Source organism: Hemitrygon akajei, chromosome 7 (genome assembly GCF_048418815.1).
Source record: "Hemitrygon akajei chromosome 7, sHemAka1.3, whole genome shotgun sequence".
Classification (NCBI taxonomy): Eukaryota; Metazoa; Chordata; class Chondrichthyes; order Myliobatiformes; family Dasyatidae; genus Hemitrygon; species Hemitrygon akajei.
This window is the reverse complement of record NC_133130.1, coordinates 67,438,693-67,560,588: the sequence shown is the minus strand read 5'-3', so window position 1 is coordinate 67,560,588 and position 121,896 is coordinate 67,438,693. Positions and strand designations below refer to the sequence as shown.

The window sequence follows — 121,896 nt, the reverse complement described above, 5'->3', positions numbered from 1 at the left end:
AGGTTTTTTCCATTGAGAGTAGGGGAGATTCAAATAAGAGGACACGAGTTGAGAGATAGGGGGCAAAAGTTTAGGGGCAACAAGAGGGGGAACTTTTTTACTCAGAGTAGTAGCTGTGTGGAATGAGCTTCCAGTAGAAGTAGTAAAGGCAGGTTCGATATTGTCATTTGAAGTAAAATTGGATAGGTATATGGACAGGAAAAGAATGGAGGGTTATGGGCTGAGTGCAGGTCGGTGGGACTAGGTGAGGGTAAGCATTCGGCACGGACTAGAAGGGCCAAGATGGCCTGTTTCCGTGCTGTAATTGTTATATGGTTATATAATTTTATTTAAAATTTTTGGAAGAATTATTACATCAAATATAGTTACAAACTATAAGTCTCTAAACTTATCAATTATATCTATGAAACGTAACAATACTATAAGTATTTATTACAACAATTTAGCGTACCCATGAGCATTTTGTAATAAAGAACAGTAACGCACTAGTTTCATACTAATTATTTTTACGCTTCTGCAACATGTTAAATTCCAACACTGGGAACTCTGCACTAGTTGGATGTTACAGTGTTATAGCTTTGCTTACAGTCAACTGCAGAATGAATTCTTAAGGACTGGAGAGCTTAACCAGAGCTTACATTTAAATGGTTAACATAGTCAAATAAATCAAAGTGCACCATCACAAAGACTTATGTACTGAGGCAGAAAAGAGATAGGCTAAAGGACCTGGACTGGATTAAGTTGGACTGGACTACATTGGTGGAGAGTGAATTGATGCATTCTAGAGGTAACTGCAACATTCTTCAATGAAGGAAATATTCTAAGATGCTTCAGAAAACAATAAACCCAAAAAGAGAAAAAGTTGTTTCTGTAGCATTCTTTAGCAATGTTGTTATTGTGATTTAGAAAGGTATTAAAGGAGGAGAGAGGTGAGGGAATTCTAAACTTTGGAGTCCTAACAAAGATTGAAACAGTCAATACCGGTGGAGGTTGCACAAGAGGCCAAGGTTTTCAAAGAAAATCTAGTCAGAGAGAAATGAAGGCCATGTTACTTCAATGGAAAGAAAATGGACTTAAGTGGAAAAGAATGTCAAGCAGTATTGTCAGTCTTGTAAACATTTATGTAAGCCTCCCAGTACCCTCCTTCCCCTTCCTCCAAACACAGCTGGAAATGGCAAAAAGTTGTTAGATAAAAGTGGTGGCAAATTTAGATCTTGTATAATAATAATGAAAGTCTTGAATAGTTAGCTGGTTTGATCTTGTTGCTCAGTTTTTTACATTGTTTGGAAAGACATACAGTATCTGCTTAATGAATTTTCTCAATCATCCATCTGGCACAAGTGGGAATATACACTATGGAATCTCCTTATTGCAACAGTTCATGAATACATTTCCTAAATTAAACAAGTTGAAAAATCCTTTATTTCTTCTAATCAGCAAGGTGCTCACTTTGAACTGTTACTACGATGCTTAATAGAAAACAGAAAGAAACAGGAAATAAATTAACTACTTGTAATGAACCTGCTCTTTGACTTGACAGTTCATTTTTTAAAAATCAGTAACAGAACCAGTGTCAATGTTTCTCAGAACCACAAGAAGCTCTTCCTTGCTTCTGTTATTGACAGACTTCCTGAGCTGTACCCGGCACTGATACAACTAAGGCAAACAGTGTAGTGAATCTGTCCACTATAAGAGGAATGCACTATTAATGAAGCTTCCATTTATGAGTCAGTAATTATCAAAGTTGTTTTTCATTATTGACTTGGGTACTCTGCCATGTTCAGTGCTTAATTTTAGTTGTGTTTTCATTATTTGCATGGATCTGCTTTATAGCAATGCTTCTCTGGATTGGTGCTTTGATTGGTCTTCCAGATGATACCAAATGTTGACCTAAATTGATCTGATCAGAAGTGTAAACAGTTTCCTAAAAGTGTTCTTGTTTGGGTTCAGTAGCATTCTTTTGGTTGTTGTTTCTTCACTGTGGAGAAAATATTTTAAACAATTTTTAGATTGTGCTTGCGATGTTTGTTTCAAAGACACATGTGAAACAGCCCAATCTCTAAAATGTGTCTACCAACTACTACCCTGAAATATATTTAGTCTTTTTTTGAACAATTGTAAAGAGGATTATGAATCACAGTAAATGTGTAAATGCCTTACCGTCTTCCATAGCTTTAGTCAGAATCTCTTTGTTGTGTGATTGAGATGCATTTGTTGAACTGTGTGATAGCCAATGGATGAAGGTATAGACTCTGGAATTAAATGGAAATTATTGTAATAATGGGTACAATTTTAGATTTTTAGATAGCATTGTGTGCAGCATTTCAGAATCAGCATCAGGTTTATTATCACTTGTATGTGTCATGAAATTTGTTAACTTAGTAGCAGCAGTTCAATGCAATACATAATATAGAAAGAAAAATAAATAAATAAATAAACAAGTACACCAGTTACAGTAAGTATATATATGCATATTGAATAGATTAAAGTAGTGCAAAAACAGAAATAATATATATTTTTAAAAAGTGAGGTCGTGTTTCATGGGTTCAATGGCTATTTAGGAATCGGATGGCAGAGGGGAAGAAGCTGTTCCTGAATGGCTGAGTGTGTGCCTTCAGGCTTCTCTACCTCCTACCTGATGGTAACAGTGAGAAAAGGTCACGCCCTGGGTGCTGGAGGTCCTTAATAATGGATGCTGCCTTTCTGAGACACCGCTCCCTAAAGATGTCTTGGGTACTTTGTAGGTCCCCACCACCCATCAGCAAATGTGAAACCCAGAAAGCTAGACTGGAAGTTAGTCACTCTCATCCCAAGGGAAAACCTAAGAACGGGAAGAAGTATTAACACTCTTATGTAAACAAATTATTTTAATTAGTTGAAGAGGTGATTACGAATTTGAACACTGGCCAGGCATTTCCCTCACAACTGCAGCTCTTCATCTGTTGTCCTGGCTGAGATCAGTTCTCAGAGTCAGCAGCAGGAAGCTAGTCATTAGACCACTGGATTTGATATGTAACAATCCACATGAGCGTCCTTCCAATCAGCTTTTCCCTTTTTCCTTCATGTATTTATTTAGCTTCTCCTTAAAATATCTGCACAATGTGATACTGAGTCCCACCGTGTCACCACTCTGGGAGATGCAGTTTCCTCAGGATTATCTACCAGAATTGTTGGAGACTTGCCTTCATAACGTCTATAATTCTAGAATGGGTGGAAGGATCTTGATGTAATTCATTAAACTCTTTCATATATTAGAGTCTATACTAGCTAACAACCCTCCAATTGTGCCAAAGTGAGCTAAAATCCAGTTCAGATCATTTACAGAAATTAGATACTGTGCTCTCCTCTCAGTAGGATCTGCCTATGGAAAGGGAGCATTTGGTTTGAAGAATTTTCTTGAATATCCCAAAGACAAAGACAGGACTGAGCAGAGGTAAGGAATCAGAACAGCACTAAGTGTTGTGAGGCAGATGGAGGAGTGGGTATAGCAAAACCCTCTCCCTTGCAGGCACAGCACTCTCACTCCGCAAGGTCACTGAGCGATAACACAGAGTCTGGCCGAGTCCTCCACGCCTTCAATGGAAGTAGATGTGCAGAGCCCAGACAAGTTGTGACATCAGTATTACCTATGATCAGTGTACTCCTGTCTAATATTTTTGTAATTAGCTTTTTCCCAATTTACTACTTTGAGCCAGGTTTCAATTTCATTTTTATCCATTTCCCACTACAAGGTCTAATGTGGCTCCTTCCATGGCTGGATTATCTGTGCACTATGTCAAGAAATGCTGTTGGAAGCACTTAACTTGTTCTGCCCCACGTTAGTTTCTGGCACTAGTGGAGTCTCAATCAAATTTGGGGAAATTGATGTCAACAATTACAAATACATGTTTGTATTACATCTTTCCATAATCTACCTGCATAACTGTTCCTCCATCTCCCACTGGCTGGTGTGAGGTTGCAGTAGTTTACAGTTTATAATCTCACCATAATGAATGCACCTTTCCTATTCCATAATAAGATGAGCGCTAGCCAAGTTATCTCAGAGGAAGGGCCCTACAAGGAATGCTCGTTCAGTGCTTCTGTGACTGTTGTGTCTGTGCACAATGACGTATCAATTAAGTAAAAGCATAGCTGTGGGAGATGGCTTTAACTGGTGTACACACACACACGCACACACACATGCACACACACACATGCAGACAACAGATCAGTACATAATGCTATATGGGGGAGGGGTGGTCATTGCTCTAAAATAAATAGATCCGTACATTACAGTGACATTCTCCTTGATCAATAACGAAGTCCCTCACCTCTTTTACATCCCTCTCTGTTGCACCGGAAACATCTGAATCCTAGGACTTGAGCTGCTAGAACTACCTTTCTCTCAACCAACTCTCTGTAGTGGTTAAAATATGATATTGCCATGTATTAATCCAGACTCGTTTGTAAGCTCATTTTCTTTATCCAAAAGCTCCTTGCATTGAAATAAATAAACTTTGACCCATTAGCCCACCACATTTGTTAATTTGATTCTGTCTATCCTTCCATTTAACCTTGACCTAATCTGTGTCTTCCCTTCAATCACTTGTTGGCCTACTGTCCAGCCTTCTGCTACTAGTTTAAAAGCTCCTTAAAAAAACAAGATCTACGTGTGGTAATTTGAAGATAGGGCTATTGTAACCACTTCCCCCCCCCCCCCCCCCGGGACTCATTGGGTTTATTCTTTAAGAGCGCTCAGTACCTCTTTTCTGTGAATAAATGAAAGGTGAAAAAGACCTACATTCTGCTGGTTACTGCGTTACCTACCTGTGGTACAGCATCGCCAAAAACTGTATAAAGATTACAAATGCAAAGATGGCGAGAAAGACGAACGTCAGTGGTTGTATTTTGAGATATTCGTTCTTCACAACAGTTCCATTGTGTGCGAGTTTTGGGCTGATGATTCCATCAGTAACTAATTGTAGGAGAAATGATCCTACTAACCATAACAAATTAATCATCAAATACAGGAAGAGAGCCTGGTGAAAATGGAATGGAAAAAATAACATTAACAGAATAAATCCAAGCAACAAAGGAAATGGAATCAGGCAATCTAGTATTTTAGGGCATTTGTATATTTTTGTTATCCAAAGTTGTTATGCAATTTTTGGACCAAGGTGGATATCTGAGAAAGTTTAACTGGAAGACATAAGACTAAGCTCCTCTGTGTAGAGCAAGGTGTTTACTTGCTGCTGTTTCCTAATCTTTCAGACATTTAATGTAAGCTCAAGGCTCTATGAAATACAGGACCCTCTGAATGTAATTGCTTCGACAGTTGCCACTTGATGAATAGACACAGATACAAAATGCATGAATATCCACAAATATCAGACCTTAAGAACAACAAAAAATTATGGAAACAATTGATTTCATTCAAATTATTATTTTTAAATAGCCAGTTTAAGTCAATTTGGTTGCTTTAACAAAATAAGATGTGCATGTTTAGAAAGCATATTCCCCAAAATAACATTTCTTAAACAGCAGGAAAATCGCACAGTTGTTTGGTGGACGTTTTAGGGTCGATGTACATCACTCAGAAACTTTATATACTGTATGATAATGTGCCTTCACGAGAAAATTATTCCTTATCACCACAGTAGGTTCAAGAGGTTGCTAAATATAAAAAAAGTATAACTTCCACCAACACCTTCCTGCACCTCTCTGAGTAGCAAAGAGAAAAGACTGTTTAACCAACCTTATTCCTGAGAGTCAGAAGTTCCCTCTTGATTGTTTTCAAATAATATTTATCTTCAGAGAGGGGCTTCAGATACACCTGTATCAGTTTACTCCAAAATAAGGATTCATCCTAAAATAAGAAGAAAATGTATTAAAATAACCTCCCTTGGTACTGAGTCACAGAACATATTTGACATCAACGAGTAACTGATTCACTAAAGTGTTTGTATAAGAACACCATTTATGTTTTCCAGATTGACTCCAGTTGTGAAGATTTTCAAGTGTTTTAGAAATACACATTGGTATCTGAAATCAGTCGAAAATTGGATTACAAATAAAAGAGTAAGATTTTGAGTTAATTAGTGTCAACTTAAATCCATTCCTCTGCTCACAGCAACTCATTCAGCACCATTTGCAGTCCAAGTACTATAATCACAGCTCAGTCCATTTCACCTTCTGGCCATTTGGTGCAATGGGCCTAGGCTGAATCAAATTCCTCCTTCCTTTCCCTTCTAAGCTGAGCACATTTCCCACAAACATCAGTTGTGAATCCAATTGTCTGGATCCTTTAGTATAATTACAATTTAGAACCCATCTCTTGTGTATGAGTATGAGATTTAATTACAGTAATTTTGATCAGTCTAATGTTTGTATCCATTTCTTATTAACTAGTTAATTTCCATTTTCTTGTATGTTTGCTGTTGTCCCTTGTTTTGTTACCAAGTGTAATTTTCACCCTGCACCAAATATTCTTCATGTTCCACCCATCACCAGCCTGTGCACATTCATTGCTGGATTCATGCCATGTTTCTGGAATGGTAGAAATGCATCTTTCTATAAATAACAATATAATAACTTCAGATTCCATGAGCACACTCATTTTTGGCAACGCATCCTGGGTGCTAAGCCAGATACCTCTGTACGGACTGCAGAACATTGCAAAGTAATACCCATGATAATATCGAGCTGGTGTCCTACAAAAATCAGTTGAAATAAGATCACAGTAAATCTGAAATAAGACATGACTGCCTAGATGTTGTTCCCATTAAGCAGAATTGTCTTCATCAGATCAGGAGTGTGGAGCTACATTTGATGATGTCACAGTACCACAAACAGCAGATAAAATACCAGCCAAAACAAGGGAATTACATGAAAGATTGTTCTTCCGATTTCCTGACCTGCCCTGGAGATCTTTCAACCTTTCAATCAGGCAAGCTGACAACCACCATGGCATTCCTAAAGGAGCTTCCTTTGATCAGGAAAATGTAGCACCATTTCTATGATACTGTCAGTTTGGTAACTTGGTTCTAGCCAAATGGTGCGTTGAGCATAAACCATTCCTTGCATGTGGCATGAAGAGGAACACCAGGCTATCAGGATGACACAGCAATAATGAAGTCCACCAAGTGCTTCATCCTTTAGTGAAATGTAAGTAAAATCAGGGGCTGTTCTGACACAGATATGTGCGTCCTGCCTGTCAGGTTTCCTCTGTGCACTGATCCCAGCAGTATTTTGTGCCCAAGTGTGAAAGGAAATTCTAGTTCAGGCTAGAGTACAATTCACTGCTTAATAATTAATGACAGCTTAGAGTTACACATATGTAATCTTACTTCTTCCAGGGAATCTTCAGTAAAGAGTGTTGTCTTTTTCAACTCAGAGAGCCAACCTAGAAAATACAAACACATTATACAATGTGTAAAGTGTAAAAGATGATGAGAGGCATTGATTGTGTGGATAGTCAGAGGCTTTTTCCCAGGGCTGAAATGGCTAACATGAGAGGGCACAGTTTTAAGGTGCTTGGAAATAGGTACAGAGGAGATGTCAGGGTTAAGTTTTTTTACGCAGAGAGTGGTGAGTGCGTGGAATGGGCTGCCAGTGTCGGTGGTAAAGGCGGATACGATAGGGTCTTTTAAGAGACTCCTGGACAGGTACATGGAGCTCAGAAAAATAGAGGGCTGTGGGTAACCCTAGCTAATGTCTAAAGTAAGGAATGTTCAGCACAGCTTTGTGGGCCGAAGAACCTGTATTGTGCTGTAGGTTTTCTATGTTTCTAATAGTTCAGATAGTACCTATACTCCACAGCTTCTAAACTGATGAAGTCCTTTGCAGTCAATTCTCTCTGCTGTCAGTACAGTTCAGAATTACACCAACAGTTATACTCACACCCCACCGAAAATACAGTCAGAACATAAGAAAGAAGAATAGGAGTCATCACTCAATCCCTCTGCATTTGCTCTGACATTCCATAAGATGACAACTCACCATTTACTTTAGTACCATTTTTCTGACAGACCCCAATTCCCTGCAATTCCTTAATGTATAAACATTTGCTGCTGGATTAATGATATATTTATTGTGGACATTATTATTGATATGTAAATCATGGAGTAACTTTTGATAGGAAATAACTCCTTAGGGATTAGGAATCACTTTTTTGTGAAATTTGTAGTCTGCTTGTACCTTTATAAAAAGGCAACTTACCATTACTCAGGAGTTTCATGATATTACATTTGCATTAAATTGCTGATTACTTTATCCACAGGAAGTTAGGGATTTTATATGACACTTTATTTCTCCAATGTTGCCCAATTTCCTTAAAACATAGAGCCATGGCATCATAGAGTTACACTGTACGGAAATGGGCTGTTCAGCACCCTACCTCCTTCCAATCTTTTTGCTTATCAACACTAATCCCATTCATCTGTATCCTATATCCTTCTACACACAGTGCCTCTCTAAATATATTTTAAATGACTCAGACAAAGTAGAGATTGGAAATTTCCTCCTTTAAACATATCCTCTCTGAACTTCTTGGGATTTTACAAGGATCCAAATACTTCATGGTCCATTTCCCCCAATGTCCTTTAAATTAGTCTAAAATGTTCCACGTGCCTATTTTCTGACCACTAAAGATGTTTCAGTGTAAACGCAGTTGTATTGGGTGTGAGGTTTAGACAGATAAAACACTTCAAATCTCAAAGTCCTGCATACTCACAGTTTTCTACTGGTGATTCCAGCTTCTCTGTGACTTCATCTGTTTCATTTATCCTTGGGAAATAATAGAACAAGTTACTTAATCAGAGACCATGTCTAGTCTGGAAAATAGAAAACCTACACTCCCATTTTTAAGGACTGGAATATTATTTTAATTATTAGAACATCCTTGTCCTTACATTTTGAAAGAGCTGTTATTTTATTCAAATCAATATGCTTTTGAAATAGAAGAGAGATGGTTGAGGTTAATGCCATATCTGTTCAAGTGATGCTAGAATAATTTCAAATACTAGCAGAATATTAAGCTTTTTATCAAAGGGAATGCATTAAAGTTGTGCAGTTTTATAAAGATTTAATTATAATATGTATGGAATACTTCTATCAATTCTGGGTGCCGTATTAAGGGAAGGATATATTGGCCTTAGAGTGTGTTTCCTTATATTGGCCTTAGAGTGTGTTTCCTACAGAATCGAGGCTGGGGATAGAGATATATTGCATTAACTAGAATTGATTTATTTTAACAAATTAAAAATTAAAGTGTGGTCCAATTAAGGTGATAAAAGGATTTACAGGCTCAAGGGAAAGGGTATATTTCTTCTGGTGAGGCTGTCACCTTAGCCTTAGATGATGTCAGAAAGGATAGGCAGTGGGACCCCTGAAAAATCTGAGATAATAATGAGGATTTCAGAACAACTAGTGACAGATTTTCAAAGTAAAAGAGAACTAAATAATATTGAAGCACGGCAGATATGTGAAGATATGCTGGAAAGTATATAGACTGCCATGTATTTGGGTTTGCCACCTAGAACTTAATAAGAGCACTAAGACAATGGATGCAAAACACCTCACTACTCCTACATTGTCTCCAAACAGTCTTGTCTCATTTTTGATACAGAAGTCAATTTGCACACCATGATAATTACTTTTCAAATGTTCCTTTGGTGGGATGCTGAGCTTTTTGACAACGGATTGTACATTCAAAGTGCCAGCGACCTCTTTGGTATCTCAGGTGCTGATCATTCTGTGAACTTCCATTTTGCTGCTTTGGTTTCTTCTCTCTGGTTCCCCAAGATGTGACGTGCAAGTTTGCCAATGAATAAATTGGTTGCAGCATTGACGCCGCAGGAATGCAAAGGAGATAGAGGAAGCCATATATAACGAGGGATGTTTCAGTTGGGTGCAACAGTGCACTGACGAAATAAAGCAGTACAAGAGAAGTAATGAAAATACCAATTGGTGACACGAATGTTCCGTCACTGATTATCATGCCTACAAAAAAACGAAACAGATAATTTTATCACTAATTATATCTACAACGTCAAACACTCTGTAATTAGGGGCCAGCCCTTCATAATCTGAATGGACTTTACTCTTGCTTCAACACTGCACACATTTACAGTATTTTGCTTCCTTGATTTCTACAATTCAAGTAAAATTACTGCCCACAAAAATTAGTAGATTTATTGCATGGCTAAGTGCTTGTAAAAATAATGTACCACAGAGGGATCATTCAATCCTTTCTGTAGATCAGGGTTGCCAAACTGGCATCCTTGGCTAATGGTAGGGGTCCATGACATAAAAAAGCTTAGGAACGTCTGCTACAGATTTATATTGACTCTTCCAGTTGTTTCACCTTGGAGAGGGAAATACCGATAAAGCAGCCAATTTGATGCTACAATACTGGTCTTGCTACTTTCTCTCTCCTTTTCCTGAGGCAATATTCCATTGTCAAACTTCATAACTCAAATTGCACTAGCGATCTTTTCTGATTACCTTCAACTTCACAAATGCAAATTGTGTTTAAATATGTAGTCAATTGACTATGCCATCATCAAAAAAGTATTCGCTGACTCATCCTAATAAAGCAAACAGCATCTTGGAATTGAACTGAAGCTACTGACAAAAGATGAATGCTGTATAAAATTCTGCTGTTAACAAGTTTTCCCTCTCTTTTCACTTCTGCCTTCCCTGTTAAGTGTTGAGATCCTTATCCTGCTATCTGAAGAAACATAACACTCTCATGAAAATGAAAGTAATACATAGACATAAAGTTCAGAAGCAATACTTACCAAATGCAGCAAGAACTCCACCAATCATGGCAAGGGTATAAACAGCGGTAAAGAATGCAGCCACTCTGATCTGAGTATTGGGAGTTGTCGTGTAGCAGACAATTAGGTAAATTATTGGAGGGATGACTGAAATGATCAAGCACCTGTTATAATCCCAGCCGCTGAAGAAGGACAGAGCAGCTGCAAATTTAAAAAAGAATTATTGCCAAAGAGCTGGGAGAAAATTCCTCTGCAGCATTTTCATAGAATGCCAATGACCTCAACAGATCTGTGATGTGTGCACAAGTGTGATTTAAAGTGGAAATCTTTGAAGATGCCCTCAGTGATTCCTGTTCCTACACATCATGTATACTTTGCAGAGTATTCTTCAGAGGTTAATGGCCTGACAAAGACTTCAGGTGCTTGCAAACCATTAACGTTGCAAAGAAAACCTGAAAAAGTTATACTTTGCTGTTTGAGATTTTGATGAGTTTTAATTGTCTTTGAAAACCAGAATCACTATCTACCAATCTCCCTGATCCTAAATAGTTGATTGAATACATCTTGAATTTTCTTTCCGTAAATCAAAATAATTTTATATCTTGTTTATAAAGCTTGCTGGCAATTTAGTCTATATGTTAATCCATTAAGTATTCTCCAATCTTTATTTTGCTCTCAGTAAAATATTCAATTATGAATTAAAGTTGATGCATTTAATTAACCCTAGTGCACTGTCAACAAGGATTATTCCCACTGATTGGTGACTTGGCCTGCTCATTTCTAGCATTGTTTTTGAGCGCTCAATATCCATAGGACCCATGGCCAACACCAGTGAGCACCGAAAGAGCACTAGGGGCAGCTTTATTCTAGGTTAATGTTGAAGTGTTGTATACCACTGGCTACAGAAACTAAGCTGTTTTGTCAGCTTTTCAAAACATCACACTCCCATTCCAACTGTATGGTTTCTTCCTTCACCTCCCAGGCATATTAGTGCAATTTATTGCTGCTTTGTTAAATAAAATCATCTACCATTAAATTTTATCACTGACTGTCGGTATGTTTTGACACACCTGAGTTTTCATATCACATTTGATCCAAAACTCAGAAACTGGAATTTCACACTCGGAGAAATGTGCAGTCAGAGAGCCTGTAGATAATATGCACAAAGCATTAAAAAGAAACTTAATCCAGGCACCCAACTCACCTTGCAATATGATATATTCATCTGGGGACTTGAGCAGGTTTTGTATGGTTTATTCTCATGTTAAATATCATTGAGCACAAAGTGGTTCATCGGATATAAGGTTGTATCACCTCCTATTGTAGGGCAAATGTTATATGTAAAAAGATACCATGTGATCTATTGGGCCACCTTTGTATTTCTATATTTGTAAAGGAACTGACTGTTTCTAATTTTAAGGATGAGTGGGATTCAGTAGGAACTTGGATACTGTTCCAAATGAGGATACTGGCTGAAATCTTCTGAGTTATTCCCACATCTGCTTCTGCCATTCTAATGGGGTTCTTGAGAAAAATTGCACCTCTATTAATTAGACCATAATAAACTCAAACTAGAGATGTGGTGCAGATTTCTGGGGAAGATGGAGCAAATTGTGTCTGCAGTTGTTAGTGCAGAAAGACAGAGTGCGAAAGAAGTTATACTCAACTCCAGCCCACAGAATCCACAGGAGCCATTTAACACCATTAACCAAAAATAAATTTAAACTCTGGATCACGTGTCATTGATGAAACACTTAGGCACTGTTTCATTCCAAAGTTAAAGGTTCTGTGTTTTACCCAGCTGCCCTGGCAATCCAGTGAGCTCCCACAGCACGGATCAAGACTGAGACCCAGGGCTTCCTAAACTGATGTGCTTGTTCCTTCAGAGGCCTAGTGAAGCATGTGTTATTGGAGTGGTGTAACAGAGCAAAACAAACTGCAATCGTTTATTTCATTTTACCTGCAATAAGGAAACAGACGGTGGATGGCCCCACTAGAGTTGCCATCAAGTACAGGATCTGGTAGAGAAGAAATGGTCTTGAAACAGATGGGTTTTTCCTTGAAGTTTCAAATCCATTACCCAGCAGCTCAATGATATTTGCGATTTTTGACGGGTCCCAGCGTCGCCGTTGGTTGAAGAACTCCTTGAATTCTTGAGGGGCGTTGGTGTATGAGTCGGAAGCTCCGCAGTACTCGATTCGCCAGCCCTGCTGCAGTAACAGGAGGCAAAGCCACCGGTCTTCACCTGCAGAGCACATTTCGACATCACTTTATAATGATACGGAACAAGGAAAGAACTGGAGAGCAGTTTTGGAGGAACTGTAAACACTTGATACTTCGGGACCTGTACTCACTGGAGTTTAGAAGAAAGAGGGGGGATCTCATTGAAATCTCCCAAATATTGAAAGCCGGGATATAGCGAACAGGGAGAGCATGTTTTCTATAGTGGGGGAGTCAAGCACCAAAGGCCACAGTCTCAGAATAGAAGGACATCCCTTTAGAAGAGAGATGAGGAAGAATTTCTTTAGCCAGAGGATGGTGAGTCATTACTACAAAAGCCAAGTCTTTGGGTATACTTAAAGTAGAGTTTATTAGCTTCTTGATTAGTAAGGGAATCAAAGATTACAGGAAGAAGGAATGAGAATGGGGTTGAGAGGGATAAAATTCAGCCATGATGGAAAGGTGGAGCAGACTTGATGGGCTGAATGGCCATATCTGCCCATATCTCTTAGGGTCTTATGGTCTAAACAGCAAAAAGTAGAACCAATGGCAACAGCTGCTCTTGAAAACTGTGTGAAATGGTCAGCTGGGCTTCTGTTGTTTAATCCAGCTGGGAGGCCGAGGTCAGAATGAGGAGAGATAGAGAATTGCTCCTGCGGGTGTTCTTTATGTGAAGTTGCAGAGGAACTTTATAACCATCACAAACAGGTGGTTAACAAAGTTAACTGGTAGCTAATCATTGACAGGTTTGGAAATTGACAGACAGACACAAGGCAGATGGATAATAATTGTCATAAAGTCATAGAAAGATACAGAACAGAAGGAGGACCTTTGATCCATCGAGTCCGTGCTGACCATCACACAGCCACTGACTCTAATCCTACACTGATCCCATGTTTTATTCTCCACACATTCTCATCACCTTTCTCTGGAATCTAATACTCACCTGAACACAAGTGAACTACATGTCTGTGTGTTTTTGGGATGTGTGAGGATTCTAGAGCAGTTGGGGTAACCCCATGTGGTCAAAGGAGAATGTGCAAACTCCACATAGACAGCACTGAACCTGGGTCTCTGGCACTGTGCGGCAATGGCTCAACAAGCTGTGCCATCCTAAATCTGAAGGGATATTCAAATGTGAGAATATTTTGAATAACTTGTGTGATGAGATAAAATGTCACATTTTCAAGCTTAGCAAAATCACATTGTGGCTGAATAAACAGTAGAAGGAAGCATTAAGTTACAAAGAGATATCAATTGATAAAGGAACTGTAATAAACAAAGTCAAATGCAGACAGAATGAGGTCAGATCTTTTGTCCCAGTAAAGAATCCAAATATTTGAGGTAAATCTAGAGAATATATCTAAAGGGGTGATATGCAAGCCAATTGAAGGCATGCTATAATTATTCTGTACTTTGCTCTACTTAAACCCCACTAGGACAACTGGGAGCAGTTTTGAGCACCTCACTAAGGAAGGTGTGTGCTTGGAACACAGGAGGTATTTACCACAAAAGTACCTTCACAACAGAGGCAATGTTTAGAACCAACTGGCCCAAGTGCACTGTGAAGGAAAGGCAGGAGCCGTTGCTAAGGCCGCTCTGGGAGAAAATGTCCACTTCAGAGTGGAGCTGACCATTGATGTATCCCATCTTTAGAAAAATTTTGCCAGAGTTTTGGATCAATGTTTATAGTTATTCTTTGTGTCCCCCAGCTGTGCACCTCCAAGTCTTTGAAAGCACTCAACAGAAGACTTGCCTGCTCTGCTGAGTATTTCTGACTTCTCTCCTGCACTCTCTGCACTCACAGCGTACACATTTACCTTGGTCATACTGGAGGTGCTCCACTGCAGTCATGGGCTTCATTGCATATTTTTTCAGTACGTTGTCATCCATTAGAGCAGCTGCCCTGAACAAGCTGAAGCAGCCTGGACTGCACAGCACGCAGCCCAACACGTGTTCGGATGTCTTCTGGAGCCAGTGACTAACAGCGTATTCAAACTTCTGGTACCACACCATAGGACCTAGGATATATCAAAATAATTTTGTAAAAGCAGTAATTATACAGATTCTGTGTGAATTTTATTAATTTATTGCACAAGAGTTGTTCACTGTGAATACTGGATTTCACATTTATGTGCCCTTATAATTTCTAGTGACAGTTTTGACATCAGCACTGTAACTGTAACAGGGATTTCCTGTTTCCTTTATTCAAAGAACTTACTGCCACTTTGTTTTTTTAATAGTTTTCTCACATTGATAACACAGTCCTAGAATATTCAATGGTGAAGATGAAATTTGCTAAACCTGTCAGCAGTAATATAAGTGTAAAATCCCACAGGTAATTAACTCTGAAGTGAAAACAGAAAAAACTGGAAATGTTCAGGAGTTCTGTGATTGCAGACCCAGTTTCAGTGGCTGAACAGGTGATACACTGATAAGCTCAGCTCCTTTCCTGGTTCCTCCGCCTTTTCTACGACTGGCCTGAATTTTAACCCTCCTGGGTAGGCGATTGGTGTGTGGCAGCTTAAATCCTACCCTTGGATGTGGACCTGAGGGTTTCCTCTTCTACCAGCTGACTTATCCCTTCAGGCATGCAGGAACTGAAAATCCATAAGATCATTAAAAGGATACTTTTATGTGTAGTTTATCTACTCGGAATGTACAGTTACATTGAGAGCAAGCAAAATGGAGACAAGAAGCAGGCTATTCACCACTCAAGGCTTTTCCAACATTCATTTTGATAATAGCTGATCTGTATCTTAAACAATATAACTTTCCAATGGTCTGTAAACATGAAAGCATCTGCCCTCTTTGCCTCAGTAGGAGTGTTTGGATTGTGAGACTGTGCGAGGCTTAAAAAGAGATCAGGGCCTTTTGGAAATTTTCGGCAGGCTGCAATAGTCACAAGAGGTCATCATTTGGCAAGGCTGCGTGAGGTTTAAAAAGAAAGGGGCCTTTCAGAACTTCTCAGCACACTGCAAATATAGTGATTTTTGGTGCTTGGCAGGGGCCAATAAGATTTAGTGAGGTACAAGGAGAGCAGCCATTGTGGGAGTGGCCATTGTGGGAGTGGACCAGTGTAAGAATGGTCATGCTTAGGCAAGAACAGGTGAGATTTGATCTTAAGCCTGGGAGGTTAGGGGTATAACAGGCAGGATGCTAGTTCAGATAGTGGAATGGTTCCCCGATGAGTTGTGGGATTTCAGGGTATCAAACAGTCTCCTGGATGACTGCATCTGCAGGAAGTGCACACAACTTTAGCTCCTCACTGACAAGGTCAAAGATCCGGAGCTAGAGCTAGATATACTCAGGACCACCCGGGAGGCTGAAAACCTCATAGATGAGACTTTTCACAAACAAGGGAAAATCTGCAGATTCTGGAAATCTGAGCAACACACACAAAATGCTGGAGGAACTCAGCAGGCCGGGCAGCATCTATGGAAAAGAGTACAGTCGACATTTCAGGCTGAAACCCTTCAGCAGGACTGTGACTTTTATTAAGGTGGTCACGCCCAGAGTGCAGGCACCAGATAGAAGATGGGTGAGTACCAGCAGAAGAAAGGGGAATAAGCAGTCAGTGCTGGGTCCCCTGTGGCCATTCCCCTCAGTAACAAGTGTACCATTCTGGATACTGCTGTGGCGGGCTTGGGGAATGATCTATCAGGACAAAACAGCAGCAGCCAGGCCAGGGGCACAGTGTCCGCTCAGCAGGGAAGGGTAAAGACAGGCTGAGCGATAGTGATAGGAGATAATTAGGGGTCAGAGAGCAGATTCTGTGAATGCAAATTTGAAACCAGGATGGTGTGCTAGGGTCCAGGATGTCAGAGAGTGCCAGCAGAAAATTGTCAAGGGAGGGTGAAAAGCCTGAGTTTGTGGTGCACATTGACACCTATGACACAGGTAGAAAGGGGGAAGAGGTCCTGCACAGAGAGTATCAGGAATATGGTAGATGATCTTGTTATACAGTTAAGAGACTGGCAGGTATGACATTGTGGGCATCACTGAGTCGTGGGTGAACAAAAATTGCAGTTGGGAACTTAACATTCAAGGATGCTCCTGGTATCAAAAGATCAGGCAGGAAGGCAGAGAGGGTAGGATAGCTCAGAGAGGTGACATAGGAACAGAAGAGTTAAGAAACTCTTAAGAAACTGAAAGGGTAAAAAGACCCTGACGGAAGTTATCTACTGGCTCCTGAACAGTAGCCAAAATGTGAGATATCAATTTCAATGGGAAATAGAAAAAACATGTATTGAGGGCACTGTTATGATAGTCATGGGGGATTTTACTCTGCAGGTATATTAGGAAAATCAAGTTGGTTCTGAATCCCAAGAGAGGAGATCTGTAAAATGCCTACAATATGGTTTCTTAGAGTAGCTTGTGGCCGAACCCACTAGGGGAAAGTCAATTCTACACTGGGTTATCTGTAATGAACTAGATTTGATTGGGGAGATTAAGTTAAAAGAATCGTTAGGAGACAGTGATCTTAATATGAAAAAATTCACACTGCAATTTGAGAGGGAGAAGATGAAGTCAAATGTATCAGTATTACAGTGGAGTAGAGGGAACTACAGAGGCAGGAGAGAGGACCTGGCCAGAGTTGATTGGAAAGGAACACTAGCAGAGATAATGGCAGAACAGCAATAGCTGGAGTTTCTAGGTGCAACTCTGGAGACACAGTAAATACATCCCAAAGATGAAGAAGTATTCTAAGGGGAGGATGAGGAAACCATGGCTAACAAGAGAAGTGAAAGCCAACATAAAAGCAAAGAAATTAGTGGGAAGTTAGAGGATTGGGGAGCTTTTTAAAACTGACAGAAGTCAACTAAAAAAAACCGTAAGGAGAGAAAAGATGAAATATGAATGTAGCTAGCCAATAATGTTAAGGAGGATATAAAGGTTTTTTTTTCAAATATATAAAGAGTAAAAGAGAGGCAGGAGTGGAAATTGGATCACTAGAAAATGATACTGGAGAGTTAGTAATAGGGGACAAACTTATCAAGTATTTTGCATCGGTCTTCACTGTGCAAGATACTAGCAGTATGCCAGAAATTCGACAGTGTCAGAGGAAGAAGTGAGTGGAGTTGCTATTACAAGAGAGAAGGTTCTTGGCAAACAGAAAAGTCTGAAGTTAGATAAGTCACCTGAACCAGATGGATTGCACCGTAGGGTTCTGAAAGGGGCACCTGAGGAGATTGTGAAGTTATTATAAGTGATTTTTCAATAATCACTGGACTCTGGAATGGTTCTAGAGGACTGGAAAATTGCAAATGTCGCTCCATTCTTTAAGAAGGGAAGGAGGCAGATGGAAGGAAATTACAGGCCATTTAGCCTGACTTCAGTGGTTTGGAAGATGTGGGAGCCCATGTTTAAGAATGAGGTTTCAGGGTACTTGGAGGGAAATGAGAAAGTAGGCCAAAGTCAGTATGGTTTCCTTAAGAGGAAATTTTACCTGACAAATCTGTTGGAAATTCTTTGAGAAAGTAACAGGCAGGATAGACAAAGGAGAGTTCGTCGATGTTGTGTTCTAGGATTTTCAGAGGCCTTTGACAAGGTGTCGCACATTTTGCTGCTTAACAAGACAAGAGCCCATGGTATTACAGGAAAAATTCCAGCATGGATAGAAGATTGGCTGTCTGACAGGAGGCAAAGAGTGGGAATAAAGGGGGCCTATTCTAATAGTAGTGTTCTGCAGGATTCAGTATTGTGACCACTTCTTTTTTTGTTTCTTGTAAATGATTTGGATGACGGAATTGATGGCTTTGAGACCAAGTTTGCAGACGATACAAAGATAGCTGGAAGGGAAGTCAGTGTTGAGGAAGCAGGGAGCCTGCAGAATGACTTGGACTTATTGGGAGAATGGGCAAATAAGTGACAAATGAAATTCAGTATAGGAAACTGTATGGTCAAGCATGTTGGTAGAAGGATTAAAGCTGCATACTATTTGCTAAGTTGCAAGCAAATTAAAAAATCAGAGGTGCAAAGCGACTTGGGCTTCCTTGTGCAGGATTCGCTAAAGGTTAAATTGCAAGCAAAGTCAATGATAATGAAAGCAAATGTAATGTTAGCATTCATTTTGAGAATACTATAATATAAGAGCATAGAATACTTATATATACTCTTATATATAGAATACTAAAATATAAGAGCTTTATAAGGTGCACTTGGAGTATTGTGAACAGTTTTGGGCCCATTTTCTATGAAAAGTTGTGGTGGCATTGAAGAAGGGGCCAAAGGAGATTTTCATGAATGATTCTGGGAATGAAAGGATTAATGTATGAGGAGCATTTGATGGTTCTGGGTCTGTACCCGCTGGAGTTTAGAAGAATGAGAGGGAATCTCATTAAAATCTGTTGAATATTGAAAGGCCTAGATAGAGTGGATGTGAAGAAGATGTTTCTTACAATGGGTGAATCTAGGACCAGAGTGTAGAGTCTCATAATAGAGGGAAGTCCATTGAGAACAGAGATGAGGAGGAATTTCTTTAGCCTGAGGGCGATGAATCTAGGAATTCATTGCCACGGACAATTGTGGGATGCCAAGTCATTGAGTATATATAAAGCAGAGGTTGATAGGATCTTGGTTAGTCAGGGTGAAGGCAGGAGAGTGGGGTTGAGAGGGATAGTAAATCAGACATGATCGAATGGCAGAGCAATCTTGGTGAGCCTAGTGTCCTAATTCTGTTCTTATGTTTTATGGTCTTATGGTCAGAGACACATGGTGTCCCCTTTTCAATAATTTATATTTTCAGAGATTGTCTGGGACATTTCAAGTTATAGTTAGTCTTAAAGTTTCAACATAAAAATAATTTGTTAGCTACCTCAAAAGAGAATCCCAATACCCATTTTTGAATATTTTTAAATAATTTCCCATTTGGGTCAATAAAGTACACTATTATAATTATTATTAATTTTCTGTATACCAATGCATTCAAGGAGAAGTTACAAAAATTCACCTTCCAGAGTGAGAGCCTAATTGCCAAGGAAACTCATAAACTTCTTGACAATGATTTGGGGAAACTCTGAACAACATGCCATTTGCAAACGTTGACTGTTTTAGAGATTTTCTTTGACGTTAATTAGTCAGACTGCTGCTCACAATGTAAAAAATGTTTGCTTTTCTTTAATTTTGCTTCTGAGACTCTGGCCATGTCAGGCCAGCTCCCATTAACTCCTCCCAGCCTGCACATGCAGGCACCTCCCTGTCTCCATGCAGACAATAGCATTTACCTGCCACTCATTACCTGAGCCTATTTAGCCAGAGTTCTCATCCTCACACCTTGTGCACTCATTGAACCAGCTGACCTCAAACAATTGCTCCCAGCTTTCACTCTTCCTGCCTCAAGTTTACCTTGCTGTGTTTAATTTCTGTTTTGTGGACCCTTGAGACTTGCTGTTTAGTTGTCCATTATTGAAGTTATTGTTCACTGCTGAATCATCTCTGCAGCTCTCCTTCTGGGTTTGTCCTTCTCTACAGTTCATGACAGGATGAGTGATTAACCCAGCAGAGCATGGAAGTTGCCGCTGATATGAACACATGATCCGGAAACAGTGGGAACCATTGCCCACCTGCCTGCCTCTTTCATCCGGCTCTCTGCCTCGGTGCAGCAACTCCATGCCAGTGAGCCTCCTCCCTCCAAGTCCCAAGTCGCCATGCTTGAACACTTTGATGGATCTCCAACCCAATGCTACAACTTCCTGTCCCAGTGTGCTTTACTCTTCGAATTTCAACTGTCTCTGTACCCTACAGGCCTGGCCAAGATCACCTTCCTCATCTCTCTCTTGACTGGCCGAGCTCTGACCTGGGACATAAAACCAATACCTGCAACAAATAGGAAGATTTTGCCACTGAGGTGCTCCAGGTTTTCGACCATCCGGGAAGCGGAAGGGAGGCAGTAGATTTGATACATAATCCTATGCTGAGGCTCATACTCTATGCCGGAATACACTGTGAAAATCCCTTGAGGTGGCGTACACCTGGAATGGGGAAGTGCTGCTGACCCATTACCATCACAACCTCTTAGAGTACTTGGAAGATGAGCTGTCTACCCAGGAGATGCTCACCAACCTCAAATGGCCTCTGGCTCTCCATTTTGACAATTGTCCTATGGAATGAATTTCCTGACCATCATCAATGTCGCCAGAACCCAGGCCGTTAAGGAGAGCATCCTTCATTCCCCACACGAGCATCAGTGGAGAAACAACTTGTGCACCTACAGCGGACCAGACCACAACCAACGCATCACATGGCCACTGTATAACCCATCTCACCCTCTCTGTCCTCCTCCACACTTCGCCGGCCCTACTTGCACAGGAAGTTCTGGTGCACAGAAAGGTTTCTGGATTGGACTGTGTGTACAGCTTGGACTCCCTACTGAACCTATCTCTCACCTCTTCAACATCACAGCCATTGACGGATGACCCTTGTTGTGTGGGACACAGCCTTTGTACATAAACACCATGAGTCCATCTAATTCTTCCTGAGCAATTCACCCAACACTCTTCTCAGCCTGAGTTACTCATGCCTCTCCATCCATGACCCCCAATTTGCCTGGTCATCTAGTGCCCTGCTGAGTTCGGGACTCATCTGCCTGCAACCTCAGTTGACTTCACCCATAAGTCTATGAAAACAGGAAATCGTCAACCTCACCAAATTCCCATAGGAATATCAAGACTTAGCCATAGCCTTCAGTGAAATGGAAGCCAGCATCCTACTGCTTCACAGACCACAGGAAGGCACGATCAACCTCCTCCCAGGCACCACACATTCCCAAAGCCATCTTTGCTCCCTCTTTCCTCCAGAGTGAGCCATGAATGACTTATCGCCCATCCTAGTCATCGGCCAGGGCAGGATTCTTCTTTGCCAAAAAGAAAGATGGGGATCTTCAATCCTGCATTGACTACTGTGGAAATGAGTGGAAGCCAGTTTTCAGAACACCCACCCACAAATGCTTGGTGATGCCATTTCAACTTTTCAAAAATCCAGCTGTTTTCCAAGCCTCCACTAACAAGTTCCTCTGAGGCATGCTACACAGGTATCCTCAACATTCTCATCTTCTCCAAGAAGCCTCAAGACCACATCTGTCATGTCCATTCAGTCCTTCAGCATCTCCTCAAAAAAACTAACTGTACTGCAAGTTAGAAAAATGCCACTTCCAACCTCAGTCCTCTATTCCCTGGCTCGCGTCCTTTCACTCCAGGCATAATCATGGACTAGAGAAAGCATAGACTGTCATTGAATGGCCCTGACAGTACTCCTTCAAGCTGCTACAGCACTTTTTGGGGTTCTCCAACTTCTACCGTTATTTCATCAGAAATTACAGCCAAATCACTCTTCCTCTTGACTCTCTCACCAAGCCACCTAGCTCACCTAACTCACTGCCTACAGAATGTGCAATGGGATCAAATAACACTTGAGCAATAGCATGGAAGACCTATGATGCAGGAACTATGCCTCTAGCCAAGCTTTTCCAAAACAACTACAATACTGGCATCTTGTGACAATGTGAACAATTGTCCAGATAAATCCTGTTCACAGAAAACAGAAAAACCGAATGGAGTCAGTTACCACTCTGACAGTCCATTCTCGTTCATCAGCAAAGTGAAAGGTGCCAGTTTTGGTTCAAATTCACTCCAAAGAGCTGAATTCTGTAGCAGACCATCTTTGACATCAAAGCAGCATTTGATTGAGAGCATCTTCAATGGGTATTGGGAAGCAAACACTCCAGTTTACACAAAGAAAGATGGACAAGGTTGTTGTATGTCAATCACCCGGTCAGAGGGCATAACTGCTGAAGTTCCTCAGGGTAATGCCCTAAGGCAGAGATGATGATGATTGCTGGTGACTGCAAAATGTTCAATTCTGTTTGCAACAAAACTTGGACAACACTCAGGCATGGGCTGATAATTGTAACATCTATATTGCAAAGGTGCCAAGAAATGGCCATTTCCAGCAAAAGGGACACCAGGTATTCTGTAGATGTTGAGAATCTTGAACAGCGCACACAAAATGCAGAAGGAACTCGGCAGCTCAGGCAGCATTGATGGAGGGAACTAAACACTTGATGTTTCAGGCCGAGATCCTTCATTCAGTCCTGATGAGTTCCTGCAACATTCTGTCCTCACATGAAATATTTCACAGTTCTTTCTTCCTTGCTAAGTCTAAATAATGGAAGCATCTACAAGCTCCCTGTGGGAGTACCTTTACCAACAGGAATGTCTAAGGTTCAAGAAGGTGGCTCACAAAGGACAGTGCCCTTCACAAGGGTAGTTAGGAATGGAAACAAATTCTGGCTTTGGCAGTGAAGCCCAAAGCCCGAAAAATAATAAAAGTAATCATTTTGGGTCCCGGGCAGCTTGTAGTAACATTAATGATTCTCCTACCTATTCCGACTGGGTGTACTCGCCCACAGGCAGCTCCGACTTTAGGGTACCTTCTGAGTCTGTCAATCAGCAGAGTTACAGCAGATGGCTGGAATTCAATGTCCCCATCCAGAGTTAAAATATACGTGTTCTTTTTCTCAGTCTGTAAAGTAGACAGTTTAGTTAAATCAGGAATTTAAACTCCAGTCTGCTCAACAGGTCTACCAGTCATTCACTTCCTACTCACCTCCAACCTTCCAAGAATTATAGTTCCATCCTCTGGATGTAGATGTTGGCATATAAAGTGCTTCCTGTACAGTCTCCAGCCCAGCACGTAGTACATACACATCACCTGGACAGAAAATACTGGTTAAAGATTTGGGAAAAGACAGATTGGAACAGGAAAATGAATCATCTGCCACTCTGGCTATCATTAAATGAAAGGCTCATGAAGAATGCAATTGGCATGAACACAGAGATAGAGCCCTTCCTCAGCAGAGGGAAACTCTGTTTTGTAATATCATCTTGTCTTCAGCTAGTGCAGAGACTGCTGCCAAGCCTGATAACAGTGCCTGGTAACTCAAAGCTGTTCGCTTCAGGGTAAAGCTTTTGAAAATGCATTTACCATGGAAGAAAATGCAATAATCACCATTTCCAGGTTATTTCACAACCCCAAAAATTCAAGTGACCATATCCTGATATATTGGGATGAGACTTCCACTTCAGACACCCATCCCATTCACTTCCTGGCACACACAGTTCTGAACATCACACGGAAAATCAGGGCACTTGAGTGACTACCATCAGGATAAGTCATTCTCAAGCAAATTGTTCCACACAGTGCAGTGTCAGAATGGAACCTCATTAAAATAATCCCCATACAATTCTTCGATCGTATGGCTATATCACTGCTTTCCCTTCACAATACTAAAGCACTCCTTCTCCCTGACTTTCACCCACCCATCCTCCCATTCCCAAACCCTTGACCAGCATGGATACCAACCACCACAACCACTGGTCTCCCTCATCTCCCCTCAAACCTTCACTCATCCAAGCAGATTCCTTGTCTCAAACTCCCAGTTACCTCCCACTCCCATGAGAACTGAAATGAAGGCCCCAGCAGACCCACACCATGATCAAGCCTATAACCTTTAATCCTCTCCTTCCAAGACCTAGCCTCAAGCCCATGCCCCCAAAAGTGCAAAGTCTTTCGCACATAAGATCTATGTAGCACTAACAGGCCTTCATCCATGTTTACTTTCAACCAAACCATAGATTTACGAGAGCCTTTGTGCATGCAGTTTGTAAGTTAAGGTATGATTTTTTAGAGATGGGTGCCAATGAACAATTGTCTCTTTAGATGGAATTGGAATATGAGGCCTGAAGAACCTTCTCCACTGTTCCGCTCTAATGGATGGATTGAGACATTACTGAGTATAACTAGTGAAAACATGGATTGAAAACACTCTGCAGAAGATTTTCTGGTGATAACTGTGGCTTGTCTTGAGTAAATCAGCAATATCAGCAATTACTTAGGGCAAAGTTTGCATGAAAAAATGAATAGAACTGCTAGAGAATAAATATCTGCAGGACAAAGACCATTGAATCCAACCATCACCTTAAAAATTCTCTGCTGTCAGGCATTGTTGTTTTTCAAATCAATATCAGTTTGCACTACGATTAGCTAATACAGAGTTAAACCTTGGAATAACTTGAGGAGCTCCTAGGACATAGCTAGATGACATGAATGGTTTTCTGAATCAGCACTAATCTGGAATACCTCAGAAAAACAATGGTATCAGGTTGCAAATTTGAAAGTTATCATATACCAAAACCAGTTGGTAATTTTTGATGAAATGTACCATAGTTGATATTTTTGATAGAATATATCTCAGGGAATTAGTGAACAGTTGATTATCAGTTATTCTGTCCTAGATTTCCAATACTGATGCTGAAATATTAACTTCCCAGCTTAAACGCTAATACTTAATATGGTAGTCAACTGCATTTTTCATTGAATTTCACTAGAGCAAGCATGAGAAAAAAAACATTTAGGCATGTGCCTCTCTGCCAGACCCTCGGAATAATATTCATATGGGTACTCTCAAAGTTTCTCCCAGCAAACCCCTCAATTCAATCAGGTGATGGACACTCTGCCAGACCCCAGCTTTGGAAGCCAGGTGGAAGCTCTGCAGCAGGTATCTCCACAAACTTGCTCCTCAGTGAAATTTAGTAGGGTTGGAGTCGACAGCTTGGCTGATATACTGCTGGTTACAGAGCCCATCCATTGCACAACTGAGTCTAAGGCCCAGTCCTTAAATAGGAAGTTAGAACATTTCAAAACTTAAATTCCAGCTTTGCTCTTTGCAAGAGAAGTGACTAAAAGGGCAATACAAAAGTTTTGCAAAGTCAATGCTGAGGTCACTGGCCACTGAGTTAAATGCCTAATTGTTCCATCACAGCAAACCAAAGTTTTACATCGAACCTGTGACCATCTTTTACGGTTCTGAACAAACTCCATGTCTTTCAGATGGACGTGTAGACCATTTCCACAAGGTAAGGTGTACGAGAGTCGTCCTCCATAGGGAGTGGAGATGACTTTTGTTCCTGAAGCACCATTTTCATCTTTATCTGAAGAGCTTCTGGAGGTGGTTGTTTGGAATATTCTAAAACAACAGAGATCTTATTAATCACAAGGAAATAGTGACCACGTCCTTTATTATTTATGGAGTGACGTATCTGGGAACAAAAACCTGCAGAGGTTGTCTCAGTTTAAACAGAGCATTTCTCACTATTTTGGGAAATCTCCAGCTTCAGTTAAAGCACAAAATGTCTGTCTAATCTACAGTGAAAGACCAATCTGACAGTAGAGCCATGCTGTGATAAGACTTTATTCACTGAACTGCATGTCTCACTTACTTGGGCAGGTATTTATGCTCCCAGTGCAAGCCTACTCAATTACATATATTTACTGAAAGATAGATATCCAGATGTACTTTGGCAGATGTTTTAATTAATGTTGAAAGCATTGTGAATGCTTTTCCCACTGGAAGCATGTGCCGACCAACCAGCTGGAGTGTTCAAAGATATCTTCAATCTCAAACTGCTGTGGTCTGAGGTTCTCACCTGCTATAAAAAGGCAGCAAGTATACCAATACCCAAGAAGAGTATCATAGGTTATGTCTAAAATTAATTCCTGCCTGAAGAAGGACCATGACTCCTGCAATTTGCTTACTGCTGGAACAGTTCTATGGTGGGCAAAATCTTACTGATTCTCCACTCAGCTTTGGAGCATCTAAATAACAGCCAGAATTATATTAGGATACTGGTTATCAATTATAGGACAGCATTTAATACCATTATCCCCTCAGTATTAAGGACCAAATTTTTAAACTTGAGCCTTTATATTTTCCTCTGCAACTGAATCCTTGACTTTCTCATTGGGAGATCACAGTCAGTGAATATTAGTAATGATATCTCCTCACTGTCAATCAACACAAGCGCGCCACAACGATGTGTGCTTAGTCTAATCTAAGCCTGCTCTACTCTCTCTACACTAATGACTGTGTGGCAATGCATAGCTCAAATACCATCTATAAATTTGCCCATGACACCACTGTTGTTGGCAGAATTTCAGGTGTCGACAAGGAGGAGATAGATTGACTGGTTGAGTGGTATTGCAACAACAGCAACCTTGCACCAAACTTGAGCAAGACCAAAGGATTAATTGTGGATAAGGAAGAAGAAGTTGGGAGAACACACACAAGTCCTCATTGAGGGGTCAATGGTGGGAAGGGTGAGCAGATTCAAGTTGCTCCTTAATGGGAGAGGGGCAGGTAGTTACTTATGAAAGCTAAGGGGCTTTTGAAAGGATGTCATGGGCTGTCATGGCATTTTAGAGAGCAGGAAGGATTTCTGTAAATGAGTACTGTCACTGACCCTGGACCAATGAATTAGCAGCCATTAGGTTGGCACTGAAGTTCTTCTGTCATTATGCTATGACTTAGCCTAGTCATTGAAATTCCATCATTTGGAACGGAAGAAGTTCCAGCTACCCACATCTGAGCCAAATGAAAACAGGAACTTGGGGACCAAGTCAAGTCAACTTTTATTGTCATTTTGACCATAGCTGCTGGTACAGTGCATATTAAAAATGAGACAATGTTTTTCAGGACCATGGTTTACATGACACAGTACAAAAACTAGACTGAACTACGTAATAAAAAAAAACACAGAGAACGCTACACTAGACTACAGACCTACACTGGACTGCATAAAGTGCACAAAAACAGTGCAGGCATTACAATAAATAATAAACAGGACAGTAGGGCAAGGTGTCAGTCCAGGCTTCGGGTATTGAGGAGTCTGATAGCTTGGGGGAAGAAACTGTTACATAGTCTGGTCGAGAGAGCCCGAATGCTTCGGAGCCTTTTCCCATACGGCAGGAGGGAGAAGAAATTGTATGAGGGGTGCATGGGGTCCTTCATAACACTGTTTCCTTTGCCGATGCAGCATGTAGTGTAAATGTCTGTGATGGCAGGAAGAGCGACCCCAATGATCTTCTCAGCTGACCTCACTATCCGCTGCAGGGTCTTGCGATCCGAGATGATGCAATTTCCGAACCAGGCATTGATGCAGCTGCTCAGGATGCTCTCAATACAACCCCTGTAGAATGTGATGAGGATGGGGGGTGGGAGATGGACTTCCCTCAGCCTTCGCAAAAAGTAGAGACACTGCTGGGCTTTCTTTGCTATGAAGCTGGTGTTGAGATGTAAGTCAATATATTATTCTCCATGTTTTTTTTCTCTCCACTCACCCCGTTTTCTGAGCACAAGCAAGGTGTTAGTGAGATGAATAATGCTCCATGTTGTTGCTTCCAATGAACAAAGTAACACTGGAAGAAACCATTTTGGCTCTATGTTTCACGGTGGTAAATGGGATCTCACAATAGCAATGTCCAGACCCCAGAAATGAACAAACTAACTAAAATGAAATTTAAGCATTTTCTAAAGGTAAGTTTCCTGCAAGTTCTTGATTACTAGAAGCCAAACTCAGGAGAGAAGAATCACTTCCATACCTGTAGTTTTCATCTACTGCTTTGATGAGCGACTCCACATATTCATTGATAACTCTCTTTTTGGTGCCCACCTCTTTATCTGTAACATTCCTGAAAGCATCATCGAACATAATGTGGACTTCAAAGTCAAAGATGTCGTCACTTTTATCCAAAGCCTTCCATCGCTTTTCACTGAATCTGTCCAACCTGTTGGCGATATATAAATGGATTCACAAGATGTTACCAACATCAGAGCCGCTGAGAGGGGTAATGACAGTTCAATGTGGAAAGAGCATGCATCCAAAGCCTGATAATTGAAGATGTTGTATTTACTTAATCTATAGCATTTAAATGCAGTGCACTGTGTTCTACCCAGGAAAACACGTGAAATTCACTCTTTAGTTCATTTGGGAATTATAATACTCACAATAAGTGTCTGCAGGAGCTAACATCTAACTAGAGCTTATCTCCTACAAACCACAACACGTGAACTGAAATAACATTAAACAACAGTGTGGCTCACAGCCAGACTGAGAGGAACTGAGACATCGTTAGTAGAGAGAATGGTGACACCCAGTTATACAACAACCTCCAAACTGGATGAGGAACTGGCAAATGAAATATGGGTAGTGATTAAAAACTTTATCTTTCAAAATACAATGCTCCTTTAGAGACTGATCAATACACATTTAATTACCCTTTATATATTGGAGAATTAGATAAGTAGTTAGCTCATCCCAAGTACCTGAACAGTGAAGATATTAAGTGTAACATTTCTTCTGTTGATTCATGCCACAAGGTAACACACACATAAATCATCAGATTTTCTCTTCTACTTTTCCTGCTAAATAGAAAAAAAATCAATGAAACAGTCCGTTGGAATTTTGGGTTTTATGCATTATGGTTTACTTGTGAAGATTGGTTATACTGTAGCATTTTGCCTCAAAGGTTCAAACCCCACTCGAGGCTGATACACCTCTACCATACACATTTCTGAAGGCAAGAGGGGCCCTACAGGTGATGTTATCCTAGGAAGACCTGCTGACTTCTCTCTTGACAAATGTCAAAAACACTGACTAAGAAATCATCGTAGCAATGTTGAAAAGTAATTAATTTGTGGAGGAGGTGTTTTAATGATGTGATAGAATCCCATAAATTCAGTTATGTCGAACATAACAACTATTATGACTGCGTGAATATTCAACAAGACTGCCATTCTATCAGCACCTGTCACTTTGACAGATGGCTCACTTTCTTAGGGGAAAACGGAGATGGCAGATGCTCAAACACAGAAAAAGCAGGAGGAGAGCTGATTAAAGTGCTAGTCAAAAATGAAAGGTTCTCTGTTTTAAGGAGGAGTGAGAAAGGGGGCCCAGAGGAACTTCCAGGTTTGGAATGTAGGTATTCTAGACTTGACCTCCAGTGATAAGAAGATGCAGTGAGGGATGCACAGGATGCTGGCGATAGGGTCATGGAAAGTCTAGCTGCCTGAGGTTGAGAGACTTGATGTAGTTGCAGGGATGGAGATATTTACCACACAACTCTGTGGCGACAAGAATAAATATCATAAGTTTGAGATGTTGTCAAAACCGCATCTATTGTAAGCCAACAAAGCAAGTCATGGCATGACGCAGGACTCTGAGCTGTGTAGGAGCATGTGGGGGATGGTGTTCCGAAACGAATAAGAGAGACTTGACAAAGACGTGACTAAGGGTGCCATGTAAGACTGGAGCAGTGGCTGCCAACATTATCCAAGTGAATTTAGAACTGGTCAATTTATTCTTCAAGAGGGATTGGTGTCAGTAGTAAAGTTGGGTTTACCAAGACACTATCTGTTTAATTCAAAGTTGATCTGGTAAAAACACTAAACCGGAGTCAGGGATAATGGCAGCAGTAGAGTGTTTAGGTGAGAGTCTTCTGTTGTTGGGAAAATGGGAAGAGTGAAACATGCTCCAGTGATGAGATGGATTGGCAATGTTCTGCCAAGGCAAGATTGGGGGAAAGGTGAGCGGGTGGGGGAGAAAATAATGGAATAGTGTGTGCCAGAACCAGCACCATTACCATTGTGCAGCAATCTTCCTGCAGCAAGATGTGAGAATAAGAATGACCTCTGTCAATTCCTCCACTTTGGGAATTCCGACAATGCAGCCAAGTGCCAGCTCTAAAAATTAATTTCACATTAAGAAAAATATCAAAGTTTCCCCACCGGGATAGTTAAACATTCCACAGCTTCTCACACAGAACAATATCAGCAGGGTGTTGTCTCTACAGTATATTGAAGTGGAGGAAAGCATCATGAAGAAGTTCAAAGTAAATTTATTTTCAAAGTCCATATATAAGTCACTGTATACAAGCCTGAGATTCATGTTCTTGTGGGCATACTCAATAAATCCATAATATAATTATAGCCATAACAGAATCAATGAAAGACTGCACCAACTGGATGTTCAGCCAGAGTACAGAGACCTTGAACGTGAGTCCATAAGTTGTGGGAACATTTCAGTGATGGGGCAAGTGAAGTTGGTTCAAGAATCTGATGGTTGAGGGGTAATAACTGTTCCTGAACAGGGCGGTGTGAGTCCTGAGGCTCCTGTACCTGTTTGACCAGACTTTCCTTTTCCTGTTCCGTGCCTGAGTAACATCGAACCATATCTGTATCTGCAAGATTTCTTTCTGGCCACTTAATTTTGAGGAGGCACATCTGCGTGGTGACTGGGATCTCTGTTTGTATTTATCTACTTAGGACTTGTACCACAGAAAGTAGTGCTGCAAAACTGCTAATGGCTGCAAGAAAAGTGTACCTAGCCCTTTAAATAATGCAGCTTTGGAACTCTGCATGAATATTTTTTGCCTGTGAGCATTATTAAGACGAACTTAGTCAAAATCTAGCTGGAAGCAACATTTTATCATGTGAAGAGACAAAATCAAGGAACAAATCAATCTCAAAAAGACCTCACAGTATGAATGACTGTATTGACATATTCAGATAGACTGACATACTTTATTGATCCCGAGGGAAATTGGGTTTTGTTACAGCCGCACCAACCAAGAATAGCGAAGAAATATAGCAATATAAACCATAAATAATTAAATAATAATAAGTTAATCATGCCAAGTGGAAATAAGTCCAGGACCAGCCTATTGGCTCAGGGTGTCTGACACTCCCAGAGAGGTGTTGTAAAGTTTGATGGCCACAGGTAGGAATGACCTCCTATGACGCTCAGTGTTACATCTCAATGGAAGGACCAAGGATCATCATTACAAAAAACATGCATTTAATTTTACTTCAATCAGACATTCGTCTGGGCAACAATGATTTTCTGACATTGTGTAGACTAATTGCTCATCTGTGGCCTGTATACCTGCAGGGTATAAAATCCATAGTCTCCTGAGATTTATCCTTTGCTTTTAAAGAGAAGAAAACACATAAAATCATACTACAATACTTAAATAAGACCAATTATTAACCCTATTCTCAGCAGGTGGAATAGAATCAGAGATTTAGAATCAATTCATCCTTTCATTTGCATTTAGGATTAGAACCCACAATTTTCTCTGAAGCAATCTACCAATGTTTTGCAAATTTTGTACAATTATTTTGTTGTTTTGCTTGCAAAAACAAAATTTATGTAAAATGCTTAAACTAATCCTGAGGTTAAATTATTTACAGCCAAGACAGTTTAATTTATTCCCTACTTTTGTTAAAGTTTCAAAGAAAAAAATATATAGAAAGAAAGATTTATGGCAATTTAGTGTCTCCTGCTATCTAAAACACACCATGATATCTGTACCTTGGGTTGCTTTCCTCTGTGTTCTGTGGACTGATGTGAAATCTTTTGTTCAGAAGCATGGATTGTTCTAGAAAGGCAGCTCCGTAGATTCTCCGAACAAAGGTCTCTGATGTCCGTTGTATTCTGTTGACATTCTGGGTCCACACGTAAATTGTTGTGAAAATGAGTCCAACCCACCAGAGTGCCCCAGCAGCTCCCACTAACCCAACACTGACCATGTTTACTAAATCTCCCTGCTCGCAGATACTGCGAATGATTTCTGAAAAGAGGATATCTACACTAACTGTTTCATTTACCGCAGTTCTGGAATTGGCACAGAAATCTGAGATATTAAAATTGTTGTTTGTCTGCAGGAACTCATTGTGATGAATTCTGAAAACTACCAAGAGAAAGGTGAGCATGACAGGAGTATTTAGGATCAAAGGAAGACCAAAACTTCGCTTCACAGCGTGGACCTTACACGCAACACCCCCAAACCAGGAACAAAGCATTGATGCCACAGCCTGCACTCCAAAAAGGCCCAGGATTATTCTGATTTCATGAGACGCAACATCACTGATAGTTGCCCACTCCAACTCTCGAATGGGTATCAAAGCTCCTACAACACAAGCAGTGACAACAATTCTCACTACACTGATACACAGGCTCAACACATTCCTGGATTTATTCAAGTCATATCTCAGATGTCTAAACATTGGATGCTTCCAATTTGAGATAAAGTTCTCCCACCAGGTTAAGGAAGTTATAACTGAGAATAATACAATCAAACCCAAGTACACCACATCATGTTTCTTCAGATAAAACATCTGGACAAATAGGAAGAGACCATAGGCACACAAGAGAATGAGCAGCCCAGCCAGAGGAGCTGTGACTTTGAACCGATGGCTGATGTTCAAAGAGATCACTTGTAGGACTGATGGGATCAGATAAACACTATTGGAAATGAACACGTTGGTCAGGATGTCAAATTGAGGAAGGCAGACAACAACCAGCATTGTTGTACCAAAGGATGCAACTGCTTCCAGGAGGCACACCTGAAAGGAAAGCAAGAGGCATTAGACTTCAGGTGAAAAGAAACTTAACAATCAATCTCACTTGATTTTTCCAGTCAAATACCCCATGTGCAACCTGAAATTATCCTTGGTTTGGGTGTAGCTCATGTGCTGATGCAGAAGACCTTAGTTTCAAGTCCCACTCTAGAGATTTCTGGTGTGTTACTCAATTTACACATCAGGATGATGCTGGCAAACTGACCCATGTCCTCTCAGGTGGCACTGTTTGATGAAGGTCAGGAAAATCCTCCCTTGTGTTTTGAGAAAACTAATGTCACTAAAACTTACCACATTACAACTCTATGCTTATATTTCAATATTTGGAATAAAATCTTCTTTTCTGCTTTTAGGTTGCTGAGGTAACAACTTTTGGACAGCAACAACCCTCCTTTATATTTTCCTTTGGCTCTAAGCTACCCTGCCAACATTACACTTCGCTGTTATTTTACCATTTTCTCTAGCCCCCCCCCCCCCCCACTCCTTTTCCAACTTTCCACAGCTCTCTCAATAAATGCAGAAGCTCTGCATTCACTTACAGTTATCAGGCTGCGTGCAGGTAGCATTGATTCAGGAAGGAATGAGAATTTCCACAGACACTTTGCAATCGTCAGTATGCTGGGAACTATCAGTACGCAGCCAAGAATCAGGTGACTGAAGGGCTTGTTGGTAAAATAGACAGAAACATCACCTGTGGCTGAGATTATCAGAAGAAGAGAAACCTGGAGAGAACATGATAGTGAATTTGTTTGTGGGAATGCATTAAAGGGGACAATATAACAACATTTATTACTCAAACTTCCGAGGTAATATTCTTACTAAGAGCATATATAAATTATTCTTCATTGCAGGAGTTCCTCCGCGTGGTGTCCTGGGCCCAGACATCTTAAGCTGTCTCATAAAGAGCAATTGAGTATGGTCAGGACAAATGGAAAAGGGATGGTTGCTGGAATGGAAAGCTAGCTGACTGCATGTGAAAATCAGTCAACACCGTAGAGTGACAGAAGGGAGAAAATGCTTTTCCACAAGGATAAACACACTGACAACTGAATTTTATAATTTCTGTAAAATGTTTTAGACTTTTTTAATAATAGTACAATTTGCAAAGTTAAGGATGCCCAAACAGGAAGGTTAGGCAATCACAAGGACACATGAATGAACTTGAAAAATGAGTGTGTAAATGGCAAATGAGTTTCCTGATCAGCAAGTCAAGGAATTGTGCTTTGATCACCACCAGTCCTAGAGGCAGCTGTTGAGTTCACTATCGCTGTACCCATGATCCTTGACAATGGAGAGGAAGCTCACATCTTCACTTATGAGCAATTCAAGAGAAGGGGCATGAAACTGTCTAAAGGAGTGGTGTCCTTTGAACAAGAGGGTTAGGATAACTGATACTAGGATCATCAATGTTGTATATCAAAGATAAGGGACTGTTCGCAATACCTTGCAATTCTCCATCTTCACATACATGTGTGAAGGAATCATTGAGAATGTTGCCTCAGTGCAAGGCCGACAATGTTTCACTGATGAACCAGAAGGGACTATTGGCTCCCCTGACTCCAGGGCTACAGCCAAGTGCTGATGGCAGGAAGTTGCCAAGCATGAGTACAGCTTGTGAATGCTGCATTTTGGGGAAGCCTATGATGCAGGTCTATGTGCAGTAACCTACTCCACAGCTTCCATAGGCTGGTGGAGAAGTAGATTAACTCAAGCCTTCTGTGGTAGAAAGCATAAAATAGCAGAGGTGGGCTGGAATGACTCTAAGGGGTGCAAGTAGTGTCTCTTACAGCCATCTCTGAAGCAATGTGAATGAGGTAAACCTTGTCTAGCCTCACAGAGCAATGCAACATAGAACTCTTTTAAAAGTTTATTAAAACTGACCAAAGTTCAAAATTCAAAGTAAATTTATTATCAAAGTACAAATATGTTACCAGATAATATATAGAGCTTAATTTTGTTACAGGTATTTATAGGAAAGAAGAAATACAATAAAATTTATGAAAAAACTATACATAAAGAATGACAACTAACCTATATGTAAAAGAAGATAAGTTGTGCAAATAAAAAAATATATGTAATACTGAGCAAGATAATAGAAACATATATATAGCAAACAACTTGACATTAACACGTACAACAAGCTGGATGAACTCAGCAGGTTGGGCAGCATCCGTTGAAATGAGCAGTCAACGGATGCTCTCGACCTGCTGAGTTCACCCAGCTTGTTGTACATGTTGATTTGACCACAGCATCCGCAGTGTACTTTGTGTTAACATGACATTAAATGATTATATTGTGCAAAAATACAAAGTGTTAGACAATAATATGAGCTTGGTCTTCCATACCTTACACAGCTTTAACCGTTAACCTTAAACCGTAAGGTGTGATCTCTATTGGTATGTGCTTCTCTCTGATTGTGTATGAGAGATCAACCTTGTCCACAGTTTCCCTGGACAGTGTCTGTCCTGAGCCTTCCTTCCTTTATAACCTAATAGCCAGTACTTCCCGTCTGCTCTTTCAGTCCAGAAGAAGTGTCTCAACCCAAAACGTCAGGCCCTCCATTTTCCTCCATATACGCTACACGGCCTGCTGAATTCCTCCAGCAGTTTGACTTTTGCTCTATATGTAAGTGAGGCAATTTTGTGCACACCCTCACAAACGAATGCTTTTAAACTCAACTAAAATAGCTGGACAACAGCAGGGTTACTTATGTTGATCTTCTCCAAATGAGGAAAGACAAAGCCTCTGGAATACTTGTGGATCAAATAGATTCAATTTAAATATAGTAAGCTTCATTAGAACAATACAACAGTAATTTATCTTTTCTAGATAGAGAGTAGAAATTGTTTGAAAAACATTACGAAAGGAATATTTCAGGCAGCACCAACTCACCTTGCTAAGGAAGGCAAGACTCAGCACAAACAGTCCAAGGCCCACACAGCAAAGGAATCTCACTAATCCCATAAATTTTGTTTGACTTTCTTCTTCATCACGGACTTTATGGATATAAAAAGTATCCCAGGCATTCCTGTTTAAAATAAATTTCTTCTTTTAATGAGTGTATCTCAATGATTCTTCTACAAGTAGCATTAATGAGGAGTTGTGGGTTGGAGGACATGGAGTTGTGAGGCTAAGACCTGAAGTACAAAGTCTAATTGGGTCATATTCTCTGGTGACAAAGGAAGCTGGGACACATTGACACATTGTCAATCCCAGAGATACCACGGTTTATGCAAAAGTTTAATCTTAGAGTATTACAAATCAAATATAAGTTACTACATTGCAAGACCCAGATATGAGGTTGTGGCTTGGAAGGTTTAGGATTTTATTTTGGTGGACTTCTTGGATTTGCAGAGATGAAGTCTTGATCAATACAATGAATCATGTGTATACATCCCATGAAAACATATTATTGAAAGGAGAATCCCAGACTTTGTATCTATCCAAGTCACTTATAATCCATTGAACAGGCTTTGAATTTTTTATAAAGTCACGCTAAGTTTTTTTGGGCAATGTAGCTTTGTGACTGCCCTGGGATTATTTTTCACATCAGTGACTTCTTCAGGTTATTTGGAAGTTGACTCCAGAACACCACAGACTGGCTGCTTAGTTCAGCTCAGTCTGACCTGAGCTTTCACTGGAGCCCTATCCTGACATGGTTGGCCCAAGGCTGAGCCTGGTTCGGACATGAAACCAGTCTCTGAATTTCATTTCCTTCAATTACAATGTATCATCAGATACTATTCTGATCAACTGACTACTCTCCTATCCAATTGGATATTTTGAATTATAAAAGGGACAGAATTTCTGGCATTTGTTGCAGTAGATGATTGCAACTCACATGCCAACATGTAAGTGTTATTACAAACAAGGCATGGCAGCGCCTCAACTTTCTTAGATGTTTGCACAGATTTGGCATGTGATCTAAAACTTAAGATAAATTTCTACAAATGTACGGCGGGGAATACCCTGACGGGTTGTGTCATTGCCTGGTACGGAAACATTAGTGCCCAAGAATGGAAAAGCCTACAAAAAAGTAATGGATACAGCCCAGTTCATCACAGGAAAATCCCTCCCCACCATTGAACACATTTTCCAGGAGCACTATCACAGAAAGCAGCATCCATCATCATGGACCCTCACCATCTAGGATACGCTCTCTTCCCACTACTACCAATGGAAAGGAGGTTCAGAAGCCTCAAGTCACACGCCATCAAGTTGAGGAACAGTTCTTAACCTTCACTAATCAGGCAGCTGAACCATCATGGTTAACTTCACTGACCTCAACTCTGAACTGATTCCACAACTTTTGGACTCAATTTCAAGGCCTCTACAACTCATGTTCTTAGCATTATGTATTTATTTATTTATTTGTCTGTTTGTTTTTTTTGTATTTGTGCAGTTTGTCTTCTTTATGCATCGATTATTTGTCTCCCTTTGTGTGTAGTTTTTCATTGATTCTGTTGTAGTTTTCCTTTGTTTCACTATAAACTCCAGAGGATTGAAGGGCTGCAGATGTTCCCTTATTCAAGAAAGGGAGTAGGGATAGCCCAGGAAATTATAGACCAGTGAGTCTTAATTCAGTGGTTGGTAAGCTGATGGAGAAGATCCTGAGAGGCAGGATTTATGAACATTTGGAGAGGTGTAATATGATTAGGAATAGTCAGCATGGCTTTGTCAAGGGTAGGTCGTGCCTTATGAGCCTGATTGAAATTTTTGAGGATGTGACTAAACACATTGATGAAGGTAGAGCAGTAGATGTAGTGTATATGGATTTCAGCAAGGCATTTGATAAGGTACCCCATGCAAGGCTTATTGAGAAAGTAAGGAGGCATGGGATCCAAGGGGTCATTACTTTATGGATCCAGAACTGGCTTGCCCACAGAAGGCAAAGAGTGGTTGTAAATGGGTCATATTCTGCATGGAGGTTGGTAACCAGTGGTGTGACTCAGGGATCTGTTCTGGGACTCCTTCTCTTCATGATGTTTATAAATGACCTGGATGAGGATGTGGAGGGATGAGGAAGTGGAGGGATGGATTAGTAAATTTGCTGATGACATAAAGGTTGGGGGTGTTGTGGATAGTGTGGAGGGCTCTCAGAGGTAACAGCGGGACATTGATAGGATGCAAAACTGGGCTGAGAAGAGGCAGATAGAGTTCAAACCAGATAAGTGTGAGGTGGTTCATTTTGGTAGGTCAAATATGATGGCAGAATATAGCATTAATGGTAACAGACAGGCAGACAAGCATATTTTATTGATCCCGAGGGAAATTGGGTAAGACTCTTGGCAGTGTGGAGGATCAGAGGGATCTTGGGGTCCAAGTCTATAGGACACTCAAAGCTGCTACGCAGGTTAACTCTGTGGTTAAGAAGGCATATGATGTACTGGCCTCCATCAGACGTGGAATTGAGTTTGAGCCGAGAGGTAATGTTGCAGCTATATAGGACCCTGGTCAGATCCCACTTGGAGTACTGTGTTCCTTTCTGGTGGCCTCAGTTCAGGAAGGATGTGGAAGCCATAGAAAGGGGTGCAGAGGAGATTTACAAGGATGTTACCTGGACTGGGGAGCATGACTTTAGAAAATAGGTTGAGTGAACTCGGCCTTTTCTCCTTGGAGCGACGGAGAATGAGAGGTGACCTGATAGAGGTGTATAAGATGATGAGAGGCATTGATAGTGTGGATAGTCAGAGGCTTTTTCCCAGGGCTGAAATGGGTAGCATGAGAGGGCACAGTTTTGAGGTGCTTGGAAGTAGGTACATAGGAGATGTCAGGGGTGAGTTTTTTATGCAGAGAGTGGTGAGTGTGTGTAACGGGCTGCCGGCGGCAGTGGTGGAGGTGGAAATGATAGGGTCTTTCAAGAGATTCCTGGACGGCTACATGGAGCTTAGAAAAGTAGAGGGCTATGAGTAAAGCCGAGGTAGTTCTAAGGTAGGGATATGTTCGGCACAGCTTTGTGGGCCGAAGTGCCTGTATTGTGCTGTAGGTTTTCTATTTCTATGTTTCTATGTCTGCAGGAAAATGAATCTCAGGGTAGTATATACTTTGATAATAAATTTACTTTGAACTTTGCACTTTAGATGCCATCAAAAGTGGCATTTACAATATTTTTCCATTGGGTCCTGGTAAGTGCCTGACAAAGGTGCTTGGAATCCTGACTGAGCACTTGAATGCACAGAATGTAATCCGTCAAGCACGCTATTAGCAATCACTTACACACTTCTCTGAACAAAGTGAGTGATGAATTGAGGCTTTGGTAATTGAGCAATCAGTTTATGCTTCTCCTTCCATTTGTCCATTTGTGTTAGCTTCCACACATGCCATTCTGATTGTCAGCTAAACATCACCTGATGCTGGATTTGAAGTCAATGCTCATTCAAGCTGGTCACAGGAACGAGGTTTGTTCACGTCAGTGAGTGGAGGGTAAATATTATATTATAGAAATATTCAATGGCTTGTATCATTTTTTTCTTTGCTTAATCAAAATGATAGCTTGTTAAAGGTCTTGGTGCTAATAGACTAATGACTCTTTTCCACAGATGATGCCTGACCTGCTGAGTTCCTCCAGCATTTTGTGTGTGTTGCTTTGGATTTCCAGCATCTGCAGATTTTCTAGTGCCTGTTTAAAAAGGTTAATTTTTTTTTTGCTAAAGAAAGGGAGAAAGGTACTTGATATAAACCAGTCAGCCCAGCCCCAGGACATGAGTGTAGGAGATCCTGGGGACAGACACTCAGCTCCAGCAATTACATTCTCTTCTGACTTTCACAATTCCTCAGCTCATTTCACATCCACTCCTTCATCCCTGCTGTGAGACCTGGCTAAAGTTATGGGTGTAAAACATCCTGGAAGTTACAGCACAATAGGAGGCTATTCTACTGAATGATGATCAGACTGACCTGTTTAAACTGCGCCATTTCTGAGTCATTAGTCTTGTATCCTGCTCCTTTCTATGTGCAGCGAGGTTTTCAGACCTTCCCCCACCCTTTCCAGGCCAAATTCCAAACTCCAGTTCTCCATGGGCAGAGAAGTTTAATTCTTACACCAACTGATTTACCTCCATTTTGATTTTTTATCCAGTAAGTGAAATGTGAACCTCCCTCATGCCCTGTTGGGTAATTCTATACATCTGAGTTAGATCGTCCATCAGTGTCCTTTGTTCAAAAGAACCCAATCTGTCCTTGTCTGTCTCTCCTCATAACAATTAAAAGCTGTCAGTCGTCTTTTTTTCCTTTTCTACAGTTTTAATTTCCTCATGTCTTGAAACCCATTGCTCTGCTGCCCAGAATGAATTATCTGAAAATTGGCAAAAAAGCATCCGTGTCACATGTGATTGCGTCTGACCACTTCCCCTTGGAATTTAGTGATGATACCACTGACAGGTAACTCTCCATCAAGGGTGCAGCATTTCACCAATGATCATTCACTCAGCTGGAGTATGTATATCAACCCTGTCACTTACACTAGAATCCTCTTCCCAAACATTTTCTCAATTTATCAAGCCGTTAGTATTTCTTCATAATTTGATATTTCCTTCCACACTGATTACAACGTCACTTGTCTTTGTATCACTAGAAAGCTAGGATGTGTCATTATTTTATCCCATCAAAGTCATCTGTAAAATTGGGAATAATTGTGCATCTCTTTCAGTTCTTGTGGGAAAGCACAGGGAGCATCTGTCCACAGTCTGAGGAAATGTCCATTATCCCGTTTCTCTGCTGCAGTCACTTGCTAATTTTCTAACTAAATCAATATTTTGCCTTCATATTACACTGAATTTGACAAACAACAGCATTCTTTCAGATGTCTGAACGGTCCATAAACCCATGAACACTACCTCACTATCTCTCAATTTGTACTAAATTATTTTTTCATTTTTTCTTATTGTAGTTTATAGTATTTTTTTTATGGATTGTACTGTACTGCTCCGCAAAACAACAGATTTCATTACATATGTATGTCAATGGTAATCAACCTGATTATGATTCTAATTCAAAATCCTTTAACTCCCTCCCCTAAAGCTTTCCAACAGTAAATTCATCAGTTTCTACAGCAGTGGTTCCTTAAAGCTGTCATAGCCAAGAGGGGGTGCGTAGGTAGTGGAGATAAACTCCTGCTAACTATTAAAATTTCCAATTGTGAGCACTACAAATAGCTTCTGACAACCAAGTCCAGCTCCTGGCCTTCACATGTGGCTTAGCTACTAAGCCCAACAAAACCATTTCTACTGACAGGAGAATGGGCAAAGACGGGTTACTGGCAACTTAAAACCAGTCACTTCAGGCAGATGGGGCTCGCCAGATGTGGTTGGCAGCCTATCCAGGCAAAGGAAAGCTCTGACCTCAAACATCCACTGCCTTGTGGCTATACCCACTTATTGGGAAGGCTTCGGGAGTAAACACTGAGGAAAAATCTGTAGCTGGGGTCCCTAAGGCAGTCCTACACTGAGTTCAATGCTGACTGGCAACTCCTGCGATGCCGCTGGTGCCAAACTGTATCGCTCTCTGTCCTTTCATTTGTATTCGCCTGCTGCACGGAGAGGGTACTGCCCTGGCTTGTGTGTTGACTGAACAGACAGCTAGGATGCAACGTCCATGGCTGACACTAATCAACGGAAAGCCAGTACTACAGCAGTGCAAGAAGGCAGCTTGCCACCACCACTTGAAAGCAATTAGGAGGGACTATGAATACGAGCCTTAGCAGCACCACACATATCCCACAAACATACTCCTAGAGAAATTTTCGTTTGTTTTGATCTAACCTTTCAAATTAACATGTCTTCACTGCTGCTATAGAGAAGATATTAAATGGGCTAAGCATAATTGTGCTACATTAATTTACTTAATATGTGCATTAAAATTATATAATAATACCACTGACAGTCTCATTCTATTTAACACTATACAATGATGACAGATAGAGGACAATAATTAGATCATTAGTACCATAAATATATTTAGAATTATTTCCTCTCTTAGTTACTTCTAGTTGAAATACTCTATTACCCCAGGAAAAAAATCCTCACAAATTCATTCATAATTCAAAGTAGCCAGTGGTCATAGATAATCTTATGCCGGATGAATAATAAAGCAAGGTGAGAAAAGCACATTCAATACTATAAAATTCCACTTTTTACCCATTCTAATTTATACTTTCAGTACTCACTTAACTTCTTGTTTGCTTTGAGTGGAGTTCTCCATTTTGACTTTGCAGACCTTTCAACTATCGATTGTATTCCGATCAGATGTAAGTGAGAATTTTTGGAAGGAACAGTTATGGAATTGAATGAGTTCCTGCTATGATGCAGATATTATGTATATGCCACACCCAGTCTCATACTTTTACCAGGCAGTGACCTGCTTTAAACTACTTTTGTCCAATCAGAGAACTCTGAGTTTATAGCAATTGTTATAAATGAGATATGAAGTGCCCGCCAAAAACATAACAATATTTAACCGATTTCGATGAGAAAAAAATTCACGCTATGCCTTTTGAAATCTGCATATTTCACTGCAAATAAACATTTTACTAAACTGTTATTGATAAAGGGCTGTTCAGAACTTTCATAGTTCGGTGAAATAAAGTTGATCTCTGTTCTGAAAGAGCAAGGTGCTGGTGGCTTCAACAGGCACTCTAAACGCCTACAATGTGTTCTTGGTGAGCCACTTCTGTAAATTCAGAAAGCACTGGGAAACCCTGCATTGGCATTGCTGCGAGATATTCAAACTAAAAAAAATGCTGTGAGGAACTTAAAACAGCCCAGCATGGGCAGAGTTGCCAAATTTTAAAAAAAAAGACCATAAACAGAAAAGTTCAGTTTTCATAAAAAAGAGAGTACCAATTGATAATAATCATTTAAAAAAAACAAAAATGCCTGGCTACATCGGAAAGATTGAAGAGTTTGATTACATAACAAGTAATTGAATAATTGAAGTAAATGAAATAGCCAATGAGAAGCAAGTGCAAATTTTGCTGAGTGCACTGGTTTTAAGGACATACAGTTTGCTTCGAGCTTTGACTGCTCCAATCAAACCATCAGAAATGAGCCTTGCTGCTATTGTAAAAGTGATACAAGAACACTTAGAACCAGTTATTGTTGATTAAGGATCATAAGTGCAATCAAAAGAAGGGAAGTCCATTTCAGCCTATGTGGCTGAATTGTTATCCGAGCATTGTAGGTTTAGTAATGATACACTGAGAGATGGCTTAGTCTGTAGAATCTTAAAAGAAGACATTCAAAAATGACTCCTAACTACAACACAGCCTATATTCAGAAGAGCAATTGAAATTGCTGTTCAAATAGAAACCGCTGACAGAGATGCAATTGAGTTGCAGTCAAGAAAGAAAGTGAGCATGAATAAAATTGCAGTGTCTAAAAAGAAACCAGCCAGGCCAAACAAATTGTGCTACTTTTGTGGCAGGGTTTCACATACACCAGACAAGTGCAGATTTAAAGGCAAAACTTGTAGAAAATGCAACAAAGTAGAATGCATACACAGAGCACGTCAGACCGACAAAAATAAATCGACTGCTCAGGGAAGAGGAAAAACTAAAAATTCAAATTGCAGTTTCAAAAAGAGCACTAATCTGCATGGTGTTGATGAAAAAATTCTGTTAATGATGAGAGTGACACAGGACTATGTAGCCTTTAGATTTACAGCATGAAAACTAATAGACAAGCAATATGGCTTACACCAGAAGTAAACAGCAAATTAATTAAAATGGAATTGGACGCTGGTTCAGCTATCTCAGTCCTTCCACAAGAGGAGTTTGAACAGCATTTCAAAAATACTGAACTGAAGCCTGCAGATATCCAACTATGAACTTATAATGGAGAAAAGATAACTCCTGTGGGAATGATATTTGTAACAGTGAACTACAATAACCAAAAAGCTACATTGAACTTGTATGTGATAAAATTAGGAAAACCAGCATTGTGGGGGCATGATTGGCTGTGATAACTAAAACTTGATTGGAGATCCATCAATAATTTGCATGCCACACCCCCTGCAATGAAGCCACATGAAAGTGAATTAAGAAAAGTACCGGATGATACCATGCTGCACAGTCTCCACGTGAACTGTTGCCCATCAGAGGGCAAACAGATGTTGGTACCAATCTGTTGTCTCTGGTTGGAAAGCATATTGAAGCAATGCTGCTCAGAGGAATCATGGTAGTGCCAAAAGTAGTCGTCCAACTATAAACAACTTTTGTAGGTAACATATCTGAGAAAGTTACCAATATGTTAATAAGTTGGTTACTTGTGAAATGTGGCTTGGCTTGGATTTAAGCTGGGAGGAAGTTCAAAGAGCTTCAGGAAAATTGCAAAAAGTGTGCTTTTGTGAATAGAAAGATGCAGTATCTACTCTGTGTGTGTTAAAGTTATTACATCAACTTCAAATGGGAGATAGAATGCTTCTTGCAAAAGTAGATGCAAAGACCAAAGCTGGATGAATGGAAAACCAAACAGAAAGGAGTCAACGGAGATATGAAAACAGAGGATTTGTCAGATGATGTGGATGCAGAAACTAAGAGAAGAGATCAGATCATAAAGGGAGCAATAGAATAATTAATTAGAGAATAAGCCAGTGAACTAAATGCACCTTTGCAAGACCAAAATGCACAAATTAGAAAAAGAAAGAGAGAAGAGACAGAGAGAAAGAATGTGAACAAGAAACAGAAAGATATGAAAGAGAGGAGAAATGTGAGAAGTAAAAGAAAGGGATGGAAGTAGATCCAGAGAGTCAAAAGGAGAAGAAAGGTGTCCAGAGCTGTCAGAGCCACTTCCTGCAGTCTCAGGGTTGACTCCTACATCCACCACGGAGGAGATCGCAGACCTGAGAATGTCTTCACAGCCACAAATTTCACCTGCCAAGCAGAGTGATCCCCCTTGTTGGGAATGTCATTATCCCACAAGAGTGGGAAAGCCTCCACAACAATTAAATCTTCAAGCCTGACTGGGACACTTTAAAACTTACAATGCTGTGAATGTCTGTGGATAACAGTTGTATTATATAATATACTGTGTATATAATTGAGATGCATTCTCCACAGAGTTGAAGTTAATAGCTAAGCAGGTAGGAATATTGTGTATTTCATATTTAAGTAATGTTTGAGTAATCTTGTAATTTATATATATATATATAAAAATTATATATAACATTATATATATAGGTTGATTAAGCATTATTACTTGTTTAAATAACTATAGATTATATGTAAAGATACTGTACATTATTTGCATCATAATCACGCTACCACACTACTCCAGAGAGAACAACCCAAGTTTGTTGAACCTCTCGTTATAACACATGCCATCTAATCTAGGCATCATCCTGGTAAACAGCTTCTGCACCCTCTCCAAAGATTAATGTAAAGACAAAGTTACACCTATATTCCTGAACCCCCATTCTCTGCTCCACACTCAAAGACAAGCAACATCGATGTTGGCCATCCGTGGTCAGATATCAGATGTCGATGTCAGACTGGCAGACAGTGGGTGTGCCCCCCCACACCACCCCCAAGTCAGCAAGGTGCCGGTGAGTTCCAGAGCTGGAGTTCTGTGTGTGCAGGAGCTGTGTGGTCGAGTTCCAATGACACCCCGCCCCCCCCCCCCCCCCCCCCGTTCGCCAATCAGTAAGACTGGAGTTTGAGGTCAAGTGTTTGGGATCCTATCATCGGCGCATCTGGAGTATGAGGCCTGGTATTTGGTGATCGGTGTGTCCTGGAAGTGATGCTGAGGATCAAGACCCAAGGGTTGAATCAGAAGCCCACATGTGAAGTTTATTGGCCAGAGTCGAGTCTGCGAATTTCTGACAGTCTTTTGGGGAGGTCAGAGCCTGGTGTCAGCAGGACAAAGTCCGTGTCACTGGAGGATAGATGCTAGAGGCCTGTCCTCAGGTTAAAGGCTTGCATACAGGTATGTGTGTGGGAGGCGGAGGGGGGAGGAATGGGGCTTGTTTCTGCTGTTGTTGCTTGTTGCTTGCTGTGTTCTGCTGAGCATCATGGGCATGCTATGTTAGTGCCAGAAGGTGAGATGACACTTGGGTCTGTCCCTAGCACAACCTCAGGTGTGTTGGTTGTTAACTCAAACAACACATTTCACTGTAGGTTTTGATGTACATGTGACAAATAACCTTCAATTTTGAATCCAGAGTATTGAACTTTGATTGATCAGATGAAATCTGACTTTACATCATTTGAACATCACTTTAAATCACTTTTAGGGTTGTTGTGATGGGAGATTTTAACTTTCCTAATATTGACTGGCATCTCTTTAGAGCAAGGGGTTTAGATGGGGTGGAGTTTGTTAAGTGTGTTCAGGAAGGTTTCCTGACACAATATGTAGATAAGCAACTAGAGGAGAGGCTGTACTTGATCTGGTATTGGGAAATGAACTCTCTTGGTAGGAGAACATTTTGGAGGTAGTGACCACAACTCTATCTCCTTCACCATAGCACTGGATTGATCGTTGTCTAGGGGATAATGTATTGTCCGATGGAAATATAAAAGTCACTTTAGTTCATTCAAGCTGCAGCTTTTGGTTGGAGAGAAAGACGGAGGTTTAACTTGCCCATTCCATTTATGATGTCAATCCTTCGAGAGTCGTTGGGGGCTGATTTCCCCTTTGTTGTTAGCTAAAGCCGTTCTTCTGTGGCAAGGCCCACCAATTCCGAGGCAAATGGAAAAGGACGCAAGTGACTTTCCACCGGCTTTCGCTATTACGCTGATACAGGATTTCGAGCGTTTCTTCTGGTGCGTCTGAGGGGCTGTTCCCACAGACCCTCTTTTATCCTGACTCACAGGGTCTCAGATGTCAATCAGGGTGGAATGATGCCATCCCCCCAACCAGCCCACGTTGCCTGAGGGCTTTCCATGAAGGACAGTACTCAATACACAATTCTGTCTCCAAAAGACAATGACCTGTTCCGTGGCTTTGTATCGCTGGGGCCAGGACATTCCAAACATCTCTCTCTCATTTCCTGGGTCTCCTGCCCTGACTTAATAGCGATCTTGTGATTCTCAAAAAGGAGGGGGGGGGCACAGGCGTAACAATCCACAAAGCAAGGTCTCCTTGGATCGCATGCCTCCTTACTTTCTGAAGGAGCCTTGCATGGGGAACCTTATCAAATGCCTTACTGAAATCCATATACACTACATCCACTGCTCTACCTTCATTAACGTGTTTTGTTACATCCTCAAAGAATTCATTCAGACTGGTAAATCACAACCTACCCTTGACAAAGTCATGCTGACTATTCCTAATCAAATTACGTCTCTCCAAATGCTCATAAATCCTGTCTCTCAGGATCTTCTCCATCAACTTACTGAAGTAAGACTCTCTAGCCTATAATTTCCTGGGCTATCCCTATTCCCTTGCTTGAATAAGGGAACAATATTTGCAACCCTCCAATCCTCCGGAACCTCTCCCGTCCTCATTGATGATGCAAAGATCATTGCCAGAGGTTCAGCAATCTCCTCCCTTGCTTCCCACAGTAGCCTGGGGTATATCCTGTCCGGACCCAGTGACTTATCCAACTTGATGCTTTTCAAAATCTCCAGCACATCCCCTTTCTTAATATCTATATTCTCAAGCATTCCAGTCTGCTGTAAGTCATCCCCACAATTGCCAAGGTCTTTTTCACTGGTGAATACTGAAGCAAAGTATTCATTAGGTTCTTCCGCTATGTCCTCCGACTCCACGCACATGTTTCCGCTATCACACCTGCTTGGTCCTATTCTCACATAGCTCATCCTCTTGCTCTTCACGTACTTGTAGAATGCCTTGGGGTTTCCTTAATCCTGCTCACCAAGGCCTTCTCATGGCCCCCTCTGGCTCTCCTAATTGCGTTCTTAAGCTCATTCCTAGCAACCTTGTAATTTTTTAGAGCTCTAACAGTACCTAGTTTCTTTCGTAAACTTTTCCTTTCTTCTTAACTAGATTTCCTACATACTTTGTACACAATGGCTCTTTAACCCTACCATCCTTTCCCTGACTCAATGGAACAATATCTATGCAGAACTCCATGCAAATATTACCTGAACATTTGCGACATTTCTGCTGTGCATTTTCCTGAGAACTTCTGCTCCCAATTTATGCTCCCAGGTTCCTGCCTAATAGCATCATATTTTCTCCTTTCCCAAATAAATCTTTCCCAGATTGTCTGCTCCAATGATTCTACAGGCCCTTTTTACACACCTGTCCTCGTAAATGTCCCGTATCATGGGAAGTTCACAACTACAGATGCACTGGGCTGTCTGCACTTACTCTCTGCAGAGTCCAGCAATTGAGGGAGGTACAATTCCCATACCAGGCAGTGATGCAGCCAGTCAGCAGGCTCTCAATTGCACCCTTGTAGAAAGTCCTTAGGATTTGGGGGCCCATACCAAACTTCCTCAACCTCTGAGGTGAAAGAGGTGCTGTTGAGGTCCTCGGTGATGTGGATGCCGAGGAACTTGAAGCTATTTACCCTCTCAACCCCAGATCCATTGATATCATCGATGCCCATCTCCATTCCTCCTGTAATCCACAACCAGCTCCTTTGTTTTTGTGACATTGAGGGAGAGTTTGTTTTCTTGACACCACTTCGTTAGAGAGATGACTTCTTCCCTGTAGGCCACCTCATTATTGTTTGAGATAAGGCTAATCAATGTAGTGTCGCCGACAAATTTAATTAGCAGATTACAGCTGTAGGTGGCAACACAGTTATGGGTATACAGGGAGTAAAGGAGGGGACTTAGTACACAGCCCTGAGGTTCATTTTGGTAGGTCCAATTTGAAGACAGAACATAATATAAACAGTAAGACTCTCGGCAGTGTGGAAGATCTGAGAGATCTTGGGGTCCATGTCAATAGGCCACTCAAAGCTGCTGTGCAGGTTGACAGTGTTGTTAAGAAGGCATACAGTGTGTTGGAGTTCATCAACCGTGGAACTGAGTTCAAGAGACGTGAGGTAATGTTACAGCTAAATAAGACCCTGGTCAGACCCTGCTTGGTGTACTGTGTTCAGTTCTGGTCACCTCACTACAGCAAGAATGTGGATACTATTGAGAGAGTTCAGAGCAGATTTTATGGCTTAGAAGTAGGTACTGAGAGGATGTTGGGGTAAGTTTTTCACACAGAGAGTGGTGGATGCATTAAATGCACTGCTGACGGCGGTGGTGGAAGCAGATACAATATGGTCTTTTAAGAGCATCTTAGATAGGTATGTACAACTTAGAAACATAGAGGGCTATGTGCTAGGGAAATTCCAGGCAGTCTCTAGAGTAGGTTACATGGTCGGCACAATATTGTGGGCCAAAGGGCCTGTAATGTGCTTTAAATTTCTATGTTCTAGGTTCTATGGTTTAAATCTGTTGTTCTAGAACATCACCAGGAACAACTTGGACCAACATTAGATGGAAAGAGGCTACAATCTACCTCCAGCTCACTCCTCCTGCCCGGTTTAACAGAGGCAGACAAGGCCCTGAGCTGATACTCCAGTTTTTGAATGTTGTTGACAATTAGGCACATGAACAACTAGCACTGGCATTATATTAACCTATATACTGAAGTGCAAAAATGTTCAACTAAATCAACTTGTCACTTGAAATTATATGACCAACGCAGTTTACCAGAGGCTTAGGACACTTGTCAGATGAGTGCCTTTAAAGATCCGTCTTGCTGATCTCAGCAGGCACATTCCTTGAAGTTATATCAACAGTTGTTTCCAGAGCACACCTTGCAGAATTATAAGAAACTTTAGGCTTTCCACTAGACTGAATAAGCATCACTGTGGACATATCCAAAAGGGAGGGAGACTATTCATAGCAGTGACATCATGCTGTGATGGGACAAAGAGATCCATGCAGGAGGGGGATGCCCAGGAGAGAGGAGCAAGGCAGCAGACAAGAGAGCAACACTGACTACCTTGACTGGATTACATAATAATGCTCGACATGATCAGACTGCACACCAGGTGTTCTGATTTATCAACAACCTCCTCAATACAAGAGGTCATGGTTTTGCATTTCCCTTCATTGCCCAAGTCACCAGAGCTCCCAATTTCTTTCCCTCATATAGCACAGCTGCCAATGAGCTGTTCCCCATGGAGTGAACTCAGGTCACCTTTCTGGCTGTTGGCATTGGCTGGAACGGGCAGGTATTTGCAATCACACCCTGTGGGAACCTGAAGCTCATCACACCCACTAGCAGCTTTCATCAACCATCTGGGATGTATCCCCTGACTTTGATAAACATCCTGTGGATTTCATGGCCCCTGATAAACTGACAGGTATTGGAAGAGGAGGCAGTAATCGGTGATAAGTGCCACCTGGAGAGTATAATCTCATTTCCTTGTAGAACATAGAGTGTAGAACAGTACAGCACAGGAACAAGCCCTTCAGCCCGCTATATTGTGCCGAATCAAGTAATCAAATAGCCAACTAAACTAATCCTTTCTAGAAAATAGTTGTTGCAGTTTTGCATGATTTTGATTGGGTTGGACTAGCGCTGTGGCCTGCAGATCGTGACTAATGCGCCACTGGATTGAACTGAAATATTTCCACTTATGATCCCTCAATAAAGACCGGTGTGTGTCCCATTGTCTTACCCTTTCTGAAGTCCACAATCAGCTCTTTCACCTTACTGACATTGAGTGCAAGGTTGTTGCTGTAACACAACTCAACAAGCTGATCTAGCTCGTCATCATCTGAAATTCTGCCAACAATAGTTCTGTTGTCAGCAGATTTATAAATGGCATTTGAGCTGTGCTTATCCACACTTCCATGGGTGTAGAGAGAGTAGAGCAATTGCCTAAGCACACATACTTGAGGTGCGCCAGTGTTGATTGTCAGCGAGCTGGAGATTATTATTTCCGATCCGTACAGATAGTGGTCTTCCAGTGAGGAAGTCGAGGATCCAGCTGCAGAGGGAGGTACAAAAGCCCAGCTTTTGAAGCTCTTTGATCAGAACTGCAGGAATGATTGTGTTAAACACTGAGCGTAGTCAATAAACAGCATCCTAACAGAAGTATAAATATTGTCCAGGTGATCGAAAACCACATGAAAATCCAGTGAGAAGATGTCCTCTGTAGACCTATGGAAGTGATCAGCAAATTACAGTGGGCCCAGAAGTTGATTCTAGCCATATAACCTCTTAAAACACATCATCACTGTAGATGTGAGTGTGGTAGTCATTAAGACAACTTAGGCACTGGGATGAATGTTGCACTTTTGAAACAGGTGGGAACTCCTGACTGTAGTAATGAGAGATTGGCACTGGTTTTCAGAGCCCTACCAGGTACTCTATCAGGGCCTGTCGTCTCTTGAGGGCTCACCCTCTTGGAAGACAATCTGGCATCATTCAGACTCAAAGATGAATCCCTAAGTACAGTCAGTGCACCAACGCAAAGCTGCCCTGTAAGGTCTCCTGCGCCTGCTTGGTCCTCACTCCTGGTGCTGAGGTCTTCAGTCTCTGCCCATACTCAGGGAGGAGAAGTACAGCCAGGTGATCAGACTTCCCAAGGTGTGGGCATGCGATAGCATGGTAAATGCTTTTGGCAGTAGTATAACAGTGGCTCCTCTGGTTCCACAAGTGATATGTTGGTTGTAATTATTTAGAGACTTTTTTAAGCTGGCCTGGTTAAAATCCCCCAAAATGATGGAGAATGATGGTGTGCTGTTTCATGCCTATTTATTATGTTACTCAGCTACCTCAGTTCTAATCAATAAGCTCCAAAACCTGAGCCTCTGTACCTCCCTTTGCAGCTGGATCCTCTTTGGGAGACTACAGTCGATGTGGATTAGAAATAACATCCCCTCTTCACTGAACATCAATGCCAGTCCACTTCAATGTTGTTGGCAGAAATTCAGATGGCGATGAGGAGAAGTTCATGAGTGAAATAAATCAGCTGGTTGAGCAGCGTTGTAACAACAGCCTTGCGTTCTACATCATCAAGGTGAAGGAACTGATTGTAGACTTCAGGAAGGGGAAGTTGAGGGAATACACACTGGTTCTCGTTGACGGATGAACGGTTTCAAGTTCCTACATGTCAACCCTTCTCCTGGGCCCAACATATTGATACAATTACAAAGAAGGCATGACAGTGGCTATATCTCATTAGGAATCTGAGGAAACTTGGTATGTCACCGAAGACTCTCACAAATTCCACCGATGTACCATGGAGGACATTCGAACTGGCTGCATCGCCATCTGGTATGAAAGGACCACCGCACAAGATTGGAAAAAGCTGCAGAAAGTTGTAAACTCAGCGAGCTCCATCATAAGACCATAAGACGTCGGAGCAGAATTAGGGCCACTCAACGCATCGAGTCTGCTCTGCCATTCCATCATGGCTGATCCCAGATGTCATTCAACCCCATACCCCTGTCTTTTCTCGCCATATACTTTGATGCCCTGACTGATCAGAAAACTATCAACTTCCTCCTTAAGTACACACACGGATTTAGCCTCCACCTTAGTCTGTGACAGAACATTCCACAGATTCACTACTCTCTGGTTAAAAGAATTCCTCCTTATCTCTGTACTAAAAGGTTTCCCCTCAATTTTGAGGCTGCGCCCTCTAGTTCTGGATACCCCCACCATAGGAAATATCCTCTCATCATCCACTTTATTTAGTCCTTTCATCATTCGGTAGGTTTCACTGGGATGTTCCAGTATTCTTCTAAATCCCAGTGAGTACAGGCCCAAAGCTGCCAAACACTCCTCATATGTTAACCTCTTCATTCTTGGAATCATCCTTGTGAACTCCTCTGAACTCTGTCAAATCCTTTCTGAGATATGGGGCCCATAACTATTGACAATACTTGAAATGTGGTCTGACGATGTCATCGTCGAGAATGGCAGCTTAAGTCACAAGCCCCTCCGGAAAAACACGTATTAAGCCTCGTTATCCCATCAAATATAATATTTTTCGAAAAATATTTGAACTGAAAAGAGGGGCAAGAATGGGGAGAAGAAATGGAAATTAAAAAAGTGACACTGTGGAGCCTGCGTCTGAGAGGAGTGCAGCGAGCAGCTCTCCGACCCAACCGCATGCAAACAAGGCGGCCGCTGGGCCTCATTGAGATGAAGCGGCGAATGTCTTCGAAATCCTGAAAGAAATAATGGAGGTCCAGAAAGATATAAAGCAGCAGCTCCGTGATATTAAGGCAGAGCTCGCCAGTATTAAGAAGGTGGAAGATCGCGTTCAAAACGTGGAACGGATACTGAGCAAGACAATAAAAATATTAAATCACCAAGAAGGTAAAATGCTTGATCTGGACGGAAGATCACGGCAGAAAAATATCAGAATCTACACGTTCAAAGGAGCGGAGGGCCCGTCTATGATGGAGTTTGTCGAAAAGTTACTGCGAGACGCGTTGGATCTTCCCTCGGTTATGGAGCTGGAAGTCGAGAGAGCCCACCGCGCGTTCGTTCCGAAACCTACCCAGGATAGAAAGCCACGCTCAATAATAATTAAATTCCTGCGGTACAGCACCAAGGCGCAGATTCTACAAAGGGCCTGGGGTAAGAAGAGAGTGTTTTACGACGATAAATTAATATATTTCGACCAAGATTACACCCCCACGGTCCTGCAGAAACGCCAAGAATACTCTGAAGTAAAGCGAGTACTAAAGCAAAACAAGATTAGATTTCAAACTCTGTACCCTGCTAAACTCCGAGTGTTTTATGACAACGGGACGCAGTTGTACCAGACAGTGGAAGAGGCGACTACAGACGTGAAGGCCAGAGGGTTGCCTGTTAGCATCACCAAAACGAGGGAAAGCCTGATTGAGGAATTATCCCGCTCCGCTTGGGAAATAGTGCGAGAATCGAGAAGGCAGGAGACGGGAGGAGGCCAAGAGAAATATATCAGGAAGAGACCAGGGGTTTCCCAAAGACCCCCTTCAGAAGAGCCATAAGGTTTGGCTAACTTTAAACATGTTGAGAAGCTAAACGGAAGCAAAAATACACAGTGATATACCTATCTTGAGAAATACTTATTATAATGTGGATTTTATATTACTTAGTTGTTATTCTTTATTCTCTCACTTACTCCATTTCCCCCACCAAAATGAGAATATATATATATGTGTATGTATGTATATATATAGGAGGAGTACACAGGGAAATCTTTTCTGTGTAATGGATTTGTTCACTGACTTTTATGAATACTGCAATGGGGGCCCTCAACTCACAAGTAGGAGGGGTTATCCCCCACAGCTAGACATTTCCTCTAGCTCAACGCAGGGTCATCTACTAGAGACCTCAGCCTTGGAATCACACGTTCGTTGCCATTTTTGTTGTTATTTGCGTTTCTTGGTTCTTATTTGTTCAGGGAGTAGATTGATTAAGTTTTATTCTAATTTCAATGATACATTGACAGATAAATACAGATGGCTAAGGACAAGGTAAAATTCATTTCTTTTAATGTCAATGGGCTATTAAATCCAATCAAACGTAAGAGAATTTTATCCAATTTGGAACAAATTGATTCATACTGGGAAAAATGGTTTAACTACATAATGCCTCATAGGCCTGATTTTATTCTCACAAATCAATGAATCTGTTGTAAAAAAAAATCACTCCCTACTTGTACATAGTTCTTTCCTTTTGCTTGTTTTTTCTTTCCACTCTTTTCTATAAGTGTATACCTCAGATAAATACTTTGTGGAGATTTGTGATATATATGTACAATGTCTGAAATACATCTTATGGAAATGTTTGTTTGATGATGAACTTCAATAAAAAAATAAATTACAAAAAAAAGAAATGTGATCTGACTAGTGTCTTATAAAGGCTCAGCATTATCTCCTTGTTTTTATATTCTATTCTCCTTGAAATAAATGGCACATTGCATTTGCCCTCTTTACTACAGACCCAACCTGTAAATTAACCTTCTGGGAGTCTTGCATGAGGATTCCTAAGCTCCTCTTTGCCCCTGATTGTTTGACTTTTCTCCCCAATTATGTAATAGTCTGCGCTATTGTTGATTTTACCAAAATGCATTATCAGATGTTTCCCAACACTGTATTCCATTTGTCACTTTTTTTGCCTATTCTTCCAATTTGTCTAAGTCCTGCTGCAATCATATTGCTTCTTCAGCACTACCTACGTATCTTTGTATCATCTGTAACCTTTTCTACAAAGCTATTATCTGAATCATTGATGAACAACGTGAAAAGTAGAGGTCCCAATGCTGACCCCTGAGGAACACCACTAGTCACTGGCAGCCAACCAGAAAATGCCCATTTTATTCCCACTCGCTGCCCTCCTGCATATCAACCATTCCTCTATCAATGCCAGTATCTTTCTTGTAACGTATTAAGCACACTCATGTGTGGCACTTTATCAAATGCCTTCCAAACATCCAGGTAAATGACATCCACTGCCTCTCCTATGTCCATGATGCTTGTTAGTTTCTTGGAGAACTCTAACAGATCTGTCAGTCGAGAACTTAAAGGAAATTTGCAAAGCGTATGTTTTTACAGAGACTGGTAAATGACTGGGACTTAATGCAGGGAGGGGTTATAGGAGCATTTAAGAAGCTTTTAGACAACTGTATGAATGGACAAAGAGTAGAGGGATATAGACCATGTGCAGGCAGATGGGATACATCAGACTGAAATGATGGCTGGCGCAGAAGTGATAGGCTCAAAAGTCCATGCAGTACTTTCTATTTTAATATAGAACATACAATCTGTGTTCTAGAGTAAATAAACTGGATGTCTGGATCGCGCAGCAGAGAAGGTGGTGGTGTTGGATAGGCAGAGCTCCAAAGGTTATCGTCCCAATGTAAGAAAATGGGATTAGAGTCAGTGAGCAAGGAGATCGGCATGGACATTGTGAGGGGAAGGGCCTGTCTCCAGGCTGTACAACTGAGACTGATGATTCATGTTAATAGTTAACATATTTATTGTTTTTAATAAAATGCACCCTTTTAAATGCTGCATGTTAGGCAGATTAAAACCTTTTTCCATTGTGATGTGCGCAGATGTAGATTGAGCTGAATCATACCTAAGGCAATGCACACGAGATATGTCATTATTGAACTTCTAAAGAATTGTCAAGATGATTGTTTTCACACATTGACTTTTTTGCACCATGTATAATTGCTTCTGCATACAGGTATACTGTTGCCTGTGGGGCTTGAACCCTTTGCCAACATGTGGGACCACTTAGTGATGTGGGCGCACATATACCTACCCTGAGTGTGAACCTGGCATTCTTACCTGTAAACTAAAACCTGTTTCTTCCTTCTGGCTGGCCATTTTCAATCTGTCTGTTGTTCTAGTGGAGGAAGGCAAATGGGGAAAAGACCAGTGATTATAGCTGAGAACCATGCCTGAGCATTTCAAAGTTCAAAGTAAATTCATTATCAAAGTATTTCACCAAATACAATCCTGAGATTCATTTTTGTAGTCATTCACAGTAGAACAAAGCAGTACAATGGAATCAATGAAAAACTACACACAGACGCAGAACGACAAACAACTGATGTGCAAAAGAAGACATTTTGCACAAAATTCAAAAAAAGTAAATAAGTAAATAATACTATGAACATGAATTGTGCAGATCTTGGAAATGGATTCATAGGTTGTGGTATCAGTTCAGTGTTGTGGTGAGTGAAGTTATCTGCCCTGGTTCCGAGACTGACTGTTGATCCTGGTGGTGTGGGAGCGAAGGTTGCTGTACTTCCTGTCCAATGGCAGCAGTGAGGTGCATAATTTTATCTAACATGATTGAGGAATTGAGGGCTATTTGGAACTGACACAGAAGGGGAGTTGAAGTCTGGGTCAGATCAACCCAAAACACATTAAATGGTCCGATCTGTGAAATCTGCATTTCCGGTTCACAGTCCGGTCCGTGGACTCCGGACTCCGGGTCTTCCAGCTTTCCCTTGTTTCTGTTGGGCCTAATCATAGGCACCTGATGCTCGTCTTGAGGTTGGGAATATAAGTGGCTCTGGGGGCAAGTGTGGGGGTTGGTTTGTCTTGTCAGTATCCCCTTGGAGCAACCTGCAGGTGGAAGGCTAGCGCGTACTGTTTCCCGGATGGTAGCAGCTGGAACAGTTTGTGGTTGGGGTGACTCGGGTCTCCATTGATCCTTCGGGCCTTTTTTACACACCTGTCTCTGTAAATGTCCTGAATAGTGGGAAGTTCACATCTACAGTTGCACTGGGCTGTCCGCACCATTCGCTGCAGAATCCTGTGATTGAGGGAAGTACAGTTCACATACCAGACAGTGATGCAGCCAGTCAGGATGTTCTCAATCATGCCCCTGTAGAAAGTAATTAGAATTTGGGGACCATACCAAACTTCTTCAACCTTCTGAGGTAAAAGAGGCACTGTTGTGCCTTTTTCTCCACACAGCCAGTTTGTACAGACCATGTGATATCCTAGGTGATGCTCATGCCAAGGAACTTAAAGCTGTTCACCCTCTCAACCTCAGATCCATTGACATCTATAGGGGTTGGCCTATCTCCATTCCTTCTGTAGTCCACAATCAGCTCCTTTGTTTTTGCGACGTAAAGGGAGAGGTTGTTTTCTTAACACCACTGTGTCAGGGTGATGACTTCTTCTCTGTAGGTTGCCTCATTGTTATTTGAGATTAGGCCAATCAGCATAGTGTCATCAGCATGGTTTCCATGCATGGACCATGCGCCCCATCTGGTCGATATATGCTGCTCAGCATTCAAAGGGAATCTTGTAAAAGCCAGCCAACCTGAATCCCAGGTCATCTTTGACCTGTATAAGCTATAATCTGAGCTTCTTTACAGGTTTGTGGATGGTATTAATCTAGGAATTCTGCAGGATCCTAACAATCCTTCCAGAAACCATGGAAACAGAGGGAAGACAGGCAGTAGCAACGGGTTCCTCCTAGTTGTTAGGTTTCCAGTTTTTTTTTTCTGTTAGCCCTTTTAAGACTGAGGGAAATAAAGACTAGTTTTATCATCTCTACCTCTGAATGTGTGTGAACTATCTCTCATCTAGTTTCAACTTCCCTTTTTGTGCTCCATCACCTACCACTCCTATCAGTCTGTTTCCACTGCAGACATGCTACTGCTCAGAGTGGTGATGCTGAGGCCGCTTGGCCTGTCAATCAGAACCTACTCTGTACTGTCCACAGAGCTGCTCCAGCAGTGGGCTGCCCATTGGAAGACAGTGATGTCATGATGTTCTGCCTGAGGCATGTGCCCGCTAAAGATATTATGTTGGCTATATAACAGAAAGAAGCTGATCGTTGTTCTTCTATTTGTACCTACAATTGTTGGTAACTATTTTAGCAACAAAAAAATTTATGAAGTGAATGTAAAATATAGAATGAAAGGAAGGATGTAAAGAAATGTTGGAGGACCACTGCTTCATGGAGCCTGTTGTCTCTAGTCATCGGGGTATGGATTCAGCCGTTTCCGGGGCCAGCTGAGTGGCCGTCTAGATATGGATTTGGCTGTTTCTGTAGCCAGCCAAGGTTGCTGGCCGCCCTGAGACTCGGAGCCACCCTGGATTGAGTTCCCTTCTTGTCCTTGCCTCTGTGGGGTAAGTGTCAGGCCGTCTATGCAGTTAATCTGCGGTTGGATCTGTCCCTTCCTGTCCTTGCCTCCCCTGGGTAAGCCAAGCTCTCTTTGATGTTACCCTGAGGCAGGACTGTTCTCTTCCCCTCCCCATCTGAATCCCTAACAATTTCCTCGGCAGTCATCCCAGCCTGGTGTCCAAGGAAAGGGCCCGGCCCTGCGAAAGCATCCTAGCCCTGTGCCCTAGGAAGGGTCCCAGCCCTGTGCTCTAAGAAGGAGTACCTCGTCCTGCCCAGGCAAGCCTCGAAGAACCCTTGTCCTCACCTAGTTGAGGGGTCCGAGCCCAAGTCAAGGCCCAAGTTCTGGGTCCTTGTCCAGCCTCTGGCTCGGAGTCCAAGCTCAGACTCCTAGTTCCCAGTTCCTTGTCCTGGTCCCACTTTCCTAGCCCAAGTCTGTGTTCCTGTCCCAGCTCTTAGTCTGTGTCCAGTCCCATCCCTAACTCTAGTCCAGTCCAGTTCCCAATAGTTCAGTGTCTGTGTCTTGCATTTGGGTCTGCCTTATGACAGGAGAAGGCTTGAAGGGCTTGGTGTCCAGTTCTCATGTGGTCTAACTGCATCAGAGGATGATGGCAGGAGGAACCGATCAAACATATCCTCACTTCTCTCTAAGCCTGCAAGCCCCAGCCCTAATTTCTCTCTCACTCACCTCAGACTTAGATGAAGTTCTTTATTGTCAATAGATGGGAGTTATTTTTATGTAATGTTTTGGACATTCATGATATAGGACATAACTAAATTTCCACATTTCACTTCACATACTAAAAGATCATATACCCTCCCCCTTTTCTAACAAATAAACCAGTGAACAATCTGTGATTGAGAAGCTATCAAATGCCACAGTTCATACTTGGAGACATAATTTGATGGAGTCAAATCCAACAGCATAAATATTCCAGTGGATATGTGATATTTTCTCTCTGTATCATCTGGGCCATTCACTAATGCCGTTTTCAGCACTTACTAATAGCTGTAGCTGCAACAACAAGCTGAGTGAATCTCCTTAAGCCTACCTGACATCAAAATTTATATAAAATAACCACTGCTCTAGATTTGTTGAATTTGGAGAACAGCTACGGCAGAACAATGCTCATTCCTGACCTCACATTGGCCTGAGTAGCAACCCTTTGCTTAATGCTACTGAAACCACACGGCAGTGTATGGATGTCGCTAATGATGTCTATTCTTTCTCTTGTCTTGCTGATCCTAAGCAGGTACCAGCATAAAGTAGGAAAAAAAGAGGATTCAGAGAGTAATTCAACAGTGGTGGGATTCACTGCTGTCTTGTAGAAATGAAGCTGCATTCCAAGACCTTCAAATGAGCTTTCCCTCAAACAGCCAAAGGCACTGCTGATGCACAAAAGGTGACGGTATGCAGTACTGAAGTTCAAGTTTGTCATTGGCAGACATACCTTGTTATAAATACCACAAAGGCTAGCAGCAGTACAGTACATTACAAAAGTGTCAAAGATACGTTAACGTAAATTTAAGTTAACCTAAATTATACACAGCTTACATGATTAAATAACCATAATGAAAGGTTGTGTGTGTGAGAGAGAGAGAGAGGGAGAGAAAGGGATAGAGGGAGAGGGGGAGAGAGCAGAGGGCAAGAGAAGGAGAAAATGTGAGGGAGAGGGGGAGAGAGAAATAAAACTATATCAGGTCAGTTCAAGAACCTGATGGCAGTGGGTTCTATGATCTACAGCTCACTTTCAAAGACTCTTTATAACTCATGTTCTCACAGTTGTCTGTTTATATATGTTTTTTTATAAAATTCATGCAAGAAAATGAATCTCAAGGTAGACTACGGTAACATAAGCATACTTCAATAATAAGTTTACGTTGAATTTTGAGGGAGAAGCTGTTGCTGAACCCTGAGGTGGTCTTCAGGCTCCATACCTGGCCTGATGCCAGCAATGAACAGAGTGCTTGGCCCGGATGGCGGGGGTCCCTGATAATGAACGTCACCTTCCTGAGACATTGCCTCTTGCAGATGTCCCCGATGATGAGGAGAGCTGTATCCATGATGCAGCTGGCTGAGTCCACCACCCTCCAAAGCCTCTTGCTTTGGAGTTTCCACACCAATTCATGAAGAAACCAATCAGAATGTATTCCATTATAAATCTGTAGATGCTTGTCGGAGTCTTTGGTAACATGCCAGATTTCCTTAAACTTCCAAGAAAATAGAGGTGCAGTTATCTCCTCTTTATGGATGTTTCTACTGCATACACTTGGTCTTCTGAGATGCTGACACCCAGCAACATTAATCTGCTCACACCCTTCAACTAGGACTGGCACGTGCTCATCTGACTCTGCTTTCCAAAACTCTTCAAAATGGCATCAATGATGTCCACTTTCATTAAGAGATGTTCCCAAAATTTGTGAGGGAGCCAACATTTTCTGTGGACTGATCATGGGCTTTTACTATTAGGGCTTGTGTTTCACAGTGGAAGCAGACTGAGTTCCTGCAAATTCATGACTAAAGTTGGGGTAAATTTTGTTCTGGAGTGGAGGGGACATAAGTTGAAGTTTCCCACTTGTCCTGTATCTTATCTCCACTATAGTCAGAAGCTTTGTAATGTAAGCAGAAAGAGTGAGAAACAGCCTTACTTGAAACTGGTCTGCACTGGGTTTTGATGTGTTGTAGACCCCCGGTTCAGATTAAGATTTGTATGTCGGTAGGAATCAAATGGAGGATGGAGATGAATTCCAGAGTTAAAGGCTATCGTGACAGCTGAATAGCTTCCATTGAGGGACAGAGCATGTCTTGAGCAACAAGAATTCTCAGCCTGGAAATCGTGCTCGATGGTGCTGTGCCAATGAAAGTTAGCACTGCTGTCAGAAGGTACCAGGAACAATCTGTGTTTGAGGAGAGTGAAATTCCAGAGTGTGAAGACTGGCTGCCAGTGGTAGAACAAGTAACGCTGGGAAGCAGATGCAGTGTGAGGGAAAGGAAAGAGACCATCTCAGATCATGAAGTCCATCTGAGAAGAGGAGCTGGAATTCCTGGTTTATTGAGTCCCTCCACACACTCCCACAATTCCCTTAGTGTAAGAACAGTTTCAGCTTCACTTCAGAGAAGATTCATTGGATATGGTACAAGCTATGATTTTTCTTAACTACGCTCTAGGCTGTTTTTTACATTCTTGTTAATGCAAGAATGCAATTGTGCTAGAAATTCCAAGTGCTTTATGGCTAGGAATTTGTTCTTCAGTCATTCCATTTAACATCATGCAATCTGTTCTGAATAAATAAATGTTGACGTGTCTTTGCCATAGGTGTTATTACAGGAAACCTCATAATTATTTATAGCGAATGTCTCATGCGTTTTGTTAAGAGTATTTCAAACCTAAGCCTGCTGGTGTAATTATTCTGTGGAAAAGAGAAAACATTCGATATTTTGAGCCGAGACATCTTGGCCTGTTTATATGATCAGCTGCTGATAAGCTCTCCTGAGAAGTCTGTTGAAGAAGAGCTTGAAACTATCCTGAAATTTGGAACTGCAAAGATTTTTGGTTTTTCATACCATTTTTTAGGAGAAAAAAACAAAGAAATGATTCATGAAACGTATTGTTTTGAACACAAAGCATATTACCCCTAACAATGCTTTTGAGAACATGTTGTGAAAATGCATTCAGTGGCCACTTTATTAGGTACCTCCTATACTTAATAAAGTGGCCACAGAGTGTATGTTAGTGTCTTTTGCTTTTGTGGTCCTTCCACTTTAAGGTTTGTCATGTTGTGCGTTCAGAGATGCTCTTCTGCACACCACGGTTGTAACGCTTGGTTATTTGAGTCACCAACCTCTCTGTAAACTCTATAAACTGTTGTGCGTGAAAGTCTCACAGAGATCAGCAGTTTCTGAGATACTCAAACCACCCCAACTGACACCAAAAATCATTCCACGGTCAAAGTCACTGAGATCAGATTTCTTCCCCTTTCTGATGTTTGGTCTGAACAACAACTGAATCTCTTGACAATGTCTGCATGCTTTTATGCACTGAGTTGCTGCCACAGGGATATTTGCATCGACGAGCAGGTATGCAGGTGTACCTGATAAAGTGGTCACTGAGTGTAGAGTCTGAAGCAGCAGAGCTCACAAAATATGACTTGTCGTTGGCCATGCCTTTTGTAAGCTGGGTATTTGTCACGTGGAGCCCACACCTGGCTGGTTTGGAATGTTAGCCGATATCTCTGTTTCACATATTTTATAAAAGGATAATTGGCTGCTTGCTTAGGGGTAATCTAGGACAAATTGTTGTTCACAATAACTATGCTGCTTGAAGTCTAATCAGCCACATGACAGCTCTACATCAGGTTAGGTATGTAAGAGGGTAGTGTTCAGAGGTTGAAACGCCACCTTTTGTACACACCCTATCTCTATAGCTGTTCCATGTGAGGTGAAGTCACCAAAGAAAGAGACCCCGGCCTATAGAGATCCAGGTCCTTATCACCCCAAACGGCCTAACTTCAGGATCATTCAAGGAAGTAGATGCTGTGCTATTGCTCGGGAAAGCATTTTGTGAGTTCACTACAGCTCTCTACTAAAAGGGATTTTGCCTGAGGAACTTGTTTAGGCATTATCAAAATAAAGATTACCTGGAAGGTAAACATTGTGCACACTTTTCCTTGTCTCCGAATACTTATTTTGGCACAGGATATTCTTATCTCCAGATGTCATGTTTTTGTATTCAATTCATACAAATGTAAACAGCAATCAGCATTGCATTCAGAATCAGAATTAGGCTTACAATTTCCGACATACATTGTGAACATTGTTTTGTGGCATCAGCACAATGCAATGCATACAAATGACGAGAAGTTATAATAAGCAGCAGAATCATGTTTATCATTGGCTTGTATTGTGAAATGTTTTAACTTAGCAGCAGCAGTTCAATTCAATACATGATAATATAGAATGATAAAAAAGAAAACAAATAAGTAAATAAATAAATTACATTAAGTATATATGTCTATTGAATAGATTTAAAATAGTGCAAAACAGAAATAATATATATTTTTAAAAATGTAGTGTTCATGGATTCAAAGTCCATTTAGGAATCAGATGGGAGCGGGGAAGAAGCTGTTCCTGAATCGCTGAGTGTGTCCCTTCAGGCTTCTGTACCTCCTACCTCACAGTAGCAATGAGAAAGGAGTACATCCTTGGTGATGGGGGTCCTTAATAATGGATGTCGCCTTTCTGAAGCACCACTCCTTGAAGATGCTTTGGAGACTAGTACCCATGATGGAGCTGACTAATTTTAAAACCCCTTTGTAGCTTCTTATGTTCCTGTGCAGTAGCCCCCTCTCCCACCACCTCATACCAGACAATGATGCAGCCTGGCAGAATGCTCTCCATGGTACATCTAAAAGTTTTCAATTGAATTGAATTGACTTTATTTCTTACACCTTTCACATACCTGAGGAGTAAAAATCTTTCTGTTACGTCTCCATCTAAATGTGCCATGTGCAATCATAGTAATTTATAATAATTTGTAATAAATAGAACAGTCAGTGTAATATAGAGTACACTCAAATCAGCGTGAGTTCATCAGTCTGATTGCCTGGTGGAAGAAGCTGTCCCGGAGCCTGTTGGTCCTGGCTTTTATTCTGTGGTACTGTTTCCCAGATGGTAGCATCTGGGATAGATTGTGATTGGAGTGACTTGGGTCCCCAATGATTCTATGGGCCCTTTTTACACATCTGTCCTTCTAAATATCCTGAATCGTGGGAAGTTCACAATTACAGATAGTTACGAACTTCCCATGATACAGGATGTGCGCTGGGCTGTCCACACCACTCTCTGCAGTGTCCTACGATTAAGGGAGGTACAGTTCCCATGAGAGGTTGTTTTCTTGACACCACTGTGTCAGAGAGATGACTTCTTCCCTGTAGGAAGAATTGTTATTGTTTGAGATAGAGCCAATCAATGTAGTGTCGTCGGCAAATTTAATTAGCCGATTGGAGCTGTGGCTGGAGATACAGTCATGGGTATACAGGGGGTAAAGGAGGGGACTCTACACAGCCCTGAGGGTCTCCTGTATTGAGAGTCAGAGGGTTGGAGGTGAGGGAGCCCACCCTTACAACCTGCTGGCAATCTGACAGGAAGTCCTGGATCCAGCTCCACAAGGCAGGGTCAAGGCTGAGGTCTCTGAGCTTCTTGTCGAGCCTGGATGGAACTATGTTGTTGAATGCTGAACTGCAGTCCAAGAACAGAATTCTCAGATAGGTATGCAGAGCAGTGGCTATTGCGTCATCTGTCCAGCAGTTGTGTCGTTAGGTGAATTGTTGGGGGTTCAGTTTGGGTGGTAGCAAACTGCAGGTGTAATCCTTGACCAGCCTCTCAAAGCATTTGCTTATTATTGAGGTGAGTGCAACAGGATGCCAGTCGTTCAGGCATGTTACCTTGGTCTTTTTTGGTACAGGGACAGTGGTGGATCATTTGAAGCAGGAGGGCACTCTACACTAGGAGAGGGAGAGATTAAAAATATAAGTAAACACATCTGCCATGCACATCCTATGCACTTACCCTGGGATGCTGTCCGGTCCCATAGCTTTGCCACTGTCCACTCATTGGAAACATCTGTGTACCTCAGCCTCAGAGATGACCAGGTTGCAGGTTATAGTGGTGGCTTTCCTCAGAGGCTCTGAGTTAGTGACATCAAACCGAGTATAAAAGTGATGGGGCTCATCTGGGAGAGAGGCTGTCATGTTGGCGGCACCACTACATTTGGCCTTGAAGTCTGCAATGGTATGCAGCCCTCGCTACAAGTCACATGTGCTATTTGTTGTAAATCTTGACTCAATCTTCTCCCTATATTGTTGTTTCACAGTCTTGATAGTTTTGTGCAGATCGTAACTGGTTTTCTTGAGCTCTAGTTGATCTCCAGTGATGTAAGTTCTATGTCGCACTGTAAGTGCTGCTTGCACGGAACTATTGATCCAGGTTTTCTGGTTCAGGAAGACCCTGACCAACCTCTGGGGGCCAATGTCGTTGATGCACTTCTGGATGAAGCACGTGACTCTATCAGTGAACTCGGAGACATCCTCATCATGGAACACATTCCAGTCATTTGTTTAGTTGACAAAGAAAATCTCTTCAAACTTCTAATGAAATCTAGCTGCTGTCTTCCCTTCTTTATAGCTATATCAATACGTTAGATCCTTTGAGATCATGACACCCAGGGACTTGAAATTGCTCACTCTCTCCACTTCAGATCCCTCTATGAGGATTGGTATGTGTTCCCTTGTCTTACTCTTCCTGAAGTCCACAATCAGCTCTTTCGTCTTATGGACATTGAGTGCAAGGTTGTTGCTGCAACACAACTCAACTAGCTGGTATATCTCGCTCCTGTACAACCTGCGATTTGACCAACAATGGTTGCATCATCAGTGAATTTATAGATGGTAATTGAGCTATGCCTAGCCACACAGCCACGAGTATAGAGGGAGTAGAGCAGTGGGCTAAGCACACACACCTGGGGTGCGCCAGTGTTGATTATCAGCGAGAAGGAGATATTATCACCAATCCGCACAGACAGGTCTTCTGGTTAGGAAGTGGAGAATTCAATTGCAGAGGGAGCGTACAGAACTCCAGGTTCTGTAGTTTATTGATCAGGATTGTGGGAATGATGGTGTTAAACACTGAGCTATAGACAACAAACAGCATCCTGACATAGGTGTTTGTGTTGTCCAGGTGATCTAAGGCCGTGTGGAGAGCCATTGAGATTGCATCTGCTGTTGACCTGTTGTGGTGATAGGCAAATTGCAATGGGTCCAGGTCCTTGCTGAGGCAGGAGTTCAGTCTAGTCATAACCAACCTCTCAAAGCATTTCATCACTGTCGATGTGAGTGCTACTGGGCAATAGTCATTAAGGCAGCTCACACTACTCTTCTTAGGCACTGGTATAATTGTTACCATTTTGAAGCAGGTGGGAACTTCTGACTGTAGCAATGAGAGGTTGAAAATGTCCCTGAATACTCCTGCCAGTTGGTTGGCACAAGTTTTCAGAACCTTACCAGGTACTCCACCGGGGCATTCCACCTTGCAAGGGTTAACCCTTATAAACAATAGATAATAGCCAATAGGTGCAGGAGTAGACAATTCAGCCCTTCGATCCAGCACCGCCATTCACTGTGATCATGGCTGATCATCCACAATCAGTACCCCGTTCCTGCCTTCTCCCCATATCCCTTGACTCCGCTATCTTTAAGAGCTGTATCTAACTCTTTCTTGAAAGCATCCAGAGAATTGGCCTCCACTTCCTTCTGAGGCAGAGCATTCCACAGATCCACAACTCTTTGGGTGAAGAAGTTTTTCATCAACTCCGTTCTAAATGGCCTACCCCTTATTCTTAAACTGTGGCCTCTGGTTCTGGACTCCCCCAACATTGGGAACATGTTTCCTGCCAGTCACTCCAATCTTTCAATTAACCTCGTGAACCTACGCTGCACTCCCTCAATAGCAAGAATTTCCTTCCTCAAATTTGGAGACCAAAACTGCACACAATACTCTAGATGTGGTTTCACCAGGGCCCTGTACAACTGCTGAAAGACCTCTTGCTTCTATACTCAACTCCCCTTGTTATGAAGGCCAACATGTTATTAGCCTTCTTCACTGCCTGCTGTACTTGCATGCTTACTTTCAGTGACTGATGAACAAGGACACCTAGATTTCATTGTACTTCCCTTTTTCCTAACTTTACACCATTCAGATAGTAATCTGCCTTCCTGTTCTTGCCACCAAAGTGGACAACCTCACAGTTATCCACTTTAAACTGCATCTGCCCACTCACTCAACCTGTCCAAGTCACCCTGCATTCTCATAACATCCTCCTCACATTTCACACTGCCACCCAGCTTTGTGTCATCTGCAAATTTACTAATGTTACTTGTAATCCCTTTAAAACATTAAATCATTAATGTATATTGTAAATAGCTGCAGTCCCAGCACCGAACCTTGCGGTATCCCACTAGTCACTGCCTGCCATTCTGAAAAGGACCTGTTAATCCCTACTCTTTGTTTCCTGTCTGCCAACCAATTTTCTATCCATGTCAGTACCCTACCCCCAATACCATGTGCTCTAATTTTGCCCACTAATCTCCTATGTATGATCTTATCAAAGGCTTTATGAAAGTCCAGGTACACTACATCCACTGGTTCTCCCTTGTCCATTTTCATAGTTACATCCTCAAAAAATTCCAGAAGATTGGTCAAGCATGATTTCCCCTTCATAAATCCATGCTGACTCGGACCGATCCTGTTACTGCTATCCAAATGTGCTGCTATTTCATCTTTTATAATTGACTCCAACATCTTCCCCATCACTGATGTCAGGCTAACTGGTCTATAATTCCCTGTTTTCACTCTCCCTCCTTTCTTAAAAAGTGGGATAACATTAGCTACCCTCCAATCCTCAGGAACTGATCCTGAATCTATAGAACATTGGAATATGATTACCAATCATCCACAATTTCTAGAGCCACCTCTTTAAGTACCCTGGGATGCAGACCATCAGGCCCTGGGGATTTATCAGTCTTCAATCCCATCAGGCTACCACCATTTGCCCAACTCCATTTTCTGCCTAATGTGAATTTCCTTCAGTTCCTCTGTTACCCTAGGTCCTCTGGCCACTATTACATAGAACCATAGAACACTACAGCACAGTACAGGCCATTCAGCCCTCCATGTTGTGCTGACCCACATAATCCTTAAAAAAAATACTAAACCCACACTACCCCATAACCCTCCATTTTTCTTTCATCCATGTGCCTGTTCAAGAGGCTCTTAAATACCCCTAATGTTTTAGCCTCCACCACCATCCCTGGCAAGTCATTCCAGGCACTCACAACCTTCTGTGTAAAAAAACTTACCCCTTATGTCTCCCCTAAACTTCCCTCCCTTAATTTTGTACATATGCCCTCTGGTGTTTGCTATTGGTGCCCTGGGAAACAGGTACTGACTATCCACCCTATCAATGACTCTCATAATCTTGTAGACCTCTATCAAGTCCCCTCTCATTCTTCTACACTCCAAAGAGAAAAGTCCCAACTCAACTAACCTTGCTTCATATGACTTGTATCCTATGACAGGCAACATCCTGGTAAATCTCCTCTGCACCCACTCCATAGCTTCCACATCCTTCCTATAATGAAGTGACCAGAATTGAACACAATACTCTAAGTGCGGTCTCAGCAGAGATTTGTAGAGTTGCAACATGACCTCTCTAGTCTTGAACTCAATCCCCCTGTTAATGAAGTCTAGCATCCCAAAGGCCTTCTTAACTACCCTATCAACCTGTGCAGTGACCTTGACGGATGTATGGATTTGAACCCCAAGGTCCCTTTGTTCATCCACACTCTTAAGTAACTGACCATTAATCCTGTACTCAGTCTTTTGGTTTGTCCTTCCAAAATGCATCACCTCACACTTGTCTGGATTGAACTCCATCTGCCATTTTTCTGCCCAACTCTGCAGCCTGTCTGTATCCTCTTGTAACCTTCGACAACCTACAGCTCCATCCACAACTCCTCCAATCTTCGTGTCATCCGCAAATTTACTCACCCATCCTTCCACCTCTACATCCAGGTCATTTATAAAAATCACAAATAGCAGGGGTCCCAGGACAGATCCCTGCGGCACTCCACTAGTCACCGACCTCCAGGCAGAATACTTTCCTTCCACAACTACCCTCTGCTTTCTTCCTTTAAGCCAATTTTTTATCCAAACAGCCAAGGTTCCACTTATCCCATGCCTCATGACTTTCTGGATGAGTCTCTCATAAGGGACCTTGTCAAATGCTTTGCTAAAGTCCATGTAGACCACATCCACTGCCCTACCCTCATCAATTTCTTTTGTTACCTTTTCAAAAAACTCAATCAGGCTTGTGAGGCATGATCTTTCTGGGAGATTGTGTCTTCCCTAGTGAAGACAGATCCAAAGTACTTGTTCAACTGGTTTGCCATTTCCTTGTTCCCCATAATAAATTCACCCGCTTCTGTCTTCAAGGGCCCAACTTTGGTCTTAACTAATTTTTTCCTCTACACATACCTAAAGTTGCCTCTACTATCCTCCTTTATAGTCTTGGCTAGCTTACCTTCATACCTCATCTTTGTAGTTATCTTCTGCCTTCTTAAAGACAGCCCTCAAGACAGAGATCACAGGGTCACCGGGTGAAGCAGCTGTAGTTACATTCTCCCTTTCAAAGCGGGCATAGAAGGCATTGAGCTCATCTGGTAGTGAAGCATCACTGCCCTTCATGCTATTAGATTTCGCTTCATAGGAAGTGATGTCCTGCAAACACTGCCAGAGTGGGTGTGCATCCGATGTCGCCTCCAACCTCACTCTAAATAGTCTCTTCACTCTTGAAGTAGCTCTCCCCAAGTCATACCTGGTTTTCTTGTACAGTCCTGGGTCACCAGTCCTAAATGCTACAGATCTAGCCCACAGCCGACGACGTATCTCTTGGTTCATCTACGGCTTTTGGTTTGGGAATGTACAACAAGTTTTCATAGGGACACACTTATCCACACAGGTAACAACTACAGCAAACTCATCCAGATTTGAAGCTGAATCCCTGAATACAGTCCAGTCCACCAACTCAAAGTGCTCCTCTAAGTGCTCCTGTGCTTCCCTTGTCCGTATCTTCTTGGTCCTCACTACTGGTGCTGTGGTCTTCAGTCTCTGCCGATACTCAGGGAGTAGAAGTATCAGACTTCTCGAAGTGTGGGTGTGGAATAGCATGGTAAGCATCTTTGATGGCAGGGTAACAGTGGTCCTGTGTTTCGTTTCCTCTGATACCACAAGTGATTTGTTGATAATAATTTGTGACTTTTTCAGGCCAGCCGGGTTAAAATCCCCCAAAGTATGCTGTTTTGTGCATGTTGATCCTATTGCGCAGATCATCTCGAGCCTGTTAGACACTGGCTTGTGGTGGGATGTTCACCGCTGCCAAAATGATCGCAGAAATCTCCCGCGACAGGTAAAATGGATGGCACTTATTTGTGAGATATTCCAGGTCTGGTGAGCAGAATTTGGACAACAATGACACATTTGTGTACCAAGAGGAGTTGATCATGAGGCATACTCCTCCACCTCTGCTATTGAGAGATTTGACAGTCCTATCCTGACGGTGTATAGTGAACCCGTCAATCTGAATTGCTGCGTCTGGTACGGAAGGAGTTAACCAGGATTCTGTGAAACAAAGAATGCACACAGTCCTAATGTCCCTCTGATACAGCACCCAAGTTCTGAGATTTTGATTTTATTTAGTAGAGATTGTGCATTTGCCAGCAAGAGAGTTGGTCTTGGGAGTCTAAAACTCCATTTTCTTAAAAGCACCTGTATCCTTGACCTACAGCCACGTTTCCTACGAGGAATCCAGCGAGAAGTACGGCCAGATTTGGCATTGTTTCTGTCTGTTTTAAGCAGCAATAGATTATTGAATTGCATTAAGACATCTTTAATAAGTGTACAGACCTTGAAAGCAGTTGTGATTCTCAGCAGTATCAAGCTGAAACAGGAATACTAATCGTATCCATCAAGCTGTGCTGCATGAGATCATTGTTCCCAAGCCGCCCTGGAGGTAGATTAATAAAAAACATTTTAAAAAATAAATAAGTAGTACAAAAAGTGAACAAAACTTGAGGCAAAGTTTATGGGTTCATGGTCCATTCAGAAATCTGATGCTGCTGGGAAACAAACTGTTCCTGAAACATTGAGTATGTCTTCAGGCTCCTGTACCTCCTCCATGATGGTAGCAATGAGGAGGAAGCATCCTGGGTGAGGGGGTCTTTAATGATAGGTACTGCCTTCTAAAGGCGTCACCTATTAAGGATGACCTTGATGCTGGGGAGGTGAGCTGTCATGATGGAGCTGTCTGAGTTTACAACATTCTACAGCTTTTTCTGATACTGTGCAGTGGTATCTCCATACCAGACAGTGATGCAACCAGTCAGAATGTTCTCCATGGTGCATCTGTAAAAATCTGATCATCTTCGGCAACATCTCCTAATTAAATATACTGCTGGCATGACTTTGTAATTACATCAATATGTTGGCCCCAACATAGATCTTCAGAGATGTTAACAGACATGGATTGGAAGCTGTTCACCCTTTTCACTGCTGACCCCTCGATGAGGACTGGTGTGTGTTCCTCTGCCTTCCCCTTCCTGAGGTCCACAATCAGTTCTTTGATCTTACTGACATTGAGTGCAAAGTTGTTGTTGCAACACCACTCAACCAGCCAAACCATCTCTCTCCTGTACATCTCCCAAAGAAAAAATATCTGTCATATCTTCAGCCATGCTAATCAAGACAAAAGCAGATATTATTCACTTCCAGAATAACCAGCTTTTATTAATGGTGAACCCTCAAAGATCATTTTTGAATGGGCCAGTCATCTTGAGCGTACTGCACACTATCGTACACACAGATAGCTCTTTTTCTACACTGCTTACACTAAATATAGGCTTTCTTTCATCCTCACACATTTTCTGCAATGGGAACTAGTTTACAAAGGCTATTTGGCAGAAAAGACTATAAGAAAACAAGAACAGGAGTAGGCTGCTCAGCCCATCAATCTTGCCCTGCCATTCAATATGATTATGGCTGTTGTGCATTTCCCCAAGCCCCTCAGGTCACTGATCTTTCAAAAAAGTATCTATCTTTTCTTTAAATATCACAGAGTTGCATCCTTCGCAGCTCCAGGTAGAGAATTCCAGATTCACCACTATCTGTGTCAGGAAGTTCCTACACTTCTCAAGAGACTGAATCACAACACTGAAGAGAAGTTTGGATATGTTCATGAACGGGAGGAGTACAGGTGGCTATGGTCCAGGTGCAGGTCAATGGAACTAAGCAGAATAACATTTCGGCATGGATTTGTGTTGTAGTACTTTTTGACTTTATAACTCTTCTCAGTTTTAAAAGATCTTGTAACTATGCCTCCTATCGCCTGCCACCTTGTACCTCTTCCCTCCCCCCACTTCTTATTCTGCCTTCTGCCCCTCCCTTTCCAGTCCTGGTCTTGGCCCAAAACATCAGCTATTTATTTCTCTCCATAAATGATACAATGCTGTCTCACTTGCTGAATTCCTCCAGCACTGTGTGTATGTAATTTAATAACTGTACAATAATATGAACTGATCAGCTCTGTATGTGTGTATATTTCCTTTACAAAGGACTTTTGATTAGATTTTCTGCTCCAACTACTTCCACACAGTGGCCCCTCTGTGCCTACAGTTTAACTCATGGGCAGCTTCTCCCTTCAAGTTGGGCAGGCTTCCACAGTTTATAGCAGATGATGACAAAGAACTCTGGATTACTGGCAACTACAACTTCTTAGGCTGAGTGGCCAAGGTCTGAGACAGTTGGCTGTGAGGTACAGATAAGGGCATTGTCTGTCAACCAAAGTTGTGAGGAGAGACATAGAGATTCTGAGAAGGAGGTACTTTTATGCTCCAAAATGCTGGTGGGTCATTCAACCAGGTGACACAACCAACTCAGGCCAAGCAGTAGCCTTCCCGCCGTTGTGTATCGACTGGTGCCACTGTGAAATGAGAAAAGTAGATTCCTTATGTGTTTAGTAAGACTGCTCTGCTAATGCCAGGTGACACTCAATGTGAAACATGGGCCTCCAGTCTAACCAGCTTAACACTTGCAGCCACTCTCTAAGTTGGTGCTCAGTGGTGAGGAGGCAATGATGCACAACACATTGCATTGGTCATGATCTTTCATGAATCACCTGATTCTGGCATGGTCCCAGAGGACTGGAAGATTGCAAATATCACTCCACTCTTTAAGATGGGAGAAAGGCAAAAGAAAGGAAATTATAGGCCAGTTGGCCTATCCTCAGTGGCTGGGAAAGCATTGGAGTCTATTATTAAGGATGCAATTTTGAGGTACTTGGAGAGTAATGATAAAATAAGTCAAAGTTGGCATCGTTTCTGTAAATGGAAATCTTGCCTGATAAATCTGTTAGAGTTCTTCAAGGTAGTAGCAGGCAGGGTGGACAAAGGAGAGCCAATGAATGTCATTTACTTGAATTTTCAGAAGGCGTTTGATAAGGTGCCTCACATGAGGCTGCTTAACAAGATAAAATCCTATGGAATTACAGGTAAAATAGCAACATGGATAGCACAATGCCTGACAAGCAGGAGGCAGTGAGTGGAAATTCCTCAGGGGTCAGTATTGGGACTGCTACATTTCACATTGTTTGTTAATGATTGGATGATGGAATTGATGGCTTTGTGACAAAGCTTGTAGATGATATGAGGACAGGTGGAGGGGTAGGTAGTGCTGAGGAAGCAATGTGACTGCAGACAAATTGGAGGAATGGGCAAAAAAGTAGCAGATGGAATACAGTTTTAGGAAATGTATGATAATGCATTTTAGTAAAAGGAACAATAGTGCAGACTATTATCTAAATGGGGAGAAGGTTCAAACATAAGAGGTGTCAGAGGGACTTGGGAGTCCTTGTGCAAGACTCCCTAAAGGTCAATTTACAGGTTGAGACTGTGGTAAAGAAGGCAAATGCAGCATTGGCATTTATTTCAAGAGGAATAGAAAATAAAAGCAAGGAGATAATGCTGAGGATTTATAAGACAGTAGTCAGGCTGCACTTAGAGTATTGTCAACACTTTTCGGCCAATGATGTGTTCTCATTGGAGAGAGTCCAGAGGAGGTTCACAATGATGATTCCAGGAATGAAGGGATTAACATGAGAAGAGTTTGGCTGCTTTGGGCCTATACTCAATGGAATTTAGAAGAATGTGGGGGAATCTCATTGAAACGTACCAAATGTTGAAAGAACTAGATAGGATGATTGTGGGGGTGTCCAGAACTAGAGGGCATAGCTTCAAAATTGAGAGGGGACCCTTTAGAACAGATGTAAGGAGGAATTTTTTTAACCAGTGAGTAGTAAATCTTTGGAATTCTCTACCACAGGCTGCAGTGGAAGCTCAGTCTGTATGTATATTTAAGGTGGAAGTTGATCACTTTCTGATTGGTCAGGGCATCAAAGGATGTGGCAAGAGGGCAGGTGTATGGGATCCGGGATTAGTCATGATGGAATTGTGGAGCAGACCCGATGGGCTGAATGGCCTAATTCTGCTCCTGTGTCTTATGGCAGAGTTGTCGATTATCAGGAAGTTTGTCAAAATGATACAGCAGGATATAGACTGGTTGGAAATGTGGGCAGAGAAGTGGCTGGTTAATCTGGACAGGTACGAACGAATGTTGCACTTTGAGAGATTGAATGTAAGAAGGAAGTATGCAGTAAATGGTAGGACCCTTCGGCGCATGGGATGTCCAGAGCTTCCTGAAAATGCAAAGATGTTTACCCCAAAGTGTAGATATAGAATATATAACATAGAATTGTACAGCTCAGGAGCACATCCTTCAGCCTACTGTGTCTGTGCTGACTGATTCCAAACCAACTTAATCCCATCTATCTGTACATGTCTATGTTCTTCTGCACCAGCTTGTTCATGTGCTTGTCTAAATGTGTCTTAAATGCTGCTATCATATTTGCTTCCACCATTTTCCCAGGCACATACCACTGACTGTGTACAAAGCACTTACCTTGAGCCACTCAGCAGATGCCCAATATTGAGCTACCAATGACTGTTACCCATTTGTTAACAGCACAAATCCTGAAGACTTTGTTACCCAATTTGCAATTAACCCTGCACGAGCATGAAAAGCTGCTGCCCAAACATGCAGAGTAGTCTTCACAAGCCCAATTCAGAGTTAACTCATTTTGATTGGGCAAAATTAGAAAAAACTGTCTATATTCCTGCCATGATATTGCTAGTATTATCAACCGAGAATATCAGTTATAGAGGTGTGTGTGTGTGTGTGTGTGTGTGTGTGTGTGTGTGTGTGTGTGTGTGTGTGTGTGTGTGTGTGTGTGTGTGTGTGTGTGTGTGTGTGTGTGTGTGTGTGTGTATAATATATACACAGAGTATGCAGAGTATACACAGAGTTAAAATTGAAAATGTATTGAGAATGTGACAAAGCAGTAAATCCTGGCCATTTCTCCAGGCCTAAAAATGCTCCATTTTGTAGCTGTTACCTCAAGAACGATAGATTGTTTCTTTCAGCAATTAAATGCTGGAAATACCCAATAGGTTAATTAGCATTTTAAAGGAAAAAAGGCAGTCAGCAATTGGTGAGTAAACTTTTCAGCAGTTTTTCTTTATTTTATTCCTTTATTCCTGAGTATAAGTTACAGTTTGAAGTGTTCAACTGTACTATCCCTTTCTGAATGCGGTAGAACTGCTGATTTCATTTCTTGCCATGATTCCAAGATTCTCAGTTTTTCCACATCCTTTTTACTTCTTCTTCATAGTTTTTTTTTCTTCTGCAGCTTCTTTACGTCAAGATTCTCTGAGATTGTACCTGTTTTTCTAATTTTTTTTCATCTGCAGGAATTGGCTAAAACTGTATTAGTGCACATTCCTATTTACTATTACAAGTTGGAAATAGTATTCCTTGAAAACTCATACAACTCATTGTTTTTTTGCCGGAGCTGTGGTGACCCAAGAGCTGGAGCAAGAGCTTATCAGAAATGTAAACTAATTAAATACAAATTAGTTGATGAACTTTGGAAAGTGTCTAAGGTTTGAATAATACGTTTTAAGTCAGACACAGAATTGAAAATTTACGATGTTCATTAAGCGCTTCTTATTCCCAGTTGTGAAATATATACATACAATGCTTGACATAAATCTCCTTGTTACCACAATGTGCTGATCATGGAAATGGACAGTAGGCTTGAGTTATAGAGATAGAGATTAATGTGAGCTGTGTAGCAGTTGAGGTCATTGTGGCTGATGGAAGGCAATTTACTATATTGTAAACTACAAGCTCTAACCAGAAACTTGTACTCCTGTAACTCAGTTTGATGAATTTTGTAACTTGCATTTATTTAAGAATCATTAGTTTTCCTGTGGGCCATTAGCTGTCATGGCACTACCTTTATGTATGCCTATCAACTTCTACTGTTTTTAGTGGGAAACTTAATGGTCACAAGTATCCTGTTGAGAATCAAGGTCTCATGCATCAGTGAAGTGCACCAGTAACAACTCCAGTTCCTGTTGCTTGTCACTTCTGCTGGCTAATTCATTAGTCCTTAATGTAATTTGCATTCTGAGGTCATTGAGGGTGAAGTAATGGAATTTGAATGGACAGAAATAAAAAGGGGGGCATAAATTCAAGCTCTAGTTAGTTAGTTAGTTAGTTAGTTGGTTCTCCATGCTGTAAGTATTCTATTTTAGAACTTTCATTTACCGTTTGGAATTTCAATGGCATTAGAGGAATTTTTAAGAACACGTAATCTTGCGCAATGCCAACCCTTTTCAGAAACCATAAAAAGCCCAAGCAAATTTTCAATATTACTGGAAACAAAAGAGAATTTATAGTACAGAACAATATGTTCAGTCTAACTGATATAGCCCAGTGTTTATGCACATAAACCTTCAAAAATCTAACCCAACATATCCACCTATAATCTTCTCCTCATGAGACACTTTAAACACAGACACTTCAAATGGCTTTATGTTTCATGAGGCAGGATTTCATGTTCAAACTGCTCTGCAGAGATGAAGATTTCACCTGAGTTCCTAATTGGATTTACTATGGATTGATAACTATGAAGAACATGTAAAACATGCGAGAACAAGTCAACATTAAGAAAGATAATGTGCTGGAACTTTTGAAAAACATTAGGATAGATAAGGGCCAGAGAGGATTTACCGCAGGTTACAGAGGGAAGTGAGGGAAGATATTACCGTGCCTTTGGCGATTATCTTTGCATTCTCACTGGCCACAGGAGTAATATCAGAAGATTGGAGGGTCGCAAATGTTACTCCTTTGTTCAAGAAAAGCAACAACTGGGAATTATAGACAAGTGAGTCTTATGTCAGTGGTGGGAAAATTATTGTACAGGATTCTTAGAGATAGGATTTATGAGCATTTGGTGAAGCATAGTCTGATTAGGGATAGTCAGATTGGCTTTGTGAGAGCCAGAGCATAATGCTCATGAGCCTTATTGAATTCTTTGAGGAAGTGACAAAACAAATTGATGAAGGTAGAGCAGTGGATGAGGTATATGGACTTGAGTAGGGCATTCGACATGGTTACCCAAAATAGACTTGCTCAGAAATTCCGGAGGCATAAGATCCAAGGAAACTTGGCTGCATGCATTCAGAACTGGCTTTCCTACAGAAGGCAGAGGGTGATAGTTGATGGAACATATCCTGCCTGGAGGTCAGAGACCAGTGGTGTCCTACAGGAATCTGTATCATTCTGTATCAACAGTGGAGTTGTGGATAATGTTGAACATTGCCGTAGGTTATAAAGGGACATTGATAGGGTGCAGTGAAGTGGCATATGGAGTTCAATCTGGTAAAGAATGAAGTGATACGCTTTGAAAGGTTGAACTTGAAGGCAGAATACAGGATTAATGGTAGGATTATTAGCAATGTGGAGGAACAGAGGAAGCTTGGGGTTCAAGTCCATAGAGCCTTCAAAGTTGCAAAAAGAGGATGAGAGGTGACGTGATAGAGGTGTGTAAGATGATAAGAGGCTTAGATCAAGTGCATAGCCAGAAACTTTTTTCCCTGACAGAAATGGCTAATACTAGGGTGCATCATTCTAACAAGGTTGTCAGAAACTACCGGAGGAATGTCAGAGGTGAGTGTTTTTTTACACAGAGAGTGCCTTTAAGAAGCCGCTGGAGAAAGAGGGGTCAACGTACTGGCCTGATGGTGCATTTCAAAAAACGAAGTTTTCAATTCCCAATACCAACTACCCTGCTGGCAAACGTGCAGTCTCTGGTAAACAAAACTGATGATCTCAGAGCTAGGGTGCTGAATCTGAGGAACGTGAGGAATGTGTGTGTCTCTTGTTTTACGGAATCTTCGTTAACCCTTTCCGTGCTGGACATGGTGATTTGAATAGACAGGCTCACAATATATATCGTCAAGATAAGTCAGTCAAGACTCTAAAAATGATCAACTTCTCGTGGTGTACTAAAGTGTTGGTGACGTCCCAGTGTTGCTCACCAGACCTGGATTACCTCACAATTAAGTGCTGGCCATTTTGCCTGCTGCGATAGTTTTTAGCAATCTTTTTGATAGCGGTGTACATTCCACTTCAGGCTAATATCAAGCAGGCTCTAGACGAACTGAACGATGTAATTAACAGGCATGAAACAGCATGTCCTGATGCCTTCCCCATCATTTTGGGGGTTTTTAATCAGGCCAGCTTGATAAATGATTATAATCAACAATTCGCCTGTAATACCAGAGGAAATAAAACACTGGGCCACTGTTAGATTAAGATCGTGCTATCCCACACCCTCACTTCGGGAAGTCTGATCACCTGGCTGTACTTCTACTCCCTGAGTATCGGCAGAGACTGAAGACCTCAGCACCAGGAGTGAGGACCAAGAAGATATGGACAAGGGAAGCACAGGAGCACTTACACGACTGCTTTGAATTGGTAGTCCGGTCTGTATTCTTTTATTTACAGTATATACATTTGGACACCCTGCAAATATTTTCCCACAGATGCCTGATGAAGCATTTTCCTAACCTTAAGCATCTGTATTAAACACAGAGAAAATACCTATATCTACTGAATATTCATGATCATATCAGCTTCTCAATCATCTCCAATGCCTCCACCGACTTTGTTATATGGAGACCAATAGACTGCTGTATATGCAGTGAAAGGATTTGTATGGAAATTGTTTACCTTTTATTTTCTTCAAGGTAATCAAATAGGTAAAATGTAATTTCAATTGAGATACAGAAAGTTGCCAATTAATTTAACCCACAATGTTAATAAGATAACACTGTTATCTCTCCAAATTATCAAACAAAAGGTAAAGTCAATAAGGTGAGTTTCCCAATGCTTTTCTCATTCCAGTAATGTATGAGAGTGCCATACCAATATTCGAGGTTATAAAAGGTGGTGAATTTCTTCAGGTTCAGCAGTAGTCTCCTGCCTCCTGTGTTCACCTACCAACACACTAAAGTCAGGGACCCCTCTCAACACACCTAAACATTCACTGCTCTGTGTATTGCACAATAACATTTATTCATTCCTTATGGTCACAATTACAACCAGGTACTCACACACTAACTCACTTACTCACAGTGTTTGGCCATGAGCACTCATTCATAGGCACCATTTCGGTTATCCCCGATAGTTACACACGAATAAAAGAAAAATAGAGGGCCATGTAGGAGGGAAGAGGTAGATTGATTTTGGAGTCGGTTAAAGGATTGGCACAACATTGTAGGCCAAACGGCCTGTACGATGCTGTTCTGTTTTATGTTCTATGTAAACAAAAGTCTAAAAGTTTCAGATGCTGGAAATCTAAAACAACAGAAAATATTGGATGCCCTCACTGGGTCAGGTAGCCTCTGAGGAAATAGAAACATCCTTCATTCTATCCTTTTGGTATGCTCGCTGAAATGGAAGCAATCACCATGTGTTAATTGTGCATTGTGATCCAGGTTCCTACTTTGGAAGTTATGTAGAACTTATCAATCACCCCTCATGGGTCAGAGGAAAGTGCTCAGACTTGTTCAAACTGATAGGAAGGAGACAGTACTGTACCTCAAACAACTATGCTTTGCAATAGAGGTGGGCAAAAGAGCATATCTGAACTCACAACTTATCAAGAAGTGAATGGGCTGTAGCAGCAGAAGGCCACAAACATACAGAGGTCCACCCAGTGGTCACTGAGTGTATTCCATAAGGCTCATTCTCTCTTTTGCTTAGTGAAGATGTCTGTGATGATTCAGAGCTCAATCTCTAAACGTGGTTACATTATAAGTTGGTAATAATTGAAGCTGAATTTATGTTGGTTCTGGAATGCAGATAGTCCTGTCGGTCCTTTAGATTAATTCCACTCTAGCTTCAAAACTGGAAGCACTGCGATAAAGAACTGTGAGAAGAGGTTAGGATGGTAACACTAGCATGTGGTCCACAGTGAATCCATTGGTGATGATCACGGCCATGGCGATGACAAATTCTTACAGACATCCAAACTGAAGAAAGTTCTCCTTTATCCATATCAGCTGATGGAGTCAAAGGCACTATCCTAAAGTGGGAGGTGCATTACCCAATCTCCCCACGGGTTCTTCTCCCCACCTCCCTCTCCTTTATTCCACACTTCTCCTATCATATGCCATCATCTTCACCTCGCAGCTTCTGCCATCTTTCCTACCCACATCTGCCTTTCAGCCCTTCCCCTGGATCTACCTACCACCAGCTGTACCCCTTCCCACCACCATTTTTCTGGCCATCTCACCTTTCATTCCAGTCCAGATGAAGGGTCTTGAACCTAAAATGTTGATTGTCCATTTCCCTCCGTATATGCTACCTGACTTGTACCTTCGGTGTTGCTTCACATTCCGGCATCCGCAATCTCTTGTGTCTCCATGTACATTGGTTATTACTCTCCATAGTTCTCCAGATTTTCATTGGTGGGATTATCAGGCTTATTTGCTTCCTGATGTTTGGAATCTGGATGGAGTTCTTCAATCACAGGTAGGAGGAGGTTCAACAGGAATCTTGTCATGGCAACCTGTGTAAGGCAGCAGGGGTGATCTGAATGCTGTCACCTCCGTGTCGTCTTCCTTGAGTACTGTTGGAGCTTCTTTCATTAAGACACACAACGGTCACTCCACAATGATCCTGGTGTGATTTTCACAGGATGGGAAAGCTTTGGAGGTCAGGCATTCAAGAATGAAGATATCAAATATGACCTGCCTCTTTTGCCTCATTTTCCAGTCAATGGTAGCTCTGTGATGTTGACCAGGTGAGATTCAGTGACAGTGCTGCCGTTGAATGACATGGGGGTTTGGCCTTGTTCATTCACAATGACCATCGCTGGCAGCATGGCATGGATGCTGCTTGTCACTCATCAGCAAAGCTGAGGTGACCAGCTGCCAAGTGTAAAACATCGATCTTTTTCCAGTAGGGAGCTGTAGGCTGCTGTCAACAGGGTGGAGGGAAGTACCAACAATGAAAGTTGCAAATATGATATCAAACTATGGGATTAAGTGTACGGAAGTTGGTCAGCCTAGGAGCAGAGTGCTCTCTGTTCTTCCTTTACTCATGATTCAAAAGGACACTCAGCTGGCACTAGGAGTCTTTACTGGTCAGTGTCAGAACTGACCGCAGCAGTTCAACCTTCGCCCAAAGCGGGTACTAAAAATAACTGTTCTGGGGAGCACTTAGTTGCTGACGAAAACAAAATGTTGGAGGAACTCAGCAGGCCAAGCAGCATCTAGGAAAAAAGTACAGGTGACATTTTGTGCGGAGACCCTTCGGCAGGACTGGAGAAAAAAAGATGAAGAGTAGGTTTAAAAGGTGGTGGAGGGAAGAGAGAAACACAAGGTGATAGGAGAAACCATGAGGGAGAGAGATGAGCTAAAGAGCTGGGAAGTTGATTTGTGATAGAGAAGGTCCATCTGGGTAGCCTCCAACCTGATGGCATGAGCGTCTGTTTCTTAATGGCCCCCTGGCCTCTCCTTCATCAGTCTCCATCCCCTTTCCTTCTCTCTCCTTTCCAGCCCATTCCCTCTCTCTGGTGCTCCTCCCCCCTTTTCTTTCTTCCATGGCCTTCTGTCCTCTCCTGTCAGACTCCCACCTTCTCTGGCATAATGTGTGAATAATAAAGAACTTCAGTTCCCTGTGGGCAATGTGAGGGGTTCACCAGGAACTGGAAGCTATGATGGTGACCTGGTTGTGCAAGCACAGGGCTGAGGAGCAGTTCAAGTTTGCCTTTATTAAGAACAAACATAACATGGTGTCAGAAGAGAGCAAGATTTATCCAGTGAAGTTATAAGTAACAGGCTACATTGAAGAGAAGGTTCCAGTAAAAGGGGACTGTATAGTGACCTTCAAGGACAAGAGGCAGCACCTAAAGACAGCTACTGATTGCAGAAAAGAGGGATGACCAATATCAGGTCTGAGGGCATCTGAAATGCTCAGCCTGGTTTTCATACTGGAATCACAGACCAAAGTTGATCACACAACACTCATGGAAGAGTACGCAGATGTCTTTGAGGGACTTGGATGCTTACCTGGTGTACACAGTACTCATATATGAGACAATGACTCTTCTTGTCCATGCATGCAAGAAAGTTCTGTTTCCACTTAGAGACAGACTTAAACAAGAACTAACTAGCATGGAATGGATGAATGTCATACAGAAAATTGAAGAACCAACAGAGTGGGTGAGCTCACTAATTAGTTTGCAGAAGGAAAATGGCGCATTGTGGACATGTCTAGGCCCAAGAGATCTCAATAAAGCCACCAAGAAAGAGCATTTTCAATTATCAACACAGGAAGAGATCATGTACCCATTTGCAAGAGCCACGAGGTTTGATGAGATTGACACTCGAAGTTTGATGAGGCAAGTTCAAGACAGTGTACTCTTAACACACCACAAGGAAGATATCACATTCTTCAGCTACTGTATGGGACTCTGTCCGCACCAGATGTCTATAACCATCCACATGATCTTTGAGGGCATACCTGATGTCGAGACCATGATGGATGACGGCACCTTCCAGGGATCCACCAAAGAGGAATATGATACGTGATTGAGACAAGTGCTTGATGTGACACGGGAAGTCTATTTGAAATTAAATAAAAAAGAAATGTGTTTGTCATTAAGAAACTAATCTTTGTAGGAGATGTCATATCTGAAGAGGGAGTGAAGCTTGACCCAAGAAAGACGTCAGCTGTTGAAAACATGGAGAGGCTCCAAAACAAAGAGGAGGTGAGACGAAACATGGGGGATGGTGACTTGCCTGGCTGAGTCCATCCCGCGACTATCACCTGTGTCAGCATCACTTTGGTCACTCCTCGAGCAAAATGAGTGGATTTGGTCTCATGAGCAAGAAGAGTGTTTCCAGATGCTGAGAAGAGTCATAACTGCAGAGCCCATGCTGAAGTTTTATGGTCCAGATAGGTGTACTGGGAACCCAGCTGATGCATCCTAGCATGGCCTTGGAGCAGTACTACTGCAGCAACATGATGACACATGGCAACCTGTGGCCTATGCATCAAGAGCAGAGGCCAAGTATGCACAGACAGAGGAAGGACTTCGCATATGTATGTATGTGAAAGGTTCCATCAGCATTTCTATGGACAAACCTTTGAAATGGAGACAGACCATAAACCATTGGTCTCAATTATGTCCAAATCACTGAATGATTATTCCATGAGGATATGGCGCATGTTGTTAAGGCTGGAGAAATATAATGTGAAAATTATCTACACACCTGGAAAACATACATTTGCTGCTGAAGTGCTGTCTTAATCAGTTGACAAGAAAGAAAAGAGTGAGCAAGAGTTTAATGTATGGGGTTTTCTACATATAACTCCAAGCCCATGTCACCCCAAATCTAATGGTCTAGCAGAGGGTTCAGTCAAGGTAGGGAAGGGCCTCATGAAGAAAGCACAAGATGGACAAGAGGATTTCCACAAAATTCTAATGATTTACGAAGTGTGTCACTGAAGAATGGCCTTTCACCAGCCCCAATGCTGATGGGTCGATGCATACGTAACCTTCCAATGCATGAAAACCTGTTGACACCTACAGGAGCACACAAGATCAAAATGGCTGAAGAGAAAGGGAAAGAAAAACCTGAACAGTATCTTGACAAGACTGCAAAAAGCCTACCAGCCTGACGAAGGGTCTGGGCCTGAAATGTTGACTGCTCGTTTCCACGGATGCTGCCCAACCTGCTGAGTTCCTCCAGCATGTTGTACATGCTGCTTTGACCACAGCATCTGCAGTATACTTTGTGTTTACCAGCCTTGAAGCCTGGAGGTCAAGTGTGAATCCGAGATCCTGATTCTGGCACATGGTCTATGCAAGGATATGTGCAAGAGGAAGTAGTTCCACATTCCTACTAGATCCACATGGAGCAAGGGACACCTCTGAGAAAGGACTGCATAAATCTACAACCACAAGCTCCAACCCATAGCCGTGATACATCACATGTCAGTACCCCAAAGGGGCCAGCATATGCAAAACTGAACATGTTCATCAGAGTTCTCAGAATGACATAAATATTAACCCAGCAAATGCAAGCACTAACCTGTGAAAACAAACAGCCCACCAGAAAGGACCATTAAACCAACTCAGAGTCTGACTGAAAGTTGGTGAGTACTTAAGGGACTGTAGTTGCTCATTACAATTGAAGTTGAAATGTTGAACAGTTGAAAGTTTGAGTAAAAATAAAATAGACTGGCTACAGAACATTGATATCTTTGTTGGAAAAGATCATTGTTTGTTTCAGGTTTATGAGGACATCGTGTTGTGTTTGTTTTTCTTTCAAGGGGGAAGGTGTGTTATTATGTGTGCATAATAAAGAACTTCAATTCCCAGAGGAAAATGCGAGGAGTTCATCCAGATCCGGAAGCTGTGATGATGACCTAGTTGCTTAAGCACAGGATTGAGGAGCAGTTCAGTAAATTTCTGATGTAAATCCATGCCATGTTTGTCTTTGTTAAGAACAAACATAACAGGCACAAGGCAAGACATGACATCAGTGGAGAGTCTATTCCCAGAAAGCTCTCATAGCCACAATTAACTACCTGAGCCAGTGTGTTGGGAAATCAGACATTTATCAGTTTAACTTGGTTAGTTCATTTTTTCAAAGTGTGGGTATTGCTGGTAAGGCCAGATTTCATTAACTATCCCTAATTCTCTTTGAGAAACTGGTTGTGAGTCTATCTTCCTGACTCATTGCAGCCCTTCTGTTAAGTGCATTCCAAGTGCAATTGGGTATGTCTAATAGGACAGAGGGAGCAATCTATGCCTGTGCTTCTGTGTGCAGTGTTATTCTTCTCCCTCTGCCTCCCCCTGCTGGCTCACAGCTTCTGAACCAGTTCCACCCTTACCTACACTGCATAAACACACAATTCAATACCCTACAGCCGTAAATTCTGGGATATAGACCAAGTGATGTTGGAGGACTGGTGATGTTATTTCAAAATCAAGATGCTGTGTGGCTTGGAAAAGAATTTTCACATTTTCTTTGTTATTATTTATTTATTAAATTTTAGAAAATTACAAAGAATAAATGTGATGATAAAATAATGAGAAAAATAATATTAACCCTCCCCCTCCCCTTAACCCTCAACCCCTTAACCCTTATCTATAGAAAGAAAAAAAAGAAGAGAAAGATTGCCTGGATATCGGAGGATCCCCACATGCTCCATGGAGTTCAAAATAATTTTAATATTTATTCTTACTTTCCCCAATTACTTTATAATTTTATCTTCAAAGGACCTATGTATTTAATCCTATCTTTTGTAAGTATGGGAGCCAAATTTTCAAAAATATATCATATTCATTTCTTAGATTGTATGTACTTTTTTCAAGTGGAATACAACAATGTATTTCATTATTCCAACAATCCATAGTTAAATATAAATCAGATTTCCAAGTAACTGCCATAACTTTTTTGGCTACTGCCAATGCAATTTTTATAAATTTTTTCTGATACTTATTCAATTTAAGTTTCGGTATTGTCCCTTCAATGTCTCCTAATAAAAATAATACTGGACTATGTGGGAGTTGTACTCAAGTAATTTGTTCCAATAAAAGTCTTAGATTTATCCAAAATGGTTGAATTTTAAAACAAGACCAAGTAGAATGTAAAAAAGTACCAATTTCTTGATTACATCGAAAACATTGGTCAGACATATTTGAATTTAATCTATTTATTTTCTGTGGTGTTATATATAATTGATGTAAAAAATTATATTGTATTAATCTAAGTCGAACATTTATTGTATTTCTCATACTATCAGAACATAATCTTGACCAGTTTTTTCCATCAATTTTAACATTCAGATCAGATTCCCATTTTTGTCTTGCTTTATGAATTCCTGATTTAATTGTCTGTTTTTGAATCAAATTATACATACAAAATGTAAATTTTTAAATTTTTCCTTTTTGAATTGCTATTTCTATTTCACTAGGTTTTGGCATCAACATCATTTGTCCCAGCTTTGCTCGTAAATAAGCCTTTAATTGGAAATAACAGAAAAGAGTGTTATTTGATATTTTATATTTATTTTTTAATTGATCAAACGACATCAATATACCTCCTTCAAAACAATCACCTATATATTTAATCCCCTTTTGGAACTAATTATATAAAAGTTTATTATCCATTGTAAAAGGAATAAGCCTATTTTGAATTAGAGTTCTTTCTGCTAGTAAAGATTTCTTTATCTCATCGTCCATATTTACCTTATTCCATAAATCAATCGTGTCTTAATATAGGAGAGTTTTTTTCCCGTATCCATTTGGATTCCCATTTATATATAAAATCTTCTGGTATGTTTTCTCCTATCTTATCTAATTCTATTCTAATCCATGCCGGTTTTTCTTCATCAAAAAAAGACGCAATAAATCTAAGTTGATTTGCTTTATAATAATTCTTAAAATTTGGAAGTTGTAACCCTCCTAAATCAAATTTTTCCAATGATATTCTTGACATCTTACCTTTCCAAAGAAATTTCCTTACATATTTATTCAGTTCTTGAAAAAACTTCTGAGGTAATTGTATTGGTAAAGTTTGGAATAAATATTGCAATCTAGGAAATATATTCATTTTTACAGCATTAAACTCTACCTATTAATGTTATTGGTAACATCATCCATTTATCAAGATCCTCTTTTATTTTTTTTAATAATGGCAAATAATTTTGTTTATATAAATTTTTTACATCATTATCAACTCTAATACCTAAGTATTTTATCCCATTTATTGACCATCGAAATTGAGTTACTAATCGACATTGATTATAATTTCCTTTGGTAAGGGGTAAAATTTCACTTTTATCCCAATTTACTTTATACCCTGATACTTTCCCATATTCTTCCAATCTAAATGATAATCTTTGCAAAGATTGCAATGGGTTTGTTAAATAAATCAAAACATCATCAGCAAATAAATTAATCTTATATTCTTCTTGATTAACTCTAAAGCCCCCAATGTCTGAATCTGTTCTAGTTAATTCAGCTAATGGTTCTATTGCCAATACAAATAAAGCAGGTGATAATGGGCAGCCTTGTCTAGTTGACCTCGTTAAGCAAAATGGTGTTGAAATCTGACCATTTGTAACTACTTTAGCTTGAGGATTAATATTTAAGGTTTTAATCCATTGTATAAAAGATTTTCCTAACTCATATTTTTCCAATACCTTAAATAAAAAATCCCATTCCAATCTATCAAATGCTTTTTCTGCATCCAAAGCAACTGCCACACTCATTTCCTCTCTTTTTTGTGCCAAATGAATTATACTAAGTAACCGGGTTATATTATCCATTGATTGTTTTTAATAAAACCTGTTTGATCCATATGCATTAATTTTGGTAAATATTTAGATATTCTATTAGATAAAATTTTTCCTATTATTTTATAATCTGTATTCAACAAAGAAATAGGCCTATATGATGTTGGTTTTAAAGGATCTCTATCTTTTTTTGGCAATACAGTTATGATCGCTGTTAAGAAAGATTGTGGGAGTTCATGCATTCTTTACACTTGGTATATTAATTCCATAAAAGGAGGAATTAATAAATCTTTAAATTTTTTATAAAATTCCTGGGGATTTATTACTCTGAAGTGATCCTAAAGCTTCTTCAACCTCTTTTAATGTAAAGGGCATATCTAATCCTTTCTGTTCTTCCAAATTTAATTTTGGAAGGGTTATTTGTGATAAAAATTTATCTATCTCAGCAATCTTATTTTGTGATTCTGATTGATATAGTTCAGTATAAAATTTTTTTAAAGTTTCATTAATTTCTAAAGGTTTATAAGTAACCTTACTTACACTTTTTCTAATTGCATTTATTGTTTTAGAAGCCTGTTCTGCTTTCAGCTGCCAAGCAAGAATTTTATGTGATCTTTCACCTAATTCGTAATATTTCTGTTTACTTCTCATAATTACTTTTTCTGTACGATATGTCTGGAGTGTATTATATTTTAGTTTTTTATTAACAAGTTGTCTTCATTTTTCTTCTGTCATATATCTTTGAGATTCTTTTTCTAACTTTATGATATCTTTTTCCAATTGATCTGTTTCTGCCATGTATTCCTTCTTAATTTTAGATGTATAACTTATAATCTGATCCCTTAAATATGCTTTCATCGCTTCCCATAATACAATTTTATCCTCAACTGAATGTAAATTTGTATCCAAAAAAAATTGAATCTGTTTTTTCATAAAATCACAAAAATCTTGACGTTTTAATAAAATTGAATTAAGTCTCCATCTATAAATCGATTCCTCCTTATCCATCATTATCATTGTCATTATCAAGGGGGAATGATCTGACAGTATTCTTGCTTTATATTCCACAGTTTTCACTCTATCTTGAATATTTTTTTGATAATAAAAAAAATCACTCCTTGAGTAAGTTTTATGTCTATTTGAATAAAATGAATAATCTCTTTCTCTTGGATTAATTTTTCTCCATATATCAATCAGGTTTAAATCTTTCATTAATGATAAAGTTAGTTTTATTACTTTTGATTTTGTAGCAACTTTAGTTGACCTATCCAAAACTGGATCTAAACAAAAATTAAAATCTCCACCTATTAATATTTTATCATGTGCATCAGCCAAGTTCAAAAAAACTTCTTGTATGAATTTTGCATCATTTTCATTTGGTGCATAAATGTTCATATAAGTCCATAATTCTAAAAAAATTTGACAATGTATAATCACATATCTCCCCACAGAATCAATTAGTACATTTTGTATTTTAATTGGTAAAGATTTATTAACCAAAATTGCAACTCCTCTCGATTTTGAATTAAATGAAGCTGCAATGACATTTCCAACCCAATCCCTCTTTAATTTCTTATGTTCTGTTTCTGTTAAATGTGTTTCTTGTAAAAAAAGCTATATCTCCTTTCATTTTCTTAATATATGTTAAAACTCTTTTTCTTTTCACAGGTCCATTAATTCCATTAACATTAAAACTAAAAAAATTAAGTAAATTAATCATTCATAATACCTTGGGAACTCTTTAAAATTCTCCATGTTGCTATGAGTCTCTCCCCAACCATCCAGGCAAAAAAGAAGAAAAATAGAAGAAAGGTAACTAATATATTAGAAAAAAAACAAAGTACCCCCCCACTAATGTTGCGAATAAAAAGAACACAACATAACCCCCCCCCCCCATTTTACGGGTCATGGCAATCGCCATGATTGTACATGTGAAACTCGCAGCCATCGATCAGGAGCTCCTCCAGCTCCCCCACAAAAAAAAAGAAAGAAAATATATTAGTGAAGAAAAAAAAGAAAATAACTAATGTCTCTACTCCCAATTAATACTCCTCAACTTTTTTTTTATAAATGTCCGTCAAGTTCAACCTTGTTTCAGTCTTCATCATTAGTCCATTTCATTTCTATAATTCTTTACTTCTCTTCGTGGACATCAGGTAATTCTTGTACAAATTTCTCCGCTTTCCGGTAGTCAATGAAAAATCTTCTTTCTTCATTATCCAGGAAAATTATCAATTTTGCTGGGTAGCTCAATAAAAATTTATAGCCCTTTTCCCATAAAGATTTTTTCACTGGATTAAATTTTTTCCGCCTCTTCAGAAGATCGTAACTTATGTCTGGATTAAAAAAAAACACTTTTCCCTTCTATTATCAATGGCCCATTTCTCTTTTTAGCACCTTGAGTAGCTGCCTTCAAGATCATTTCTTTATCTTGGTACCTTAAGCATTTTATCAAAATTGATCTTGGATTTTGATCTTGTTGAGGTCTTGGTCTTAAAGCTCTGTGTGCTCTTTCAATTTCAATTACTTGGCTTCCTCCTTTCATTTCCAAAATTTTCGGAATCCATTCTCGAAAGAATTTTATTGGATTTTCTCCCTCTGTACCTTCCATAAGACCAACAATTTTGATATTATTTCGTCTACTAGAGTTTTCAAGCGCATCTATTTTTTCCAACATTCGTTTTCTTTCTATTGTCCAGGCAAGATTATTATCTTCTATCTTATCTATTCTTTCAGTGTTTTCTTCCACTTTTACTTCCATCTCTTTAACTTTATTATCCATCTTCTTTTGTTTTTCCACCACATTATCGAGTGTATTCTGCATCCTTCTTATAGCTTTTAATTAATTCATAATATATATCAGGATATCTTTTATGTCTCCTTTAATCTCCTCCTTCTTTTCCTCTTTTTCTTCCTCTGAATTTCCCAAAGAGTCTGATTCCACTTCCGATTCACTTCCAGTTTCACTTCCAGCCACAGTTGGGATTTGTAGTTTTGTTAATATCTGTTCATGCATACTTGTTTCTTCGCGCATGCGTTGTTCTTGCCATTTCTTCTTAGAGACCGCTGACATTGCTGCAACTTCCCTTCCCGCATCATCAGAAGTGCCATGCACTTCGCTGGGAGGAGATCCAACTTGAGTCCGACGCTTCGCCGAGACAGTTAGGCCTTTTTCCCCACCGATTTGCGCAGTCTTCGAAGTAGTAGCTTTCTTCTGTTTCGGTTTAGAGCCATATCAAAAGATAATCCTGAGTTACTTATAAATAGTTTCTAGTAGATATTCATTAACTCTTCTTCATTTAAACCCTATTTCATTACTTTTTACGAGGGAGCTGGATTCCCAACGTCTCGACCCTAAGTCATCACGTGACGCCCCCCAGAATTTTCACATGTTGATGCTGCCTTGTGTCTTCTGCTGTTGACCTTCCTGTAAAAGGGTTGTGACTCAGGCAAGTAACTGCAGTGTACTTTGTAGATGGTACGCACTGCTGTTGCGATATGCGGATAGATAACATTTTAATGGATAGGTAGCTTGCTTTGTAATCAGAATCAGGCTTATCACCACCGGCATGTGATGTTAACTTAGCAGCAGCAGTTCAATGCAGCACATAATCTAGCAGAGAGAAAGATAATAATAAATAAAATTTTAAAAAAAAATTTAAATAAATAAATAGATAACAAATTTCCTGAATGTTGTAAGAACTACACTTGTGCAGGCAAGTGAAGAAAATACTATCACTTTCCCAATTTGTGCCTTTTCAAAGGTAGAAGGGTTAATGAGCCAATACAGTAGAATAATGAACCTTTGGCCAGTTCTTATGCCCATATAACTGGAGCACCCCAGGATGCCTATGACTGGGAATTCAAGTGTGACCTGTTTCACTTAGTTGAGAATTGAGAATGGAATTGAATATTATGCAGTCATTACAAATATCTTCATTTCTGTTCTTATGTTGAAAGGTTTAGCTGGGGCAGAATTTTTTCTTGGAAGCATTCATGACACTATATGTAGACAGGCTGGCTAGCGGAGAGGCTGTTGTGTCTCTACAACTACATATCAAATAAATAAAGGCACACATTTAGAGGGGGATTTAATGTGTTTATTCACATTGCAGAGACAGCAGCAAATCAATGTGCATGCACAAGGTGTCAGTCCTAAGGGGAGTCATTTTGCTAAAAGAAATCGATCCATGCATTACACTTTCTCCCCCTTTAAATTAATGTGTACATAAAACTGTATATGGTACAAAACATTCAATTTCCCTTTAACAAACCATATTCAAATAAATGTGGTTTCACAATAACAGTTCATAATGAATTTCACAATACTAAAGATTTAATTTTTTTGGGCGGTGCTCTGTTTCTTTCAGGGTAACGCCTTTGGACATGTAGAATAGCATTAGGTTTGGCTAGTTGTCAAAGACAACTTTCTCTGATGCAGGTGTCATGTTGCTGTTAGTGACATGATCATCACTGAGAGGTAGTTCTGGTGTCCGTAGTGAGTCCATCTTGTTGGATAGAATTGACTCTGATGTGTTCTTTGGCTGAGCATCCAGTATTTGGTCCACATGATGTCTCATGAATGATCTCCAACATTCACTGTTTACATTAGTGGTCTAGTTCTTGTAGCTATCCTACTGGGTGTCCACTCGTCTTCTGCGGAATCACACACTAGGACTTCCTATCCAACCTCGAAGTTTCTTGTTAATTTACTTGGCAATTGGATGAACTGTTTATTCTGCACTTCCCTCCATAGGTCTGGTTTCAGGATGTCTATGCGAGATTTCAGATTCCTGCTCATGCACAGCTTTGCAGATGTTTGATTTGTCATCGCATGAACAGAGTTCTGATACACAAAAAGGAAGTTGTCCACCTTATGCTGTAGAGAAATGTCCTTCTTGTCCATAGCTTTAATGGACTATTTAAAGGTTTGGATAAACCTTTTGGCTAACCCATTTGATGCCTGGTGATGAGGAGACGATTTGAAATGTTTGATGCTATTTTTCTTCATGAATAGTTGGAGCTCTTTTGACGTGTATTGTGGTCCATTGTCACTCACAATTTGATCTGGTAAGCCATTTCTGGAGAAGTTAGTCCTCGGAGCGGGAACAGTCTTTTCTGACCTGGTTGACTTCATTGGTGTAACCTCCGGCTACTTCAAATAAACATCTACAGCAATCAGAAACATGGAGTTCTTAAATGGCCCAGCAAGGGCAATATGTACTCTTTGCTATGGTGTAGACAGCCATTCCTATGGGTACAAAGGTGCCCATGGGGTGCATTTTGAACTTTCTGGCATCCCAAACAACTTTTGGTCAAGTCTTAATCTGCCTGTCTATTCCTGGCTACCACATGTAGCTCTAGATGAGTCTTGTCATCTTGATTGCACCCAGATATCCTTCATCAGATTCATAACACTCTGGTGGGCAGTTTAGAAGGAATCACAACACGCGATCCACACATCAGCATTCTTTGACATACTGACAGTCAGTCTCATCTCACTGAGAATTGTGGAAACATAGGATTACCATGAGCTCGCCATCCTTGTATGGTGATGTCATAGACTTTTGACAGGGTTGGGTTATTCCTTGTTTCTTTTTGTATTTCAGAATTTGTTACCGGCAGCTGGTCCATAATGCTTTGTAGAACACCTTTGCTGGGTCACAAAATGAAGACTTTTCTTCTTCAGTTGTCAGCAGTGAAAGACGTGACAAGCTGTCAGTGTTGCTGTGTCATTTGGTACACTTGACTCTATGTCATAAGAGTGGGCTCCAAAGAAGGGTGCTGGGATTCCTTTCCTGGGATTGAAAATGGACACACGGGGCTGGTGGTCTGTCACTAGTGTAAACTTTTGTCCATACAGGTAGCGGTGGAACCTCTTTACTCCCCATACTAGACTAAGGGTCTCTCTATTGATCTGTGCGTAGTTGCGTTCTGAACTCTTCAGTGATCATGAAGCAAATGCAATTGGGCATTCAGATCCATCTTTCATAATGTGTATGTCAAAATGGCACCAGTGTCACAAGGGGTGCATCATATGCCAGTCTGATAGGTAGAGATGAGTCATAATTCTTGTTAGTCTCTTTGTTTCCTTGAAAGCTCTTTCACATCTTTCTGACCATTCTCACTTTGCTCCTGTCTCCAACAGTGCATTCAATGGGTGCAGCACTGTATCAAGATTTGGAAGAAACCCATGGCAGTAGTTTACAAGGCCCTAGTATGACCTGAGATGTGACACATTTTCCGGTTTGGGTGCCTGTAGCACTGCTTCAGTCTTCTCTTGGGACTTGTGTAAGCCATGCTTGTCAATGACTTGTCCACAAAATAAGATTGCATTCTTGAAAAACTCACATTTCTCTCTCTTTGTGTGTAGACCATACTCACTCAGCCTGGTAAGCACTTCACCAGGGTTCTGAAAGTGCTCTTCATCATTCTTGATGGTCACAGGGATTTCATCAAGGTAACATTGTGTTCCTGGGATATCTTGGAACACCAATACTCTTTGCCAAATTGCTGGAGCTGATGCCATGCCAAAGACAAGACAATTATATTGGAACAGTCCGTTGTGAGTGTTGATTGTGAGGAACTTCACTCTTGCCTCCTCAATCTCCATTTGTAGATAGGCTTGTGACAAGTCAGTCTTTGAAAACTTCTCCCCGTCTGCCAAAAATGCAAAAGTGTCTTCTATTTGTGGCAGGCAATTCTGCACGGTATGCCGCACTGGGTTGATGATCACTTTGAGATCCCTTCATATGCAAACAGTACCAGCCTTCACATTTTATCACTGAGACAATAGGCATGGCCCAGTCACTCTACTCAACTTTGGATAGAAGGCCAGATGCCTCCAAGCTCTGAAGTTCAGTATTCACTTTAGATGTAGTGCATAAGGCACTGGATGAGCTTTATGGAATCTTGGTGTTGCTGCTTCACCCAATTCAATTCTGGCCTCCATGCTTTTGAGTTCACCAATGCCCCTCTTAAACACCTTCTCATTAGCATTAAACAGCTGTGCCAGTCTCTGGTTAGTGCTACCGACTGGGTTGCAGCTGCCTGTTGATGACTCATTGAGAGCTTCGATTGCCATTCTAGTTGGATTTTTCTCAACCATTCTCATCCAGAAAGTGCAGACCCTCCACTTTTCAACACATGGATGTCTGACTGCTGTGTTGTGCCTCCGTCCGTCATGTTCATTCTCAGTTTGCTTTTGGGATATACTTTTTCTCTTCTGTATGTCTTTAGCATCATTGAGGTCTTTTCTAAAGGTAGCTTAGAAAACAATGTTGTAGTCAGCCTCTGAAATTATAGACAAAGCTTCCAGCTCCATTTTCAGTTTTACACCAGATACACCTGTTGTGATTTACATGATTTTGTGATCTGCTTCAGGTCCAGGGATGCTATGTAGTTCTAGGCATGATTGTTCACTTTTGTCAGACTCTGTTTTGTCTGATTCTGTTTCATATTTGGTCATTTTATGCATTTGTGTCACTTTGTGTTTGACACTTTTCATTCTGTGTGTTTTCTCTTTGGTTGTGCTTTTTGTCTAACTTGTCTTTGACACTTTCTGCAAAGTTTTTCTTTGAACAACAGTCATTTGCATCATGGGAGGATTTGCTGCATCAATAACATTTTTGGTTTTTTGCGCCATTCAGTGACATTTTGTGCATTTCACATTCTAAACTATTCCTGTAGTTCAGTCTTTTGCAGTCTTTGCTGCAGTCTCTTACTATACATCAATGGTCAATGCCCTTTCTAAGGTTAGGACTCTTTCTGACAGTAGCCTCTTTTGAGTTCTTTAACAAAACAAGCTTGTCCCTTAGTTCATCAGAAAGTCCATTTCTAAAGTCATAGTATTGGGAAAGTTAGTGCAGTTCTGCAACATATTCAGAAATGCTTTAATCCTTTGGCAGGTTCCTTTTGTGAAATTTAAATCTTTCAGCTATTGCCAGCAGTTTTGGGCTCAAGTGTTTTTGTAAAATTGCAACAATTTCATTGACTGTCTTGCTTTGCTGGCTTTGCAGGAGTTTCTAAGTTGCATAAGAGACTGTGCATTCTAGCACCCATTAATGTAAGATGTGTGGAGATCTTGTTTACCTCATCCACATCGTTAGCATTACAATACTGTTCACCCTCATTTCTACTTTCAAATTCATCAACTTTCTCAACTAAGGCCATCATCACATTATTTTTATTTTAGCTTTGCTAGTTGTGCGTCTCTCACTGTGAATTGTGCACTGTTACTCCATAGAACATTACTGCACGGAAACAGGCCTTTTGGCTCTTCTTGGCTGTGCTGAACCATTTTTTTGCCTAGTCCCACTGACCTGCACCTGCACCTGGGCAATATCCCTTCACACCCCTCTCATCCATACACCTGTACAACTTTTTCTTAAATGTCAAAAGTGAGCCCGCATTCAACACTTCATCTGGAGCTCATTCCACACTCCCACCACTCTGTGTGTGAAGAAGTTCCCCCCCCCCCCCCAATGTTCCTTTTAAACTTTTCTCCCTTCACCCTTAACCCATGACCTCTGGTTTTTTTCTCCCCTGGCCTCAGTGGAAAAAGCCTGCTTGTATTCACTCTATCTATGTCCATCATAATTTTATATACCTCTATCAAATCACCCCTCATTCTCCTACGTTCCAGGGAATAAAGTCCTAACCTATTCAACCTTTCTCTGTAACTCAGTTTCTCAAGTCCCAGCAACATCCTTGTAAACCTTCTCTGCACTCTTTCAACCTTATTAATATCCTTCCTGTAATTAGATGACCAAAACTGCACATAATACTCCAAATTCGGTCTCACCAATGTCTTATATAACCTCACCATTACGTTCCAACTCTTATACTCAATACTTTGATTTATAAAGGCCAATGTACCAAAAGCTCTCTTTATGACCCTATCTACCTGTGACGCCACTTTTAAGGAATTATGTATCTATACTCCCAGATCCCTCTGTTCTACTGCACTCCTCAGTGTCCTACCATTTACCTTGTATGTTCTACCTTGCTTTGACCTTCCGAAGTGCAATACCTCACACTTGTCCGCATTAAACTCCATCTGCCATTGTTTAGCCCATTCCTCCAACTGGTCCAAATCCCTCTGCAAGCTTTGAAAACCTTCCTCACTGTCCATTACACCTCCAATCTTTGTATCATCAGCAAATTTGCTGATCCAATTTACCACATTATCATCCAGATCATTGATATAGATGACAAATAACAATGGACCCAGCACTGATCCCTGTGGCACACCACAAGTCACAGGCCTCCATTTAGAGTAGCAATCCTCCACTACCACTCTCTGGCTTCTTCCATTGAGTCAATGTCTAATCCAATTTACTACCTCTTCATGCATTCCTAGCGACTGAATCTTCCTAACTAATCTCCCATGTGGGACCTTGTCAAAGGTCTTACTGAAGTCCATGTATACAACATCCACTGCTTTTCCTTCATCCACTTTCCTGGTAACTTCCTTGAAAAACTCTAATAGATTGGTCAAACATGACCTACCATGCACAAAGCCATGCTGACTTTTTTAGTAAGTCCCTGTCTATCCAAATACTTGTAGATCCTATCTCTTATGTTACGTACCCCGTAACTGGGTCACTTACCAGCAAAGATAGAGAGGTCCATTGAAGTCTGATGGTACTATTTTTAACAGTATTTATTGATAAAAATACACAAAAATAATATCAATGCAAACATACAGATAATATACGTCGTCAATACTAAATCTAAAAGCGCGGGTATAATAATAATCAATAAGAAATAGCTCTATCGTTGTCTAGGGGATAATGCATTGTCCGATGGAAATATAAAAGTCACTCAAGTTCATGCAGGCTGCAGCTTTTGGTTGGAGAGAGAGACAGAGTTTAGAACTTGCCCGTTTTCCTTTCTATGATGTCGATCCTTCGAAATGTCGTCGGTGTCCTTTTCCTTTTAGCTAAGCTGTCTTCCGTGGTAAGGCCTCAATCCCGGACAACGGGAAAGGACACAAGTGGACCTCCCACCGACTGTCGCTATTAAACGCTGTCACAGGATTTCTAGCATTTCTCTGGTGCGTCTCAAAGGGGTTGTTCCCCAGACCCTCTTTTATCCTTACTCACGGGGTCTCAGATGTCATTCAGGTTGGGGTGATGCCATCCCCCCCAACCAGCCCACGTTGCTCATTCTTTGAGGGCATCGATGAATAGCATAGTGCTCAATACACAATTCTGTCTCCAAGCGACAATGGCCGTTTCCTGTGGCTTTGTATCGTTGAGGGGCCAGGACATTCCAAACCCCCTGTGGATTCTGCGTCTCTCTCTCATTTCCTGGGTCTCCTGCCCTGAATTAATAGCGATCTTGCGATTCTCAAAAAGGAGGGGGCGACTTTGTACCCTTCAGCCCCTCAGAGTTGAGGCGCAGGCGTAACACTTAGTATTTCTTCCAATAATTTACCTACTACTGATGTCAGACTTACCAGCCTATAATTTCCCAGCTTACTTTTTGAGCCTTTTTTAAACAACGGAACTACATGAGCTATCCTCCAATCCTCCAGCACCTCACCCGTAGATACCGACATTTTAAATATTTCTGCCAAGGCCCCTGCAATTTCAACACTAGTCTCCTTCAACGTCCGAGGGAATACCCTGTCAGGTCCTGGGGATTTATCTACTCTGATTTTCCTCAAGACAGCAAGCACCTCTTCCTCTTTAATCTCATTACCTCCCTACTTGTTTGCCTTGTTTCCATAGACTCCATTCCAGTTTCCTTAGTAAATACAGATGCAAAAAACTCATTTAATATCTCTCCCATTTCTTTTAGTTCCATACATAGCCGACCACTCTGATCTTCAAGAGGACTAATTTTATCCCTTACTATCCTTTTGCTCTTAACATACCTGTAGAAGCTCTTCGGATTATCTTTCACCCTGACTGCCAAAGCAACTCCTGCGCCCTTTTCTAGCATCTATGACCGCCTTCTGCATATTGGTTTACTCTTCCTTCTTACCGTCTCTCTCCCTTCCTCTGAATTCTGTCATCTCGTAACTGTCAGTACAGTTGGTGATACTCTCTGACATTCAGGTTTTTACTCATCACCAATTTGTTATGTCTGTACAACTACATATCAAATAAATAAAGGCACGCACTCGGAGGAGAATTTGATGTGTATATTCACTTTCCAGAGAGAGAAACAAATCAATGTGCATGGGTAAGTTATCAGTCAATAATTAGTGCTAAGAGTAATCACTGCACTATAAGAAATAGATCCATACATTACAGAGGCCATACTGGACCAGGTCAGGTGTCAGATCTCTCTGTTGGTGAGCAGTTTGGAGACGGTGACCACAACTTCCTGACTTCTACCATAGCCTTGGACAGGGAAAGGAATACACAGAATGGGAAAGTATTTTATTGGGGAAGGGAGGCACGTATTATGATGCTAATAGGCAGAAACTTGAAAGTGTAAATTGGGAATGGATGTACACAGGGAAATATGTAACAGAAATGTGGAGTTGCTTAGGGAGCACTAGTCAAACAGAAGAAAGAACAGTTACTTGGGTTTTAGGAAACAAAGATCTGAGAGGACTCTAGAGAGTTACAAGGTAGGCCGAAAAGGGCTAAAGAGTGGGCTTAGGAGAGCTAGAAGGGGGCATGAGAAGGGCTTGGCAAGTAGGATTAAGAAAAACTCCAAGGTTACTTTGAACTTTGAATGTATTCTGCACTAATATGAAGGACAAGAGGATGACTAGATTGAGTGTAGGATCAATCAGGGATAGAAGAGGAAGCATGTGCCTGGAGTCGGAGTTAGGAAGGAATACTTCAGTATTCACCAGTGAGAGACACCTTGATGAACGCGGAGTCAGCATAAAACAGGTTGATAAACTGGAACATGTCAATGTTAAGAAAGAGGATGCACTGGAACTTTTGAAAAACAGTAGGGTAGATAAGACCCCAGGGTCAGATATGATATATACCTCAAGTTACTACAGGAAGCAAAGGAAGAGATTACCGTAGATTCCGGACTACAGAGCGCACCTGATTAAAAGCCGCTGGCTCTAATTTTAGAAAGAAAATAAATTTTTTACTTGTACAGGCCGCACCGGATTTTCGGCCGCACTGGATTTTAGGCCGTACCGGATTTTCGGCCGCAGGTGTCCCACGTTGTAATATGAGATATTTACACAGAAAGATATTACACGTGAGGATTTTTTAACTTTTAATTAAATCCATATGGTAACATAAACAAATACATATTGCAAATGCTTTTTTTCGAACCGTGCCTGTAACGCGGCTACTTTTAAATATACGTTGCGTATACTTTTTTACTGAACAACATTCCAATATCTCCTAACGACTGGTAAAAAATATATATACTGCAGCCTACCAGGAAAAGTTATTGATCGCCTTTAACTTAAAAGCAGCGTTTTCGCTCCGCCGCTCCGCCGCTCGCCCCCGCCGTCCCGTTTATCGCAAACGGCATTTTTCCCACAAGACGCGGCGAAACCGGGTGTGACGTCATAGCATCCCGTGATGTAGTACAGAAAACAAATATAGTTAAAACACTTCTAACTTTAACTAGAAAATGAATTACTAAGCGAAAATATTATAAACTAAATAACTGCCATAAAGGCAGCACAATGCTTTTCTTCGAGTGTTTTCCATGTTGATGAGGGTGAGTACAAATGACTGATTTACAATAATTTAATTGTAAAAGTGCGCTTGATTTATCGTACAATTTTATTGGACCTCTGTGAACTACTCATCAATTTTATTGGTCTACTGTTACGAGGCAAAATGTTTTTGGCGGCATGAAAAAAATCATGTATTAGCCGTACCGTATTAAAGGCCGCAGTGTTCAAAGCTGTTCAAAATGTGGGAAAAAAGTAGCGGCTTAAAATCCGGAATCTACGGTACTATGTTTTTGGCAATGATCTTTGCATTCTCATGAGTCACAAGAGTGATACCGCCAATTGGGGGATTGCAATGTTATCCAAGCCTAAGCTGGTGACTGTCCCACAATTTTCTATGCTACATCAATGTTTGCATTGGTGCTGCTTCCTGCACCCACGCTGAACTTGTCAACTTCATCCACTTTGTCTGTAACTTCCATCCTGCCCTCTAATTTACCTGTCCATTTTTGATACATCCTTCCCCTTTCTCAATCTCACTGTCTCTATCTCCGGAGACAGCTTATCCACTAATGTCTATTATAAAGTCATGGACTCCCACGGCTACCTGGACTATACCTCATCCCACCCTGTTACTTGTAAAAATGTCATCCCCTTCTCTCAATTCCTCCATCTCTGCGGCATCTGCTCTCAGGATGATGCTTTTCATTCTCGAAGGAAGAAGATGTCTTTCTTTTTCAAAGAAAGGGGGCTTCCCTTCCTTCACCATCAATGTTGCCCTCAACTGCATCTCTTCCATTTCACACACGTCTGCTCTTACCCCATCTTCCCACCACCCTACCAGAGATAGGGTTCCTCGTGTTCTCATTTACCACCGCACCAGACTTCACGTCTGGCAGATGATTCTCTAAAACTTCTGCCACCTCCAACGGAATTCCACCACAAAACGCACCTTCCCCCACCCCCATTTTCTGCTTTCTGCAAGGATCGCTCCCTACGCGACTCCCTTGTCCATTCGTCCCTCCCTACTGATCTCCCTCCTGGCACTTATTCTTGTGAGCGTAACAAGTGCTACACCTGCCTCTACACCCAATCACTCACTACCATTCAGGGCCCTAAACAGTCCTTCCAGGTGAGACGACACTTCACCTGTAAGTCTGTTGGGGTCATATACTGTGTTTGGTGCTCCCAGAGTGGCCCCCTGTAGATCAGGCGTAGACTGGGAGACAACTTTGCCGAGCACCCATGTTCTGCTGCCAGAAAAAGCGGGATATCCCAGTGGCCACCCATTTTAATTCCACTTCCCATTCCCATTCTGATATGTTAATCCATGGCCTCCTCCACTGTCATGATGAGGCCTCACTGAGGCTGGAGGAACAACACCTTATATTCTGTTTGGGTAGCCTCTAACCTGATGGCATGAACATCAATTTCTCAAACTTCCGGTAATGCCCCCCACTCTCCCTCTTTCACCATTTCCCATCCCCTTTTCTTTGTCTTACTTTATCTCCTTGCTCACCCATCACCTCTCTCTGGAGCTTCTCCCCCACCCCCCTTTTTCTTTCTTCCTTGACCTTCTGTCTCTTTCACTAATCAACTTTCCAACTCTTTACTTCATCCCTCTCCCTCCAGGTTTTAGCTATCACCTTGTGTTTCTCTCTCCCCTCCCCTCCCCACCTTTCAAATCTACTCGTCAACTTTTGTCTCCAGTCCTGCCAAAGGATTTTGGCCCGAAACGTTGACTGTACTCTTTTCCTAGATGCTGCCTGCCCAGCTGAGTTCTTCCAGCATTTTGTGTGTGTTGGTGGCAATATTATTCCTTTGTTCAAAGAAGGGTGTAGGACTAACCTTGAGAATTATATACCAATGAGTCTTACTTCAGTTGTGGGCAAATTATTGGAGAAGATTCTTAGAAGCAGGATTAGGGATAGTCAGCATGGCTTTGTGAGGAGTAGGTCATGCCTCATGAGACTGATTGAATTCTTTGAGGATGTGACAAAGCAGAGTGATGAAGGTGGAGCAGTGGGTGTGGTGCATGTGGATTTTAGTAAGACAATTGATTAGATTCCTCATGGTGGGCTTATTCAGAAAGTCATGAGGCATGGGATCCAGGGAAACTTGGCTGTGTGGATTTAGAATTAGCTTACACATAGAAAGCAATTGTAGATGGAGTGTATTCTGCCTGGAGGTCCGTGACCAGTGGGGTTCAACGGGGACCCCTGCTCTTTATAATGTTTATACAAGACTTGGATGAGGAAATGGAAGAGAGGTTTAGTGAGTTTGCAGATCGCCCTAAGTTTAATGGAGTTGTGGATAGTGTGGAGGGTTGTTGTAAGTTACAAAAAAAAACATTGATAGGATGTAGAGCTGGACTGAGCAGTGGCAGATGGAGTTCAACCTGGAAGAGTGTGAAGTAATTTATTTTGGAAGGCCAAATTTGAAGGCAGCATACGAAGTTAATGGAAAGCTTCTGAGGAATGGAGAGATCTTGGGTTCTTGTCTGTTGGTCCCTCAAAGGCATAGGTCGAGTGGAGAGCCAGATTCTTTTACTCTGGTCAGAAATTACTAATATAAGGGGTCATAATTTTAAGGTGATTGGAAGATAGTACGGGGGGGGGGGTGTAAAAGGTAAGTTTTTACACAGAGAGTGATGGGTGCATGGAAATCACTGCAAGGATTGGTAGTAGAGGCAGATACAATGGGGTATTGGATAGGCACATGGACGAATAGATGGTTATGTAGGAGGGAAGGGTTGGATGGATTGATCTTAGAGCAGGTTAAAATGTCATGTGCCAACAGGCCTGTGCTGTGCTGTAATTCTCAATGTTCTAGGAATCATATCGTTCAAAGACTGGTTTCTGTGAAGGTGGGATCTCAGGAGGAAGTTAAGACGGACCAGCTGCTGGACACTTCTCATTGAACACGGCTCTGTGGATGCTCAACTTTGTCTTTTGTACTCACGCGTCGGGTCCCACTTTGCTGAGATTGGGATGCTCTTGGAGACTCCTCTTCCAAGTAGATGTTAATTCGCAAGTAGAGGTGGCAGGACTGCAGAGATTTGATCTGATCCACAGAGAGAAGGGTAGGAACTGCACAATTGACCTTTGGAAGACAATTTGAGTTGCAGGAAGGTGTCTGAGGATGCAGGAAAGGGTTGTTGTTGAGCTTGAGCATGGCATAGAGTGCTGAGAGGGAGTTTTAATGCACGGGCCCACTACATAACATTCCTTGTGAGTGGCTTTGGTAAAAGCTGATACTACAATGAGTCTGTGATGGCTGTTGTCATTCAATCTGGTGTAAATTAAAATCTAACCAGATGTTTAATTTATGTGTTATACTGCTTACTGTTTACACTTGGATGATCTGAATAGGGAAAAGCATTGTCAAGGAACATGAAGATCTCACACCAAAGTGAACCAGCAATTTGGCGGTTGGTTTTCTGACTCCCTAGAGCAAGGTAATGCAGTGATAATAAGCATTTCAATTTTGCAATGCCTGTTTCTCTGAATCAACATTCATCTACAGTGAAATTTTCATCCTCGTTGGCCTAAAAAAACCGACAGATTGCTTAATCACAGAACAGGGGATTTTACTCACTCTATTTCCTGAATCGGAACCACATAAAGACCAAGATTAAAAACCCGAAACTGCAGAGAAAGGAAACCAGAAATAAAAATTATAAAATGTTGCAACCGCTCAGCAGGTCAGACAACTCTGTAGAAGGAAGAAAACAAGATAGTTAGAAGTTACAGAGAGGAATTCATAAAGATTCATATTTCTGACTGGGTGAGGCCAGTATTACAATGGTGACATGCTGTCTGTGTACTCCTCCAGCTGACGGAGTAATAATGGTCTTCAACAAGAGTGAGAAAATAAACAAGGGGACACTTAATGCTGTCAAACATGGCTCAGATTAATTCTTGGCAATTGAAATTACGTGAGTAATGTTGAAAATCCAGTATATCAGACAGAGAGAGAGAAAAACTGGATTAATATTACAGGTGGATAGCCCAAAGCAAAACTAACTAGTTCTGGCATGTTACGTATCCCGTAACTGGATCACTTACCAGCAAAGATAGAGAGATCCACTGAAGTCTGATGGTACCATTTTCAAACGTTTTTATTTATAAAGGGGCACAAAAGTAAGGTTAATACAAACATTCAGATACCATAAGTCGTCACTACTCAATCTAAAGCGCAGGTATAGTAATAACCAATAAGAAATAAACTCTATCGTTGTCTAGGGGTAATGTATATATTGTCCGCTGTATATCTGAAAGTCTCTTGCGGTCACTGCAGTTCCACCAGCTGCCGTCTTTGGTGGTGTCGCGTTGGTGCACTTTTGTTAGAAAGAGAGAGAGAGAGATTGAATGAAACAGTTACCCGCCGGGTTTGTCCAACCTTTAGGGGTTCGATTCCGTCTTTTGTCTCGTTGGGGAATGGACGCTCACTGGTGGCCTCCCCTGTAGCTAAGCCGTTCTCTCGTGGTGAGGTCGCCAATCCCAGGCAAGGAAAAGACGCACACGAACCCCACCACCGGCTGTCGCTATTAAACGCTGTCGCAGGATTTCTAGCGTGTCTTCTGGTGCTTCTGGGGGGCCGTCTTTACAACCCCTCTTTTATCTGAACTCACGGGGTCTCAGATGTCAATCAGGTTGGGATGATGCAATCTCTCTCCATCTCTCCACCCACGTTGCCCTGAGGGTATACACGTAATACAGTTCCCAATTCACAAAGGTGTCTCCACGAGACAATGACCACCGGCGCCAGCTTTGCCTCGCCGTGAAACGAGGAACACCGCACGTATCTCTCTCTTCTCTTGGGTCATTGACCCCCCCCCTTCACTAGGGCTCTGGCGATTCTCACAAAGGAGGGGGCTGGGATCATAACACCTCCCCTCTTAAAACGTTTTTACCAGCGGTTAAAACGGAGTGGTACAGAGTCTTACAGAGTTTTAGGATTTAACATAGTACAAAAACTTTTCTTTTAACTACAGAGCTGTACCGTCATACATTTTTCAGCGTCTAAACAGTTAACGATTACAGTGTCACTTCCTTTAATATGGTAACATCTTGTCCCTGACTAAAGGCTGGTAGCATCAGATTTCAACAGGCAGGGTTCCAAGAGGGGCTGTCTTTGTTATTCACATGTTTTGTAAAAATCCCGTACAGCCGGTTTTTCTATTTAAAAATGGCGCCCCCATTAGCCGTCACCTCTTTTCCGGTGAGTTCCTACGTGGGGGACCTGGGTAATTTGGCGAGGTACTCTCCCGCCTTTCTGTTCCATAAGGGTTATTCTCACAACACCGTGTTCCAAACTTAAATCATCGTGGCAATTTCCACCCAAATCTTTAATGTTACACAGGTAGCTAACCCTTTCGTCAAGACCATGCAGGCTGATGGGTTTCAGTTCGAACCTTTCCCTCAGGCCGCATTTAAATTTTGGCCTTTTCACAGCGTTCTCTTGAATAACAACAGCGTGTGGGGCACCTTTACATTCCAAATCCACCTGTAATCGATGCGCAGGCACCGCGTTACCAAGCCCTCGTTTCTGTAGCTTGGTTGCTTCTTCTGACACCAATCTAAACTTTAAATTTTCTTCATTCGATTCGGGAACTACAAACTTCCCGTTCCCTTCAATAATAATGTTTATCCCCTCATGGTCGAGTTCCACTTTAAGGTTCACCACCCCTTCGTGTACCAACACCTGGGAACCCTCCCTTCCCCCAATTACCAGGGTTAACCCTGTCTTCACTAAACCCAGTCCATCTGACCCACAGGGACTGCATTCCTTTTCAACTGAATCAAATACCTCAGACTTTTTCTGAGCTCCATTACTAGGTTCAGTACCACGTGCATCCACATCTTGGACACACTCAAACGGGACATCTGCCTCTTCCAGGCTTTCAATACCCGTACCCTTTTTGAATTCTAACTTCCCCTGATCCTCCCAGTTCCTCTCTGGGCAACTCCCTTCCGGAGTAAACTCAACCCCGCGGGCTGAAACAACCTCGTCTGCCAACCCAGCAGACCTCTCCAAGGTAATGGCATCCTTTTCATCTAGGACTGCCTTCATCTCATTCTCGGGAACACCTTGATAACTCTCAACTTCTTCAAACAGGGCTGCCACCCCCGACAGATCATCCATGGCCAACTCTGGACCTTTTAACAGCTTTTTCCATTTCTCCTCTTTATTTCCTACCTCTAGGACCTTTCTCTTCACTAAGGGCAGATCTCGCTCCTCTCCCTTAACCCCTTTCACTTTACTACTCTTCGGTTTACCACCCTCAGAACCCTCGTGGTACAGGGTTGGTAGGACCATCTCGGCCAAATCAATACTGGCCAGATTTAAACTGCTCACTTTCTCAGCTGCCTTTCTCGACAGGCTGCGACTGCTCGCGCCTGTGGTACAGACTGGAGATGCGAGGGGCGGGGCTGCAATCCTCACAGGCTGTTTGAGCTGTGTCCAAACCTGCCCCCCGGCTAAATCATTTCCGAGGAGGACGTCCGCGTCAGTTCTCGGGAATTCTGATGGCACCACTATTTCGACTGGTCCAGATACCAGCTCACAATCCATAATTACCTGATGTAGGGGCACCATTTCTATTCTTGTACCTATCCCCTTCACGGCGACCATTCCCCTTCTCCGACCGAAATCTAGTATCTCACGGCGGATCAACGACAGCTCCGCCCCGGTGTCTCGCCAGATTCGGATGGGAATGGGTGGGTCCCCCCCCTTCACGGACACGGTTCCGGGTGACAGCCAAGTCTCTGACCCTTCTCGTACTCTGTCTACCCGGGGCTCTCTCATCGATTTACTGATTACCACGGCACACCCGATAGGGACCGCTTCTCTCCCTTTTTCTGGCTCCTTTCACGGAGCAAAGCACCTAGAGGCAATATGTCCTCCCTTCCCACAATTAAAACAGGTCAAGCCCGGAAACCTCGGGCCGCCTGGCCTTTCCCCCTCAACCTTACCGCTAGCTCCCAGCGGGACCTCTGCCTCAGCCGGCGGACTTTCCCTACTGTTCCGACGGTCTCTCGGGTAACCTTTTGGCGAGGAAATCTTTATCCTGTGGGTTAGGGCATATTCATCTGCGAACCTAGCAATTTCTGAGATGGACTTATTCGGCTTCTCATTCAAATACATCCGGATCTCCTCCGGAACACACCCTTTTAATTCCTCAATCAGAAATAACTCCCTGATACGCCCATAATCCCCGTCCACCTGTTCCGCGGTGCACCAACGGTCCAAGAGCACACCCTTCTCGTAGGCTAGCTCGGTATACGTTTGATTCCACCCTTTCTGTAAATTTCTGAACCTTTGCCTATACGCTTCAGGTACTAGCTCGTAACTCTGGAGAATGGCCTCTTTTACTTTGGCATAATTCTCCGCTTCCTCTTCCTCGACGGCCAAGGCCGCATATGCTCGTTGTGCCTTCCCCTTTAACACACTTTGTAACAACGCCACTCACTGCTCTTTGGGCCACTTTTGATTTACTGCCACCTTTTCAAAAAGCAAGAAATAACTATCAACATCCGACTCTTCGAATGGAGGTACTACCCTCAACTCCCGACTAACATTAAACCTCTCCTCTCGATCTAACCCTAGATCTCTTCGCTCTTTCTTTAACTTCTCCATCTCCAAGTCATGTTCCTTCTGTTCTCGTCTCTCCTCATACTTTCTTTGCTTTTCAGCTCGTTCTCTCTCGTTCTCGGCTACTTCTAGCTCTTTTAGCTGAATTTCATGCTGTCTTTGCTTTTCAGCTTGGTCCCGCTCTTTTTTCACCTCTAACGCCTTTAGTTGGAGCTCCTGGTCCCGTTTCACCTCTAACTCCTTTATGTGGAACGCCTGCTCCCTTTCTTTCTCTCTCTCAGCCCGTTCTTTCTCTCTCTCAGCCGCTTCCAGCTGCTTCATTTTAAATTCATGTTCCAACCTTAATTTTTCCAACTCTAGCTGATCCATTCCACTCACTGGTACTTTTTCAGGGATATTTTCCAAGACCCCAGCTTCGAACACTTTCTTCCCAATGTAATACCGAGTTATGGTCCCTCGCACCTCCCGCTTTTTCATGGACGACCTCACTTCTGCGAGGTCCAATCCCTTCACCAAATTTAACAAGTCTGATTTGGTGGCCGCCTCTAGCGCCTCCACAGTCGGGTTTTTCATAAATTCATCCACGTCCATCTTTGCTGGTTTCCCGTCTGGCTACCCGCGTACCAGATCCAATTTATTTTATTTTATTTATTTATTTTTTGACTTACAAACCCAATTCACTGCCCTCCCAATTAGGTTTCAAATCTCAAGACGAGGCACCCACGTTGTTACGTATCCCATAACAGGATCACTTACCAGCAAAGATAGAGAGGTCCGCTGAAGTCTGATGGTACCATTTTCAAACGTTTTTATTTATAAAGGGGCACAAAAGTAAGGTTAATACAAACATTCAGATACCATAAGTCGTCACTACTCAATCTAAAGCGCAGGTATAGTAATAACCAATAAGAAATAAACTCTATCGTTGTTTAGGGGTAATGTATATATTGTCCACTGTATATCTGAAAGTCTCTTGCGGTCACTGCAGTTCCACCAGCTGCTGTCTTTTGTGGTGTCGCGTTGATGCACTTTTGTTAGAAAGAGAGAGAGAGAGATTGAATGAAACAGTTACCCGCCGGGTTTGTCCAACCTTTAGGGGTTCGATTCCATCTTTTGTCTCGTTGGGGAATGGACGCTCGCTGGTGGCCTCCCCTGTAGCTAAGCCGTTCTCTCGTGGTGAGGTCGCCAATCCCAGGCAAGGAAAAGACGCACACGAACCCCACCACCGGCTGTCGCTATTAAACGCTGTCACAGGATTTCTAGCGTGTCTTCTGGTGCTTCTGGGGGGTCATCTTTACAACCCCTCTTTTATCTGAACTCACGGGGTCTCAGATGTCAATCAGGTTGGGATGATGCAATCTCTCTCCATCTCTCCACCCACGTTGCCCTGAGGGTATACACGTAGTACAGTTCCCAATTCACAAAGGTGTCTCCACGAGACAATGACCACCGGCGCCAGCTTTGCCTCGCCGTGAAACGAGGAACACCGCACGTATCTCTCTCTTCTCTTGGGTCATTGACCCCCCCTTCACTAGGGCTCTGGCGATTCTCACAAAGGAGGGGGCTGGGATCATAACAGGCAAAACTAGAGAAAGGAAACTAACACAACGTGTTGAATTTGGTGCTGTGTCCTACGTGCTGCAGTCTATTCAAAAGGATGGTGAGGCACTGTGGCTCAAGATTACATTGGCCCCACTGAAATACTGTGGAAGATCACCAAAGGATGGGAACTGGATGGAGAATTAAAGTGAGAGACACCTCATTAATCTATTTTGATTGTCACTGCGGTTATCTGCCAAGGATAATCTAATAGCATTTCCCAGGTCAGAACCCCTACCACCAAGAACAAAGCACAAGGCACAAGGTAAAATCAACACTTGAAGATTATTTTTCAAGCTGAACAACATCTTGACCTGAAAATAATGTCACCAGTCCTCCAAAATCACTTGGTCTATATCCTAGACTGAGCGTGCTGCTGTGTGATATTGAGTTGTGCAGTTCGTTGTGTTTACCCAGAGTGAGCTGGTGTGGAGCTGCTTCAGAAGCAGTGAGGTAACATGGGGAGACAGAGCAGGAGGAATAACTCTGACTGCACACAGCGTATATTGCTCCCTCTGTTCTGTTTATGACAAAGGTCATTAGACCTCCCAGCAACACTGGGAATGTCTTTAACAGAAGGACTGCAATGATTCAGGATGGTGGGCTCGCCATCAGTTTCTCAAGGGCAATTAATAGGAGTATTAAATGCTGGCCTTACCAGAAGCAACCACATCTCAAAAAATGAGTTAAAAATAAACTGATTAATGCCTGATTGCTTGATTGCTTGACATATGGGTGATGGTCGAATATAGAGACCCTGAGGGCCTTCGGGGAAGGTGAGGTATGGGCTGAATCAAGGCAGCAGGTGCTAGCCTGAGAGTGGGGAATGACTCTCTGATTGGCTGATTTAAGCACCAGGCCAAATTGAAAAGGTCAGGGTGTCAGGGCTGGAGGAGAGGGGTGGGACAATGTTCACCTCACTGCTCCACGAGGTTTGCCCATCTCTATGCTGAACTGAGGCTGTGGCCTGCAACTAACAGGCTCCTGGATTGGCTGAGACTGGCTCTGTCACTGAGGACTCACTTTCGTGAATTTCACTTCTGAATGTTATTTGCTTATTTTTATTGTTTGCACAATTTGTTTTCTTTCCCCCTGCACACTGGGGGTTTGATGTTCTTTTTTTTAATGGGTTCTGTTGTGTTTCTTTGTTCTGTGGCTGCCTGTGAGGAGATGGATCTTTCCCTCTTCTCCGAGGTCTCCAAACCTCCCTGAGTGGACTGCCGCACCTTCCCAGAAGTGAAGTGGAGTGGCAATGGCTGGCCTGAGGTGCCCAGTGAATGAGAAATTCAGTCAATGTGCCAGACAGCACCATCATTTCTTCCACTCCCTGTGAGTGAATGTTGAGCTGTTCTGATGCTGCCCAGATCACTCTGCTCCTTATTCTCTTGAAAATATTCCATGGGAGATGAGGTGTATAGCTTTGAGCTCTAAATGGAGCAGGTTAAAACCTGCCTCTCTGTAGGCCGTCTCATCATTGTTGTTGACGAGCTCCACCACTGTCATGTCATCAGCGAACTTGGCAATGTGGTCACCTGGGTGTTCGGCCATGCTGTCATGCTGAGTATACGGCAGTGAGCTCAGCACACAGCCCTGGGATAATGGCGAGGGAAGAGTGGCTGTGCATCCTGACTATCTGAGGTCTGTTTGTTATCAGGTCCAACACTCACTTGCACAGAAGTGGATTTAGACCAAGGAGCAGAAAATCACCAAAGTCTGTGTGATAACAGGTGCTGTGGCATCTGTTGTAGAATAGTTTTGTCGGTAAGCATTAGGCTCCAAAGTGGCAGGAATAGAATTTGTGATATGCGTCATTGTCAGCCATTCAAAGCACTTCATAATGATTGGCGTCAGTGACACTGGGCAATAGTCATTTAGTTCCTCAGTGTAGAGAATGATAGTGGCAGATTTGAAGCATGTGAGGACAGCAGCCTGGATGAGTGAAGTGTTGAAGATCTCTGTGAAGCGATCAGTGCACGCCTCTTGATTACTCGGCTTGGGGCTGACGGCCTTACCGAGCTAGACTCTCAGCAGAGTCGATCTCACAGCTACTCACCTGGGAGAGGAGGGTGGTTTTGGTAGCCGGTGTTATGTTGCATGGCTTGAAGCATGCATAAAAGTTGTTTAGAGCATCAGGGAGAGAGGTGTCACTGGTACAGTCGATGCTGTTTTTCCTTTTGTGGTCAGTCATGCCCCAGAAGCCTAGCCACTTACTCCAGGGATCACTACCAGACAGGTGTTCCTGAAATGTTTGTGCTAATGCAGTCTTTGTCCTCTTGATGGCTACTCTGAGAGCTGTCTAGCCACTGGACTTGAAGGCAGCATCCCAGGATTTCAGTAGCAAGTGCACCTCTGCGTTCAGCCAGGGTTTCAAGTTGGGCCATGAGAAGATCATACCTGAGGTACCAACATCATTTACACACCTACTGATGTAGCTGATGACAGACGAGGCATATTACTCAAGGTCTGTGGCTTCTCCGTTTGTGGCAGCCTCCTTGAACATCTGCCAATTGGCAAATTCACAGTTGCCACAAGGAGGTTTCATGTGCAAATGTAGATTACATCTGAATAACAATGGCATTTTGTCAAGAAAATGCCAGTGTTGAAGGTGCCAATTCATTCAGGTGTGTTACAAAGAGGAGAGCATAAAGATACATAGCTTTTGTTATTGAAGCAACCTCAGAATTTGGTATCTTCCTGCACAGGCATCTAAAATTAAACCATTGCAGATAACGGTGGAAAGTGAATGAGCTGAGGCCAGTCCCCTGTTCTCTGTATTTTTCAAACATGCTTGCTGGACTAGAATGAAAAAACACAGTTCAAAGCCAATCTTCAGCATTACCACAAACTTTCTTTTGAATGGTGAACATGTGTTGAAACAGTGATGATTTTATTTCAATTTCTAAAGAAATTATAACATTGAAAATAATTTAGGAGCAGTGTATGAAACTTCTCAACTTACCAGTGATGCCTAAGAATTTTGAACATTCCTACAAAGAGTTGTTACAATGAGCAGGACTTAGATTTGCTCTGAGTAGCCAGTGATAATGCACCAGCTTTGTATGTTAGGTTTCCTAAAACACATGCTAAATATGAACAGTGAGGATCTCTATTGCTGTCTGGTTATGACAGTTTTGTGGCTTTGCATACAATAAATTACAGGATAATATACAGTATTACAAGATAACCATGATGTAGGCTAAAAGACCCAGATAGAACTGGAGAAGAGTGACCTCATTCTGGAGGTAATAGCAACAATAGCTTGTTTCACTTTGTGACTTTAATGAAGGAAATTTCTCACAAACAACATTTTCAAAACATATTTCCAGAAAACAAAAGTTAACATTTTAAACAGAGGTAAAGATGTAAGTTGCTTCTGCAGCACCTTTCAGCTGTGCAACCATTTTGATGTTGAAGGGATTTAAAGGAATCTTAATGAAGGAAGTTTGGAACTTCGAATATAGAACAGTACAATATAGGAAGAGAACCTCTGGCCCATCATGTTGTGCTAAACTTGTTAAGCTTGTGACACCTAATTAAACGAATCCTTGCTGTCTGTATACGAATGGTCTATGTTGCTTCATTCTCTGCAAATTCACATACCTATCTAAGAGCCTCTTAAACACCCCTATGATATATGCCTCTATCACTAGATCTGGCATTGTATTCCAAGCACTCATAAAACCATAAGACAGGAGCAGAATTAGGCCATTTGGCCCATCAAGTCTGCTCTGCCATTTCATCATGGTTGACCCAATCTTCTGCCTTCTTCCTATATCCCTTCATGCACCGACCAAACAAGAGTCTATTAACTTCTGCCTTAAATATACTTAAGGATTTGGCCTCCACAGCTGCCTGTGGCAAAGAATTCCATTGATTCACCACTCTCTGGTTAAAGAAATTCCTCCTCATCTCTGTTCTAAAAGGAAACACCTCTATTCTGAGGCTCTGTCCTCTGATCTTAGACTCTCCCACCATAGGAAACATTCTTTCCACATCTACTCTATCAAGGCCTTTTACCAGTCAATGAGGTCACCCCTCATTCTTATGAATTTCAGTGAATACAGGCCCAGAGCCATCAAACACTCTTCATATGACAAGACATTCAAGTCTGGAATATCTTTTGTGAAACTCCTTTGAACCCTGCCAGTTTCAGCACATCCTTTCTAAGATAAGGGGCCCAAGACTGCTCACAATACTCCAAATGAGACATTACCAGTGCTTTATAAAGTCTCAACATTACATCTTCACTTTGATATAATAGTCCACTTGAAATGAATGCAAACACTGCATTTGCCTTCCTCACCACAGACTCAACCTGCAAAATAACCTTTTGGGAATCTTGCATGAGGACTCCCAAGTCTCTTTACACCTCAGTTTTTTGTACTTACTCTGCATTTAGAAAACAGTCAACCCTTTAATTTCTTCTGCCAAGCACACCCTTACACTATATTCCACCTGCCACTTCTTTGCCCATTCTCCTAATCTGTCTAAGTTCTTCTGTAGCCTCTCTACTTCCTCATAACTGCCTGCCCCCTTTGCCTATCAACAAAGCCAGCAATTCCATAATCCAAATCATTAATATAAAAAGAATCAGTTCCAAAACAGACCCCTGTGGAACACGACTACTCACCATCAGCCAGCCAGAAAAGGCTCCATTTATTCCCACTCTTTGTCTCCTGCCAATCAGCCACTGCTTTCTCCATGCTAGAATATTTCCTGTGATACTATGGGCTTGTAGCTTGTGAAGCAGCCTCATATGTGGCACCTTGTGAAAACCTTCTGAAAATCCCGTAAACACCATCAACCAATTCTCCTTTGTCTATCATGCTTGTTATTTCTTCAAACAATTCCAACAGAATGGTCAGGTAAGATTTTGCCTTGAGGAAACCATGCTGACTATGGCCAATTTTATCATGTTCTTCCAAGTACCCTGAAACCACATCCTTAACAATTGACTCCAACATCTTCCCAACCACAGAGGTCAGACTAACTGACCTATAATTCCTTCCTTCTGCCTCGCTCTCTTCTTGAAGAGTGGAGTGACATTTGCAATTTTCCAGTCTTCCAGAACCATTCCAGAATTTAGTGATTCTTGAAAGATCATTACTATTCCATCCTCAATCTCTTCTGCCACCTCTTTCAGAACCCTGGGCTGTACACCATTTGGTCTAGGTGACTTAACTACCTTCAGACCTTTTTGTTTCCCAAGAACCTCCTCCCTAGTAATGGTAACTTCATAGACATCATGACATCTGGAACATCCCCTATACTGATATACCATCTGGAACATCCACTATCCATCTTCTATGGAGAAGACTGATGCAAAATACTTATTCAGTGTATCTAGCATTTCCTTGTCACATATCTCTACCTCTCCAGCATCATTTTCCAGTGGTCTGATATCCACTCTCACCACTCTTTATGTATCTGAAGAAACTTTTGGTATCCTTTTTAATATTATTGGCTTGCTTAACTTTGTATTCCATCTTTACCTTCTTTTTTTGCCACAATATGTTTATTTGCATTTTAATACCATGAAATACAGCTTTTACCTTCCTATACTTTCTTATATTATTCAGAAAATACGGAAGTTGCTGTATTAACACAACAAACAAGACAACACACACAAAAAAACACCAAAAAAAAGCAACTCCTATTTCAACAAGTGGTAATCTATATTAAAAATATGTAAAAATTTAATAGGCATTTATAATACAATTCAAAAATCAATAAATACCGTAGATGTCGGATTATAAGCCGCTACTTTTTTCCCATGCTTTGAACAGCATTGAACATAGCGGCTTATAATAAGGTGCGGCTAATAGAAGGTTTTTTCCCATGCCGCCAAAACATTTTGCCTCGTAACAGTAGACCAATAAAATTGATGAGTAGTTCACAGAGGTCCAATGAAATTGTACGATAAATCAAGCGCACTTCACAAATTATTGTAAATCAGCCATTTGTACTCACCCTCATCAACATGGAAAACACTCGAAGAAAAGCATATGATGCAGCTTTTAAGTTAAAGGCAATCAATCTGGCGGTTGAACAAGGAAATCGAGCTGCTGCGCATAATCTTGGCATACATGAATCGATGGTGAGACGGTGGAGACGCCAGCGCGAAGAACTGAATCAATGCAAAAAGACGACAAAAGCTTTCAGAGGTAATCACAGCAGATGGCCCGAACTTGAAAACTTTCTTGAAGACTGGGTTAACACACAGAGAGCAGGCGGCCGCGGTGTTTCCACCGTGCAGATCAGACTGAAGGCTAAAGCAATCGCCACCAAAATGAAAATCGAAGATTTTAGAGGTGGGCCATCGTGGTGTTTTAGATTTATGAGACGAAAAGGCCTGTCCATCAGGGTACGCACGACTCTCTGTCAGCAGCTCCCTCCCGACCATGAGGAAAAACTTGCTAACTTCCGCACATTCACTCAAACAAAGATAGCGGAGAATTCCATCGGGCCAGATGAAATCATAAATATGGATGAAGTACCTTTGACGTTTGACCTGCCTCTCACTCGGACTGTTAATAAAAAAGGTGACTCGTCCATCATACTGAAAACAAGTGGCCATGAGAGAACGCATTTTACTTGTGTTCTGAGCTGCACAGCATCCGGACTAAAGCTTCCACCGATGGTGATTTTTAAGCGGCTGACAATGCCAAAGGAAAAATTCCCAAAAGAAATCATGGTGAAAGTCAATAAGAAAGGTTGGATGATGGAGAGTCTAATGAAGGATTGGCTCAGAGAGTGCTACGCCAAGCGACCGGGGGGATTTTTCCACATAAAAAAAGCGTTGCTCGTTATGGACAGCATGAGGGCTCATATAACAGATTCAGTGAAAGCTGCCATCAAGAGTACAAACTCAATTCCAGCTGTGATTCCTGGGGGCACCACGAAGTATTTGCAGCCACTGGACATCAGCGTGAACCGGGCATTTAAAGTGGCACTACGCATTGAGTGGGAGACTTGGATGACGAGCGGCGAGAAATCCTTTACCAAAACAGGCCACATGCGAAGAGCATCTTTAACTCAAGTCTGCCAGTGGATCCTAAATGCTTGGAGCCATGTCACAACATCCACCATCACCAACGGGTTTCGAAAGGCTGGACTGCTGCGTGATGAAGAGGATCGCGTGCGCTCAAGTGAGAGCGACAACGAAGAGATTGAAGTGAGTGATGAGATCCTGAGGTTGTTCAATTCGGACACTGAAGAAGAGGACTTTGATGGTTTTAGTGCGCAGGAGGAAGATGAAGAAGGCGATCAATAACTTTTCCTGGTAGGCTGCAGAATATATATATTTTTTAACCAGTCGTTAGGAGATGTTGGAATGTTGTTCATGCACTGTTCAGTAAAAAAGTATACCCAACGTAATTTGTGTGTTACCGATAGGTATGTATTTTAAAAGTAGCCGTGTTACAGGCACGGTTCGAAAAAAAGCATTTGCAATATGTATTTGTTTATGTTACCATACGGATTTAATTAAAAGTTTAAAAAATCCTCACGTGTGTTAGGATTTAATTTGGGACTGCCGCTTCAGGTCAGGAATGGCTCACGTGATATTAGACAGCAGTACAAGGGAGGGAGGGAGCGAAACTGAGGATTCCGCTGCACCGAAACTGCTAGCGATTCAGTAAACAAAAAAACAGGAAAACTTGTGTGTGAATGGTATCGGGCCAATAAGGACACAAGTGTCCGATGTTACCAAATACCGGTAGGTATAACAAAGTTTAGCCTTACCAAATATGTGTAGCGAGGGTTTGGTTTGGGGGAAAAAGGAGTATAAATAAGAGCAGAATGTAAGGGGAAGGCAAAACGCGTTCTGCAATAAAGCCACGCTGCACTGTAATCCGGTGTTGGTTGTCTCTCTTCCAAAACGAACACAGGGCAGAATTTGAAGCCCAACACGTGTAATATCTTTCTGTGTAAATATCTCATATTACAAGCGGCCGAAAATCCGGTGCGCCGAAAATCCGGTCCGCCGGAAATCCAGTGCGCCGAAAATCCGGTCCGCCGGAAATCCAGTGCGCCGAAAATCCGGTCCGCCGGAAATTCGGTGCGGCCTAAAATCCGGTGCGGCCTGTACAATTAAAAAATTGATTTTATTTCTAAAATTAGAGCCAGCGGCTTTTAATCAGGTGCGCTCTGTAGTCCGGAATCTACGGTAAATAATATAAATTTTCTACAAGTTTGAAAGCTGCATTGTCTACAGCAGGTAATACTCTTTTAATCTTCTGTTAAGTCCAAATCCTTACCTTCTTAATGAATTTTTAGTTGTATTCTGTTGGTTTTTAAAAGCTTCCCAATCCTCTAATTATCCACTAATTTTTGCTCTATTATATGCCCTGTCTTTAGCTTTTATGTTGGCATAAATCATTTTTCTTATAATCATCTCCTATGTCTTGTTGACAATAAGGAAGATGTTATACGCCTGGCACCAGGCCTCAAGCTCTTCCACTGCTACTGCTACTGTTGGAGCCTATGACCTATATTTTGTTATTGTGTTTTCAGGCCGATTGAGCAATCATTTACTTCACTGTCTTTGAGGGAGTTTGGCGAGTTTTCAAGTAAAGTGAGCAGCCTGGAGACCGGGCACAAGACCATGATCAACTCCATTTCTTGCCGATCCCATTGATTAAAGCGTCGAGGAAGATTGAAATCAATGAGAACAAAAGCAGAAGGCATGCGGGTGTTCAGCACCGTCTGCCTGCATGTGAATGGTGTCTCTCTCCCTCGCACTTTTATGCTGCCAGCAGATGACACCTTGGCATCCATGGAACTTGGGCAAGCCACGGTTTGTGGCTTGGACTCTATGGTTCACATTATGATGTCCCCCATTCTCCATATAAAATAAAACTTGCCCAACTCATATCCTTGGAACTTTTCCCCTCTCATCTTAAATGACTGGCCTCTAGCCTTAGATATTCTGACCCTGGAGTATAGATACAAGCTACCTACTCTGTCCCAATGCCTTTCATAATTTTATAATCTTATAAACTTTTATCAGGTCTAAAACATTCCCCCAATTTGGTGACAGAACTGTAAAATTTAGGACCTAGGTGGGAGATGGAATTGTTTCTGATGGTGAAGAGAAAAGGCTGGATTGGAAGTGAGAATTATAAACATTCTAAAGCAAGGTCTAGTTAAACAGAAAGGAGGAATATATACTGTAACTTCTTGGAAGGGAAAATGTGTTTGTTTAACAGAAAATTGAGAGGTAATTATAATTTTGCCAGCATTTTCCATTATAAGGAGACATAGTGTTCTAAATCAAACAAGTTGAAAAAATTCTTTATTAATTCCAGTCAAAAATACCCTCACTTTGTTTGAACTGTTACATTCATACCTGGGCCAACAGAAAGTTTGTAACTTACTTCTGTCTTATTTTTAAGTGTTTTTTTTTTACAGTTGTTGTGTATTTTCTGTTATTTCTACTGTGTTGGGTACTCCACCATGATTAGTGCATAATATTAGATTAATTTTAATTGTTTCAATGAACCTCCTTTATAGCAATGATTCTCCAGATTCACACATTGGTTGGTCTCCCAGATGACGTCAATGGTAACCTTGCATTTCTTTGGTAGTTTTATCTAATACTAAAGCTGTCCATTTAGACAATGTGGTGGTCAATTCTTGAGTCTGTTCAGGGAAATGAAGCTAAAGGTACTGCTGTTATCATCACTACTGAAGTCCCTTGATCTGTTTGCCATTTTCCTTGGGTGTCCTTATTCATTTCAGGAGCAGCTGGACTCATGGGCATAAGCAAGTGTTTCTTCCACTTCATTTTGTCTGATAAAAGAAAATACAGTTTTCAGCATTTTCTGTTTGAACAGAAATTCATATGCAAGGAGAATGAACTTGCAACCACAGCAATGTTAACATGATAGTCTCATAACAGCAGACAGAGTAAAAGAATACAAAACTTACAGATTACCTGTTTACAAAAATTCACTCTACTGTAGAAAAACTGAATGCTTCACCCAATTTTTATCAGGCTTTTATTGTTAGATCAAAAGGCAGAAACAGCACAGTCTCTAAAATGTGCCCACCTACTATATGTTGTAGGTTATTTAAAGCTGTATTTCTAAAGCAAACAATTGTAAAGAGGACTATGAATCACTATAAAAGTGTCAATATCCTTCCACACTCTATAGCCTGAGTCAGAATTTCTTTATTGTGTGACTGAGACACATCTATTGAATCATGTGAAATCAAATGGATGAAGGTATAGATTCTGGAAATAAATGGAAATTGTTGTAATACTGAGTACAGCTTTAGATTTTTTGATAGCAGTGCAATCTATGACCAAAGACAATATTTGTAATTTGACAATGATCATTCAGTTTCAGTTTAAATATAGTTTGAGATTGTTAAAGCTACATTTAATGCACAATACATATTCTGAGAAGAATAGGAAAGATAGGCAAAGCACAATGACAAATTCCAAACCAGTGATCTGTAGCAAATCTACATGTAAGAGTCTTTCAGAGACCAACAATGACACCTTCAACACTTCCTGAGGCTCAGTTCCATGTGACAGCAAATTGTTCCACACCTCCGAAGGCACATTTAACCAGGTAAATACAGTTTTTCTTTTGTTTTTGTATTCCCTGCAGCAATGATCCAATGCACAAGTCCCAAGGCCTTGGAATTCTGAACCTGAGCAAAAGGCAACTGCACGACGAACTCAACAGGTCACCTATAAAGAGAAGTGTATGGATGGTATTTCTGCTTGAGACTTTTCATCTGGACCTGAAAGAGTAGAGGACTGATAGCCAGACTAACAGTCTCAATCCAAAACATCAGCCGTCCATTTCCAAACCAGATGCTGCCTGGCTTACTGAGGTCCTCCAGATGTTTGCTGCAAATTCAATCATCTGTTGCCCCTTGTGTCTTCATGAATCTGAGCAAAATCTGATCTCCTAATGCTTTGGCTATTCAGGTGCATCACGGGCACAAGGCTGGAGGTTGATGAATGTTGAGGAGATGTGCTGGTGTGGGAGCTGGCATGGGGGAATGGGATGGGGAATGGCTAGAAAGGTTTAGGTTTCGGAGGATGAATAGTGTCGTTGCTAATGGAGTATGGGATTCAGGTTTGAAGATCCAAGTCCTTGCATTGGGAGCTTCAAAGAATAAGCTTCAAAAGAGAAGTGGTGGGGAGAGAAGGGGATAAGTCACAATGTTAGGGAGGTCTAAGGTCTAGGAGGATCCATGCACTGAACTCCAGTATCTTGAGGCTGGTCAGGGTGGAGCCTCCGGGATGCATTTTCAAAGAACGTTCCATTAGTCCATTAAATTAGTGGGGAGTGTGAGAAAAAGTGGATCAGGCAATTATAATATCAATGGCATTCACAGGATGATCAGCAAAATTTCTGCAATTTCTTAGCAATGTATGTCTTTAATTGTAATTGCAGGAAGATAACTGGATTATTTATGAAATACATCTTAATAAATTAGAAGATACCTCATCCCCCACCCCAAAGCATTTTCTGCTTTGAGGTGGGGAAAGATTTCTCTTTTTCTGAGCATGTCTTCTCTAAATCAACTCTCCTTAAATAACAACCCGGTTAAAGAACGTTGTTCAGTCTTGACTGAGTCCATTCCTCAGATGATATGACTGACCGATGATGAAGAGACATAAGTGTACAGTTTATTTCCACCCCCTCCCATAACTGTCATTCTTTATCTGCTGTTCTGGCTGGAATCAGGTGCTTTGTAGCAGGAAGTTAACAGCATACAGCTAGTCATTCGATCCAATTGGCCTCACGTACAATAATCGGCATGAGTTTCCTCCCATCTTTTTTTATTTAACCCTATCAACCTATCCTTTCTTCCTCGTGCTTATCTATCTCCCCTTCAAAGCATCTGGATCATGTGGTAGTGAGTTCCATAATATAACCAATCACTAGAATCTGGAGTTTCCTCTGCACCCACTTCCTTATCTCCTTGTCTCC

The 121,896-nt window shown here is 41.5% G+C and overlaps 1 protein-coding gene across 1 annotated transcript; it reads right to left on the bottom strand.

Annotated features, from left to right (window-relative positions):
• Nucleotides 1-451: 451 nt before the first annotated feature.
• LOC140730005 (chitin synthase chs-2-like) lies at nucleotides 452-42,504 on the bottom strand. Its single transcript, XM_073050163.1, has 19 exons — nucleotides 42,395-42,504; nucleotides 36,124-36,259; nucleotides 33,771-33,953; nucleotides 32,183-33,216; nucleotides 29,137-29,235; nucleotides 28,413-28,598; nucleotides 25,821-26,001; nucleotides 23,583-23,687; nucleotides 23,357-23,498; nucleotides 14,798-14,998; nucleotides 12,718-13,002; nucleotides 10,779-10,958; nucleotides 9,633-9,978; nucleotides 8,711-8,763; nucleotides 7,326-7,381; nucleotides 5,735-5,845; nucleotides 4,807-5,018; nucleotides 2,161-2,252; nucleotides 452-1,978 (listed from the first exon to the last, which is right to left on the bottom strand). Exons 1-19 carry the CDS (start codon nucleotides 42,427-42,429, stop codon nucleotides 1,947-1,949), a joined length of 3,669 nt encoding a protein of 1,222 aa, XP_072906264.1. The 5' UTR covers nucleotides 42,430-42,504; the 3' UTR covers nucleotides 452-1,946.
• Nucleotides 42,505-121,896: the final 79,392 nt, after the last annotated feature.

What these genes read in the sequence shown, in the direction of transcription:
- LOC140730005 (XM_073050163.1), bottom strand. Translation starts at nt 42,429, where the DNA reads ATGGAGAACTCCACTCAAAGCAAACAAGAAGTTAA. An exon ending in TAATTCTTGGAAGGTTGGAG is followed by an intron (nt 23,499 to 23,582) that starts GTGAGTAGGAAG and finishes TCTACTTTACAG; the next exon opens with ACTGAGAAAAAGAACACGTA. An exon ending in TTCTGACTCTCAGGAATAAG is followed by an intron (nt 5,019 to 5,734) that starts GTTGGTTAAACA and finishes CATTTTCACCAG; the next exon opens with GCTCTCTTCCTGTATTTGAT.